The sequence below is a fragment of the Bos indicus x Bos taurus genome, chromosome 10 (assembly GCF_003369695.1).
Source record: "Bos indicus x Bos taurus breed Angus x Brahman F1 hybrid chromosome 10, Bos_hybrid_MaternalHap_v2.0, whole genome shotgun sequence".
Lineage (NCBI taxonomy): Eukaryota > Metazoa > Chordata > Mammalia > Artiodactyla > Bovidae > Bos > Bos indicus x Bos taurus.
The window spans coordinates 45,239,867-45,360,153 of NC_040085.1; the positions used below are offsets into that span (position 1 = coordinate 45,239,867).

The following is a 120,287-nucleotide window of genomic DNA, read 5'->3' on the forward strand; positions in this document are numbered from 1 at the left end:
ATTGGGTTTGGAAGTAACCTTCAGGGTTCAGGGGTGAGATCTGGCTGGCTAAGGATCAGTAGTGAAATCCAGTTTTAAAGAGTTTATAAAAGAAGATGAGTTCCTCAAAACCAAGAGAAAAGAGAAAATTTTGTTACTCTCCATATATTTATCAAACGATCCCAAACTGTTTCAGCATAATGCTAGAAGGTTTCAGTGATTGAGGAGTGACAGACAACTTACAGTGGTTCAGGAAAGAGATGGTTTTTAAAGAAGAAGAAAGAGCCAGTCTTAACAAGCTTGGACAAGACACTGAAGTCAGAAACTTCAAATAAGTACAGTTTCAAATAATTGCCCAAAATAATTGTAAAAGAAATGTAAAAACTTCAGAGTTGCATAGAAACATTTAGAAACCCTTCTGCCTGTATTGAATCCCTTGTCAGTTAACCCAGTTCCTCCATATTTAAGCCGGTTCCAACGATTAAACACTTACTGAATCCTTTAAACTATAAAAATGTCAAGTTACTTGTGCATTCTTTCAAACCTCATCTAATCCAGCTCGTTACGTAAAGATGAATCTTTTCCAGCACCTCTAACAGTGCTTAATTAGCTTTCCTCTCAGTGTCTCTAATTTAACATTTCAGTCACCGCCCCCTCCAAACTAGCTAATCCTCACAAATGTTTAGCCACTCTCTTCAAAGTCAGTAAGGCTGCCATACATACAGTTAGTTCTCTTTTCTACATCATGTAAACTGCATCAGTCAAATTGCGTCATGTAAACAGATCAGTAAAACTGCATCAGCTTATTTTTACCTGAAAAAAACTGTTTTCTGAAGTCCTTAAGTGCTTCCTGCAAAATAAGGTTCTCTCTTTCCTTTCTCTCTGTTATACTTGGTGCTTCTAACCAGGCTTAAGGGTAAGCTTCCAAACAGTTAATTTTCACCTATGTATTCTGTACCAATTACTTTTATGTCTCCCCCACCAAATGGCAAATGTTTTTCTTTTTTCTGTTCTAAACCTTCAAATTTTGCCTTATCTCCCTTGGAATAAATCCAGCCTTTGGAATTGCGCTACTTCTGATCACCTTGTTTCCTGCTTCTCTCCTTGCAAACTTTGTTTCCGTCACATCAGCCTCTTCCTGTTTCTTGAATACAGTCTCCCATCTCTGGCCTTTTGCCTTGATCTGGAATATACTTCCCTGCCACATCCACTTCGTGAAAATGTCACTTTCTCAGTGACGCCTTCCCTAGTATTTATAACTTTTATAACACTTTTATCCACTCTCAATATTCTCCCTTCCCCTTCCCATCTGACATTTATCATATATTTCTTCCAACTTGGATGTAAGCTCCAGGAGGGCAGCAGTTTTGTCTGCAGTTTTTGTTTAGTTTTCACTGCCATATCCTGAGCACCTCACACTTAGTAGCTATTCAATAAATAACTGTCAAGTAAATACCTATATGGAGAATTCAGAATTTTTCTAGAAGGTACTTAGGGGCTGCAGTTTGGTAGGATTAGGGGTTGGGGTGGGGGTCTGGGCTTTGTACAATTGAATTGGTATAACCAACACGGTTTTCTAATTAGAAGAAATTAAAAGACACTTGCTTGGAAGAAAAGCTATGACCAACCAAGACAGCATATTAAAAAGCCGAGACATTACTTTGCCAACAAAGGTCCATCTAGTCAAAGCTCTGGTTTTTCCAGTGTATGGATGTGAGAGTTGGACCATAAAGAAAGCTGAGTGCGAAGAATTGATGCTTTTTAACTGTGGTGTTGGAGAAGACTCTTGAGAGTCCCTTGGACTGCAAGGTGATCAAAACAGTCAATCCTAAAGGAAATCAGTCCTGAATATTCATTGGAAGGACTGATGTTGAAGCTGAAACTCCAATACTTTGGCCACCTGATGCGAAGAACTGACTCATTTGAAAAGACCCTGAGGCTGGGAAAGATTGAAGGCAGGAGGAGAAGGGGATGACAGAGGATGAGATGGTTGGATGGCATCACTGACTAGATAGACATGAGTTTGAGAAAGTTCTGGGAGTTGGTGATTGACGGGGAAGCCTGGCGTGCTGCAGTCCATGTGGTCGCAGAGTCAGACGTGACTGAGTGACTGAACTGACTGACTGAACACATTTTCTAAGATTGAATACTTGTAACTTTGAGAGTATCTGGTGAAAACTGAGGTAAGCACTTGAGGAGGGCCCAAAACTCTCCAAGCCTCTGCTCCCTTTGCGGTAGCAAGAAATGAGACTGTTTAGAGACAGGTTGCCCAGACCATCAGACTTAAGCCAAACAGAGTAGATGCCTGCCTTCGGCACGATGTGTGTGCGCAGTTATTTCTGTTGTGCCTGACTCTGTGTGACCCTATGAACTGTGCCCGGCCAGGCTCCTCTGTCTTTGGGATTCTTTGAGGCAAGAATATTGGAGTGGGTTGCCATGCCCTCCTCCAGGCAATCTTCCTGAACCAGGTTACTGAGCCTGTGGCATCTCCTGCACCTGCATAGCAGGCAGATTCTTTACTACTGAGCCACCTGGGAAGCCTCTTAGGCATGAATATTAACCATCAAATCATATTTGCTCCAGTTCCAAGCTCACCAAATCATAAATTTGCTTCCCACTTGGATTTGACCTCTGGGTTAGGAAGCAAGAATATGAAATCTGCTCAGTGGCTAATTTTTTATTGATTTATTAAGAGACTGCTTATATCAAAAGCTCAAACAATAACCAGTCATTTGGATAAAGACTGTTTTCTGTCTCTCAAATTTCTGTCAACATATATTAACTTCATTACTTTACTCATTATGGTCTACCAGGCAGGCATTTGGGAGATAGAGTGGACAGGAGACAGATCAGATACCATGAGAAGTAAGATACATAGTACATTTCTTAAGTATATGATAGTAATACTAAAAATTCTAAAATATCCTGTAAGATAAAAACCCTGAAGTATCCCAGTTTTCTTTTAATTATCATATACCTATGAGCTTTTAAAATGACTTTTACTCTATTTCCCAAATGATCTGCAATCCTTGGTTCCTCTTGTTCTTGGCTTTCTGGCCTCAGGAAAAACACCCTGACTGGATCTGCTTCACCTTGCGTACATTTCACTACCACAGAAGCACTCTTAACAAACCACACTTGGGCCAGACTGTACCATAGGAAAGGCCCTCGTTTCTGGACAACCTACAGGACTGTCCAGTCTAAAGACTTAGGGATATGTAGGAATTAGGAGTCCAAGTGGCAGTGTGCCATTTACTAGGTGGGTACAATAATGGGCAGCTTATCTGTACGTCCAAGATGCCATGATGAACTGTGCTTACCTTGCAGGGCTGTTGTAAGGATTTAAACGGTGAAAACACGTATGGAATACTGAACTAATTCTCACTGATTCTCTTGTAGCAAACTTGTGCTCTCTGATGATAAAAAAAGAAAAATTTCATTTGTAAATTTTGCTGGTTACGTAGAGAATTGAAATAGTATAGCTGTTGCTGATGAAATCTTCGGTCTAATTTGGTGAGATAAGGCAGTAAATAGTTCTCAAGCCTGGACCCTACTCCAAGACATTCAGGGCAGCACTTCAGCATATTTGTCTGCCAAAGCTTCCCCAAAGGATCCACGTGTGCACCCTGGTTGAGAATCATTATGTAGATACAGCTCAGAGTAGGAAGAACCAAATGTTCTTTGAAGAGCAGCTGCCAATTTTATTAGTAGAGTTTCCCTCATCACTGCTCCAACATGTCATTTTAGTTTCAGAAACACCATCTTGCCAGTGGGATGAGATGCTCTGAATAATGTAATTTTCCAGTTAACTGACAAATAATAATTTCGTATCATTGAACCACTTGGGATAGGGGAAGGTGAACTTCAGCATTAGGAACTTCTGTCTAGGGCTTTAAAACTGTGTTGGTTAAGGTGTGAAATATTAATTCTACATATTATTAGATAAGCAGTACTTTGTATTTAGTATATTAACTGGGAGAGTGCTGGGAGCCGGTGAGGCATTCCACTCGTGACAAAGGTCATGAGGAAGGAGCCTCGGCATACGCAAAGGCGGGATCGAGCCTCAGGAGTCCCCCTGGATATTCTCGAGCATCTTGCCCAAAAAACCAGAGTCTGCCTACTTTATTGCTTTGTGCTCTCACCTCTGACTTTACTGGGGGCTGTCCCCCACCACCATCTCGCTCTCTCTGTCAAAGAGTTAACTTACAGCTCCAATTAATAAAGTTCCTGGGCAATTAGGAGTGTTTAAATCCAAACCCCTCAGACGGCTCTCTAACTCGCCTGACAAGTTTACCCAGACTCCTACAGCTATGCATACGATTGTTTACAGTCTCCCAGCCTCGAGAGGCAAGGGAAGCTTAAGATATTCAAATAGCTTAGAGCCTCTCAGAGAGTTAGAAACTGTCAGAATAAAACTAGTAAAAGATTTCATTGATGAACCAATGCTTGTTGCCAAGTTTTCACATCCCCTGAATTGTATCCTTGAATGTGTATTAATTAATATAGTTGGTATGTAGAAAAAATAAGTAGTGGCCTTGGTGTTAGTAACTTTAGACTCTTAAGGTAATAAATTCTTTCCTTTGTTGTAAACCCATTACACATCTGCCCTATACGAATGCAATTTTATCTTCTAAAGATGGCACCAAACCTTAAAATAATTACTCTTAGACAAAATAAGTCTTTGTTGATAAGTCCTTGTCAAGAGTCATAAAATGTTAATAGGCCTTCTGGCCAGAAGATAATGTAAATCACCTAAACCATTTGTATACGATAAATTTGCAGGAAAGAAACCAAAACCGCTGACTTTGCATCCCCTATTATCCTCTATGTGTAACTAAGGGTATAAAAGCCCCTGTTGAAAATAAAGCTACGGGCCTTGCTCACCAACGCTTGGTCTCCCCATGTCATTCTTCCCTTTAACTTCTGGCTGAAGTCTCCATCTGGAGCGCGGAACCCACCATGCTTACTAATTATGCCTGGGCTTCTAAGATCCAACCGGGGAGGCCTCAGTGTCTCCTCTCCTTCGGGAGAACGGAAGGACGCCTGCGGCCTACGTAAGTGGTGCAAACTCTTGTTTTGAAGTTTTATTGGTCTCCCGCGTAAACCAAGCTACTCAGCCTCTTTTCTCCACTGAATTTTCCTACTGAGCTATCCTCATTCTATTACTCTTTATATCTTTGATAAGTATGTAAATAGTCGCCGACTCCGTCTCCCCTTCGAATACCCTGGATTAGCCAGGGCTGGACCTCGGCAGGAGAGTCACCTTTAAAAAAGATTATAGATTGATACCAAGATTAAGAGACTAGATCCAGAGTTAGAAGTCTTGGAGTCTGGATCTGATCCTACTAGCTGAAGCATATAATCTAACTTTTATGGACCCCACTTTTTTTATCTACAGATGTATGACCTTAATGATTCCTCTCTAACTTACAATAAAAATTCAAATATAGGCAACTCTGGTCATTCTGTCTAATCACAGGAGACTAAAAGGGTAACAAATCTTGTCAGGCATGTTACATAACCTTGATTGTCATCACAGAAGTTCATATTTATTGAGCACTTACCATGTATTAGGCATTGTACTAAGTAATTCAGTTCAGTCGCTCAGTCATGTCCGACTCTTTGCAACCCCATGAATTGCAGCACGCCAGGCCTCCCTGTGCGTCACCAACTCCCGGAGATCACTCAAACTCATGTCCATCGAGTCGGTGATGCCATCCAGCCATCTCATCCTCTAAGCCTTCCTCAGCGATCAATGCAAAGAAATAGAGGAAAACAACAGAATGGGAAAGACTAGAGATCTCTTCAAGAAAATTAGAGATACCAAGGGAACATTTCATGCAAAGATGGGCTCGATAAAGAACATAAATGGCATGGACTTAACAGAAGCAGAAGAAATATTAAAAACAGGTGGCAAGAATACACACAAGAACTGTACAAAAAAGAGCTTCACGACCCAGATAATCACGACAGTGTGATCACTGACCTAGAGCCAGACATCCTGGAATGTGAAGTCAAGTGGGCCTTAGAAAGCATCACTATGAACAAAGCTAGTGGAGGTGATGGAATTCCAGTTGAGCTATTTCAAATCCTGAAAGATGATGCTATGAAAGTGCTGCACTCAATATGCCAGCCTATTTGGAAAACTCAGCAGTGGCCACAGGACTGGAAAAGGTCAGTTTTCATTCCAATCCCCAAAAAAGGCAATGCCAAAGAATGCTCAAACTACCACACAATTGCACTCATCTCACACGCTAGTAAAGTAATGCTCAATATTCTCCAAGCCAGGCTTCAGCAATACGTGAATTGTGAACTTCCAGATGTTCAAGCTGGTTTTAGAAAAGGCAGAGGAACCAGAGATCAAATTGCCAACATCCGCTAGATCATGGAAAAAGCAAGAGAGTTCCAGAAAAATGTCTACTTTTGCTTTATTGACTATGCCAAAGCCAGTGACTGTGTGGATCACAATAAACTGTGGAAAATTCTGAAAGAGATGGGAATGCCAGACCACCTGACCTGCCTCTTGAGAAACCTATATGCAGGTCAGGAAGCAACAGTTAGAACTGGACATGGAACAACAGACTGGTTCCAAATAGGAAAAGGCTGTATATTGTCACCCTGCTTATTTTACTTATATGCAGAGTACATCATGAGAAATACTGGGCTGGATGAAGCACAAGCTGGAATCCAAGATTGCCGGGAGAAATATCAATCACCTCAGATATGCAGATGACACCACCCTTATGGCAGAAAGTGAAGAGGAACTAAAAAGCCTCTTGATGAAAGTGAAAGTGGAGAGTGAAAAAGTTGGCTTAAAGCTCAACATTCAGAAAACTAAGATCATGGCACCTGGTCCCATCACTTCATGGGAAATAGATGGGGAAACAGTGGAAACAGTGTCAACTTTATTTTTTTGGCTCCAAAATCACTGCAGATGGTGACTGCAGCCATGAAATTAAAAGACGCTTACTCCTTGGAAGAAAAGTTATGACCAACCTAGATAGCATATTCAAAAGCAGAGACATTACTTTGCCAACAGAGGTCCATCTAGTGAAGGCTATGGTTTTTCCTGTGGTCATGTATGGATGTGAGAGTTGGACTGTGAAGAAAGCTGAGCGCGGAGGAATTGATGCTTTTGATCTGTGGTGTTGGAGAAGACTCTTGAGAGTCTCTTGGACTGCAAGGAGGTGCAATCAGTCCGTCCTAAAGGAGTTCAGTCCTGGGTGTTCATTGGAAGGACTGATGCTAAAGCTGAAACTCCAATAGTTTGGCCACCTCATGCGAAGAGTTGACTCATTGGAAAAGACCCTGATGCTGGGAGTGATTGGGGGCAGGAAGAGAAGGGGATGAGATGGCTGGATGGCATCACCGACTCGATGGACATGAGTTTGAGTAGACTCCGGGAGTTGGTGATGGACAGGGAGGCCTGCCGTGCTGCAGTTCATGGGGTTGCAAAGTGTCAGACATGACTGAGCGACTGAACTGAACTGAATACTAACACCTTAGAATTAAGGAAATCCCTTGTTTTCCTCTTTTATATGCAAAAATAATGGATTTTTTATATGCTTTGAGTAAACTGTAATTGACTTATCTTTATTCCTAATAACTTTCCTTCGTGTGTTGGCTAATTTTCTCAAATATTATGTTTTGCTTCTGAATTTGTTGGTACCTCTCCATCTCATAGGGGTTTTTACAGTAATTATAATTAGGGTACAACCAGCAGGGAAGCATAAAATATTGGAAGATTCTTCCTAATAGTGTTAACTTAGGAGATGTCATCTTTCTTTTAACTTGGGTAAGTGCTGGTGTGCATAGAAGGGCAAAGGCAGCTTGGATTGTGTTGAAATAGCAAACAACTGAGCTTTAGCATGATACTACTCACTAGAAAGTGAAATCTGGAATAAAGGAAAATTTATCTAAAGAACTTACGGCCAGAAGCTCTAGAACAATTCTATAATTAAACTGATTGATCCCAAACTCACTTCAGTGGCAAAGGGAGTCCTGTAGAAAATTCCATTGCAAGGACTTCCCTGGTAGTCCAGTGGTTAAGAATCTGCCCTGCCAGTGGAGACACAGAGAATAGATTTATGGACACTGGGGCCAGCGGGGAGGTGGAGAGGGACGAGTAGGGAGGAGAGGGTGGCACAAATGGAGAAAGTAGCATAGCAACATATACACTAACACATGTCAAATAGATAGCCAGTGGGAATTTGCTGTGTGACTCAGGGAACTCAAACTGGGGCTCTCTGATAACCTAGGGGGGTGGGATGTGGTGGGAGGTGGGAGGGATGCTCAAGAATGAGGGGACATATATATACCTATGGCTGACTCATGTTGAATGTATGGCAGAAACCAATACAATATTGTAATTATCCTTCAATTAAAAATAAAGAAATAAACAAACAGAAAAGAATCTACCCTGCAGTAGAGGAGACACAGGTTCAATCCCTGGTCAGGGAACTAAGATCTCATGTGCTAGGAAGCAACTGAGCCCACACACTACAACTACTGAGCCTGGGTGCCACAACTAGAGAGTTCGTGCACCACAACAAAAAATCCAGCATGACGCAGTGAAGATCCCACAGGCCACAGCTAAGACCTGATGCAGCCCGATAAATAAATGAGTCAGTTATGTTCAGTCTCTCAGTCATGTCTGACTCTGCGGCCTCATGGACTGCAGCACGCCAGGCCTCCGTGTCCACCAGCTCCCAGAGCTTGCTCAAAATCCTGTCCATCGAGTCGGTGATGCCATCCAACCATCTCATCCTCTGCCAGTCCTTTCTCCTGCGTTCAATCTTTCCCAGCATCAGGGTCTTTTCCAATGAGTCAGTTCTTCACATCAGGTGACCAAAGTATTGCAGTTTCAGCTTCAGCATCAATCCTTCCAATAAATATTCAGGACTAATTTCCTTAAGGATGGACTGGTTGGATCTCCTTGCAGTCCAAGGGACTCTCAAGAGTCTTCTCCAATACCACAGTTCAGAAGCATCAATTCTTCGGCACTCAGCTTTCTTTATGATCCAACTCTCACATCCATACATGCTGCTGCTACTGCTAAGTCGCTTCAGTCATGTCTGACTCTGTGCGACCCCATAGACAGCGGCCCACCAGGCTCCCCCGTCCCTGGGATTCTCCAGGCAAGAACACTGGAGTGGGTTGCCATTTCCTTCTCCAACATCCATAGGTAACTACTGGAAAAACCATAGCTTTGACTAGACAGACCTTTGTTGGCAAAGTACTGTCTCTGCTTTTTAATATGCTGTATAGGTTGCTCAGAGCTTTTCTTCCAATGAGCAAACATCTTTAAATTTCATGGCTGCAGTCACAATCTGCAGTGATTTTAGAGCCCAAGAAAATCAAGTCTCTCACTGTTTCCATTGTTTCCCCATCTATTTGCCATGAAGTGATGGGACCGGATGCCGTGATCTTCGTTTTTTGAATGTCCAGTTTTAAGCCAGCTTTTTCAGTCTTCTCTTTCACCTTCATCAAGAGGCTCTTTAGTTCCTCTCTGCTTTCTGCCATAAGGGTGGCGTCATCTGCGTATCTGAGGTTATTGGTATTTCTCCTGGCAATCTTGATTCCAGTTTGTGCTTCATCCAGCCTGGCATTTCACATGATGTACTCTGCATAGAAGTTAAATAAGCAGGGTGACAATATACAGCCTTGATGTACTCCTTTCCCATGGGAGGGGGGTTCAGGATGGGAGGACACATGCATATTTATGGCCAATTCATATTGATGTATGCCAAAAGCCATCACAATATTGTAAGTAATTATCCTCCAATTAAACGAACTTTAAAAAAAAGTAAAATTTAACAAAGAAAAGTCCACTGCACATTGATTTTGGAAAGGTTTTCCTTAAAGTAATTTTCAGAAAATAGACATATATATATATATATATATATATATATACACACACACACACACACACTGTATAATCTTTAAGCTTTCCTGAAGTTTCATGTCACAATGGTTCAGTTTAGTATAGCTGAGCAAACATGTTTGTTTACTGTGTATTAACCAGTCAGGACAGCACAGTTTAGAAAATGGAACCCCACATAAGCTGACACCCTTGTTTCAGCTTCTGTGTCAAGTAGTACATTACTAGACAGTGATCCTCACAGGTAGGAGAATTAAGAGACAGTTTTCAGTTCTGTTCAACAACAAAAAAGAAATGACAATACCTACTACATAACAATGCACACCACACACATGATACATTATACAGTACCATGCTAAGCCACATTGAAGTGAGGCAAAGAAAAATCAAGACTACCAAAAAAATAAATAAATAAAAATCAAGACTACCAATCCTGTAGTTGAAATTTTTGATATTTTGTTCATCACTGATTTTTGGTGTTAATTGTCAATTTTCAAAGTATTACATTAAAATTTTATTTATCTTCATTACTGTTTGGGGCACCCCCTTAAATTTCACACTTAAGTGCTTTACCTCACATGGGCCCTATCTAGCTCTGATGCTATAATAGCCAGTGTTTATGTATCAGGCCCTAGGCTAAATGCTTTACCTATAGTATTTGATTTATTTGTTGCAACAATCCATGAATAAAACTGAGACTTAAAGACATTACTAAGTCTTGTCCAAGTCCCAAAGCTGTTTAGCACTAGAAAGAACAAATACACAGATAAAGAATACGGAGGCTCTGTTTGCATGTAAGTTTCAGATAATTCATCTGTAGCTCGTGGGCAGATAGGAGTCGTGGCTGAAAAGGTAGTTACTGTCTGATGTAGAGTATAACTAGAAAGACTCCTGCTGGGATTTGCAATATTAGGCATATTTCTAACAGTGGGAATTTCATCATGATAAGATATTTGACAGGGCTTGTAGATCAATATACTAATTGGCAATAATCTTGATTCGTGGGTGGGATTTTCAGAGGTTGGTATTTGATGTTTCTGTATTTGAAATATAATGACAATTTTTCATGTTATTGGCCCTAGTCAGATTTCATGTAAAAATAGTAATAGAGAAAACGAAATAGATACAGTATAAATTTTAAGTACTATTTGTGTGGAATTTGAAGTACTATATGGTGGAATTTGAACCTGGGCAATTCTGATGCCATGGCCTGTTTTTTAACCAGATGATGCTGGATGGCCTTCCGATGACCACATCAGTCTGGGAGGGAACAATGCATCACAAACTTCAGTACATAAAGCGTGTGGAAACGTGAATAGTGAATAAATGCTGTTTTTGTTCCCCTTTTCTTCCCCCAAGGATTGCACCTATCAGAGAATATGAAGAGTAACATATAAAAATTTTATTTGGGGGAGAGCAAATTAATTTTAACACTCTGATTTCTTACCCCTTCACCCAGGTCTACCCTGGAAAAGAGTGAAGATTTAGTGTCATTTTCCAAATGAACCTGATAAAAGCATCTTTAGTTTGATATACAAAGAACCAAAAGCATTTTGGGATTTGAGCACCTTCTTAAATAATGAAACTGAACCAAGAGCTTTATGAGTGCATGCTTGCTAGCAAAACGTACACAGAGTGATTTTTTAAGTCCTAATTGATAGACAGTACACATTCTGTACTTTAATATTATCTGATTGCTCTTAAGAGAGAAATATCAAGTATAATCCTCTTTGTTTCCTCTCTAGCATTCAGATACTATGTTTTTGTGTACATATAGTAGACTTCCCAAGGTAATATAAATGAGTTTTAGGATTTTTAGCAGAAGCTGTAGTTCCCCAACCCCACATAGTCATGTAGCAGGTTTTCATCACTACAGACTCAGGAAGCAACTTTTTCTTCCCCTTAGAATCATAAATTGTAAACTTGACACTTTTTTTCTTTATTAGGATTAATCCTGTGAACTTCCTGAACACTATTGGTATGTGTTTAGACTAATTATTTAACCTCTCTTTGACTCAGTTGCATCATCTGTAAAATGGGGTAATGTAGTGCTTACTTCATTGGGTTCTAATTGAGAGCAAAAGTACTAATTCATGTAAAAAATATTAGAACATTTAAGTTACTATTTTAATGTGGTTTATTATACTTAATGTGATATGTTTTATTGTTACTATTTTTTCCAAGGACCCAATCAGAAGAGTGGAACTCTAATTAATATTGGCTCAACTATTTTATCTTACATATGCAGACAAAAGTTGGTAATTAATCTGGTTGACTCACACCCCACACTGTTTACTGATGTTGCTTGTCTTGGAACAATTCTAAGTTATCCTTCTGGTGTCAGCCACATCCCAAACCATCTCTTTCCCTTGCATAAAATTATCAAGTCCTAGTCAAGTGGATGTACAGTTCCAACATCCTATATCATTTTTGGCTGCACCTAATACAAATGCCAAGGTCTCCTCTAAGAACAATGAGTGAGATTGTCACAGTACAGCTTCTGCCTTATTTATCTGAGTCCTTCCTGTCCCACCTATATGATTCAACCAAATTAAGCACATACCCAGGCCCTTGAAAACGGAAAGAGGGGGAAACAGTGTCAGACTTTATTTTTGGGGGCTCCAAAATCACTGCAGATGGTGACTGCAGCCATGAAATTAAAAGACGCTTACTCCTTGGAAGGAAAATTATGACCAACATAGACAGCATATTCAAAACCAGAGACATTACTTTGCCAACAAAGGTCTGTCTAGTCAAGGCTATGGTTTTTCCAGTGGTCATGTATGGATGTGAGAGTTGGACTGTGAAGAAAGCTGAGCGCCGAAGAATTGATGTTTTTGAACTGTGGTGTTGGAGAACACTCTTGAGAGTCCCTTGGACTGCAAGGAGATCCAACCAGTCCATTCTGAAGGAGATCAGCCCTGGGATTTCTTTGGAAGGACTGATGCTAAAGCTGAAACTCCAGTACTTTGGCCACCTCTTGTGAAGAGTTGACTCATTGGAAAAGACTCTGATGTGGGAGGGATTGGGGGCAGGAGGAGAAGGGGATGACAGAGGATGAGATGGCTGGATGGCATCACCGACTCGATGGATGTGAGTTTGAGTGAACTCCGGGAGTTGGTGATGGACAGGGAGGCCTTTCGTGTTGCGATTTATGGGGTCGCAAAGAGTCGGACACAAGTGAGCAACTGAACTGAACTGAACTGCAATGGAGAAGATGGCAGACAGCAGCTCAAAAAACCAGCTTCCCTCAGTCTGAATTCAGGCAAATTTTACATACAAGAGGGGAAGGGGCAGGGCCCACTATGGCACCATCCAATGACTGAGCAGGACCGCTAAGGGCACCATCCAGTTGCTGAGTGCCTCTGCAGGACAAGCAGAAAGGTGCAACTCCAGAAAGCGGCTGGTCTGAAGGACCCTGCTGCTGCAGAACGTCCTCCTCCACCCTCCGTGTAGAGAGGCATGCAAGCGGCAGAGACCACAGTGGCCATGCAGAGGCAGCGGACATGCTTGTTAACCAGGATCACTGTCTGAGGCTGCGGGCGCCGAGGGATCAGCTCACCACTGGCCCCAGCAGTCAGCTTGTGCCAGCGAGGAGGCCTGGAAGCTGGTGCCCTGGAGCAGAGCTCCCACCTGCCCGCTTGCCTAGTGGGTGGGTGGTGGGAGCAGGTTGGCCTAGTGGGCTAGGTGGAGCCTAGGGTCAGCAGCTCCTACCTCAACAGAGCACTGAGACTGGCACCAGGGAGGGAGCAGGGAAGGGCCATCACATCTGCGTTCAGGCTGAGGAAGCCACCACTTCAGTAACACTGGAAGCAAGATCGGTACCTGTGAAATTCTGAGAGATGCATATTTCCACTCTAAAATTCTACATCCAGATAAACTATCCATTGAGTCTGAGGGCAAAACAAAGACATTGTCATACATGCTTCTTCCCACAAATGTACCCCATCTGCACACTTCCTAAGGAATTTACTTAGAAATGTAAACCATGTGAGAAGTAAACCAAAAAGTCACACTATGTATAAAATAGATAAACAACAAGGAGTTACTATACAGCACAGAGAACTGTATTCAATATTTTATAATAACTTATATGGGAAAGGAATCTAAAATATATATATATATATACATATATACACATATATGTATCTGTAACTGAATCCCTTCATTGTACACCTAAAAATTAAATAAATCAAAATAATTTTAAAAGGAAGTGAACCAAAAAGAAATAGACATGGGTCCAAGAAGTGGAAAATCCACTCCAAAAGAAAATTCTTAGGATTATAAAAAAAGTCATCCCAGGACTGATATCCAGCAGGTCTTATGGAGAGCAATTAGTGCAGACTGAAGCAAGAAGTGGAACACCACAGGGAAGATATTCCCAAGAAAATGAAAGAGAGCTAGAGAGAATGTGTGAGAGAAAGACAAAACAGCTTACCTAGTATGTTTGTACCACAGTGAAAGGAGGTACAATTCTATCAAAAAGTTTATAGATGAACTGGTGAGAAGTGCAAAAAGAACTAAAGTGGAGTGAGTGAAGTCACTCAGTCGTGTCCGACACTTTGTGACCCCATGGACTGTAGCCTACCAGGCTCCTCTGTCCATGGGATTTTCCAGGCAAGAGTACTGGAGTGGGGTGCCATTGCCTTCTCCAGGGGATCTTCCTGACCCAGGGATCGAATCCAGGTCTCCCACATTGTAGACAGACGCTTTACCGTCTAAGCCACCAGGGTCCAATAAAAAGAACTAAAGCAATGGCCAAAGAAGGCAATTATTAATACGAAGAGAAAAAAAAAAAAGTTGTACAACCATACATAGCTCAGCTGTGAACAACAGACATAATCAATGTAAACATTGATTACCAGTTTAATCAAAAGCTGGTACATTGCCAAATTGGGAAGATTGGAGGAAAAGCATATGTGGCAGAAAGTCCATAGGCAACTGTGAAAGACCAAGAAACATAAGCAACTTTTAGAAATTCTTTTTATTGGAGTATAGTTGATTTACAATGTTGTGGTAGTTTCAGGTGTACAGCAAACTGAATCAGATGCATATACATATATCCCCTCTACTTTAAATTCTTCTCCTGTGTATATCATTATAGAGTATTGAGTAGAGTTCCCTGTGGTATACAGTAGGTCCTTATTATATATATTTATATATAGTAGTGTGTATACCAGAGAAGGCAATGGCACCCCACTCCAGTACTCTTGCCTGGAAAATCCCATGGATGGAGGAGCCTGGTGGGCTACAGTCCATGGGGTCGCTAAGAGTCTGACACAAGTCAGCGATTTCACTTTGACTTTTCACTTTCATGCATTGGAGAAGGAAATGGTAACCCACTCCAGTGTTCTTGCCTAGAAAATCCCAGGGACAGGGGAGCCTGGTGGGCTGCCCTCTCTGGGATCGCATAGAGTCAGACACGACTGAAGCGACTTAGCAGCAGTAGCAACAGCAGTGTGTATACACCAATGCCAATCTCCCAATTTATCCCTCTCTCCCTTCCCCTCCTGGTAACCAAAAGATTGTTTTCTACACCTGTGACTCTGTTCTGTTACGTAAGTAAGTTCATCTGTACCATTTTTAAAGATTCCATTTACGATATCATCCAGCCTGACAATCTCTAGGTCCATTTATGTTGCTGAAGCATCTTTGACTTTATAAACTAAGTACATATATTTCTTTGATGCAAAAAAGTTAAAGGAAAAAATCCAGAGTTATGAGGAGAAAATTATAGAGTATTTTAAAAATACATGTACCTATTATTTTGAAAATCCTCAGTTATTTATTTGTCTTATTACCGCCTTTCTTCCTAGGACATAATTTCTGTATTTCTATTTCAGACACTCTCAAAATGTGTGGTTAGCAAACCACAATTCTCCCCTTTGAGAATGGCATTATGAAACCTTTTTCAGAGGACATAAGACACTAATTTAAAAGCCAGTTTTGTTCAAAAGAACATAAACCCATTGACTGCATAGTAAATTGTTCCAAATTTGTTTTAATAACTTTCTGACAAATCAGTATATGGCTTTTCCTATCAGTTTTAGCCCATTAAAAATAGGATAGTCAAGGTAAGGCCTATTTTATTAACACAAAAACATTTTCCAGATACATAAGAGTATTCATTAAAGGGGTGTGTGTGTGTGTGTGTGTGTGTGTGTGTGAGAATAATGTTTTACAGCAAGGAAAAAGAAGAAAATTATTTTAGTTAGCTTTTTATAAGCTTTACAAATAACAAAAAGCCAGGGGACTTTTTTCTATTTCTCAGATAATGAAAATAATTGCGTTCTGAATATTACATGAATTATCATGTAATAGAAGGGCTTGAGAATTCAATGTGAAAGACTTAGGTTCAAATTTTGGCTTCATCTCTTACTCACTGGATGATTTTGGACACATCATTTAATTTTTTTGATTCTTAATTGCTTCATCTGTTGAGAACCTAGACTGTAATAGGCACTATTTTAAGCATGGGGGTACAGTAGTCATGTGTAGTCTATGCCCTCACGAAGTTCATATTTTAAATGGGGAAGATACTAAGCAAGCAAAGCAATTTTAGAGTAATGGGGCTCCTGGAGAAAATTAAAAGAGCCATAGGGGGACCTCCCTGGAAGTCCAGTGTCTAAAACTGCACTCCTAATGTAGGTCAGGGAACTAGATCCCACGTACCTCAACTAAAAAAAAAAAAAAAAAAGATTCCACATGCCACAACTAAAAATCCCACATACTGCGACTAAGACCTTGTGCACCCAAATATATAGTTATATATTTTTAAAGACCCATAGGATGGTGACCAATGTGGAGCAATGTCGGCCAACTTTAAAAGGAGAGCTAGCATGGACTTCTCTGAGAAGCTGGTATTTGACACCTGGATGATCCAAAGTTGGCTATGTGAAGATCTAGGGGAAGAGATTTCCAGGCAGAAGGAACAGCCAGTCAAGAAGGGGCTTGGTGTGCTTGGGGCTAAGAGAAAGCTGGTGTGGCTGAAATGCAGAATGGGGGCGGGGACAGGGAGGGTTGCTTACTGAAAGAATTCAGAGGGCATTGTGTGCAGGAGCTTGAAAGCCACAGCAAAGAGTTTGAGTTTTACCTGAGAAGAGAAAAAATGGATGGTTTTAAGTAGGGGAATAACCTGATCTGATTTGCTCTGATGGCTGTTCTGAAAATGAACTACAGGAGGGCATAAGAGAAAGCAGAGACTAGTTTTAAGCTATTGTGTGTATTGTAATGAGGTATGATGATGGGTGGATTACAATGGTTGCAGGGGAAATGGAGATAGGATTGTACTGATTTGGAATATAATGTAAAGATAGAGTTAAACTTATCATGAATTTGTTAGGGATGAAGGAAAGAACAATTCAGTTCAGTCACTCAGTCATGTCTCTTTGTGACCCCATGGACTGCCAGGCCTCCCTGTCCATCACAAACTCCCAGAGCTTGCTTAAACTCATGTCCATCGAGTCGGTAATACCATCCAACCATCTCATCCTCTGTCGGCCCCTTCTCCTGCATTCAATCTTTCCCAGCATCAGGGTCTTTTTCAATGAGTCAGTTCTTCATATCAGGTGACCAAAGTATTGGAGTTTCAGCTTCAGCATCAGTCCTCCCAATGAATATTCAGGACAGATTTCCTTTAGGATGGACTGGTTGGATCTCCTTGCAGTCCAAGGGTCTCTCAAGAGTCTTCTCCAGCACCACAGTTCAAAAGCATCAATTCTTCAGTGCTCAGCTTTCTTTATGTTCCAACTCTCACATCCATAGATGACTATTGGAAAAACCATAGCTTTTACTAGACGGACCTTTGTTGGCAAAGTAATGGCTCTGCTTTTTAATAGGTTGGTCATAGCTTTTCCTCCAAAAAGCAACCATCATTTAATCCTGAAGTAAAAAAAAAAAAAAAAAGTTTTTGTTCTTTTTTTTCCAAATCTGATCAGATGAGTAAATTTTGATGCCATTGCTCAGATCATGAACTCCTTATTGCCAAATTCAGACTGAAATTGAAGAAAGTAGGGAAAACCACTAGACCATTCAGGTATGACCTAAATCAAATCCCTTATGATTATACAGTGGGAGTGATAAATAGATTTAAGGGACTAGATCTGATAGACAGAGTGCCTGATGAAAAAAAAGTTAAAAAAAAAAAAAGATTCCTGACAGTTGAATAATTAAATAGAAGTCCATTAAATTATATGAAAAACTTCCAGCAAAACTCGCTAACTTTGAAGAGTTCTATGAAGATGTCTGGGGCTTCCCTGATGTCTCACTGGGTAAAGAATCCACCTGCAATGCAGGAGACACAGGAGACTCAGGTTTGATCTCTGGATTGGGCCGATCTCCTGGAGGAAGATATGGAAAACCACTCCAGTATTCTTGCCTGAAAATTCCCATGGACAGAGGAGCCTGGAGGGCTATAGTCCAAAAGGGTGGCAAAGAGTCAGACATGACTGAGTAATCACATGCACGCATGATTTCTGGTGTTTTGTTAGCTTTTTCTCATTCCTTGTTTTTAAGCATTTAAACTTGAGTTTACACGTATCTAGTTTTTTTTGCTTTCTGAGAGTTTAACTTTCTTTATAATCCATACTTGTCACAGATAATAAGTCTCTGTCCGCATGAGGTATTATTTTGTTGTGATTAAGAGATCTAGTCCTGGAGTCAGATTGGCTTGGATTAAGCCTCAGCTCTGCCACTTGGTAGAAAGAGGAGCCTGGCCGGCTACAGTGCCTTGGGTCACAAAGAGTTGGACACAACTGAGCAACTATGCACCACACAGCACTGCCACTTGGTAGCTGAGTGGCCTTGACATGCGTTAACTAAACTCTGAGCTTCAGGGGTATTTTCTATCGTTCATGATAATACCTAGTTCATTAGGCTATTCTGAGCTTAAATAAGAAGCTATATGAAAAGCGTCTGGCATGTAGTAGGCATTCCATAAATAACAGCTAATATCATCATTACCACCAAAGCAAATAAAAAACAAAATGAAAAAATATTCATGTAGTTGAGATATTTACAATTTTCAGTTAATAATTTGCCTAATGAATTCAATAAATGACAGAAATTTCTTATGAATTACCCAAGTAATCTTTACTTTCATACAGCTTTCAAAAGGTAAGTGTTAATTGTTTTGGGGACTAGACAGAGGTGGTTGCACCAGGCATGAGTGTATACTGTACACTTTAATACATGAATCACATACTTGCAAATGCTTGATTTTATTTTCATGAATTTTACCTCAATTTTTAAAAAAGTGTGCAATGAATACCTGCTATGTGCAAAGCACATACTCTGTGCCTCTATCTTATTTTATTTATGAAAATATAGCCACAATGTGGGCTTCCCTGGTGGTGCCTCAGATGTAAAGAATCTGCCTGCAATGAGGGAGACCCAGGTTTGATCCCTGGGTCGGGAAGATCTCCTGGAGAAGCTGCAAAGAATTTTCTTTTCCTTTCTTGGTCAAGAACATCAAATTAAAGCAGAGGTGGATGATACATAGATGGATGGATAGATAGATGGATAAGTAGAAGATAGATAGACAAGACACAGACAAATGATCAGGGTTTCGTGGTTTAGAGAGTCTATCCCCAAGGAAAGAGCTTAAAGACCTCAATATTTTTTCCCCAGGCAGGACCAAAGGCTCCAGATGTTAGCCACGAGGGATAGTCAAGCATCAAAGTCCAAGAAGGGCACATTTGCAAACAAGGATTTAGATTGATGTTTTGGATAAGAGCTAAAATTCAGGAGGGGATCCTGCAAGGAAAGGAGACTTGGGAGAAGTCTCAAGCAGCACCAGGGAGAGCTCCCAGCCAGTAGGCATTTCTGCCTACTTAAGAACAAGCTACCCATTTTCCTTCAGAAACTCAGGTCTTCCTCAGCTTGTTCTGCTTTCAGTACAGGGCTATCCTTAAATGGGAAGGAACTCCACAGAAGAGGGAATATGTAAGTATGACTGATTTACTTTGCTGTATAGCAGAAAGTGACACAGCAGTGTAAAACAGCTATACTCCTTTTTTTTTTAAATGGCAATTAAAAAAAAAGAAAAAACTGGGCCATCTAAAACTTAAGGACCTTTCTGACCTCCAATCATAGGGACCACATCTGCTTGCGCACAAGAAACTTCAGTCAAGCTTTCAAGGACCTGCCTCTCCACAGAGACCTAACTCTATTTAGACATTGCTACCCAAAGTGGGTCTGTGCACCAGGAGCACCAGTACCATTTCTGTGTTATAATGGAAATCCACATGCCTATGAAACTGAATCTGCATCTTAACAATATTCCCAGTTGACTCACATGTATCTCAAACACTGAGAAGCATTTGTCTGGCAACATGACTCCATCAGAATCAGATTCTTGAAGACCTTTGTTTTTTTCCCTGGATAAGAAACAGTGGTTCAAGAGGCAGGAACCCTGGTCATTGGAACCACTGGAAAAAAATCTAGAATTTTGTGTTCAAAAAGAATCCTAGTGATGTCTTGACATTTGGAATTTATAAGAAATATCTATTTGATTATATAATAACTCCTATAAACAACCAGGAAGACATGTGATTAAAAGGAAGAAACAAATGGGAAAATTCTCTCTAGGCTGATATTCAGCAGGCAAATATGCGACAGATATTCAGTACGAAACATGTTTATTTTTCCATTAAACTCAGCTGTACTAATTTAAGAGACTCTCCAAAAATATCAGTTGCTATTTAGCCTCCCTTGGTTAAGAGTTGTTTAATTTTTCTATAGACAATGGAGTTGATTCTCATCACCACAGAAGGGAGAACAGAGTGTCATAAAGTCAAAGAAGGATGTCCCCACTTACACATGGTCACAGTGCTATGACTAGGGGACACTGTGACTAAAGGCATGTTCTGGTCATATAAACTTAGAGGGATATGAAGGGGATTGCCAGAATCAGAATCAGAAGTTGTATAAAGTGATGCGTTTGCTGCTTGTGTTTGCTTTTTGCATTTCAGTTTCCCAGCAGGAGCATTTTTGTCCTGTTTCTTAGATGCCAGTCCCCAAGGAGTGATTCTCCATTTTTATCTTGCAATGGATTTTCTAGGTCATCATTTCAGGGAAATTCTCTGTGAATCAATCAAATATGCACCAGGCACTTGCTCTGAGTCCAGTTCCAGGCTGAGGAGTGTGAAGGGGTAAAGGGAAGGGAATTGGGCAATGAGACCCAAAGTGTATTTAAGTTCCACGATTCCTAGCCTTGACAGGTTTCTTGTCTTGCTGGCCTGAATTAAAATTAAAAAGATACACACACACACACACACACACACACACACACACAATGACACAAACAACAACAACAAAAAACAGAAACCATTGGGAAGAAATGAAAGAGAGTAAAACAATGCCTCTATCACCAGTCACATCCACAACTGGATGTTGTTTTCACTTTGGCTCCATCCCTTCATTCTTTCTGGAGTTATTTCTCCACTGATCTCCAGTAGCATATTGGGCACCTAACGTGGGGAGTTCTTTTTCAGTATGCTATCATTTTGCCTTTTCATACTGTTCATGGGGTTCTCAAGGCAAGAATACTGACGTGGTTTACCATTCCCTTCTCCAGTGGACCACATTCTGTCAGACCTCTCCACCATGACCTGCCCAACATGGCATGGCTAGTTTCATTGAATTAGACAAAGCTGTGATAGAAGCAAGGTCCGATGCTGTAAAGAGCAATATTGCATAGGAACCTGGAATGTTAGGTCCATGAATCAAGGCAAATTGGAAGTTGTCAAATAGGAGATGGCAAGAGTGAACGTCGACATTCTAGGAATCAGCAAACTAAAATGGACTGGAATGGGTGAATTTAACTCAGATGACCATTATATCTACTACTGTGGGCAGGAATCCCTTAGAAGAAATGGAGTAGCCATCATGGCAAACAAAAGAGTCCAAAATGCAGTACTTGGATGCAATCTCAAAAATGACAGAATGATCTCTGTTTGTTTCCAAGGCAAACCATTCAATATCACAGTAATCCAAGTCTATGCCCCAACCAGTAACGCTGAAGAAGCTGAAGTTGAATGGTTCTATGAAGACCTATAAGACCTTTTAGAACTAACGCCCAAAAAAGATGTCCTTTTCATTATAGGGGACTGGAATGCAAAAGTAGGAAGTCAAGAAACACCTGGAGTAACAGTCAAATTTGGCCTTGGAATATGGAATGAAGCAGGGCAAAGGCTAATAAGAGTTTTGGCAAGAGAATGCACGGGTCATAGCAAACACCCTCTTCCAGAAACACAAGAGAAGACTCTACACATGGACATCACCAGATGGTCAACACCAAAATCAGATTGATTATATTCTTTGCAGCCAAAAATGGAGAATCTCTATACAGTCAGCAAAAACAAGACCAGGGACTGACTCTGGCTCAGATCATGAATTCCTTATTTCCAAATTCAGACTTAAATTGAAGAAAGTAGGGAAAACCACTAGACCATTCAGGTATGACCTAAATCAAATCCCTTATGATTATACAGTGGAAGTGAGAAATAGATTTAAGGGACTAAATCTGATAGATAGAATGCCTGATGAACTATTGACAGAGGTTCATGACATTGTACAGGAGACAGGGATCAAGACAATCCCCATGGGAAAAAATGCAAAAAACCAAAATGGCTGGCTGAAGAGGCCTTACAAATAGCTGTGGAAAGAAGAGAAGCAAAAGCAAAGGAGAAAAGGAAAGATATAAGCATCTGAATGCAGAGTTCCAAAGAATAGCAAGAAGAGATAAGAAAGCCTTCCTCAGCGATCAATGCAAAGAAATAGAGAAAAACAACAGAATGGGAAAGACGAGAAATCTGTTCATGACTTCCCTGGTGGCTCAGATGGTAAAGCGTCTGCCTACAATGCGGGAGACCCGGGTTCAATCCCTGGGTCAGGAAGATCTCCTGGAGAAGGGAATGGCAACTCACTCCAGTATTCTTGCCTGGAAAATCCCATGGACGGAGGAAACTGGTAGGCTACAGTCCATGGGGTCGCAAAGAGTCGGACATGACTGAGCGGCTTCACTTTCAAGAGATCTCTTCAAGAAAATTAGAGATAGGAAGGGAACGTTTCATGCAAAGATGGGCTCGATAAAAGACAGAAATGTTATGGACCTAACAGAAGCAGAAGATATTAAGAACAGGTGGCAAGAATACACAGAAGAACTGTACAAAGATGTTCATGACCCAGATAATCATTATGGTGTGATCACTCACCTAGAGTCAGACATCCTGGAATGTGAAGTCAAGTGGGCCTTAGAAAGCATCACTACGAACAAAGCTAGTGGAGGTGATGGAATTCCAGTGGAGCTATTTCAAATCCTGAAAGATGATGTCGTGAAAGTGCTGCACTCAATAGTCCAGCAAATTTGGAAAACTCAGCAGTGGCCACAGGACTGGAAAAGGTCAGTTTTCATTCCAATCCCAAAGAAAGCCAATGCCAAAGAATGCTCAAAGTACCACACAATTGCACTCATCTCACACGCTAGTAAAGTAATGCTCAAATGCTCCAAGCCAGGCTTTAGCAATATGTGAACCGTGAACTTCCAGATGTTCAAGCTGGTTTTAGAAAAGGCAGAAGAACCAGAGATCAAATTGCCAACATCCACTGGATCATCAAAAAAGCAAGAGTTCCAGAAAAAACGTCTAGTTCTGCTTTATTGACTATGCCAAAGCCTTTGACTGTGTGGATCACAAGAAACTGTGGAAAATTCTGAAAGAGATGGGAATACCAGACCACCTGACCTGCCTCTTGAGAAACCTATATGCAGGTCAGGAAGCAACAGTTAGAACTGGACATGGAACAACAGACTGGTTCCAAATAGGAAAAGGAGTGCGTCAAGGCTGCACATTGTCACCCTGCTTATCTAACTTATATGCAGAGTACATCATGAGAAATGCTGGGCTGGAAGAAGGACAAACTGGAATCAAGATTGCCGGGAGAAATATCAATAACCTCAGATATGCAGATGACACCACCCTTATGGCAGACAGTGAAGAGGAACTCAAAAGCCTCTTGATGAAGGTGAAAGAGGAGAGTGAAAAAGTTGTCTTAAAGCTAACATTCAGAAAATGAAGATCATGGCATCTGGTCCCATCACTTCATGGGAAATAGATGGGGAAACAGTGGAAACAGTGTCAGACTTTATTTTGGGGGGCTCCAAAATCACTGCAGATGGTGACTGCAGCCATGAAATTAAAAGACGCTTACTCCTTGGAAGAAAAGTTATGACCAACCTAGATAGCATATTCAAAAGCAGAGACATTTCTTTGCCAACAAAGGTCCGTCTAGTCAAGGCTATGGTTTTTCCAGTGGTCATGTATGGATGTGAGATTTTGACTGTGAAGAAAGCTGAGCACCGAAGAATTGATGTTTTTGAACTGTGGTGTTGGAGAAGACTCTTGAGAGTCCCTTGGACTGCAAGGAGATCCAACCAGTCCATTCTAAAGGAGATCAGTCTTGGATGTTCTTTGGAAGGACTGATGTTAAAGCTGAAACTCCAGTACTTTGGCCACCTCTTGCAAAGAGTTGACTCATTGGAAAAGACTCTGATGTTGGAGGGATTGGGGGCAGGAGGAGAAGGGGACGACAAAGGATGAGATGGCTGGATGGCATCACGGACTGATGGACATGAGTTTGGGTGACCTCCAGGAGTTGGTGATGGATAGGGAGGCCTGGCGTGCTGCAATTCATGGGGTCACAGAGTCGGACACCACTGAGCGACTGAACTGAACTGAATACAGTGCTAAATTATATGGTTCACCCTTTGAGTGCTAGAGAAGGTCAGAAAAGATGGAGTTCTTTTCTTCTGAAAAGGGGAAAGGAAAGCTTAAAATGGGCTGCATGAATGCATGGCATTTTAGTGTATAGAAGTGGGATTAGAGCACTTAGTTTCTAGAGAGAAAAATGGAAAGTAAAAATGAGCTATTTAATATCTCTCCATGTGCCTTTTCACTTCCCTAAATGGGAAAAAAATTAATAGTATTCGTTTTGATTGATTCGTAGGTTTTTATGTGAATTAAATGAGATTATGCTTATAAATGTTTTACATTCAAATAGTTAATCAAACAGATGAAATGATTTCAGTAACTAAATTATCAGTAGTGATTTGAAACCAGAATATCAATTTCTCATGACTAACTAGAGAAAAAATAACCCAAAGACTTGTATCAGTCTTCTACATAAGGTTTTTTCCTGCAGTCAATCTAGAAATCGAATTACAAATCAAAAGGAGAGTGATGATCCTGATAATACTGACCACCATTTACTGTGTCCCGTTGTCCTGGGCTCTTTGTCCTCATGACCTTGCTGATTCTTCACAGCGGTTCTGTGAGGAGGAAGTGTCAGCACTACTCCGCACTGGCCAAGCTTCACAGCTTGTAAGTGATGGTCCAGTGGTTAAGGCTCTGCACTCCCAAGGCAGGGTTCCTGGGTTCAATTCCTGGTCATTGAACTAGATTCCACGTGCCAGAACTAAGAGTTCATATGCCACAACTAAAGCCCGGCACAGCCAAATAAGTAAATAAACTAATTTTGGAAGGAATCATTGCAAGAAATGGGCTTTCCTGGTAGCTCAGCTGGTGAATCTGCCTGCAATGCAGGAGACTCTAGATCAATTCCTGGGTCAGGAAGATCCCCTGGAGAAGGGATAGGCTACCCACTCAAGTATTCTTGGGCTTCCCTGGTGGCTCAGCTGGTAAAGAATCTGCCTGCAAGGCAGGAGACGTGGATTCGATCCCAGGGTTGGGAAGATCCCCTGGAGAAGGGAACGGTTACTGACTCCAGCATTCTGACCTGGAGAATTCCATGGACTGTTTATTCCATGGGGTCACAAAGAGCTGGACACAACTGAGTGACTTTCATCATATTTCATAGAGCAAGAAACATTATTTATTAAAGTTTTCCCTACCTTGCCTCTTATTAGCATAAACAACATTTGGAGGAAAAAATCGCTGAAAAAGTGAAGTGGTCCTAATACCAGTCTTGAGAAGCACTTTTACAACTTAAGAGCTATCAATCAGACTACATTCTAACAACCTGTTTCAGCTTTCTTAACTCACTCTTGGCAAGACTAGATTCCAGAGAGATCACAGAACTACTGTGCTTATCCCTGTGAAGTAGAGAATATTGTTTTCTAAGAGGGAACATTAAGCTACAGCTCATGAGTTTGATGGACTGTGAAAATCAGTTTGGGTAAGTTACCAAGCACCTTTTTCCTGCATCAGGTAGGTTTTCTGTTGCCACTGTTCACTGCCTCACTTCTGCAACTAGTCCATCAGCCCAGTCTTAGAACTACCTCCCAGCTCGTATTGTATCCTCAATGTACCATGAAGCTTATACTAGAATGTTCATTTGGTTCCCTAGAAGAGAAAGGCTCGATGCCTTCCTGGTAAAGCAGAATGAGTTTTTGGCTTTTTTTTTTCCCTATAGCTATGTTGATCCCAGAGTAAATCTAACACTTAGAACTTGAGGAGATGATATTTAGAAAACCAAGTAAATATGAAAGGGGAGATGAGGGAATTCACTAGTGGTCCATTAGTCGGGACTCCAAGCTTCCACTGCAGCAGGCACAGGTGTGGTCCCTGGGTCGGGGGACTAAGAGCCTGCATGCTGCACTGCTTGGCCAAAAAAAAAGTGGAGAGGGAGAAGACAAGTTGAGATGGCAATGGAGCCACTGACTCAGCATCCACAGACTCTGGGGGGTGGGAAACTACTGAATCAAGAAGCTGGAGATCTCAGCATTCATCCGTTTGGAAATGCAGAGAGCTCCACATATGTTTTTAACCTATAAAGTCTCCAGTTCTGATTTTCCTTTAAGTTATTTCCCAAGATTCTTCAGGGTAATGACAGAAGCTGCTCTAGCTGCTTCACTACACACTCCCCACCCCACCCCCCATCAACTCTTTCAGTGGTTCTGGGCACATCACTCGGGGAGACACACATGCAGAAGTCTAGGACAGTGGTTTACAGACTCTTCAACTGCTTACAAAGGATTTTGAAAAACTACAAATCCCCACATACATTTTAAAGTTGACATCTCAAAATTTTCACCATAAACTCAAATAGTTGCAAAAGATGTAATTTCTGGCACAATAACATTTTAGAACTGGTATGGACCTAATTAACATGCATTAATTCACTTAGTTTCCAGAAACAGGCTTATAAGTTAGATGTCGGTACTAATATTATTCCCATTTTAATGTGTGGAAGCTAAGGAACAGTTTTTCCAAGATAGCAAGTGGTAGAACCAAGATTCAAACATAGGCACGTACTTAAAAGAAGATCAGTTCCAGTTTTTTAAGGAATCTCCACACTGTTCTCCATAGTGGCTGTACTAGTTTGCATTCCCACCAACAGTGTAAGATGGTTCCCTTTTCTCCACACCCTCTCCAGCATTTATTGCTTGTAGACTTTTGGATCACAGCCATTCTGACTGGTGTGAAATGGTACCTCATAGTGGTTTTGATTTGCATTTCTCTGATAATGAGTGATGTTGAGCATCTTTTCATGTGTTTGTTAGCCATCTGTATGTCTTCTTTGGAGAAATGTCTATTTAGTTCTTTGGCCCATTTTTTGATTGGGTCATTTATTTTTCTGGAGTTGAGCTGTAGGAGTTGCTTGTATATTTTTGAGATTAGTTGTTTTGTCAGTTGCTTCATTTGCTATTATTTTCTCCCATTCTGAAGGCTGTCTTTTCACCTTGCTAATAGTTTCCTTTGATGTGCAGAAGCCTTTTAAGGTTAATTAGGTCCCATTTGTTTATTTTTGCTTTGATTTCCAATATTCTGGGAGGTGGGTCATAGAGGATCCTGCTGTGATAGTACAGCCACTATGGAGAACAGTGTGGAGATTCCTTAAAAAACTGGAAACAGAACTGCCTTATGATCCAGCAATCCCACCACTGGACATACACACTGAGGAAACCAGAAGGGAAAGAGACACGTGTACCCCAATGTTCATCGCAGCACTGTTTATAATAGCCAGGACATGGAAGCAACCTAGATGTCCATCAGCAGATGAATGGATAATTAAGCTATGGTACGTATACACAATGGAGTATTACTCAGCCATTAAAAAGAATACATTTGAATCAGTTCTAATGAGGTGGATGAAACTGGAGCCTATTATACAGAGTGAAGTAAGCCAGAAGGAAAAACACCAATTCAGTATACAAACGCATATATATGGAATTTAGAAAGACGGTAACAATAACCCTGTGTACGAGACAGCAAAAGAGACACTGATGTATAGAACAGTCTTATGGACTCTGTGGGAGAGGGAGAGGGTGGGAAGATTTGGGAGAATGGCATTGAAACATGTAAAATATCATGTATGAAATGAGATGCCAGTCCAGGTTCGATGCACGATACTGGATGCTTGGGGCTAGTGCACTGGGACGACCCAGAGGGATGGTATGGGGAGGGAGGAGGGAGGAGGGTTCAGGATGGGGAACACATGTATACCTGTGGCAGATTCATTTTGATTCTTGGCAAAACTAATACAATTATGTAAAGTTTAAAAAAAAAAAAAAAAAGATCAGTTCAAGTCATTTCATCCATGTAGGGGAGATAAGACTTAATATGTAATATATTTGATACCACAAAGCAAATAATTTCTAAACACTTCCTTCTCTGTATGACAAAATTATTCTCTGTAATAAGCATTTCCTTTATTCTTTAGTTTTAAAAGTGATTAAAAATGAATTTTTAATTTATATTACTACAGTTCAATATTTTTTGCAGTAACTAAAATTTGTACTTAAGAAACAAAAATATTACACTTTACAATTCTCACTCTGTGTAACTAACTTTAAAACTTTAAATGTAAAATCTCAAGGTGGACATGGACAAAGACAGAAATGAGGTAACTCAAGGTTATGTTTTCAGTGAATAGGTCTTATACATATTTTGTCAAATTTATATTTAGTATGTTTGATATATTATAAATGGAATTTTAAAATTTCAATATTCAGTCATTTGTTGCTAGTACATAGAAATAATATTTTTTTAATTTTAAAGTAAAATTTAGAAATAATACTATGCACACATTTTAAGTGTACAGTATAATGAGTTTTGACATATTATACACCCAAGTAACCACTACCATGGTCAAGATGCAGAATTTTTCATCACCAAAGGTCTTCCTTGTGCCCTTTTCTGGTCATCACAAGTCACATCTTCAGCCCTACACAGTCATTGATCTTCCTGTCACCTGGAGATTTTGCTTCCTAGAGTTTCATATAAACAATCACACAATAATGTCTAATTTTGTATCTGGCTCCTTTTGTTCAGTGTAATGTTTCTGCTATTCATCCATGTTGTTTTGTAGTTCCTTATTGTTGCTGTATAGTATTGCACTGTATGGATGTACTATAATTTTTTATGCATCCACCTATTGATGAAAATTTGAGTTGAGATTTTGGCTACTATGAATAAAACTGGTATGAATATTTGTGTACAATTCTCTGTGCACGTTTTCATTTCTCTGGAGTAAATATGTAGAAGTGGAATTGGTGGGAACATATATATTTGTTGTTGTTTGGTCACTAAGTTGTGTCCAATTCTTTTGCAACTCCACAGACTGCAGCCCATGAGGCTCCTCTGTGCATGAGATTTTCAAGGCAAGAAAGCTGGAATGGGATACCAATTCCTTCTCCAGGGATACAATATTTACACTTTTATTACATAAGGCATGCCTCATTTTATCATGCTTCATAGATACTGCTTTTTTACAGGTTAAAGGTTCGTGGCAACTGTGCATTGAGCAAGTCTGTTGGTGCTATTTTTCCAACAGCATTTGCTTACTTTATGTCTCCATCACATTTTGGTAATTCTTACAATATTTCAGACTTTTTCATTATTATATTTGTTATGGTTATCTGTGATGAATGATCTTTGATGTTGCTGTTGCTAAGTCGCTTCAGTTGTGTCTGACTCTGTGCGACCCCATAGATGGCAGCCCACCAGGCTCCTCCGTCCCTGGGATTCTCCAGGCAAGAACACTGGAGTGGGTTGCCATTTCCTTCTCCAATGCATGAAAGTGAAAAGTGAAATTGATGTTGCTACTACAACTCAATGAAGGCTCAGATGGTGGTTAGGACTTTGCAGCAGTTAAATATTTTTATTTCTTTGTTTAAAAGATCAGCAGGAACTTAATCATTAAGGAAAATTTGATATTTAACATGATACAAGGCTTTGAAAAAAATGGACTGTATTACTTTAGTACATAAGACAATAAAACGAAAATAACATCATTTATTGAGTTGGACAGAAAGTTCACTTTTTTCCATTAAGATGGCTCCAGTAGCACTCAGTTGTCTTTAACTTCATTTGAAACAATTTTGTTAGATTGTATTGTGACAGCTGTCATATCTGTGCATTGTTTAAAAAGCTTATCAAAATTGGTGATTTTTGTGTAGCCATTTTAATATAGAAGATGGAAGGAAAAAGTAACATTTTGGGCATATTATACTTTATTACTTCAAGAAAGGAAAAAACACAACTGAAATGCAAAAAAAGATTTGCGTGGTGTATGGCAAAGGTGCTGTGACTGATTGCATGTGTCAAAAGTGGTTTGCAAAGTTTCATGCTAGAGATTCCTCGCTGGACGATGCTCCACAGCTGGGTAGACAAGTTGAAGTTGATAGTGATCAAACTGAGACATTAATTGAGAACAATCAACATTATACCACACAAGAGATAGCCACCATACTCAAAATATCCCAATCAAGCATTAAAAGTCATTTGTACCAGCTTGGTTATGTGAATCGTTTTGATGTTTGGGTTCCATTTAAGTTAAGCAAAACAAAATAAACATTGACTGTATTCCCACATGTAATTCTCCACTGAAATGTTAACAAAAATGTCCCATTTTAAAAACAAACTGTGATAAGCAATGAAGAGTGGGTACTGTACAATAATTTGGAACAGAAGAGATCATGGGGCAAGTGAAATGAACCAACCACAGCAAAGGCCATTCTTCATCCAAAGAAGGTGATGTGTATATAGAAGGATTGGAATGGAGTCTTCTTTTATGAACTCCTTCTGGAAAACCAAATGATTAATTCCAACAAGTCTTGCTCTCAGTTAGACCAAGTGAAAGCATGAAAAGCGTCTGGAATTCATCAATAGAAAATGCACAGTCTTCCATCAGGGTAACAGGAGACTGCATGTTTCTTTGATGACGTGCAAAAACTTATAGCTTGGCTGGGAAGTTCTGATTCCTCCATCATCCTCACCAACACTGCACCTTTGGATTTCCATTTATTTTAGCCTTTACAAAATTCTCTTAATGTAAAAAAATTTCAATTCCCTGGAAGACTATAAAAGACACCTGCAATAGTTCTTTGCTCAATAAGACTACAAATGTTTATAAAAATGTGCAGATGGGGCAACTGGCTGACTAGGGCATTTGGTGCTAAGATAACTACCCGCAGTTTGGCCAATTTTGCTGACCCCTGTGTACCATCCTTCATCAAGGACATCTCAGACAAAACAGCAACACTGCCCTGAGCTCCTTCACTTATGATGGTGGCAATGCCGTAAACTCTATGAGCTCCCCTACTGCTGTTCACTCAGTTAATCCCAAATGGCTCCTCAGGGGGTCAAGGGATCTGGAGGGGTCGTGATATCTGGCAAGGAACTAAGAGCAAAGGAGGCCAATTCTCTTTGAGGCAGAACATACCCTTCGGCCCAGGTTTGGCTCCACCCTGCATCAAGGAGGCCTCAGTAGCAGTGCCAGGCTTGTGCCATGCTGCTTCCATAGGCTCAAGGCATAATTGGCAGATGGGTACAGACGGTCACAGGCTTGGGGTGTGTGAGAGCTGGTATTTCCAGGATATCCCAGTATGTGACCAGCAATTTCTGCTCTAATGATATATAGCATGGATCTGAGAAGGTTAGTCTGTTGGTAATTTATGGTCATCATAGGTGGTCCAGAGACTCCAGGGTGCATGTAGGGAGCTGTCAAAGCCCCTACAGTAAATGAGTCTCTAAAAGCACTGATGGAAGTGCCCTTGATTTTAGTTTGGACAGATTTTAGGGACTTTTGTTGAAGGGAGCCCCATTTAAGATGGCCTGATTTATAAATAGTGGCATCAGTGAGATTAAGTAAAATTTGTAATTAAGTAATACATTGTCTTTAGAGCTCTCTAAAGGGACTAAAAGATGTTGGACTTGTGTGTCCTTAATGAATCTATCAAGTGAAACTCCTGAAAGGAGGACCTCATCAATGTGTTTAATACTGATGCTCCTGGGGAAAGGTGAATGCAGTTAAGATGTTGTTTGAAAAGATTTTGTATGATGGCAAAGATGTTGAGAGACCTCATGGGTAGCCTAGTAAAGGTGTATTATGTTCCTTCAAAGGTGAAGGTGAATTGTGGTTGAGAAGCTGTGTAAAAAGGCACCAAATAGAACATGCTAGTCAAATCTTTAGTAGCTAAATTACCAGTCTCTGGATGGCTGCTATTGCTACTGCTGCTAAGTCGCTTCAGTCATGTCTGACTGTGCGACCCCATAGACGGCAGCCCATCAGGCTCCCCCGTCCCTGGGACTGTCCAGGCAAGAACACTGGAGTGGGTTGCCATTTCCTTCTCCAATGCATGAAAGTGAAAAGTGAAAGTGAAGTTACTCAGTCGTGTCCGACTCTTAGTGACCCCATGGACTGCAGCCTACCAGGCTTCGCCCATGGGATTTTCCACGCAAGAGTACTGGAGTGTGTTGCCATTGCCTTCTCACTCTGGATGGCATTAGTAATTTAAGTAATATTCAGTACTGGGTATGCAGGCCTTAATGGATGGGATCACAAGAATTAAGACTGCTGTAAGCCACTCTGAGACATCATGATTTTTTCTAGGTTTAAGAACAAGGAAAAACTGGGCTGTCAAATGGAGAATCAGTGGGAATAAAAACTCATTCATCACTTAGGTCTAATAAGACCAAATTAGACTTTTATTTAGCTTTTTTTACTCAGCATACTTAGAGATTCATTCACATTGTTGCATGTATCAATGGTTCATTCCTTTATGGTGATGAGCAGTGCTTCATTGTATGGATGAATGACATTGTTTATGCATTCAGCTGGTAATGGGCATCTGGGTTATTTTTAATTTTATGCTCTTTCAAATGAAGTTATTCTGAATATCGGTGTACAAATCTTTATGTGCACATATGCTTTCACTTCTCTTTGTTAAGAGTGAAATAGGTAGGTTGCATGGTAGGTATATTTTTAATGTTTTAAGAAACTGCCGAACTTTTTTCCAATGTGATACTGTTTTATATTCATACAAGCAGTCTAAGAGTTCTAATTGTTTCACATCTTTATGAACACTTGGTATTATCAGTCTATTTAATTTGACCCATTCTAGTGGGTGTGTAGTTGTATCTCATTATAATTTAACTTGAAATTTCTTATGACTAAAGATGTTGAGTCTCTTTATGTACTTATTTGCCATCTGTTTATTTTCTTTTGTGAAGTGTCTATTCAAACTTTTGCCAACGTAAAAAATTTTTTTGCCTTCTCTTGAGTTGTAGAAGTTTATGTATTAATCCAAGTCTTTGACAGTATATGCTTTGAAAATATTTTCTTTCAGTATTTCACTTGCTTTTTCTTAAGTAACCCTAGCAAACGTTTTAAATTTTGATGAAGTCTAATTTATTTACAATGATGTCTACAGACTAAGAGATTAAATATTAAGATGTCACTGCTTCAGAAATTATTCTATGGATTCAATACAATACAAATAAAAATTCTATAGAGCTTTTTTTTGTAGAAATTGGCAGATTGATTTTAAATGATTTTTAAAATTATATAAAAATGCAACTATATAGAATCTATAAAGGTCAGAACAACCTGAAAATGGCAGAGAAAAATTCAATTACACCTGCTACCTGATTTCAAGACTTTTTGTATAGCCAAATCAAGATGTTATGATATTTACATAAAGATAGAATAATAGATTAATGGGATCAAGAAAATAAAACTTCAAACATTCATGGTTAATGATTTTGACAAAGGTACCAATACAAGAAAATGGGGAAAGGATAATCTTTTCCACAAGAAAGGCTGAAATAATGGAATGGTTGTATGCAAAAAATAACTTGATTTTTACTTCACACCACATAGAAAAATTAACTTGAGGGAAGTCAGCCTCATGGCAGTGTGAGTTGTTCCCTTTTTCCTTCCCTTTTGAAGTGAAGTTGTTCAGTCGTGTGTGACTTCTACAATCCCATGGACTATAGCTTATCAGGCTCCTCTGTCCATGGAATTTTCCAGGCAAGAGTACTGCAGTGGGTTGCCATTTCCTTCTCCAGGGGATCTTCCTGACTCAAGGATTAAACCCAAGTCTCCCACACAGCAGGCAGACGCTTTACCCTCTAAACCACAAATTGGATATCCATGAAAAAAACCCACTGCATAGCAGGACATCTGAGAGATCCATCCATGTGTGTGCATGAAAGTGAGTGGACTGGAATAGAGGGGAGGCCGCAGAGTGAGGGAAGTAGTGGTGGAGCCAGCAGTGGCAGAGGTGGTTATGGCAGAGAAGGTAGAAGTTGGTTCACTGGGGATCAGAGGAGGAGGAGGTTGAAGGCAGTGAGTGGGTGAGTGGCTCTAGTGACTAGCTGCTCTCACCAAAGAGAGATCACAGCAAAAAAGAAAAAAAAGAGAAATCACAGTGACTAGAGGGAGTGGGTATGGGAGGGAACTGCACTGGTAATTTAATAGGGATTACACTGAATCTATAGATTGTCTTGAGTAGTATACTCATTTGACAATACTGATTCTTCCAATCCAAGAACTTGGTATATCTTTCCATCTCTTTGTGTTATCTTTGATTTCTTTCATCAGTGTCTTACAGTTTTCAGAGTACAGGTCTTTAGCCTCCTTAGGTAGGTTATTTTTACTATTTTTGATGCAATGGAAAATGGGATTGTTGCCTTAATTTCTGTTTCTGATCTTTTATTGTTAGTGAATAGAAATGGAAGGAATTTCTGTGTATTAATTTTGTATCCTGCAACTTTACTGAACTCATTGATGAGCTCTAGTACTTTTCTGGTAGTGTCTTTAAGATTTCCTAAAAACAGTTAGTTTTACTTCTTCTTTTTTCGGTTTGGATTCCTTTTATTTCTTTTTCTTCTCTGAATGTTGTGGCTAGGACTTCCAAAACTATGTTGGGTAAAAGTAGAGAGAGGACATCCTTGCCTTGTTTCGGATTTTAGAGGAAATGCTTTGAGCTTTTTACCATTGAATATGTTAGCTGTTGGTTTGTCATATATGTCCATTATTGTGTTAAGGTAGGTTACACTTTCCAGTGAGTTTTTATTATAAATGATAGTGAATTTTATCAAAAGCTTTATCTGTATCTATTGAGCTTGAGCTTTTTCTGGTGAAAAATCAGCTGATAACCTTATCAAGAGTCCCTTTGATGTTATTTGTTGCTTTTCTATTGTTGCTTTTAATATTTTTTAAAAATTTTTATCAATTTGATTGATATGTATCTCAGCATATAAATAAAATCTCAGAGCTAGAGTGATAATGTAACTATATACTAAGCAACTAAATTATAAATGGCATTAAAATTTACCCTGAAGTTGGAAATTCAGATTATCATTAGCAAATACAGATTATCATTAGCAGAAAAGTTTGACTGCACAGAGACCATAATAAATGAACTGGTTGCAGACTCATATCAAAATCCTATCAGTAAGTGACAAGTGACAATTAAATTATATCTGGTAGGCAGGCTTTATAGTGGCAACTGAGTTGATGTACTTCAACTGTACAGCTGCATCTGGTGACAGGCAGATGATGATCCTGACTTGAAATCAGATCCAACAATTATTTTAGTCCATGCATGGCCCTCCCATTATTCTGTTTGCCACTTCAGTCTGTGCCTCTTTCCTGCACTGCATACTTGTCTCAGCCACAGTATTGCTAAGTCCAAAAGCTGTGCGAGTGTGTTAGTCACTCAGTCGTCTCTGACTCTTTGCAACCCCATGGATTGTAGCCCACCAGGCTCCTCTGTCCATGGAATTCTCCAGGCAACGATACTGGAGTAGGTTGCCATGACCTTCCCAACCCAGGGAGCAAACCCAGGTCCTCCGTACTGCAGGCAGATTCTTTACCATTTGAGCTACCTGGGAAATCGAAGCCCACAAGCTAACCCTAGCGAAAATGAATGAAAAACTAATGTTGCTGAAGAACTTCTTTGAAAAGGTGGAAAGACCCAATGATGAGACAGCAGAAGACTCTAAGACTGCCAACAAAAAGAAAGCTACATTTAAAAGAAAATACTAAGAGTCCTACTTAAATTATGGGCTCACTGCAACAGGTGATTCACTTCTCCAAGTCTGCTTTGTATAATCTGTGGTGACCAGCTATTGAACAAAGCCATGAAACCTTTAAAACTGCTTCACCACATGGAGACCAAGCACTCTCCATCAAAAGATAAGCCCTTGGAGTTTTCCAAAAGAAAAAAACTGTGAACACAAAGAATGGAAGCAATTATTGAAGGCCACCACTTCATCAAATGTGTCTGCCAAAAGCATCCTTCTTAGTGGCTAACCGCATTGGTAAAGCTAAGAAGCCCTTTACTATTGAAGAGTTGATCCTGCCTGCTGCTAAGGACATTTGTTATGAATTTTTAGAAGAGGTTGCAGTTGAAACGGTGGCACATGTTCCTCTTTTGGCCAGCACAGTAACTAGACAAACTGATAAAACAGCAGAGGATATTGAGACACAATAGTTAGAAAGACTAATGAGTCACTGTGGTGTGCAATCCAGGTTGATGAGTGTCTCAATGTTGACAAGGAGGCAACAAGGCTGGTTTTTGTGTGATCTATTTTCAGAAGGATGTGCATGAGAATAGGTGTGTGCACTTCTGTTGCCAACCAACATCACAGTTGTAGAACTATTCTAGTCTTTGAATGATTACATATCAGGAAAATTGAATTGGTCATTTTGTATCGGTATATGCACAGATGGAGCGGCTGCCATGACTGGATGGCTTTCTGGTTTCACTACTTCAGAATGTGAATCTACACACTGTGTCATCCACAGAGAAATGCTAGCAAGCTGAAAAATGTCACCTGAACGTAACAGTGTTTTTCAGGATGTGATTAAAATTGTCAACCATATGAAAGTACATGCCTTTAACCCATGTCTGTTTGCACAGCTCTAAAAGGAGATGGACACATACATTTCTTATACACAGCAGTGAGATGGCTTTCTAAAGGTAGATCACTGGCCAGAGTTTTTGAGTTACAAGAGCCTCTCCAGAGATTTCTTCTAGAAAACCAGTTACCACTGACAGCACATTTCAGTGACATATAATAGGTCACAAAACCTGCTTACTTGTGTGACATATTCAACCTGCTCAACAAACTCAATCTGTCACTTTAGAGGAGAGCAACAACTTTTTTCAAGGTACATTCAAAGCCAAACTGGAACTGTGGAGGAGACAAATGAACATTGGGATTTTTGACATTTCAAACATCACCAGAGATTTAGAAAGAGACTGAGCCAGGGCCTTCTTTCTCCCAGCTGGTGCATGATCACCCATCTCAGCTTTCAAAAGAGTTTGAGCATTACTTTCCAACTACAAAAGACCCCCAAACTGGGAAAGACTGGATCTGTGACCCATTTTTTTATTAAGCCAGGTGAATCAACTTTGTGCTAGAAGAGGATCCACTGCTTGAGAATGCAAATGACCGTGGCCTTAAAATTACATTTGTGACAACTTCAGCTCTCCATACATTTTGGATTAAAGTCAAGGCGGAATATCCTGATATTGCCACAAAAGCACTGAAAATCCTTCCATTTCCGCACATCCCATCTTTATAAAGCAGGGTTTTCTGTAGTGACAGTGACCAAATGAGATTACAGAGTAGACTGGACATAAGCAATATAATTTAGGTGTCACTGTCTCCCATCACTCCCACAGGGAACTGTCTAGTTGCAGAAAAACAAGCTCAGGGCTCCCACTGATTCTGCATTATGGTGATTTGTATAATTATTTCATTGTATATCACAGTGTAATAATAGAAATAAAGTACACAATAAATGTAATGTGCTTTAATCATCTGGCAACCATCCTCCCCCACACTGGACCATGAAAAGCCTGTATTCCATGAAACTGGTCCCTGGTGCCAAAAAGATTTAGGACCTCTGTAATACATGACACCAATAAAATGAAAGGTAAAAATCACCTGCTCATCTCAATAGATGCAGAAAAAGCATTTGATAAAAGCATTTTATCATTTTATGATACTGCATACTGGATATAGAAGGAACATGCCTCAACATAATAAAGGCCTTATACAACAAACCCACAGCTAATATTATACAGAATGGAGAGAAAGTGAAAATGTTTCCCTAAGATCAGGAATAAGCCAAAGATGCCCAGTTTCATCACACCTTTTCAATACAGTTCTGGAAATCCTCACTAGAGCAACTAGTCAAGATAAAGAAATAAAAGGCATCCAAATCAGAAAGAAAGAAGTTAAAATGTCATATAGGATTATGATCCTATATATAGAAAATCTCAAGAATTCAAAATTCCCAACTAATTCAAAAATCTTGGAATTAGTCAATAATTTCAGTAAAGTGGCAGGATATATAAATCAATATACAGTGCAGCACTGGTATATAGTAATGAGCATGGCTGCCTTGCTATGCTAAATATCAACATACAAAATCAATGAAGTATTTGAGGAAGAAATGAACTTATCTCATTTAAAATGGCATCAAAACCAGTAAAGTACTTAGGAAGAAATTTAACCAAGTAAGTGAAATATCTGTATAATGAAAACTATAAAACTTCACAGAAAAAAAAAAACAAAACTTCACAGAAATTGAAGAAGACAAACAAATGAAATGATAACCCATGCTTACAGATTGGAAGAATTAATACTGTTAAAATGGCCATACTACCCAAAGCCATTCACAGATTCAATGCATTACCCACCAATATGCCAATGACATTCTTCACAGAAACAGGAAAACAATCCTAACACCCTGATTAACCAAAGCAATCCAGAGAAAAAAGAACAAGGTGGAGGTATTCCCCTTCCAGATTTCAAACTATACTACAAAACCATAGTAAGCAACACAGTATGGTACTGGCACAAAAAGAGACACATTGGAAAAGATTTAAAAAAAAAAAGTTTAAAAAAAAGAGTTGGTCCAAGTATGTTAAGAGGTAACAATCCTAGGTAAATGTGAATTAATGTTAATTCCCCATTTTCCCACTTATTTTAAGTTTATAAGAAGTAGCTTAATGAGATGAATATACATAGCAGAAATACTTTTGGGTCTAAATATCAAAGTTTATTGAAATAAAATATAATCTATAATAAAAAATACTAATAGTGTTACCACTGGTTACAGATTTAAGTGTATTAACAAAAATCTAGCATTTTAATCCAAAAATGACACTATCTTTGTGGTACAATAACAAACATGAAATTAAAAGTTGAATAATACTGAATAATTCCTTCAGAAATATTTTATACTTTCTCATCTTTGTTCAATATGCCCCTTATAGGAGTATCCTCCAAAAGTGAAACTTCTGAAACTTAAGACTTAGTTTTTAAATTCAAATAGTTTTAGCATAATTAGCATATAAAACAATAATTTTCTTAAAAATTCAGTTCAACCCTAAGCTGGGGAGATGCTTTTAGGTGTTTTCATTCAAAAACTGTATTTCAATGCTCTTTTCTATCAACCTCTAGGGCTGCTATTATTCTACAAATGGAATTCAAGCTGGTCATAAAGTAAAACTGATAAATTATTTCAGAAGCAGAAAGGGCATTAAGATAGTAAAGGAAAGAAGGAGAAAAAAATAGGCACTCATACACAGTCTATGTATTTAAACTTTTTGAGAACTCTATTTCAGTTGGCCAGTCTTGGCCTGGTACAGAGATCTATCATAGCAACCTCCGGACCCAAATAGCTGGACAATAAAGTGGAAGAAGAAGAAAACCTTTTTTCTTGTTGTATTTCAAGATCACTTTCTCTGTGGTCGTTACACCATTTCACTTGCTAGGCCCCCAAATACGTGCGACATTCCAATTATTCTGCACAATTCAAGGAAAAAAGACACACGCACTAACTTGAGGAAATGACTTTCAGGGTACCTCTGAAGTTTCACAAGTGATGATTATCCCTTTTGCTGATTGTTGGGTAGCAAGCACACATCAATCTCCGATCATATTATCCTATTTGTAATGTGCAGATCTGTGAAAATAATAGTTATCATTTTATTAAGAAAATAGCATTTTAACAAAAACCACTGGAAGCTTTTCAAATTCTCATCTTTAAAAATCTGCAAAGCTCTAGGATATCCTATATACCCTGGAAAAAAATGGCTATTTCATTCAACTACCATGTAAAAAACAACAAAAACAGACAAAATTGAGAAACATATAGGACAGATTAAATGCCAATCTTAGTCTTAAAACGCATTTCATTAGTTAGAACTGTTCTGCAGGGTATTTCAGTTATAATGCTCATTTGGACAGGTCTTTGATTTGAGAATTTAAATAGGTATTTCAGTTTCCTGAATTCTTATTTAAAGCTATAAGTACATTAGCGCTGAAGAAGCCAGGATCACCTTCAGAAAAATTTTGCTTTGTCTACCATCTAATCTAGGAGGTGCCTCTGCCTGTCAGGATATTGCAGTGAGGATAGATACAAAATCCTTAAAGTTAATTGTGACAAATTATTAAGTGGTTTGAAGGAATTCTTAGAATTAATATCAGACTAAGTAGAGACATTGTAACATAGTACTACAACTTTTTGATCTTTAAATCTACAGTGGTTTAAAGCTTAGGTTTTATGTTTCTGCCATGGTATTTTAACACCTTTTCTGGGACAGTCCTATGCTGTAAAAAAATTTTTATAAGTAGACAAGTCTAAATCTCACTCTTTCTCAGGTCAACAGTATAAAGCTAAGCTTGAGGGAACAGTTGAACACTTTTGCCCTGCATTATGAGTTGAATTTTTTTTTTGAGATCAGAAAAGGAAAGTTAGACATTAGAATCCATCATGTAAAATACATATATGCATATCACAATTTACTAAACTCTAATTTCTAACAGTAGAAACAATGGGATTAAGAAAGAGACATGCATGAGCTAAAATTTAGATAAATCTTCAAAATAAATTAACAGGGTCCTGCAATTTGTCCCTTTAGACTGCATTATCTCTGTATTACAGTATATTTTATTCAAGAAGCCTTTGATTATAATTTTAGTTTTAAAGTGTCACTCCAAAAGAGTAACCACAATTTTTCATGTTTTCTCAAGAGTGTCGGACATCTGTAAAAATGACACTCAATAACTAGAGGACCTAAGAACTGAACTCTGGTTCCAGTTAGTTCTTTTACTATTTTTGGTTACTTTCTAATAGAAATTTAACTGTATATTATCAAATAACATTTTATAGTTAAAAAAAAAAAATAATCCTAAAAAGGACAGCACATAAGAGATCTAAATGAATTTCATCCAGCAAAAAAGTTTACATATATGTATCAGTAATCTGATCCCACTGTACTTTATTCCATGAAGGAACAGAATCTAAATATTTAGATATATTAAAGATACTGGAAAAAATAGATTTTCAATCCTTTTATACTCCTAAGTACTCTTGGTTTTGATTCTGTAGCCCTACAGAACACAAAAGCAACTGTAAAATTCTACATTTGTGGAAGAGGGAATTCCCTGGCATCCAGTGGTTAAGATTCAGCACTTCCACTGCAGGGGGCACGGGTGTGATCCCTGGTTTGGGAATTAAGATCCCACATACTGTGCAGTGCAGCAAAACAAAACACACACTTGGGGAGGAGATGATACCATACTTAAACACAAGACGACTCTCCACACTTTAACAGTATTCAGAAAAAGACTGGCTGTAGAAATATTGCCATTGGGGAAAAAAAATCTACATATTCAAGAGCAAAAGATGTGTAATATTTATAATTATTTCAATAATACCCTGTGCTTATACTATGCCCTATATTCGAAGGTGCAAAGCACTAAAAATGAGCACTCTTTAGATACTTAAACTGAGGCACAGTAAATTTGCTGAAGGCAGGATAAAAGCCAGGTTTTCAGACAAAATGCTTCAGAATTTCACATTTCCCATTCCTTAAAATACAAATTATATGCTATCTTTAATGCCATCTTATTTTAATCAAATTTTAGTAAATTTATTATTAGGGTTTAAGTTGTATGTCCAAATATTTTGTGATAGGTAAAAGCCTTTCCATCATGTTTTACTATAACTTCATTTAATAGGAAAGTTAAATGAAATGCCATCAATTTGCTTTTTTAAAAAAAACAAATGATTTGTTTTAGGACAGCTCTAGAAATTCTTGCCTTGATTTTTGTCCAGTAGAATTTTATAAGTATCTGCTTGAAAGGCCAACATTAATATAGTTCTCTTCTTAAATATATATTTGACTTCTAGTCCTCTTTCCTCTTGAGATGTTTTGCTCAGTGAACTGAGCTGGTTATTCATTGAAAACAAAATGTTACGGTTTTGTGAAAGTATAAAATGGTTAATGTTGGATTCAATCAATCTGATAGTAAACTGCTTGTTAATTAAGCTAAGATCAAGAAGTATGGGGAAGAATTCAAAACATAATGTGGGATAAGTAGTCAAATACTAGAGACATAAGACAAAAAATATATTCCAAAGCCTAATTCTAATACTTAAATCTATGTCTCATTCAACTACTTACTGGACACCTTGAAACATGAAGTAAGTTACTTTACCTATGCACACTGAACTAGCATTTTACAGGAAGCAGCCAAATCCCAGTTTTAACTGTCTCAAATAGCTTGGTATGTGTATGCTTACAATGATGATTCTTAAATTTGAGGAACGTTCCCAGATTCCCTTGAGAATCTATTAGAAGTCATAGATCCTTGCTTCAGAAACACACACACACACACACACAAAACAATTTTTAAGTGTTGATAACACTGTAAATCACAGCACTGTTGATTCAATGGGATTGGTATGAGAACATTTTCGATTCAATGGGATTGGCATGAGAAAATTTTCCTACTGTTAATAAAGACTGATCACTAACATTAAGGAATAGTCTTTGAAAGTACGAGAAAGTTCAATGACCATATCCATTCATTCATCTGCCTCTTTTGCTAGCTCTAATGGTGACTGGTTGATGCAAATGTGCCTCTAATCTAGCCTATAAATCTTAAAAACAAAAATGTTTAAGTTCTAATTTCTGCTAGTCTTATACATGTAACAATTTTCAAGCATTACAAAATACTGTGAAGGAAAGACTAATACACCACTATCAAATTCCAATATACCCAAACCAACAATGAAACGTCTGAATATGTAATTTGTTGACTTGAGCAAAATAAAAACATAATTGCTCTAAATTCTTTTTTACTTTCAAGGATGCAAAACCAGATCTCTAAGAAATTTTTTTAACAGAACATTTAATTTTCCCCCACAGTATTCAAAGTAAACATTTTATCATTATTACTCTTGGTATACCAAACTGAATTCCAGGAATGTAAGAAAGCCCAACTGGGAAATATTACATAGAAAAAGGCTGAATTAACAAACACATTATATTTCTTACTTATTTCTTATAAGTATACATTGACATTTACTTATCTGATAGCAGTACTGCTGGTTTTGAGTAAATTTTTTTTCCTTCAATGGGAATGCAGAATGGCAGTGTTGTCTTTGGAATAAATTAAGAAGACAGTAACAACTAACAGAGGAATAACTTCTACACATATGTTTTTCAAGGGCAATGAATAGTTAAGAATATAATTATGGAAAAGTATGCCTCAAATACATTTTTAAAAATTTCTCAGGATTTATTGTTTTGTTTCCTAATAAAATATAATGCACCGACACTGTGTTTCCTCCTTTAACCAACAGAGTGATATGAAGAATAAACTTGGCCTAAAACTCAACTTGTTTGAGCTAACAGAGAACTGTGTAGCACATCTTATATCTGATTACTTGAGCAATATTTGCATATTTTGGGTAACGGTCAAGAGGCTCACCAAATATTTTGTATGAAAGTTTTATAAGCCAAATAGGTTCTCTGATGACTTATCATGCTAGCATGTGAAATTTGAAGGAATAACAAATGGTATAACATAAAGAAACATGCGATACAGGCAGACACAAAAGATACAGCTTGACCCTGAATATTTCTTAGAATAACTTCATCCATAAATAAGACTTTACTTTTTATATATAGATTTATCCTACAACTGGTCTTGGATCACAGAGAATGTGAAGGACATAGCTTAAGAAATCAAGACGACGGGTTTTTTTGTAGTCTTTCGTCCCCCAGACCACAAAAAGCATTCTCTAAGTGGATGCTCAGGTTAAATTAAGATGCTCTTGAACAGACAAATTTACTGAGGCTTAGAATGTAAATCATGTAACTACTTACAGCAGCAATAGTCTTTTCAAAAATGACTAAAACAAACTTTTAAATATAAAGCATATAAAAAGGACTATCAAGGATAGTTTTCCAAACTATAGAAATACAGGAAAATATGTGTTGCCTCATAATAAAGTTCAATAAATATTCTTTCTGAATCCTAGAAACACTATAAGATGTTATAGGTTATTTGGTTCTTATAAGTTAGAAAAATCTGATTGTTTCTACATAAATTCCTCCAAATTCTTATCTATCATCAAACAGATTTTTAATAATGCTTTTCTACTAGACTCAGAGATTATCTCTGTCTAACATCCCTTCAGAAATGTGCTTTTTTTTGATTTAATAAGTATACTTAATTTTCTACAAAATAAACATGATTTAAATTTTAAGGTTCAAGGTAATTATAGAAAAAGGTAGACACTGAACTATCTCTTTTTGTACATCCCTATATTTACAAGGGCTAGCATCCACTGTGGTTTCCTCTTTATACTCACTTGTCACACTGAATAAATAGTAACTGTGGTCCAAGTAACCTATATTAAAGATTTTAAAACTCCTCAAAATTTTACAACACTACAAAGTTATTAAGATCTGATTTTGATGAGTATTAGTGTTACATAATTTTGCTACTGGAAAAGAAATACAAATCTATATTTTTTTTCCTATCTAAATTAAATCCAAGTTCCATTATCAGTTTCTCAAGGTATATCTAAAATGTACATTCCTAAACAAAGGTAAAGCTGTTCAAGGGCTGAACTAGTCCAATATACAACTGAGGGTTATTTATTCTTATTATTTTTGTCTTTTTTTTTTCTTTTTAAATCTATATTAAACCCCTGGTTTCTCATGGATCAGATCATAATTTAACATTGTAAAAATTAATTTCAGAAACTATTGTGCTAATACTTAGATTTGAGGAAGGAATCAGACAAAATCAATTATCTCTATTCATTGTTAGAACAGAAGATGAAATAGCTTACTAACTGATATGAGTTATGAATGTCACTATGACACAAAATTTGCTGTTATTTACTTATTTGGCTACAAGTGCATTATTTTTCATGAATAACAACACAGCATTTCCAACTTGTAACATGAAACTCCAGCTCATAAAGAGTGTACTCTGTGATTTTTAAAAGTCTGATTGTAATTAAGTAACAACCTTTCCCCTGATAAACATGAACAAAATCCATTGGTAAATCAGGCACAGACGGTATTTATCGGTTTTTCTTCCTTTCCTCCTATGGTTGTTTTTGAAGACATACAGATGGCTCCAACAGAACCCACACTTGTTATAAAATGACACAACTATTTTTCTCCTTTTCCTTTTCTTTATCTTTTTCTCGTGGTTCCTTTCGTTTACGTTCACTGTTTCCAGATTGTCTGCCACTTGATGGAGAAGCTTGCACTGGCTGGCTTTGCTTTAAGGAAAATAAACAGGAAGAAATTATCACAATTTTTCTAAGATGCTTAAGCAGAGTTACCTAAAAAGAAAAACCATGAGAGTGAAAGGAATCATTAATGGAAAAATGACTGCTGCTGCTAAGTCGCTTCAGTCATGTCCAACTCTGTGCAACCCCATAGACGGCAGCCCACCAGGCTCCCCTGTCCCTGGGATTCTCCACACAAGAATACTGGAGTGGGTTGCCATTTCCTCCTCCAATGTATGAAAGTGAAAAGTGAAAGTGAGGTCGCTCAGTTGTGTCCGACTCTTAGCGACCCTATGGACTACAGCCCACCAGGCTCCTCCGTCCATGGGATTTTCCAGGCAAGAGTACTGGAGTGGGGTGCCATTGCCTTCTCCAGGAAAAAAGGCTACTGGTATATAAATTTTTAATGTTATATGGTACCTGCATAATTGCCTCTATCATTCAGAATAGATATAATTAATGTATCCATTATTGTAAGTAAATAAACAATAAATAACATGTAGCATTATACTGCCTGAAGACTCAAATTGAAGACAATTTATGTTAAAGCTTGGGAAAGTTAAAGAAAGTGACACCTTTTAGGCAAACTATAGTAGTTATCCAAGATTTTATTACACATACTATAACAAACAGATTTTAAAAGGAGGGAAAAAGAACCTGAGGACTCGGTGTGAAATGTGTATTCTGTGAAATGAGAGAACTTCAGTGAAAAGCTAACCATAAGATGGTAGGTTTCAACTTTTAAGCTTGGAGTTATCAATATTTGAGCTAGAAATAGAAATGTTATACCTATGTTAATAGAGACCTCTATATTTAAAGTTTCATCATAACTTAAAAGACATCATGCTTCCTAGTACACCTAAATCAAAGGAACAGTTATAACATGGTACTGTTAAACATAAAAGAAGGAGAATATTTTTCTCATTTAATGAGATTGAACTAATAGAAACACCCTAGTCACATTTCCAGTGCTTACAACATTTAACTGGGAAAAGGGAAAAGTGGAAAGGTGCTAATAACCTTTGTTGAATACTCAGCACATGTTAGACACTGGATTAAGTGCTAACATTATTTGCTGTTAACCACAAACCTAAGAGTTAAGTATTATCTTCTACTTTACAAATAGGGAAAACGAGGCTAAGAGAGGTAGAGGACTTTGTCCATGGTGTACCTAGTAAGGGGAGACAGAAGCAGAAAATGCAAATCCACATTTATCTGGCTCCAAAGTCCACATTCTTTCCAGCAGTACCTCATACTGCCTTCTAATTGATAGGAAAGATTTGTTCAAATTGGTTTATATTGTATGAAGCTATTAAGAATTTAATTTAGAAAATCTTGCCATCAAAACCTCAGAAAAAAATTAATTTAACTAAATTAGAAATATATTAAGATAATCACAAACTTAGGACTGTGTCATAAAACCCATGGATGCTAAAATGCTAACAGAGTCAATACCTAACTTAAAAGTTTTAATCTCAGCACACATTTCTTTATTGCTAAAATGATCCGTATATTTAAGAGTCAGAACACTAGTCTTTACCGGGGCCTGTGTAGAAGCAGAAGCAGAAGCAGAAGCAGAAGCAGAAGCAGCAGCTGCTGCAGCTTGTTCCTGTTCCTGGTAATACTGAGAAGCTCGTCGATCCTCTTCTTCTTGGAGTTTCTTTGCTAGTTCCAAATCACTGATTCCTTCAGGTATTTGTTCCCAATTGATCTCTTGGCTCTGCTGTTCTTGTTGTAAAGATAAAGCCATAAGATAGTCCTAAGAAATTAAATGACAACCATCTTTAGCTGTGAGATTTTACCCAAGAACTAATGTGTATAAATACAGAGATTATATCTACAAATCTATGAAAATGGATTTTTAAAAACATACTAGATGTTAAATATAAAAATAAAAGTTTACTATTTGTTTGAGAAATAGTGTAATTTCAGCAATACTGCCATTGTTACCAATATTTTAAAAATTCATTCAAAATTCTCTCTAGCAGCAGTATATAAGGCATTCAAGAAAGTTTATAAAAGAGAGAAGCACATGTCTATAGAAAATTGATACAAAATAAAAAAGCATAAATAGGAAAGTTAAGATTACCATATCATCATCACAGAGTCAACTACTGTTAACAATTAATACATAATTCATCTTGGTTTTCTCTATATTCACATACGGATTCAAACACATCTTCCAATTCCTGAAACTATCATAATCTGTTTTCTTTTCTATTTAATGTCATAAGAGTCTTCTGTTTTAAAAAAATCATAAACACAGATCCAAATTATTAAATAGTCTTCCAAAGACAATTTTTAAAGCCAACGTAGCTATCCATCAAACAATCATATTCAATTACTTAATCATGCTCTTCCTCCTCCTATACACATACTCAGATTATTTCCTATGAGATAAAGTGATGCATCTTTGGTCAAAAGTTATCAGATCAGATCAGTCGCTGAGTCGTGTCCGACTCTTTGCGACCCCATGAATCGCAGCACGCCAGGCCTCCCCGTCCATCACCAACTCCCAGAGTTCACTGAGACTCACGTCCATCGAGTCAGTGATGCCATCCAGCCATCTCATCCTCTGTCGTCCCCTTCTCCTCTTGCCTCCAATCCCTCCCAGCATCAGAGTCTTTTCCAATGAGTCAACTCTTTGCCTGAGGTGGCCAAAGTACTGGAGTTTCAGCTTTAGCATCATTCCTTGCAAAGAAATCCCAGGGCTGATCTCCTTCAGAATGGACTGGTTGGATCTCCTTGTAGTCCAAGGGACTCTCAAGAGTCTTCTCCAACACCACAGTTCAAAAGCATCAATTCTTTGGCGCTCAGCCTTCTTCACAGTCCAACTCTCACATCCATACATGACCACAGGAAAAACATAGCCTTGACTAAACAAACCTTTGTTGGCAAAGTAATGTCTCTGCTTTTGAATATGCTATCTAGGTTGGTCATAACTTTCCTTCCAAGGAGTAAGCGTCTTTTAATTTCAAAAGTTATCCACTTTTATTACAAATTAGTGCTGAATGAAACTTGACTATTCTGTGCACCTCCCCCAGCACACTCTCAAGGTAAGAGAATTATAAATAATCACAGAAGGTATGTAAAAGGTTGTTGCCTGTGAACACCTTATACTATCGATCATCTTAGAGGCATCAAGAAATTGTCCTTCAAATTTTTCTCCTCGATTCTTCAAACTCCACTCTTTGCCAAGTCTTTGATACTTTAAAAATTATTCACTTATTTGGCTGCACTGGGTCCTAGTTGTGGCAAGGGAGATCTTTAGTTGACGCACATGGGATCTTTGATCTGACATGCAGGATCATTTTTCAGTTGTGGCATGTGAACTCTTAGTAGCAGCATGTGTGATCTAGTCCCCTAAGCAGGGATTGAACCTGGGCCCCCTGCCTTGGGACCGTGAAATCTTAGCCACTGGACCATCAGCAAAGACTCCCTTCTTTGTTACTTTGCAAACAATATCATACGTATATTCTCAAGATCTTATGACTAGATTACTGTGGCAATCTACTGCTTTACTACAATCCCTCTGTGCCAATATTTTTTATATACAGTGGTTTAAAAATCTTGTATATTTCTCTTAAATGCCCCTGTATACCTTCTGGAGGAAAATGAGTATGGATTACTATGGCTGTCAAAGCAAAGTTGAGAGTCCTAGAAAGATTAGCATTTGTTTGAATCAAGTATTCTTTTGTCCATTCACAGCTTGCTATTCAAACTGCCGTTACAGAACTTATATATTAGTTGGTAAAACACCTGCCTCCCCAACTGACTGCCAAATCTCTGAGAACAGGACAGAATGATTTATCTTTGTGTCCCCAGGACCTAGTTACAGTGTTCAATACAACTGCTCAGTGAATACTGGCTAAATGAACACAGTCTCTATGTACTTAAATTGTTATCAGCAAAACATGTGCCAACTGTTTAACATAATCATATTTCCGCCTAAGTTAAAGAAAATGTCACATCACTCTTAGACTTCTAGTAATAAACACAATTGTGGCTCTAAGCCTACCCACCAACAAGCAAAAATTTCACCTATCTCAGTTCTAAATAAGAATTCTACCAGCAGTGCAGCTCCCGCTGTAAAAGTGTCTGTCCTCCTTACCTTGGATTCTAAGGCTTAGAACAGCCCCTACTCTTTACCCAGAGCATGCAATCTTGAAGACTCCCTCTGTTCTTTTTTCTGACTAACCAAAATAGATCTCAAATATGTACTCATCTCTTCATCTCTACCACTAAAGCTAAACAAATTGCTACTTTGCTTATACCAGTGTCCTTCCTATGCATTTGCCACGTAGCAGGTTTTTAAAAAGGTAAAGCAGTACTTCCTTCGGCAGCATATATACTAAAATTGGAATGACACAGAGAAGAATAACATGGCCCCTATGCAAGGATGACATATACATTTGTGAAGCATTCCATATTTTTTACAGAAGTAGAAATCTACTGTTGTACATATGAAACATATAATGTTATAAACTAATGTTACCTCACTTTAAAAAAGATAAAGTAAAAAAAAAATAATAATAAAAAAAGATAAAGTAGATCATTGTCACTTCCATGTTTAATATCTGGCATATCTTCCCTCCTACAATTAGAATAATATTCAAACTCTTTACCATGACCTTCACAGTTAAATATAATCAGACCTTCTGAACCAAAGTGTACAATTAATGTAGAATAATCATTTCCCTATTTAGGAAGTAATAGAATTTCACAAGTATTGATATATTAATTAACAAATCTTTAGTTCAAAATTCTGAATAACTAAATTCATATTTGAAAGGAATGAGCATTTATCAATAAAACTATATGAAGATAAAACATATTTACCTGATCTATCTGATCTTGTTGTCCTCTGTATACAGTTTCAGGATCTGAAGGAGGCCGAAGATGAAATTCTGAGTCACAGAAATTTCCATCACCATCAACATTGTGTAGGCTTTCCCAAACAACTTTTTCTTCAGTGAGAAATCCTTGGTCTGTTACCAACAAATATAGTAGACCCTTAATAAGAAATAAGAAAAAGGACTGTTGATTAAAACTAGTTTAAAAAATTTATAATTTAAAAGAAATTCTATAATCTGTTTAAAATATAATTATTCCTACTAATTTCCTGTTATGTCATCCTACTGTATGACATAATAAATAGTAGACCAAGTAGATAACTTTCTCCCTGAGTTATATCCACTTGACTTTGAATATAGTTTGTAATTGCTACACCATAGTATAATGAGAATTAGGAGCTCTTGGCGTCTCAACTAATTCATAACTTATAAACAGCCCCTTGGGGTTTTTTAATCTCCTTTCACAAAATACAAAAATACTAGACAATAAGTCCGTAAAAAATACATCCAATAACAAGACATAGTACAAAAAAATTATATAATATTGCGTATTTCTTAAAAAAAATTAAGCCTATATCACTAATCCAATCCATATCAATTTGCTGCTCTTAATTTATACACCAATGGTATTTTGTACTTTTCTTATTGTAGCACCGAATCATGCTATGCAATGATTATGTTTTCCTCCTTGTTCTCCAGACTATATAGTCTATCTCTTGGCCTACTGTAGGCTGTATCATAAAGCTGGAGTCTAATATTTATTGAATCAATGTATTCATAATGTATTTATAGTCATTATCATAGAATTTAGCATTGATCTCTAACTGTTCATATGCATCAGTTCTAATTCCAATCATATGTAAAGGGTCCCTAGTATAATGCTTGTAAGCAATTTTTTCTTCAGATTTGCCAAGGACAAGACTTTCAATTACTTAGAATTCCCACTGGTTAATATAGTGTTTATAATTGCACAAGAATCATACTTTTCAAGTTTTCACTTATACACAATCTTAATAATTAATAATAAGAAATTCTTTTAAAGACTTGTGGTACAAGTAGCAAAATTACTGAATAAATTCTGAAGCTTTAAAAAAAAACTAAGTAGTTACTCTTGAACATTTACTATGTGTCCAGCACTGTGAGACACAGCTCTTCCTAGAGTACAGTCTTTCCTATTGTCTAGTAGCAGTTACATTCAAGAATCAGCTGTAGACATTGATTAATTTATAAGGTCACTGAAATGTCTACAGCAACATGAAAAGTATTTATAAAGAAAAGCATTTTGGTATAAAGTTTAAAGATACTATTTTAAGCAAAAATTAAGTCCAGGATCATTTTTTTAAAAATCAGGTATGTTCCAATTTATCAAATACTGAGTGCCTGCTATATACTCAGCACTATGCTAAGTGATTGAGGATTCATATCATGGATAGTAATGATCCCACCTTACTCTGGTATTAGCTTCTCCTTTTCTGTGATTCCACAGAATTCTGGACTTAACACTATTACAGCACTTCATACACTGAATTATCATTGTCTGTTTACTTACTTATCTCTACTAATACATTTCAAGCTTGACCTAACATATTTTTAATACCCAGTTGGGGTCTACCTTGTTCTAGGAAAATTTAAGAGCAAAAACTTAATTTTCCACGGAACAAGTCTGACCTTTTGTTTAATACTTATCACAATGCATTTCAACATATTATACAATATATAAGTTTTACAATTTATTCTATGTAGGTCATATATTATTAGATTGGCTGTTTGTTGGGAAGGAACTATAATCTTATCAATAATTTTTCTCCAAATGACTCTTTAGGAAAGGTAAATTCTAGGAGGGTTTTTATGAAAGCTATTACTATCCATAGCACATGAATATTTAAAAGTTTTAATTAAAAGGGTAGTCATTTCTTGCATATCTAACCTATCTTCTTATGGACACCAGCCTCAATTTCTTCCTCTTTTAGATGTTGACATTTATCAAAAAAGTCTATAATTGGTCCACTGACAATAATGCTGGTTATTACTTAACAGTTCCTTGACATAACTGCAGTGTAAAATAGCAAAGCATGTATCCATGCTGTACTGAATACTTTAGGTTCATTTGTTCCTGACAGTCTACAATTAGATCACCACTAAGAATATTTCTTGGGAATTCCCTGGCCGTCCAGTGGTTAGGAAGCAATGTTTCACTATTGTGGCCTGAGTTAAATCCCTGGTTTGGGAACTAAGATCCTGCAAACCATGTGCTGTGGCTAAAAAGGAAAAAAAAATTTCTTGCTTTTGTATTCCAGCACTGCTGTTATATTGTCTAGCCAAAGTTTGCTTCCCTAACCTTAAATCTTTTTCCTAATCTCACTCACCAGTCTCTAAAATATTAAATTCATCAAAAAATACAAAATACATATATTATTAAATTCATAGATTAATATATAAAATGTACATTTTATTATGTGAAAATATATTATTTTTTTTAATGGGCAATTTTAACTATTAAAGACTCAACAAAAATCTATTCTATGTAAAATACTCTAATAATTTCATACAGAGTATATATTATTTGTATTAACAATATACATAAAGCCATCACATTTTGTAAATTGGCAAAACAGAAGAAAATCTAATAATACTGTAATACAAAAGTTAAGTAATTCCAGCCTTTAAAGTACAGAGGAAAGCACTGCTAGTCCTGGTTAACTAGGTTGGATTTGAATTACTTAAAGCCTGGTCTCTCAGATGTAAAGTGGGAATAATAATATCCACTCCTCACAGGGGAGTTGTGAAAATTAAATGAGATAATGATATGGGTACCAGAAAACATAAAAATCTTTTCTACAAATCACAGTAAAAATAAGCCCCATTAATGGAATAATACACTTACAGATACTTTTGACTGACTGCCAATTTATTATAGACTGGTAGTTTATTATTATTATAGGTCCCTAGTTATAGATACCATTTATCTATACAGTGTTGAGAAAATATTCTATCCAGATATTAAATTTATTTTTTGTTGAAAGTGTATCTAGAATTCCATGGAGTGAACTGTGTTTCTACTCTAGGTGTTCTAAAGAGTTTACAGAAGCAGGAAGATACAAAATAAAGTGATCATTAAATACAAATGCAAATGGCCCTAAATGCAAATGGCCCTAAAAATCTCAGGGTCCTTCAAAAGTGAAATGTTAGAAACCTTCCTTTTCCTATTCAGTAAATGATCTTGCCTTCCACGTTATAGAAAATAGAAGTAACTTTGAAACAGTAACTTTCTCTATTTCCTGCCATCAAATCTATAAACCTACCTATAGCCATTGTTGTTATTTGTTGTTCAGTCGCTCAGTCGTATCTGACTCTTTGCAAACCCATGAACTACAGCACCATAGACTTCCCTGTCCTTCACTATCTCCCAGAGTTCACTCAAACTCAAGTGCATTAAGTTGGTGATGCCATCCAGCCATCTCATCCTCTGTCGCCCCCTTCTCTTCCTGCCTTCAATTTTTCCCAGCTTCAGGGTCTTTTCCAATGCATCAGCTCTTCGCATTCAGGTGGCCAAATACTGGAGCTTCAACTTCAGCATCAGTGCTTCCAATGAATATTCAGGGTTGATTTCCTTTAGGATTGACTGATTTGATCTTGTAGTCTAAGGGACTCTCAAAAGTCTTCTCCAGCACCATAGGATCAATTCTTCAGTGTGCAGCCTTCTTTACAGTTCAACTCTCACATGTATATGTGACTACTTTGACTATATGGACCTTTGCAGGCAAAGCGATGTCACTGCTTTTCTTCCAAGGAGCAAGTCTTTTAATTTCATGGCTGCAGTCACCATCCACAGTGAATCTGGAGCCCAGGAAAATAAAATGTCACTGTTTCCATTGTTTCCCCATCTACTTGCCATGAAGTGATGGGACTGGATGCCATGATCTTAAGTTTTCTGAATGTTGAGTTTTAACCCAGCTTTTTCACTCTCATCTTTCACCCTCATCAAGAGGCTTTTTAGCTCTTCGCTTTCTGTCACTAGGGTGGTAACACCTGCATATCTGATGTTGTTGATATTTCTTCCAGCAATCTTGATTCCAGCTTATGAGTCAACCAGCCTGACATTTTGCATGATGTACTTTGTATATAAGTTAAATGAGCAGGGTGACAATATACAACCTTGACATACTTCTTTCCCAGTTTTGGACAGTTGTTCCATGTAAGGTTCTAACTGTTGCTTTCTGTCCTGCATACAGGTTCTCAGGAGACAGGTAAGGTGGTCTGGTATTCCCACCTCTTTAAGAATTTTTCATTTTTTTGTGTGATCCACACAGTCAAAGGCTTTAGTATAGTCAATGAAGCAGAAGTAGATGTATTTTTGGAATTCCTTTGCTTTCTCTATGATCCAATGAATGCTGGCGCTTTGATCCCTCAAAGAATGTCCAAACTACCATATAACTGCACTCATGTCATATGCTAGCAAGGCAATGCTCAAAATCCTTCAAGCTAGGCTTTAACAGTATATGAACCGAGAACTTCCAAATATACAAGCTGGATTTAGAAAAGGCAGAGGAACCTATAGTCATACTCATAGTCTATTCTTTCCCTTCTTTATGATGAAGAGGTCTCTTTTTAAATCAGAAGTCAATCCCTTTCACCTATGAAAATGTCTATCCTTTCTCATCTTCCTTATCTATTTATCTGTTGATGTACACTTACGCTGCTTCATGTCTTGGCTATTATAAATAGTGCTGCTTTGAACACAGGGGTACATGTACCTTTTTCAACTAGGGTTTTCGTCTTTTCTGGGTACACACCCAGAAGTGGAATTGTTGGATCATATGGTAATTCTATTCTTAGTTTTTTGAGGGATCTTCATACTGTTTTCCATAGTAGCTACACCAATTTACTTTCCCACCCACAGTTTACCCTTTTCTCCACACCCTCTCTAGCATTTATTATTTGTAAGCTTTTTGATGACGGCCATTCTGACCAGTGTGAGTAATATCTCATTGTGGTTTTCATTTGCACTTCCCTAATAATTAGCAGTTTTGAGCATCTTTTCATATGCCTGTTGGCCATGTCTTTGTGGAGAAATGTCTATTTAGGTCTTCTGCTAATTTTTGATTGGGCTATTTTTTTTTAATTGAGTTGTATGAGTTCTCTGTATATTTTGGAAATTAACCCCTTATATGACACAACATCTGCAAATGTTTTCTCACATTTAGTGGGTTGCCTTTTAGTTGTTGACTTCCTACACTGTGCAAAAGCTTTTAAATTTGATTAGGTTCCATTTGTTTATCTTTGCTTTTATTTCTTTTGTCTTGGGAGACTGATCTAAGAAAATACTGCTGTGATATATCAAAGAATGTTTTGCCTATGTGTTCTTCTAGGTAATGACCTCGTAGAATGAATTTGGTAATGTTCCCTCCTCTTCAGTCTTCTGGAATAGTTTGAGAAAGATTAAGTTCTTTGTATGTTTGGTGGAATTCTTCAGTAAAACTATCTAGTCTGGGCTTCTGGGGAGTTTTTTGGTGTTGTCATTGTTTAAAAAAAAATTTTTTTTTTTAACAGATTCTGTTTTACTTCTAGTGATCAGTCTGTTCAAAGTATGTTTCTTCTTACTCAGTTTTAGCAAGCAGTAGGTTTATAAAAACTTGTCCATTTTTTCAAGGTTGTCCCAATTTGGTGGCGACATGTCTAACATTTAAGTCTTTAAGTCATTTTGAGTTTATTTTTGTATATGGTGTGAGGGAATGTTCTAACTTCATTGATTTACATGCCATCTGTCCGACCTTCCCAACACTGCTTCCTAAAAAAACTGCCTTTTCTCCATTGTCTATTCTTGTTTCCTTTGTTGAAGATTAATTGGCCATAGGTGTGTGAGTTTATTCGTGGGTTCTTTATCTTGTCCATATCTGGATCCATATATCTGTTTTTGTGCCAGAGGTGTGTGAGTTTATTCGTGGGTTCTTTATCTTGTCCATATCTGGATCCATATATCTGTTTTTGTGCCAATTCGATGCTTCCCCCCGCCCCCCATGCTTTTTGATGACTGTAGCTTTGTGGTATTCTAAAGTCTGGGAGGATTATGCCTACAGTTCTTCTTTTTCTTCAGTGTTGCTTTGGCAATTCTGAGTCTTTTGTGGTCCTAAAGAAATTTTAGGAATGTTTGTTCTAATTCTGCAGAAAATGTCATGGGTTATTTGAAAGGGATTGCATTAAATCTGTAGATTGCTTTGGGTAGTATGTCCATTTCAATAATATGAATTCTTCCATCCAAGAGCACAGGATATCTTTCCATTTCTTTGAATTGGCTTCAATTTGCTTTACCAATGTTTTATAGTTCTCAGTATACAGGTCTTTCACTTTCTTGGTTAGGTTTATTTCTAGGTTTGTTTGTTTGGAGGGGTTTCTCCATAAAATTTTGAACAGGACTTTTAAAAAAATATTTCTGATACTTGTTGGTTTAAAGAAATTCAACACATTTCTGTATATTAATATGGTATCCTACTACCTTACTGAACTTATTTATTAGATCTAATAGTTTTTGTGTGGAGGCTTCAGGGTTTTCTGTATAAAGAATCATGTCATCTGCATAGGATGACAGTTTTACCTCTTTCCTTCCAATTTGGATACCATTTATTTACTTTTCTTATCTGTTTGCTGTGGCTAGAACTTCCAATACTATGTTGAATGGAAGTGATGAGAGCAGGCAGCCTTGCTTTGTTCCTGAATTCAGCAGGAAGGTTTTCAGCTTTTCACCATTGAGTACTATATTGGCTATGGGTTTGTCAAAAATGGCTTTTATCATGTTGAGATATGTTTCCTCTATACTCACTTTGTTGAGATTTTTTAAAAAATAATTTTATTTATTTATTTTTGGCTGTGCTAGATCTTTGTTGCTACGCAGGTTTTTCTCCAGCTGTGGCAAGCAGGGGCTACTGTTTGCTACAGTGCATGGGCTTCTCTTGTGGTGCACAGGCTCTAGCGCACACAGGCTCAGTAGCTGTGGTATGTGGGCTTGGCAGTTGTGGTTCCCAGGTTCTAGAGGACAGGCTCAACAGTTCTGTTGCTTGGGCTTAGCTGTTCCACAGCAAGTGGGATCTTCCCAGATCAGGGATCGAACCTATATTTCCTACATAGGCAGGCAGATTTTTTACCACTGAGCCACCAGGTAAGCTCCTAGTGATAGGTTTTATCAGAAATGTGTGTTGAATTTTATCAAATGCTTTCTCTGCACCTATTTAGATGATCAGGTGGCTGTCATCTCGATTGATTTGCATATCTTGAACCATCCTTGCAATTCTGGAATGAATACAACTTGATCATGGTATATGATCCTTTTTATGTATAGTTGGATACAGTTTGCTAATATTTCATTGAGAATTTCTGCAACTATATTCATCAAAAATACTGGCCTGTAATTTTCTTTTTTTGTGGTATCTTCGTCTGGTTTTGCTATCAGGGGTGGTTTCACAATATGACTTTGGTAGTGTTTCTTCCTCTTCAATATTTTGGAATACTTTGAGAGGGATAAGTTTTTCTTTGTATGTTTGGTATAATTCTCCAGTAAAGCCATCTGGTCCTGGACTTTTGTTTGCCAGTTTTTGGTTTGGGGGTTTGTTTGTTTATTTGATTATAGATTCTATTTCATTTCTAGTGATCATTCTTTTCAAATTACCTGTTTCATTTTGACTCAGTTTTGACAAACTTGTTTACAGAAACTTATCCATTTTTTTTCCTTGGAGAAGGCAATGGCACCCCACTCCAGTACTCTTGCCTGGGAAATCCCACGGACGGAGGAGCCTGGTAGGCTGCAGTCCATGGGGTCATGAAGAGTCAGACACAACTGAGCGACTTCACTTTCACTTTTCACTTTCCTGCATTGGAGAAGGAAATGGCAACCCACTCCAGTGTTCCTGCCTGGAGAACCCCAGGGATGGGGGAGCCTGGTGGCTGCCGTCTATGGGGTCACACAGAGTTGGACACGACTGAAGTGACTTAGCAGCAGCAGCAGCATCCATTTTTTTCTAGGTTTGCTGGCATATATTCACAGAATTTATGAGTTTTTAAAATTTCTACCATATTGGATGTTATTTTTCCTCCTTCATTTCTTATTTTATTTTGGTCCTCTCTCTTTTCTTCTTGGTGAGCCTGGCTAGAGGTGTCAATTTTGCTGTTTATACTTTCAAACAATCAGCTCTTGGTTTCACTGATTTTTTTTCTATTTTTTAAAATTTCTGTTTTATTTCCTCTTTGATCACTATTATTTTATTCCTTCTGCTGACTTCAGATTTTATTTGTTCTTCTTTTTCTTCTCTTAGGTGGAAGGTTCAGTAGTCTGATATTTTTCTTGTTTTTGAGGAAGCCTGTATTACTATAAAATTCCTTCTTAGAACTGCTTTTGCTGCATCCCATAGATTTTGTAAGTTGTTTTCATTGTCATTTGTCTCAAGGTGTTTTGTAATTTCCTTTTTGATTTCATTGTTACTCACTGGTTTTTTAGTAGCATATTGTTTAGCCTCCATGTAATTTTTTCCCCTCATTTTTCTTCCTTTGGCTGATTTTTAGTTTCATACCATTGTGGTCGGAAAAAATGCTTGAAATAATTTCTATCCATCTTAATCACTAAATCTGGTTGACTATATCTCCTAAATGTCTATGGAATCTGTCTACTCTCTATTTCTTTACAATCTTAGTTTAAGTTATTACAATCTCTTACTTGCCTTCCTACAATAGTCTCCTAACTAAATACATGTCCACTCTTGCCTTGAAGTCCAAAGCATCTCAACACATTATTGACCAGGGGATTTTTGCAGAAACTAATGCCTATGGCATTAATAGGTTTTCAGTCAATAATGTGTTAATGTTATATAAGGGGCAGGTGTATCACCACTTCTGATATACTGTTCAGCCATGAAATAAGGTTCACTGAGAAAACTTAGAAGTAGAGAAATAGCAGGATGCACACATTCCCTCAGCTACCATTATCTCACAGAAATGCATACTCAATCCAGAAACAGACCTAATGTACAATGAGTTCTAGGAGAGGGACACTTTCTCCAACCACATAGGAAAACTGCAAATACCTAGATGACATTTAAAGGACCTATAGGTTGGGGGTATGGCCTTGATTAAAAAAAAAAAAAAGGTAACATCTAAAGTTCAATTTTGGGAAGTTGTAAAACAATCACCAACAACACCAGAGACCTTGTTTTCTCAACTGAAGTATCTCACCCCTGCTAATAAGCAAAAGGAAAAAAGAGAGAGAGAAAAAACAAAAGGAATCATTAGGCCATTAGGAGACCAAGGTCTACTTCTCCTTTTCTTTTTGGATGGCATCACCAACTTGATGGACATGAGTTTGAGCAAGCTCTGGGAGTTGGTGATGGACAAGGAAGCCTAGTGAGCTGCAGTCCATGGCGTCGGCAAAGAGTCAGACATGACTGAGCAACTGAACTGAACTGTGGCTTATAGGATCTTAGTTCCCCAACCAGGGATTGAATCCAGGCCCTGGCAGTGAAAGTGCCAAGTCCCAACCACTGAACCACCAGGGAATTCCCTATTTTTCCTTTTAACTGAGAACTCTATAAGATCTGGTATCTATTTCTTGAGCCTTACATCATGCCTCCTATTTTCTATGCTTTAGTCTTTGGCATAGGCCTTCTTTGAATTCCTTACAAAGTTAGGTTATTTCCCTCCTCAGGGCATTGCACACATGCTCTACCTGCTTAGTTAACTGCAACCCCCCTTTTTCCTGACATTCTCAAATAGGTTATAAGTCTAATAAAAGTACTCACAGCATGTCGTATGCAGCCTTTACAGAGTAAATCTCAGTAGAAATGATAACTACTTGTGCAATTATTTAACGTGCTTCCCTTGCCAAATCAGGAGCTGCCTTGCTCAGGCTGCAGTCCTAGTACTTAGCTGAGCACTCAGTCATAATCATGCCCAATAGATATTTGATTAAATGAATTAACAAAATGTGGACTTGAGGAGATAAGGTAAAATAAAGCAAGATGACCTAGCAGTATTTATTATGTAGCAATAATTCTGATTTTGTAGTTCTTTGGCCTTAGATTTCTGAGGAATATGGATAAATCTGGGTCCATACCTATCACATATCTAGCTTAAATAAGACAATAATACAAATAAACCCTTGCTATAACAAACAGCAGAGTAAGAAAGCTAGGACTATACAAGCTATTCCTATATAAGCAAACAAATAATTATTTTATACTGCTTTTTACAGTTCACTGATTAATGTGTTGAAGGAAACATGAAGTCAGATTCTTGACTTCAATAAGCCTGCATGCCTCAACTACTGAGGCTGCATGCCACAACTACTGAGCCCATGCACTACAACTACTGAAGCCTGAGCACCTAGAGCTTATGGTCTGCAACAAGAGAAACCACTGCAATGAGAAGCCCATGACCACAAGGAAGAGTAGCCACCACTCGCTACAACTAAAGAAAGCCCATGGGCAGCAATGAAGACCCAGCACAACCAAAAATAAACTTTTAAAACTTAAAAAAAAAATCACCTGGAAAGCATTTTTAAAAATATTCAACCATCTATGGGGTCACACAGAGTTGGACATGACTGAAGCGACTTAGCAGCAGCTGCAGCACCAAGTCCCACCTCTACAGATTCTGATTTAATTGAGATCATGCTGGGATCTGGGCATTGGGACTTTTTTAAGAGTTCCCTTAAAACTGTATGCTAGGCAGTTCTAGTATACAATCTGGGTTGAGAACCACTGGTTTAAGGAGAAAAGAAGTAGCTTACTGAAGAGTTAGTATTTGAAATGCTTCTTAAACAATAGGTGAAAACTGGATAGGCAAAAACGGGTGAGAATGGGGGCTTCCTTGGTGGTTCAGTTGTAAAGAATCAACCTGTAAATGCAGGGCCATGGATTTGATCCGTGGTTTGGGAAGATCCTACATGCTGTGGAGCAACTTAAGCCCATGCACCACAACTACTGAGATGGCGCTCTGGAGCCTGTGCTCAGCAGCAAGAGAAGGCACTGCCATGAGAAGCCTGAGCACCACAACCAGAGAGTAGCCCCTGCTCGCTGTAACTAAAGAAGGCCCATGTGCAGCAACAAAGACTCAGGACAGCTAAAATAGAAATAAACAAAGTATTGAATCTTTAAAAAATCAATAAATCTTCTAAAGAAAAGAGGGGTGAGAATGTAAACAAAGGGATTAACGAGTAAGAAATGGCAATAAAAGTGCATAAATGGGAAAACATAAAGTGTATAAGGGGATGAAGGGTTATTAATGAGTAGACAGATCATTATGGCTGAAGCAAAGTGTTGGCACAACGGGACAGTAGAAAATATCTTGCATTTTTATCCTCTAGGAACTGTGTTCTACTGAACATTTTTGCTATATTATTGACATGATCAGAGCAATATTCTGCACAGAAGTCTAGAGATAAGTTGATAAACTCCTGAATTAAGTGGCAGCTCTAAAAATGGAACAGCTGAAGAGATAACAAGAGGGATGAATCAGTAAGTTTTTTTTGGCAAAGCCATAAATGGCACAATAAAAAGAATTTAAAGTCACACTGATAACTATAATAATAGAAAACACTATCATGCAAACAAATCTTGATTCTTTCCTCTAAAGTCCTTTAGATCTCAAATGTAAATATCCATCATCAACAGTCATCCTAGTTCTATCTCTAGGGTTTATCTTCTTTTTCCTTAGAAAGAAAATACATACATTTTAATGCAATAATCTGTGCAAAGGGAATTGAGACCTACATAAATACAAAAAACTGATTTCCACTCTAAAGAATTAATAATTACCTTGTAATTTGATGGTTAAAGAATATCATGCTAATTTTTTTTTTTTTATTTTGAAGCAGATCATAAGACACCTCTAAATCAAGCTCCTTTAGTTCAGAATAACAATAGCTATTTCTATATCATACCTTGTATTTGGTCATGGTGCTAAAATGATTATTCCGAAAGAAAACACAAAGTTCTCCTTCCTGAACCGTTGAAGTTAGTTCACATAATCCATGGTATGTCAGTTGAGTGGCTGTGTTATTTAGAAACTGCTCAGCTACAAAGCCTAGGAACCAATGCATAATATTAAATGGAAGAATAATTTCAAAATTTAAAAGTTTTTCTATTTACACTGTGTTCCAAGTATGAAGAAAGGCCAATGAAAATAAGACTTTTCTATTATAACATGATGGTGCCAAACTGGAGATTCTTCTTTCTTATTCTGCTATGGAAGATGTATCTGACATTTCCAGGCTAAAGAAATAATTATCTGAAATTCTTTTTATTAATAAATGCATTTACTTATACCACACCTACTTTTGCAAAGAATTTCAATAAAAGAAAGAGACACAATAAAATTAAAACCCAATATAACAAATGAGAAGGCAAGGGTTAGCAATTTAAAAAGTGGGTAGGAGCAAAAGTTGTGTGTTAACAACCACTTCCCCAAAGGACAGGTGTTTAGAAATTAAAAGCAGCTTCAAGAAACTGAGTTGCTTAAGATTTTGACAAAGATTTCAGATAATTTTCAATTCACAAACTGTTCAATTCTTGCCTTAAAACTAAAAGTAGGCATAAAACCTAACAGAAAACAGTGGGGTAACCAATGACATTTTTATCCTATTCTTCAACATATGCCACTCATTATATAGATATATTAAGATCAGAAATAGAAATAATCTCTTTTCTTTTCAAACATAATGAAATACAAAGAAGCTTTCTGGGGTTTAATTTAAAAGATATGTATGTACAGTTGATCCTCATTATTCACATGGGTTCATATCTGCAAATTTGTCTATCTAAAATTTATAACTCCAAAAATAAATACTTATTGCATCCCTAAGTATGTACAAAATATCAAAAAAATTGAGTTACCCAATATGCACATTCCCCACTGAAGACAAAATAAGCAACACTATGCCTTCTTGTTTCAGCTCTCATACTGTGAAGAAGTGTCATTTTCATGTTCTATTTAATGCCACACTTTTCACATTTTGTGAAATTTTTGTGCTTTTTGGGGTGATTTTTAATGTGTAAAATGGTTCCTAAGTATAATGTTGAAGTTAGTGTTCCTAAGCACACAAAGGTTGTGATGTGCCTTATGAAGACAATACATATTTTTTACAGCTTCGGTCAGGCAAGAGTTACAAGGCTGTTGGCTATGAGTTTAATGTTTATGAGTCAACAGAGGTGTCTCGAAACAGAAACACACACAAAAAAACAAGGTTATCTCTTGACAAGCTGATGAAAATGTGACCAGAAGCTCACAGCTACCTAATCTTCTGTTTTGTTTGAGAGTAGTGGTTTGGTATTGGCTAATTCAGTGTTCACAGCAACTTTACAGGACATAACTTTCAGTAATAATGAAAGTCAATTGTATAAATATTTTAAAAGCCTGTATTTCTCTCTTTCCTTCTTTTTCTTCCTTTCTTCTTTGCTCCCTTTCTTTAAAAAGGAATGGAGGGGAAGAGAATGCTCTAAAAAGTTTTATAAGTGAGCAGGGAAGTGCAGATACTGGGAGTAAAGATGAATCTGTGTTAAGAAACTGACACCTCAACAAAAAATTGAAAAAAAAGTTGGTAGAAACTTGGTAGGGCCAGAGGCAGCTGTATAATATAGGTTTATTCCACTCCCTTATCATCCCTTACTTTTATTTACTTTTTAGAATTTTGAGTTAAGTTTTATTTGGGGCAAAATGAGGACTGCAGCCCAAGAGACAGCACCTCAGATAGCTCTGAGTGACTGGTCCAAAGAGCTAGTGGAGGAAGGTAATAATATTTTGGTGAAGGGGGAGTTCAATGCAATCAAGCACTCATTTTACAAAAGGTTTTCTGCTAGTCACAAGGAGCTGATGTCACCATGAAGGGATTTAGTGCTTTTCTAGATATGAGGAGATGCAAAGATTGGGATCATGAAATCATTCCTGAAAATATCTTACTATCTAAAGACCTGTTACACCAGTTTCCTGGAGCACAGAGTGCCTCACTCTCCACAATGAATTCCCTTCAGGGAGTGTCAAAGGTCAGCAGCTGCAGCAGCACAGACAGATGGCAAATGCCCTTGTTGTTGTTCTTCACTTGCTGGCAAATGCTCTCAGCAAGTGCCAATTTGTAGTTGACAGGCAAGTGTCAATTTATAGTTGACAGGGCCCGTCCCTCATTTTCAGCGTCAAACCATAGCACTTCCAGCTACAAACCGGTTGTAAAAAGTAATCAATATACCATGCTATTCCAAGGAATTGGTAAGGTAGGAGGGGAAGTGCAAAAAGTTATACAGAAAGCCACAGCCAAAGGAAACTTATAGCACATCTGCAACTTCTTGGGTTTTATACATTTAGAAATAAGATTCCCCTTAATTATTATCATTACTTTGCTAAGTACTAAGTTACTGAGTGAAACGTATTAGTCATATACTAAAGCACTTACTATTATCTAACATTTATAATGAAAGTATATATCTCTGAGAAGTACCATTGCTGTTAGAATATCCATGTAATTAAACACTTCTTTCAGAAAGATGTTTCTAAATGTCCCTTCCATTACCACACTCACACAACATCCTCTCTATAAAACCGTTTCAAAAAGATACAAAAATTCAGTGGAGCTATAGCACAACATTACTTTCATATATGAAATTCCAAAATTTAACCCTAGAATAGTCTTTCTCAGCTATTTGTTTCTAGCAATCAGGACATGGATTTAGAGAGAAGCAATTTGCTTAAGGACATAAAACTAGTTATGGCAAGGTGAAGACTGGAACTTAACTGGTATTAAGTTAAAAAATTTACTGCATTATAAATGCAAATTTATTGCATTATAAATGTAAACTGAACTTTATTTCTCCCTGAACCACAGAGCATAGCTTAATTTAGATTTAGATAAATGTTTCCTAATTCTTCTACCAACTTATAAACAGTGACATATTCAAAAGCTTAATCTAGTTTTAACTTTTCATAGCTAAACAACTTATGGAGTTTCAAAGCATAATATCAGCGATTATTTATTAATTACAAATGGCAAAGGGCATCTTTTCAATAAAAAAATCTGGTAAATATCACCTTAATTAAATTTGAACATCACCAACAATGGGATAGTCAGACATGATGTGCCACTCGATTTGAGGCACTAGGAAAGACACAATGTCACCTATGTGGTAACCCCACTGAAAATATTTAACACAAGTCTACTTAGGAGGAAACAATCAAATGAATCAAAATTGAGGACTATTTTATAAAACAGTTAGGCTGGATTATAAAGAAAATTAAATACCACAAAAGACCAAAAAGAAAAATAGAGATCTGTTCTAAATTACAGGAGACTAAGTTGGTATGATAATTAAATGATACCTGATTGAAGCCTATATTGAAAAATCTTAAAAGTTATACGGGGCATTATTGGGATAACTGGGGAATTTTGAAAATAAATAGTAAGTTAGATACTGGTAGTGTATCAATGCTAAATTTCCTGAGATAATTGTATTGTGATTACAGAGGAACATTCTCTGTTCTTAGAAGACTGGGGAGCTAATGGATAGTTTTATAATATTTGCAATTAATTATTACATGATTTAGGAAAGAAATTGTGTGTGTGTGTGAATACAGAAAGAAAGTAAAACTTGAATATATTAGTAATTTGTGAATTTAGATGAAACATATATATGTATGTACATATGCACATATTCATTGTGCTCTTCCAACTTCATGGGTTGGAGTTTTTTCAAAACGAAAGAGAAAGAAAAACAAAAGGAAATCAATATTATTTAATCAAAAATAATATGAACTCAAACTATAACCTTCAGTGTTTATGGCACATAATAAGGGCTCAATAGGTACTTGGCTAAGTGAATATGCTAGAAAAATTTCCTTTAAGCTTTTTTTTTTTTTTTTTAATCTAGAAACAGTTGTTAAAGAAATTATTCCTGAGAGAGCACCTGGAATTAATGACAAACTCTGTGGAGTTTGGCAGCTAGTACTGAGTTAGTTTTTTCCTTGCTGATTTTTGCTGCCATGCTACAACCCATCATTATAACTTGAATCAAAAAAATATTAACATCCAAAAGAGGCAGCAAATAACAAATATTCTATGTACACGAAAAGTTCTGAACTTTTACTTATGAGATACTGCCATCAGAAGAAAACAAATATTTTCCAAAAGAAGTTGAAAGAATGTCTAATTCTATTTGACCAATCACTAAATAATATTTCTTTTTCATCAAAAAAGAATGATAGTAAAAGCATTTCTTGTATTCTGCATCTTATGGAAATGAAACTTTTGAATTAAAAAAAAATAAGCAGTTACCATCTAAGGCCAAAGTTCAATAATTTTTAATACAGGATTAGAAATAATAAAACATTTTGGGATAATTTATGATTCAGAAGGAAAGTTACAGTTGTAAGGCTAAATAGAAAAAGAAAGCAGACTTCTTCAGCTGAATAACATACCCAAGAAAATATGGTGAAGAAAATGGAAAAAAGCTAACTGCTACATTAAATAAGTAAAAAGGTCCATCGTGGTCTTTCATTTCATTACTGATGTTATAGTGCCTTTATACATGCAGCCATTGGGATTGAATACTTATTTCAATCAGACTACATATTTGTAATTTCTTATAAACAAAAAACTAGTTGAGCTTTTTAATTGTACTGAATTCCATATACAATTTTTCTTTGAAATGGAAATCTGATAAGCACAATTTCACCATTACAAAATTTATATATCAAGGAATTAATCAGGTTGGTATATATTACCTGGAAATTCTGTACTGCTAAAGAGGAAGATTCCTTTTTATTTTTACCAAGATGTTCTTCTCAAGTTATCAATATTATACAAATTAGCTACCTTTTTCAATATCCCAGAAATCAATGCTAGAGAAATAATAATATTGAATAGTTGTAAAACCACTTTAGTGGTGAAGGACTGTTTTTCAGTTGCTGTTCATTCTGCAAGTGTAATAAGTGGTACCCATGTTACAATGCAGCCTCACTTGGTGAAAATGCCATTAATAGTGTTTCCTATAGTTTCTTACCTCATAAATATATTCATCCAAATATCACTTATTGGCTATCATTGTATCTGTTAACACTTTCTAGATCCAATTGTTCTCTCAATTATTATTGAATAACATACTGAAAGTTACTGAGAAAGTAGGAATCCACAGAGATAATTTCTTTGTAGCCTGCTTTCTAAGAATATTTACAGAGCATGGATAAAGAATGGAATCTTCTAGTGAGTGGAATTTTGTTAACTAAGGGAAGACATTTTTTGTGACAACTTTTCTTGCTCCTCTCTCTCCTAAAATTTAAACTTTGCTGCCTTAGGCTGTAGTGAAAGAGGTGTCACACAAATCAATCATCAATATCCCTGAATATTTATGCCTAGATAATTTAGCAATAATTAGTTGGGTTCTTATTAACCAATATAGTTTGAGATTCACTTACATATCTTCTTTCATATGTTGTTAGGTACTCTTGTAGTCACTTGGCTTTAATTTTTTAACATGTAGTGATTATAATAGATTTTTATTATACTTCATGTGAAAGAACTGTGTCTGAGACAGAAAGATGAAGCTTATCACCTACTTTTCACTATTTCTCTTTCTTCTGTTAATCCTTCAACCCGAGAATAGGAGACTTAGTATTTGTGTATATTTATGAAAAACTGAAGTGGGTGTTGGGGAAATTATACCAAATGCTATGGTTCCTGACAGCATTTTGGTTTCAAATCTGCTCTTCCCTTCACTGACTGGAACACAGTTTTTAAAAAAGAAAAAATAAATCATTTCTATATTGATGAATTTAACAATACTTACTTTTAGTTAAGAATTAGGAAAACTGATGATCAAAAGTGTACTCTGATCCAGAACAGAACTTTAACATACTATATTGTACTGAAATATAAGGCAGAGCTCTACCAAAATGAACATGAGTACCATAACACACATCTCACTCAGTCAACTAAAGTGTTCAGGATGAATTATAAAGTTCCCTCAGTACTCCCAAATATTAACCCTTTTTTAAAAGAGCAATTATCAGTAACCCCTGGTAATTGGCCATATCAAAGATAGCCAAGTGATTCCAAAGACTTTTATTAGAATCCAGGCCTGATTTTACAAGGCAAGTAAAAAGCGTTCTAGAAAAAACCTTTCACTGGCACCTTTATGAATAATTACTTCTCTTTTTTAAATAATTACTTCTTTTAATTCCCACAGGTAGCATCACTTTTATTTTTAGAAGTTGTATTTAAGACATTTAAAAGATATTAAATTATAAGACAAGTTATTCTGCCAAGAATAAATCAGGTATTAGCAGCACTCACCCACCTTCACTAACCAGCTCACTATTTTCTGACTGCTTACAAGAGATGATCTTCTCCACTAGCTGGTTGTAGCTGCAGTTACCAACAGCTTTTACAATGTCATCAATCTAGAAAACAAATGACTGTCTCACTAATCATGATAAAGTTATTATAAAAACAGTTACAAAAAAACTTACATCACTCTTGAGAGTTTTATTCTAATACAATACTAAATTAAAAACTATTACTGATGAAAAAAAATCATCACTAAAATCAACACCCAACAGTTTTCAAATTTGTTTATAGCTCACTATAGCATAGTATGAAAAATACTGCTTAGCTATATTTCAATTATGCAAAAAATTATAAAATGGAATTATTATATACAACTTTATTTCTAAAGATTGTAAAGATGTATTTAAGTGATTAAAATTTTAAAAGTAATCTATTTCAGGAAGAGAATTAAGAAAATCTCATTTTTTTTAATTGAAAAAACAAATGTTTTGTATTTAAAGCAAGGCAAATCTAAAAGATGTTAATTTATGGGTTAATAAGGCTTTCCCATTTTATTACTTAGTTCCTAGCAAAGTATACTGGAGATACAAGTAAACATAACTAATGTTACTTCCTTAAAGGAAAGTTAATATACATTCTTAAGGGAAAATATTTGCCTCATGATTCTCATTTTGTCTGTGAAGGTACAGCAGAAAAATAAATTCAAAGTTTTAAAGTACAGAACAATAAAACTGGGCATTGCTACTCTCCTTCCATTATACTTTGCTCTGACTATTGAAGAAAAACAGATTTCTGCTGTCTAAACAACTTACTTTGATTTCACTCCCATTCCTAAAATATATTTGTAAGTTATTTACATGTACTTAATTAATATATTAACATAAATTTATACAATGAAATAAAAAATAACAGGGGCAATATTTTCTTTCCATATCCAAATGATCTTCTTGAATATCACCAAGAACTGGCAGATTTGCACAAGTAACAGTAAGAATAGTGGTTTTTAAACAGAGTGTTTTAAAAAGTTAAAAGATTACGAGACTCAAGTTGTTTTTCAAGTATCTAAGTTTTCATTCCACTGCTGTATCTAAGTTTTCATTCCTTTGCTGTATAGCAAAGTTTGAGAACAACTTCTTTAGGCTATAATTTATTTCCTCTATTTCTGCAAAATTTAAGGGTGGTAAAAGCCTCTTAATCATGCAAGTGTACTAATGGTTGGCTGAAGATAAGTTAATTGAATAAGTTAAAGCAGAGAACTGTGGAAAATGTTATATACATATCTTAAACATTTCACGTTAACTTAAAACACAACTGTATTCACTTGTCAACCTTCTGACGCAGAGCCAAAATAAGGCTGTTTCTTTGAAAGTGGCTCTTTTGGCTATGATTCTATATAAACAACACAAGAATATGCCTTCCAGTTTTAATTTATTTAAAATGAAAACCTAGGCCCTTAAGAAGCAGTTTGAGAGTATAATCTCTTTAGATTTTCATTATTTTTTGGAACATCTTTACTAATTACAGCAAATATCTTTAGTATTCAACTTCATTAAGTCTTTCCAAAGTACTGAATTTTCAATCCTAAGAAATCCACAAAAATACACCTAGAATAATACATGATCAATATATAAAAATCAGTTGTACTTCTATAGACTAGTGATGAACAATACAAAGATTTCAACTTTTCATAGGCAGAATCTCTACATTAATTAGTATTTTATCAATTAACTCATTTGGATGTCTTTTATGTACTACTATGTACCAGGTGCTATTAGAGAAACTGAAGACTAAGCAGTGAATAAAATAGATGGTTTAGCAAATATATAATATACTAAGTAATCGTATATAGTGATAAGAAGCTGTTCTTTGTTTTCATTGTACTATAGCATTCCATAGTATGAATATAACAGTTATTCATTCATCTTTTGATGGATATTCAAGTTGCTTTCAATTTGGGGTGATGACAAATAACACTGCTATGAACGTTCTTTGTACATTTATCCTGTTTCACAAATCTAGATTTTCTCTAGCAAATTTGCCTTGTCAAATTCCCGAGTCTTATCCTCAACTTTACTAGATAACTCCCAACTGCTTTCCAAAGGAGGTAGTCAGTTTATATTATCATTAGCATGCAATGAAAATTCTCTATATTGCATATCTTCTCCAACATTTAGTATTGTCAGACTTCTAAATGTTAGTCATTCTGATGTGTGTATTTTGATTTTAATTTGCATTTCCCTGATGACTAGTTCATATGTTCACTGGTCATTTGGGTATCCATTTTTTGAAGTGTTTCTTCAAGCCTGTTTTGAAGAATTTTAGCTTTGCTAGTCTTCTTTATTATATATTTTCTATTTTAATACTTTTGCTCTTAAGATAGATATATAGCTCATTAATTTTCAGTCTTTTACTATTCCTTAATATATGACTTTTAGGGCTTTAAAAACTGTTTTAGCTAAATCTCACAAATGTTGATAAAGATTTAGCTGCTGTGTAGTTTAAAATACACTTTGTTTCATTATGAGTTTTTGACTCAAACAGTCTCTACTGATTTTCTCTACTGATTTCTAGATTAATTACATTGTGGTCAGAGACTATTTTACATTTTGTTTATTTTAAATCCTTATAAATTTGTTGAAACTTGGCTTTATAACAGCATTAGGTCAAGTTTTATAAATTTCATTAGTACATAAAAAGAATGGATAGTCAGGTTCATAGAAAACAAGGAAAGGCTGAGAAAGCAGCATAGACAAGGGGAGACTATGAAGATACAATGATTAAAATGCAATATAATACCCTGGATTGGATTCTGGAACACAAAAAAAATTAGTGAAAAAATTAGTGAAATGTGAGAACTGTAATATAGTTAATAGTAATGTATCAACATTAAATCTCTACGTTTTGACACATGTATTATGGTCATGTAAGAGTAGGAGAAATTGGGTGAAGAATGTATGGGAATTCTGAATACTATCTTTTCAACTTTCCTGTAAACCTAGAATTAGTCAAAAATAAAAAGTTCATTAATTCTTTGAAAAGAATATATGTTTATTAGGTTATCTTTTCTGCTTCTATCAATTACAGTAAAAAGTATTGTAAAAGCTTCCAGTATGACAAATTTATTTCTTCTTATTAAATTCTGCTTTATGTACTTGGAGCTTATGTTATTAGTTGCATACAAATTCTGTTTTCCATTGTTAAAAACTGACCTTTACTCTCTGTGGCGATTCCCACTGAGTTCAAGGAATAGTCAATCAGAGTATTTATTTTCCAGGTGTCTCCAGACACATACACATTTGAAATGATTATATCTTCTTAGCAAATTAAACATTCTGTCAATAGTAATACTTTTTGACTCAAAAGTCTATTCTTTCTGATATTACTATCGGTACATCAGTTTTCTTTAGATTAGCAATGTATGGCATCTCTTTTATCTCTTTTTTATTTGCAATTATTCTGTGTAACTTCAGACTATTTTATATATGTCTCTTGTAACAGCAAATATATATATTTTAATCTGACCTCAGAATCATTGACTTTTAACTAGAGCATTTAGTCCTATTGATATTACAATTATTCATATATTTGAATATATTAAATCTACCGTTCTCTCTTTCCCATCAGCTCTACATTTCTTTACCTCTCCTTTCTTCTTTTTGGATTTAACTTCCCCCTTTTACTAATCCAGAAGTTACGTACTATGTTTTCTATTCTTTTCATGGTTACTCTAAAGGAGCATTATCCATCAGCACATGCTGTAATAATGGAAATATTCTAAATCTTTGTTGCCCAGTAAGAAATCCACTAGTCACAGGTGGCTACTGAGCAATTTAAAGTGTGTCTAGCGAAACTTAGGAAGTAAATATTTAATTAAATTTAACTAGCCATATTTGGCTACCATATTGGACAGAGAAGTTATAAGAACTATAATATCGACCCTTATCATATCAAACTTAGAACTTAATATTCTCTTCTTGATCAATTAATTCTAGGCCTTTAGAAAACTTTACCCTTCTCCCAGCTTATATTATTATTTTTGCATATGCTAATGTTTTTAAACTGTAAAAGATGATATTATTTAATATAATCAACAATGATTTTAATTTATCATGTTATTTTCTCTCCACTCACTCTTCCATCTGGGATAACTTTCTCTCTTTTCAAAATCCTTGTTCAGAATTTCCATAAATAATGGTCTACTGGCAGGAAACTATCTTAATTCAATTAATCTAAAAATGACTTTAGGGACTTCCCGGGTGGTTCAGTGGCTAAGAATGCAACTCAACACAAGGGAGCCCAGGTTAGATCCCTGGTCAGGGAACTAGATCCCATGTGCTGCAATTAAGAGTTCGCATGATGCAACTAAAGATCCCACATCTAAGACTTGGCACAGACAAATAAATAAATAATTTTTTTTTTTAAAAAGATGAAGCCAATCTTAAAAATGATTTTATTTCTCTCCATTCTTGAGAGATAATTTTTCTGGGAACAGGAAATAGGCTAGCATTTGCCTTCTTTCAGCACACTGAATGTATGATTTTCACTATCATCTGGCTTCCAATGTTGCATTTAAAGAATTAATTATCAGTAATGGAGAAATACCTTCTCAGTGGCTGAATTAGTGTCCATCTGGGGCAGTGACCGAGAGCGCCAAGCTGCGACTGCGCAGGAGCGACTGAGACAAGCTACCCCACGCCCAAGGTCAGGGGCAGCGGCTGAGAGGAGATACCCCTTGTCCAAGGTAAGGAGCGGCAGCTGCGCTTTGCTGGAGCAGCCGTGAAGAGATACCCCACATCCAAGGTAAGAAAAACCCAAGTAAGAGGTTAGGTGTTGCGAGAGGGCATTAGAGGGCAGACACTGAAACCATAATCACAGAAAACTAGCCAATCTGATCACACGGACCACAGCCTGTCTAACTCAATGAAACTAAGCCATGCCATGTGGGGCCACCCAAGACAGTCAGGTCATGGTGGAGAGGTCTGACATAATGTGGTCCACTGGAGAAGGGAATGGCAAACCACTTCAGTATTCTTGCCTTGAGAACCCCATGAACAGTATGAGAAGGCAGAAAGATAGGACACTGAAAGATAAACTCCCCAGGTTGGCAGGTGTCAATATGCTACTGGAGATCAATGGAGAAATAACTCCAGAAAGAAGGAAGGGATGGAGCCAAAGCAAAAACAATACCCAGCTGTGGCTGTGACTGGTGATAGAAGCAAGGTCCGATGCTGTAAAGAGCAATATTGCATAGGAACCTAGAATGTTAGCTCCATGAACCAAGGCAAATTGCAAGTGGTCAAACAGGAGACAGCAAGAGTGAACATCGACATTCTAGGAATCAGGGGACTAAAATGGACTGGAATGGGTGAATTTAACTCAGATGACCATTATATCTACTACCGTGGGCAGGAATCCCTTAGAAGAAATAGAGTAGCCATCATGGTCAACAAAAGAGTCTGAAATGCAGTACCTGGACACAATCTCAAAAACAACAGAACGATCTCTTTTCGTTTCCAAGGCAAACCATTAATATCACAGTGATCCAAGCCTATGCCCCAACCAGTAACGCTGAAGAAGCTGCACAGTTCTATGAAGACCTACAAGACCTTTTAGAACTAACACCCAGAAAAGATGTCCTTTTCATTACAAGGGACTGGAATGCAAAAGTAGGAAGTCAAGAAACACCTGGAGTAAAAGGCAAATTTGGCCTTGGAGTACGGAATGAAGCAGGGCAAACAAAGGCTAATAGAGTTTTGCCAAGAGAATGCACTGGTCATAGCAAACACCCTCTTCCAACAACACAAGAGAAGACTCTACACATAGACATCACCAGATGGTCAACACCAAAATCAGACTGATTATATTCTTTGCAGCCAAAGATGGAGAAGCTCTACACAGTCAACAAAAACAAGACCAGGAGCTGACTGTGGCTCAGATCATGAACTCCTTATTGCCAAATTCAGACTGAAATTGAAGAAAATGGAGAAAACCACTAGACCAGTCAGGTATGACCTAAATCAAATCCCTTATGATTATACAGTGGAAGTGAGAAATAGATTTAAGGGACTAGATCTGATAGACAGAGTGCCTGATGAACTATGGACGAAGGTTCATGACATTGTACAGGAGACAGGGATCAAGACCATCCCCATGGAAAAGAAATGCAAAAAAGCAAAATGGCTGTCTGAGGAGGCCTTGCAAATAGCTGTGAAAAGAAGAGAAGCGAAAAGCAAAGGAGAAAAGGAAAGATATTTCCATTCGAATGCAGAGTTCCAAAGAATAGCAAGGAGAGATAAGAAAGCCTTCCTCAGCGATCACTGCAAAGAAATAGAGGAAAACAACAGAATGGGAAAGACTAGAGATCTCTTCAAGAAAATTAAATATACCAAGGGAAAATTTCATGCAAAGATGGGATCGATAAAGGACAGAAATGGTATGGACCTAACAGAAGCAGAAGATATTAAGAACAGGTGGCAAGAATACACAGAAGAACTGTAGAAAAAAGAGCTTCATGACCCAGATAATCATGATGGTGTGATCACTCACCTAGAGCCAGACATCCTGGAATGTGAAGTCAAGTGGGCCTTAGGAAGCATCACCACGAACAAAGCTAGTGGAGGTGACGGAATTTCAGTTGAGCTATTTCAAATCCTGAAAGATGATGCTGTGAAAGTGATGCACTCAATATGCCAGCAAATTTGGAAAACTCAGCAGTGGCCACAGGACTGGAAAAGGTCAGTTTTCATTCCAATCCCAAAGAAAGGCAATGCCAAAGAATGCTCAAACTACTGCACAATTGCACTCATCTCACACGCTAGTAAAGTAGTGCTCAAAATTCTCCAAGCCAGGCTTCAGCAATACGTGAACCGTGAACTTCCAGATGTTCAAGCTGTTTTCAGAAAAGGCAGAGGCACCAGAGATGAAATTGCCAACATCCGCTGGATCATGGAAAAAGCCAGAGAGTTCCAGAAAAACATCTATTTCTGCTTTATTGACTATGCCAAAGCCTTTGACTGTGTGGATCACAAGAAACTGTGGAAAATTCTGAAAGAGATGGGAATACCAGACCACCTGACCTCCTGACAGGAAGCACCAGTTAGAACTGGACATGGAACAACAGACTGGTTCCAAATAGGAAAAGGAGTACATCAAGGCTGTATACTGTCACCCTGCTTATTTAACTTATATGCAGAGTACATCATGAGAAATGCTGGGCTGGAGGAAACACAAGCTGGAATCAAGATTTCCAGGAGAAATATCAATAACCTCAGATATGCAGATGACACCACCCTTATGGCAGAAAGTGAAGAGGAACTAAAAAGCCTCTTGATGCAAGTGAAAGTGGAGAGTGAAAAAGTTGGCTTAAAGCTCAACATTCAGAAAACTAAGATCATGGCATCTGGTCCCAACACTCCATGGGAAATAGACGGGGAAACAGTGAAAGACTTTGTTTTGGGGGGCTTCAAAATCACTGCAGATGGTGATTACAGCCATGAAATTAAAAGACGCTTACTCCTTGGAAGGAGGGTTATGACCAACCAAAAAATAGAGACATTACTTTGCCAACAAAGGTCCATCTAGTCAAGGCTATGGTTTTTCAGTGGTCATGTATGGATGTGAGAATTGGACTGTGAAGAAAGCTGAATGCCGAAGAATTGATGCTTTTGAACTGTGGTGTTGGAGAAGACTCTTGAGAGTCCCTTGGACTGCAAGGAGGTCCAACCAGTCCATCCTAAAGGAGATCAGTCCTGGATGTTCTTTGGAAGGCCTGATGCTAAAGCTGAAACTCCAGTACTTTGGCTACCTCATGCAAAGAGTTGACTCATTGGAGAAGACCCTGATGCTGGGAGGGATTGGGGGCAGGAGGAGAAGGGGACGACAGAGGACGAGTAGGCTGGATGGCATCACCAACTCGATGCAGTTGAGTTTGGGTAAACTCCGGGAGCTGGTGATGGACAGGGAAGCCTGGCGTGCTCAATTTATGCGGTCAAAAAGAGTCGGACACGGCTGAGCGACTAACTGAACCATCCAGAGAATCACATTTATTGCAAGATAATTATTTGCAGTACACATATTCAAAGAATAGAAAGAATCAGCCAGTGCGAAGAGATATTTCACAGAAGCCTATGGATTTTAAGCTTTTACCTTGTTCTTTTTTCTTTCTCAGCATTAGAATCCTTCAGTCATGAAACAAGTAAGTAAAAATAGATAAAAAGCACAGCTTTGTGCAGACCAGAAAAATCTGATGAACAATTTGTATCCTACATTAGAGTATACTTTTTTTTTTTTTAGAGTATACTTTTCTTTAAGCATATGAATTCAACTGTTTGCCAGACAAGATGCAGCTATACAGTCAGAGGGATGATTTGAATCCAGTTGATTAAGTTCCTTAGGCCCTAAGTTCATTTTTGTCAAGAATCTAGGCTACCTGGCACTGCCATTTGCCAGGACATGATTTACCTTGGAGGATTCAGATGCTGGACATGTTTAGACTTTTCAGTGATGTTCTCAAGAGTCAGAGTGCCAAAATAAATAAACAGATGTCTGCTTACAGCAAGCCTTTCACTGCTCAGAAATACCAGTTATCTTTACCAAAGGACAGGGATGAAGAAACACTACCAAATCTTTGCTATATGATCTCTCTGTCTCTGTAGGTAGTACAAGCATGAATGTTTCATCAGTTAATATTTACTGAGAATCTACTATGTGCCAGGCACTGTTCTTAACAATAAGAGCCTAGCCTTCACAAAACATACACTCTACTGGGAGATGACAGTCAATCAAGTAAATAAACAGTTCTAGATAATGACTTGGGAAAAGGAGGGTGACTAACTTCAACAAGGGAAGGCCTCTCTAACAAGATGATATTTGATCTAAGACCTGGATAATGAGACCAGAAATGGAAAGATCTGGGAGAACAATGTGTTAGGGCAGGAAAACAGTGTTCCACAGTGGGCAATCAGCTAGTACAAAAACCTGAGCTAGAAACGACTCTGTATATCTCAAAAATAGCAAGGCAGCTGGTGTTGTTGGAGGCCAGTAAAGAGGTGAGAGAATTATATAAGAGGCGAAGTTGGACATGAGGCAGAGTTTAGATTATGCAGTGTATCATAAAAATTCTAATAAAGATTTTATATCTTATATAAAGAATGAAATAATGCCATCTGCAGCAACATGGATGAACCCAGAGATTGCCATATTAAGTGAAGTAAGTCAGATAGAGAAAGATATATGATATCACTTATACATGGAATCTAAAAAAAAATGGTGCAAATTGACTTATCTACAAAACAGAAAGAGAGTCACAGATGTAGGAAACAAACTCATGATTACCAGGGCTGGAAGGGGAAGGAGGGATAAATTGGGAGACTGAGAGACTGACATATGTACACTACTTTATATAAATAAATTAGTAATAAGGGCCTGCTGTATAGTATAAAGAACTCTATTCAGTACTCTATAATGGCCTATATGGGAAAAGAATCTAACAAGGAGCAGATATACGTATAACTGACTACACATCCCTGTAAACCTGAAACTAACACAAGACTGTAAATCAACTATACTCTAATAAAAATTGAAAAAAAAAAAAGATTTTGTATCTTATTCTAGTTACAATGGAGGCTTCTGATGAAAGGAGTAGGGTGCAGGGATAAAGGGGAGGGTTTATTTCACAAAGATCATTCTGAGTGCCAAGACAATTCACTGTGGGGAAGAATAATCTTTTCAACAAATGAGACTGAGACAACTGAACATCCACATGCCAAAGAATGTTGGATTCCTTCTCCAAACCACATACACAAATCAACTCAAAATGTATCAAACTCCTAAATGTAAGCACTAAAAGTATATACTTTATACTTACATACTTTATATATTATAAATACAGAAAAAACTCTTAGAACCCAGTAACAAAAAGACAAATAGCCCAATTAAAAATGGCCAAGAGACTTGCAGATATTTCTCTAAAGATATACAAATGGCTAATAAGCACATGGAAAGATAATCAACAACATTAATCATTAGAGAAATGCAAACAAATCCACAAGTGAGAGACAATTTACACCTACTAGGATGGCTATAATCAAAAACATAGACAATAACAGGTGTTGCTGAGGATGTGCACTCAGGTCTGTAGCTGGCCTCTAACTCCATGAAATTATAGTCAGAAGTCTTGAGCAGATTTAGCAGTCTAGGGGACTGTGCTCTTAACCTCACAATGTGGCTAATTCCATGTAAAAACACAAAAATATAAATATCAGAAAATGTAAACCTAGATTCCTTTGCCAAATTAATAAATTTTTACTATATTTGTGTTCATATAATTTAAGATTTTGTACTTACCTGAGGGTCCACTAACCATCCATGATACAAAGGAATATCAAGAAGATCAAATACTATGCATTCTGGTGTATATTCAAACACTCGAACACCAGTGAATTTTACATTTACATCCAAGCCTGTCTGTAGTTTGTGCAACACTGCCATAGCATCACTCATATTCTGAAAATAGAAAGGGGAAGAGAAAAAAATGAGAAAAACAACGACAAAAAAAGATATTTAAATACAGGCACATTTACTATAAATTTTCCACTTTATCCAATTTATTCATCTTTTCCATTTTTATTATGAAGTACCTACTATGTTTAAGGGGCTTCCCTGGTGGCTCAGATGGTAAAGAGTCTGCCCACAGTGTGGGAGACCCAGGTTTGATTCCTGGTTTGACTATGCCAAAGCCTTTGACTGTGGATCGCAACAAACTGTGAAAATTTCTTAGAGAGATGAGAATACCAGACCACCTTACCTGCCTCCTGAGAAACCTGTATGCAGGTCAAGAAGAAACAGTTAGACATGGACATGGAATAACAGATTGATTCCAAATTGGCAAAGGAATACGTCAAGGATGTATATTGCCATCCTGTTTAACTCACGTGCAGAGTACATCATGTGAAATGCAGGGCTGGATGAAGCACAAGCTGGAATCAAGATTTCCAGGAGAAATATCAATAACCTCAAATATGCAGATGACACCACCCTCATGGCAGAAAGTGAAGAAGAACTAGCCTCTTGACGAAAGTGAAAGAGGAGAGGGAAAAAGTTGGCTTAAAACTCAACATTCAAAAAACTAAGATTATGAGTTCACGGCAAATAGATGGGAAACAATGGCAACAGTGAGAGACTTTATTTCCTTGGGCTTCAAAATCACTGCAGATGGTGACTGCAGCCATGAAATTAAAAGACGCTTGCTCCTTGGAAGAAAAGCTACGACCAACCCAGACAGCATATTAAAAAGCAGAGACATTGCTTTGCCGACAAAGGTCTGTGTAGCCAAAGCTATGGTTTTTCCAGTAGTCATGTATGGATGTGAGAGTTGGACTATAAAGAAAAGTTGAGAGCTGAAGAATTGATGCTTTTGCATTTGAACTGTGGTGTTGGAGAAGACTCTTGAGAGTCCCTTGGACTGCAAGGAGATCAAACCTGTCCATCCTAAAGGAAATCAGTCCTGAATATTCATTGGAAGGACTGATGCTGAAGCTGAAACTCCAATACTTTGGTCCCCTGATGTGAAGAGCTGACTCATTTGAAAAGCCCCTATTCTGGGAAAGATTGAAGGCAGGAGGAGAAGAGGACAACAGAGGAGGAGATGGTTGGATAGTATCACCAACTGGATGGACATGAGTTTGAGTAAGCTCCGGAAGTTGGTGATGGACAGGGAAGCCTGGCATGCTGCAGTCCGTGGGTTGCAAAGAGTTAGACAGGACTGAGCGATTGCACTGAACTATGTTACAGGCATTAAATATGAGTTCTAAAGATAAAACAGTGGATAAAACAAAGTTCTTAATCTCATGGAACTAACAGTCTACTACTGAGAGAAAAATACATAAATTATAATATAAAGTTAAGTATTAGTAAGAAGAATTGGATAGGATAAAGATTACAGAGTGAGAGGGGAGAGGGATCTATGTTTAGACCAGGAAGTTCAAAGACAAAAGTTTCTAGTCAAAGAGAAAGGCCTCTCCTATTTCCAGGTATATTCCTAAAAGAATCAAAAGCATCATCTTAAAGAGATAGGTGTACACCTATATTCACTGCAGCAGTATTCACAAAAGCCAAGAGGTGCATGTAGCTCAAATGTCCATTAGGCAGAAAAATGGATAAAGGAAACATGTTTTATTTATATATACACACACACACACACACACAATGGAATAAAGAAGCAAATTTTATTACATGTTACAACATGGATGAAACTTGAGGACATTAGGCTGAGTAAAATAAGCCACTGAAAAGAACAAATATTATGTGACTCCACTTAGATGAGATATCTAGAGTAGTCAAAATTATGGAAATAGAAAGTAAAATGGTAGTTGTCAGGGGCTGGAGGGAGATCTGGGGAATTGTTCAATTATTACAGAATTTTAGTTTTACAAGATGAAACTATTTTAGAGATCTGTTACACAAGAATATAAATACAGTTAACATTACACTTAATGGTTAAGAGAAAAAAAATGGTTAAGAGAGTAAATTTTATGTTTTTTTAACCACAATTTAAACAAAAGAAAGAAAAAGAAATCAGCTATCAAGCCATGAACAGACATGGAAAAAATTTAAATGTACATTACAAAGTGAAAGAAGCCAATATGAAATGTATTGTATGATTCCACATGACACAAAACAATGGGAAAAGGCAAAACGATGGAGACAGTAAAAAGATCAGTGGAAGAGGGAGGGATGTAGTGGCAAAGCACTGAGGATTTTTAGGGCAGAGAAACTATTCTGTATGATACTATAATGGTGATACACGTCATTATATATTTGTCAAAACCCAAAGAATGTATGGGAAGATCCCCTGGAGAACGGAACAGCTACCCACTCCAGTATTCTGGCCTGGAGAATTCCATGGACTATATAGTCCACTGGGGATGTAAAGAGTCGGACATGACTGAGACACTTTCAAAGAATGTATAAACACCAAGAGTGAACCCTAATGTAAACTATGGACTTTGGGTAATAATTCTGTATCAGTGTAAACGGTGGGAGGTGAAGTCTGTGAAAAAAAGGCTCAATCACAAAGGCTTATTGGTCAAATCAGAGTCATTCTGTCCACACCAGGTTTCTCATTAAACATGGTCATGTAAGTGTGTAATGAAGACTATTTTAAAACATGTTTTTCTTTTGAACTGTGGTGTTGGAGAAGACTCTTGATGGTCCCTTGGACTGCAAGGAGATCCAACCAGTCCATTCTGAAGGAGATCAGCCCTGGGATTTCTTTGGAAGGAAAGATGCTAAGGCTGAAACTCCAGTACTTTGGCCACTTCATGTGAAGAGTTGCTGCTACTGCTGCTAAGTCGCTTCAGTCATTTCCGACTCTGTGCGACCCCATAGACGGCAGCCCACAAGGCTCCCCCGTCCCTGGGATTCTCCAGGCAAGAACACTGGAGTGGGTTGCCATTTCCTTCTCCAATGCAGGAAAGTGAAAAGTGAAAGTGAAGTTGCTGAGTCTTGTACAACTCTTAGCGACCCCACGGGCTGCGGCCCACCAGGCTCCTCCATCCATGGGATTTTCCAGGCAAGAGTGCTGGAGTGGGGTGCCATCATTGGAAAAGACTCTGATGCTGGGAGGGATTGGGGGCAGGAGGAGAAGGGGACAACAGAGGATGAGATGGCTGGATGGCATCGCTGACTCAATGGACGTGAGTCTGGGTGAACTCCAGGAGCTGGTGATGGACAAGGAGGCCTGGTGTGCTGTGATTCATGGGGTCACAAAGAGTCGGACACGACTGAGCGGCTGAACTGAACTGAACTGAACTGAAACATTTTAATATATTAAATATGGACAGAAGTATAGAGGGTATATTTGATGGAACAAATAAAATTCAATATAGAAAATCTGATAAAATTTTATTAGATCTATACTGTTAATCAGATACTGTGCTACATACTAAAGATATAAAATAGGCTATAGACTATAGCCTACTGGAGGGCTTATAGTAGAATGGCTGAACGTGAAATAAACCCTTTTATATTACAATTAGGGACTCTCTGAAATCTGGAAAGGACAAATTTAGGTCATAAGAAAAGTTTTACCAGTTAACTTACAAAATTCTATCATAAGAGACAACACAGACTAAAAACAGAAATTAATCAAATGTTTTAAATTTATGAGTGAGGAATTTACAACAGGATAGCACTATCATAGAGTTTTTGGGTTTTTTCTAACAATTGTAATACCCTGAAACACTTATTTTCTCAGTCTTCCCTAAAGTTGAACCTTTGAAAACAATCACCTCACATTTTTTTCCTTTCTGTGTTTTAAAACTTTGCCTAAAGCCATAACAATGATGAATGTGGGAAAATATGAATGAATATGAGCCACTGTAGGACTGCAGTTTTACTACTACTGATTTTTTCTGCTATTTGTTAAATTCTTGGTTGCCAATCACCCAATTTTCTTCAAGGGGGAGTATAATTTCAAGTTTATACCTATATATATCTTCTACATTTAAAATAGATTATATAATATTAAAATCACTAAATTAATATAACTAATAATCTCCATAAAGAATAAAACTGATATAAATAAATCTATAAACAAAGAGTTTGAAAGAGTATTTTGCCATTTTGTTCCTAAATTCATATTATGATAATTAACATAAAATATAAATTAGGGAAGGGTGCTGATAAAAGGATCACTACTTCTTTAAAGCCAATAGTTCAACTGCTTCTTAGAATTTTTCTTAAACGTACTGTTAATGTGGTGAAATTTTAAATTTAAACATAAGATATATTTAAAAAATATATTTGCAGTCATATAAAAATCTGTCATAAACACACAGTATTTTGTTTATATTGCAACTTCTGGTAAGGATTTTAAATCAGGAAGACTGAAGTTCTGCACTGGTCTTTTAAAATTTAGGCTTGAACATTTCTGCTCACACAAAATTATACAAAAAGATTATTGTTACATCATACCTGTGGAGCATTAAATACCAGCTTAGACTCAATTTTATCATCTTGGCACTAACCCTGATGCTGGGAAAGATTGAGGGCGGGAAGAAAAGGGGACGACAGAGGATAAGATGGTTGGATGGCATCACTGACTCAATGGACATGGGTTTAGGTGGACTCCGGGAGGTGGCGATGGACAGGGAGGCCTGGTGTCCTGTGGTTCACGGAGTCGCAAAGAGTTGGACATGAATGAGCAACTGAACTGAACTGAACTGAACATACTATTCTCAAAATGAATGGTAATTCAATCACAATACCTTATAGTTTTAGAACTTATTTTAAACACGGTACTTTTTGTCTGACATGTTGATAAGAAATCCAAGTGGCTGTCAGTGTTTGTTTCAACTTTGAAACAAAACTTCCAGTCATTTTTCAAGAGTCTAGATCATCTCAATGGAAGCACATCCTGAGACTGCAAGACAAGACTTGAAACAAAGTGCTGGTATTATTTGCAAATACTTTGCACTCAAGATTTTCTCAAGTCTGTGCAACAGAAATGAACTAAATTTTGAGGTTGATATGAAACTGCAACTATGATCTGTAATTTCTAATTTCAAGTTTTTGTATTAATTACAATAGCCTTACCGATTTCAATAAGAACTGATACAAACTTGATAAATGATACAAGTTTAACCATATCACTTTACACTTATAAAATATTCACTGGCTTTATAAATTGAAGGTTAACATAAGATTTCATTTGAAAACAAGTTTCTACTGTGAAAAATGTTTGGAAATCCTTGCTTTAAGTAACGAATTCCAATAGAACTGAAATGACTTAGTATACCTATTTGGCTTTAACTACAGATTTCCTGGAGGAGAGCATGGCACCCCACCCCAGTATTCTTGCCTGGAGAATCCCATGGGCAGAGAAGCCTGGCAGGTTATAGTCCATGGGGTTGCACAGAGTAGGATACAACTGAGGCGACTTAACACACACACAGATTTCCTACCTTACACAGTGATTCAATGTAACATACTAGCTTTTCGATCTTATTAGAACTAGATTATCTAACATTCAAATTCAAGAAATTTTGCAATATTGAAATGAGTTTTCTTTTTGCTATCTGGACACTGGTGAAAGTATGTAATAAGGGTTACTTTGAAAGTGAACTTATATAAAGGTTCCAGTGATATGTTTCTTCCCTAGCTGATACGTCTTCCACTGTAAGAACCTGTGTTCTTCTTGCCTTCTACTGTCAAACAAAGGAATCATACTGAAGAAAATGAAGCTCTGCTTGCTTACTTCCAGCTCCAGTACTTTTGAGCCTAGTGGTCCCCTCATGTATTACAGAATAGTATCTCCAAAGAACATGCCAAACAACTTAAACACAGTCAAACAAAAGTTCCAATGATATGTTTCTTCCCTGGCTGATACTTCTTCCACTGCAAGAACCTGTGTTCTTCTTGCCTTCTTTTGTCAAACAAAGGAAGAATACTGAAGAAAATGAAGCTCTTCTTGCTTTCTTCCAGCTCCAATAATTTTGAGCCCAGTGGTCCCCACCTATATTACAGAATAGTATCTCAAAAGAATGTGCCAAACAATGCAAACACACTGAAACTATGAAATAGAAGATTTAGTCCTAATGGCATACTCTAGACATCATTTGCTGAATGATTTCCAAAATATAACTTAATTGTAAAATATAAACAAATGAGGGAAGATGCATCAATAACAAATTCACTTGAAAGTCAATTTTTTCAAGGAAAATACTAAGTCATGATTCTTCATAGGTGTGTAGAATGGTGTCCATATTTCTTTCTTCATGTTATATGGTTTAGTCACCAAGTCGTGTTCAACTTTTGTGACCCCATGGACTGTATATAGGTTCATATAAAAGAGAGATCAGCAAAGTATGGCCTGTGGGTCAAATATGGCTATGGGCTGAAAATGGTTTTTACATTTTTAAAAGTGCGTAAAAAAAAAAGAAAACAAAGAATATGCCTGAAAAGCCATTGATAGTGACCAATGAATATATGCATAAGGGCAAATTACCTATTTTAATATAACAAAAATTGGGTTGTTACCTGCTCATAGTTTAAACGCTGAATTTCTGAAATTTCTTTTGGCTTTGTATCAAGCATGTAATCTCCTGTAAAAAGAAATTGTAAAGTTGCCTTTTAAAAACATCACTTTTTTTCTAATTATAAAGGTAATGTATTTAAATTATAAACTGTAACAATAAGTAACATAAAAAAGAGCCCCCACCCAATTCTATTCAGAGAAAATTATCAGAGAAAATCAATGTTAACTGTTAGCTAAGATCTTATATTTTTCTCAGTGTACATCCTATGTTTTGAATTTATTTTTCTTCCTTCATGAGCATCTTTCCACATCACTACAATAAAACTCTAAAAGGCTTTACAAAGTTTCACGGATATCAGCAATATAATTGTTACCCCAATACCTTTCCAAGAATGGGTGTTATCAGTCTTCTGAATGTTGTTTTTCTTAGAAGTAAACAAAAACTTTTTTGCATTTAAGAAATTGATATATTAGTGATTACTAGTAGGGAGAGGGAAAGGAGAAAGGCAAGAAAGTGGTATGGAATTGAGATACAAAGTACTATGTATAAAATAGATAAGCAACAAGCATATATTGTATAGCACAGGGAATTATAGCCACTATTGTATAATTTTAAGTGGAGTATAATCTGTAAAGATACCAAATCACTAGGCTGTACATCTGAAACTGTTGTAAACCAACTATTCACCCCTCCAAATTGATATCTTTTTATATATGTATTTTTATTTGGTATCACCTTTTTAATATATAAATGACTTTTAGTATACGTGACACTTTTAAAATATATGTAGCATCATTTTAATATATGCAGTACCTTTTGATCTATGTTTTGCTTTTTAAAATATATATTAGTTATATATACTTTTCTTCAAATTGCCTGCCTATACGCCAAAATCACTGCAGATGGTGCAGCCATGAAATTAAAAGACGCTTACTCCTTGGAAGTTGACCAACCTAGATAGCATATTCAAAAGCAGAGACATTACTTTGCCAACAAAGGTCTGTCTAGTCAAGGCTATGGTTTTTCCAGTAGTCATGTATGGATGTGAGAGTTGGGCTGTGAAGAAAGCTGAGCGCCAAAAAGTTGATGCTTTTGAACTGTGGTGTTGGAGAAGACTCTTGAGAGTCCCTTGGACTGCAAGGAGATCCAACCAGTCCATGCTGAAGGAGATCAGCCCTGGGATTTCTTTGGAAGGAATGATGCTAAAGCTGAAACTCCAGTACTCTGGCCACCTCATGTGAAGAGTTGACTCATTGGAAAAGACTCTGATGCTGGGAAGGATTGGGGGCAGGAAGAGAAGGGGACGACAGAGGATGAGATGGCTGGATGGCATCACCAACTCGATGGACGTGAGTCCAGTGAACTCTGGGAGTTGGTGATGGACAGGGAGGCCTGGCGTGTTGCAATCCATGGGGCTGCAAAGAGTCGGACATGACTAAGCGACCGAACTGAACTGAACTGTTGAATTATAAAAGCTCTTTTTCAATTAGAGAAATGAGAACATTTCCTGTTAAATGTGTGGTACATTATTTTTTTCCCCATATTGGCTTCTGACTTTATGATGGTGCTTTTTTGCCTATTTTTCACTGCATAGAAATATTTAATTTTAATATAGTCACAGTCTTCTATTACAGCTTCTGAGCTTGACGTTATGTTTAGAAAGATTTTCACCTCTTCAGAGTATACGAACATTCACATATACTTTCTTCATGTAATTTTATGTTTGTTTTTTTTTATGTTTAAGTCTTTACGTTATCTGGAATTAATTTTTATATAAACAGTGATATAACCAGCTTCTCAGCCTCCCAAACCACTAACAAGTTGATAAATTGCTTTTATATAACTTTTATTTTCAAATTCAAAATAAACTTCCAAAGACTGTAGCCAGTACTCTTTCAATCTCTCCAATTTTGATAATCAAAGAATTCCTATAAACATCAATATATTATTATCTGTGGGTTTATTTAAAATTTTAAGACAGCAAAATCTAATAACAATTTTATTCCACCATAGGTAAAGGAACTCCAAAAATACTAAATTCATTCATTCACAGAAATATATAAGCAAGTATATTTAACAAATATTTTTGAAACCTTACTATAACTGGCACACTGTATATTTACATGTTGAAATTTTAATATAGCACTTAACTGAAAACTACATTGAGTAAATTTTATACATTATTTACGCAAATAATTGAGACCATATTTGCTATACTTTGATCCTATATTTCATGTAAGTTCTGTAATTATCCTGATAAAACACTGTAGTGTGTGTTTTTCTAACATTTTAGCAGGGTCAGGATGCAGAATATTATATAATTCAATACTAAATGACCCTAGGTATGCTATCATAGATTAAAGCTTATGTGTTAAGAGTATAATAATTATTGGGAAAGACTCAGATAAGCAACTTCTCTTTTCCTGAGGTCAGAAAAGATTTTGACAAGAAAAGAATGGCCTCACTAAGGGAGGCAGCCTCTTTGATGGACCCTACTGCCTGGTATTCATACCTCTGTATAATCCCCTCCCTTGACTGTGGACTGGACTCACTTCCAGTGAATAAAATACAACAGAATTAATAAAATGTCACTTACAAAATTAGAAAAGAAAATACTGTGTCTTTCATTATGGTGCTCTCTCACTTGCTCACTCTGAAAAATGCCACGTGTCATGTTCTGAGCTGCCTTATGGGAGAGGCCATGGCAAGCAACTGAAGGAGGCCTCTGGCCACAGTCAGTGAGAAACTGAGGACCTCAGTCCAACGACCTGTGAGGAACTGAATCCTGTCAACAACCAAGTAAGTAAGCTTAGAAGGAGATCCTCCTCAGCTGGGCCTGGAGATAAGACTGCAGCCCCAACTGACACACTGACTGCAACTGTGTAAGAGACCTTAAATGAGAGTCACTCAGCCACAGTCAGATTCCTGACCCTCAGGTCAAAATTCCCATTCCCCATGGTTCTTCATCTGGGTACAGGAAAGTCTTCAATGTTTTCTTTTATTATATTTCTACTAGTGCTTGCTTATTTATGCAAAATGTCTCTGGTTCCTCCAGAGAACTTCAGTCATCTCAAGAGAACAAAATCCAAATAGCTTAGAAAACTAAACAGTTAGTTCTGGCAGAAATGGCCTTGAATAAATTTTATTTTTGGCAAGGCAGAGTTTCCAGAAGCTCTCGTCTCACATCACTCTTGCTCACTTCTCCCCCACCTCCCATTAGGATCATATTACTTTCATGCTATTCCTAGTAGATGAGTACCCTCACCCAGCCTCACCCAGGACTTCCAAACCTCTTCACCTACCCCAGATCTAAACATTTCTTCATCAATTTTTCTTTTCCCTATAATTTAAAAAAATCTCTATGTCCTGCTTCTTTAGGACTTTTTAAAACATAGCAGTTGGATAAATTTAAAATACCGAGATGTACTAATTATTTTCTTTCCAAGAAAAATACCATGTTAACATTTTCTCAGTGGAATACATTTGTGCAGTTACACTGACTGTATTGTTGACAACTCCAAACAATGTGTCCATAGTACGTGATCAGTAAATATTTGCTGGGTAAGAAAAAAGAAAAAGGAAGATAGAAACAAGTAGTACAAATTTAAAATACACACCTGAGTGGTAGAAAGGGAGAAGAGATACACTTTTGAGAATACTAGCCTTTCAGCATTTAAAAAATAATACTAGAAGGTGCCCAGGTAGAGAGCACGTATTATTTAACCTTTCTGAGCTTTGGTTACCTCATCTATAAAATCCAGAGGTACTATAATTTATGATGCTTTTATTGCTACTTCAGTCTTATCTTTTCCTACGTCCATTCATATGCCTTCTGCTTCTGCTCACGGGTCTCTGCCATTACAACTGCATTCTTTAGCTACGGGAACCAACAGCAAAAGAGCTTATTTTGTCCCAGAAGACAGAACAGAAAAAGGCAAGTAGACTGATGGTAATAACAGCAGGAACAGGTTAGGTAAACAATATCAGTCTATCGTAGCACAGAGAGCAGAGCCAGGATGAAATAAGACGCTGTGGAGACGTATCACAGTTTAGGTTAGCACTGTCCAATAGAAATATAATGTAAGCCATATGCAACCTCAAATTTTTAGTAGCCATATTTTTAAAAAGTAAAAAGAAATAGGTAAAAAATTTTTAAAAATATTTATTTGGCTGTGCCGGGTTTTAGTTGTAGCACTTGAGATCTTTGATCTTTGTTGTGGCATATAGGATCTTTAGTTGTGGCATGTGGGATCTAATTCCCTGACCAGGAATCGAACCATGGCCCCCTACATTGGGAGTGCAGAGTCTTAGTCAGTGAGCCACCAGGAAGTCCCAGAATTAGGTAAAAGTAATTTTAATAATATATTTAGTGCAGTATATTAAAAATATTATCATTTAAACACATAATCATTATAAAAATTACTGATATGTTATATTCTTTTTTGAGCTAAATCTTTGAAATCCAGTATATATTTTACACTTACAGAAAATCTCAGTTCACTCTGGCAATATTTCAAGTGCTCAAAAGCCACCTGTGGCCAGTGGCTACTATGCCAGGTGGTGTAGGTTTAGGTGATTCTAGTCATGATATGAGAACAAAGAAAGTAGGACGGATAGTGGTTGGATATGGAAGAAATGGATAGGAAACTGGGCTCAAAAATACATGTTTTCTATATATATTAGGCATTCAAAAATCTATTGATATTTGACCACATCTGAGTTGCTATTACTATTTCCTAATCGGTCTCAACCAGACAATCCTAAAAACTACACTTAACATGTTGTTTACTCCTCTTGAACTAAAATACATGAAGCAGCCTACCATAGTAAACTTCTCTGCCTGGCTTCCAAAACTCCTCAGTTTAGCTGTAGCCTACTAATCCAATCTCCAATCCAACTTTCTGTAACATGCAGAGTTACCAACCACAGTCAAATTGTACTCAAATCACCCTTCTTCCAAATATGTCTTACAGGGGTTTCCCTGGTGGCTCAGTGGTAAAGAATTTGCCTGCCAATGTGGGAGACAGGGGTTCGAGCCCTGATTTGGGAAGTTGCCATGCCTCAAAACTACTAAGCCTGTGCTACTGAGCCCATGTGCCACAACTACTGAAGCCTGCATGCCCCAGAGCTTATGCCCCACAAGAGAAGCCACTGCAATGAGAAGCCCACTCACCACAGCTAGAGAATAGCTTCCACTCACCACAACTAGAGAAAACCCTGCACAGCAACAAAGACACACACAGCCCCACCCCAAAAAATAAATAAAATTAAGGGAAAAAAAATGCCTTACATTTTTTTACCTTGAGCTTGAGCTTAAAATAGTTTACACCTAGCCCTAAAACGATCTTCCTCCTTTTTCACAAGGGATCTAAGTATACCACCTTCTTTACAAGGATTCTAAGTATACCACAAAACCAAGATAAGTCACATGTTCTCTACTAAACCTTTTCCTACTTTTCACCTACTTCTCATACCCATCCATAGACAAACTTCTCAGAAGTTATCTGCATTTGAGTCTTCACTTACTTATCTCTTAGATGCTCCTCAACTCACTATTTCATTTCCATCCCGTCACTCTATTGACATTGTTTCTGTGAAGGTTACAATAACTTCCATGTTGCCAAATTATGTAGAGAATATTCTCCAGTATTCAATACTCTCTTATTCTCCCTCCTAGCACTCTTCTCTTCTTGGCTTCACTGAATCACCCTCTTCTGGCTTTTCTCCTTTCTTAGTGGCTACTTCTTCCCTTACCATTCTGTCCTCTAACCTATATATTTCAGTAGGGGTGATGCTGCCCCCACAAGAGGGCAAAAACTGATTCTGGGAGGGTAGGGGCAAAAATATCTTAGATATTATAAACGCTTGTGGCCTTCAAAGGGCCATAGAGCACGAAGAGACACACAGTATGTCTGTGGTATTAAAATTTCCTGGAGTGATTAGGACAAAGATGTCTTCAAAGGCTTATGGGGACAATACTGAAAAAAAAGGTTGAGAAACACTGTTCTACCCAATTTGGGCATGCTGGGAAACTTCAGGAGACAATCCTGCACCCACTTCTCTCTTTATTCTTTCTCTCTTAATGATCTCATGTTTCCACAGATTTAAATATAATCTTTAGACTTGTGTGTGCTCATTCACTCAGTTATGTCCAACACTTTGCGACCCCATGGACTGTAGCCTACTAGGCTCTGTCATGAAATCTTCCAGGCAATAATACTGGAGTGGGTTTCCATTTTCTTCTCCAGGGGATCTTCCCATCCATGACTTCTAAATTCCTATTTTGAATTTCAACGTCTTCTGGAACTCATGGTCTCTCAACAAAGCTGCTAAATGTTTTTTCTTAATGTTTCCTTCGCCTTCTGCCTAAATGAAATTTGGCTCTGCCTTGATGACACTGCAGTCCTTTTAAGTGATAGCTCCTTTCTTGCTTATACTTCTTTACCAGTGAGTCTGCTGGTAGCAGATATCTACTTGTTCCTTACGATCATTCTTTCCCCCCATCCTCCCTAAAACTGTTTTAAAACCTATGCCATGATATACTACTACCCATTATTCACCCACCTGGTTATAGTTCTCTACAAACTTTTAGGTCAATCTCTCTCATTCCTAGCTCACTATCTCTCTCTGATACAAATCCTGCTGTAATTTTTGATAATTTTAATGCTCATAGAGATGACCCACCTAATATTCTGGCCTTTCTGTTCCTTGACCTCTTTTCCAACAAAAATCATATATTCCACCTTATGTCAGAAACTCATTCCCTATGATCATACAATTTTGTTACTACCAGGTTCCAAAAATTCTTTGATTGTATTAGGGCCTACAATCCACTAAATCCTGTCACATTTTTCTTCAATGTATTTATATCCGCATCTCCTCTTCATGTAACTTAAATATTATGGCTCATTATTATATCACAGGTATATCTACACATAACTTCAATTCCCTAGACTCTCTTCAACATACTCACTTGGCAAAAACCCAGCTCTGGTTAAACCCTGCTTCTCCACTATTCAGGCCTATACTCATGCAGCAGAATGTGACTACAGAAATCATACCACCAATGCTGGCTGGTCTCACTAACCCCAGGGTAAAACTCAGGAATCATATTGCATCTCCTCATTCACTCTCCCACTTATCTAAGCAACTATTTTATACCTTCCTTCTCATCTTCAATAACTCCTCCTTCATTCTCACTCTCAGCTGATGACCTGATTTCCCATTTATTGAGAAAATAAAAGTACTTAAAAGACCTTCTACAAGCTACCATACCCACATCTACCCATCTACCTGTATCTTTAAAAAAATTTTTGTATTTATTTATTTTTGGCTGCGCTGAGTCTTTGCTGCTGCCTGTGGGCTTTCTTTAGTTGCAGTAAGCGAGGGCTACTCTCCAGTTGCAGTGTGTGGGCTTCTCATTGTGATGGCTTTTCTTGTTGTAGAGCTCAGGCCCTAGAGCATTCAGGCTTCAGTAGCTGTGGTGTAGGAAGGTCAATAGTTGTGGCACACATGCTCTGTGGCATGTGGGATCCTCCCAGGCCATGGAACAAACCCATGTCCCCTGCATTGGCGGCATATTCTTAACCACTAGACCACTAAGGAATTCCAACCTGCACCTATTTTTAACAGTCTATCTTCTCTTCTATTGCTAAGGATGAACTACCTGTATACCTAAGACTAATTCTTCATTTATCTAAAGTGTATTTTTCAATTCCTTTCCTCCAACTTTCTCTTGTTAAAACCAGCTTTATTGAAACATAACTCACATACCATAAAATTAACCCATTTAATGTGTACAGTTCAATGTTTTTGAACTATATTAACAGGATTGTGAAATTGTCATCATGATCTAATTTTGGAACATTTTGGCTCCCCCAAAAGAAGTTCTATACCCTTTAGCAGTCAATCTCTATTTCCCCCCTATATTCCCCAGTCCTAAGCAACCATGAAGCCTACTTTCTGTCTCTAAATTTGCCTATTTTGAACATTTCATATAAATGGAATCACATAATAAGTGGTCTTTCATGACTTGGCTTCTTTGACTTAGCACAACATCTTTAAGGTTTATATTACAGAATACATCAGTACATTTCCTTTTATGGCTGAATAATGTTTCATTATATGGATATACCATAGTTGGTTTATTCATCAGTTGATGGCTATCTGGATTGTTTCCAATTTTTTGGCATATATGAGTAATGCTGCTATGAATGTTCCTATACAAGTTTTTGTATGGACATATGTCTTTACTCCTCTTGGGGGAAGCTATAGGGTTATATGGTAATTCTATATTAGCTATTTAAGGAACTAACAAACTGTTTTCCACAGTGGCTGCATTATGTTCCATTCCTATTGGTTATGTCTTAGGACTTCTGATTTTCTCTTGTGCCTACTCCAGTCAGGTTTTCATCCTGTGGACTTACTGAAGTTACCAAGTACCTCTGTATGGCTTCAATCAGTGGTTAATTTTTAGTCTTAACCCTGCAAGGCCTATTAGCAACATTTGACTCAGATAGTCTCTCATTCTTTACTGAAACTCTTCATTTAGATTCTAGGAAATCAGTCTCCAGTTTTTCTTCTACATAGCTGAGTTTCTATCTATTCTTCCTCTTCTCCAGCTTCTAATCACTGGCATGTCCCAGATTCAGTCCACTGATGTCTTCTCTGTCTACGGATATATTATTTGTGACTCAGTGTAATGATCCTTTATATGATAGTTACTGTTCCCAAATGGGTATTTACAGGCTAGATATGCACTGTCCAACACGACAGCCAGTAGTGACATGTGGCTACATTAATTTAAATTAAAATTAAATATTCAATTTTCCTACAATTTAAAATGTAGCTGAATATTCGCTACATCAAGAGCCATATGTGGTTAGTGGCTAAGAAAATGGACAGCACAGATAAAGAACATTTCCATCAACACACAAAGGTTCACTGTACAGTGCTGATCTAGACCTGTCTTCTAGGCTCTAGATTTATATATCCCACTGCCTCCCTGATATCTCCACTGGAAAGTCAATCAGATCAGATCAGATCAGTTGCTCAGTCGTGTCCAACTCTTTGCGACCCCATGAATTGCAGCATGCCAGGCCTCCCTGTCCATCACCAACTCCCAGAGTTCACTGAGACTCACGTCCATCGAGTCAGTGATGCCATCCAGCCATCTCATCCTCTGTCGTCCCCTTCTCCTCCTGCCCCCAATCCCTCCCAGCATCACAGTCTTTTCCAATGAGTCAACTCTTCGCATGAGGTGGCCAAAGTACTGGAGTTTCAGCTTTAGCGTCATTCCTTCCAAAGAAATCCCAGGGCTGATCTCCTTCAGCATGGACTGGTTGGATCTCCTTGCAGTCCAAGGGACTCTCAAGAGTCTTCTCCAACACCACAGTTCAAAAGCATCAGTTCTTCGGCGCTCAGCCTTCTTCACAGTCCAACTCTCACATCCATACATGACTACTGGAAAAACCATAGCCTTGACTAGACGAACCTTTGTTGGCAAAGTAATGTCTCTGCTTTTGAATATGCTATCTAGGTTGGTCATAACTTTCCTTCCAAGGAGTAATAAACATCCCCAAACCAAAATCCTGATATTCTTCCGTAAACATACTCCTTCCATTTGTTCCCGTTTCAGTTGATGTTAATGCCATCCTTCCAGTTGTTCAAGCCAAAAATCACTGGGTAACTCCTGACTTCACTCTAACTCCACATTCAACTAATCAGCAAATTCTGTCTGCTCTATACTCAGAATCTGACCATATTTTATAATCTCACTTCTGTTACCCTGTTTGAAGCCAGAGAATTCTTGTTAAAGAATCTTAAAGTCAGATCATGTCAGTCCTCAGTTCAAAATACTTTAATGGCTTCTCAGATCACCCACAGCAAAAGTCAAAGTTGCTATAAAGGCCTAGGATACTCCATATGATATGATTCCATTGTCTCTAACCTCATCTCCTGACACTTTCCCTTTGCAGTCCTGGGCAGTCCTTCTGGCTGTTCCTCAAAAACACTAAGCATATTTCAGCCTTTTTCTATGAAATATAATTTAGAAATCACAAAGTTTAAGAATCACCAAGCTAGAGTAAAAAGAGGTATAAACAGAAACTTTATTTTCAGATATCTAGATAGTGAAGTAATCTACATTTAATGATGAGGTTCCCTAGCCAGTGAATAAGATTAAATTATATTAATTATATAAGTAAAAAGGTCTTCCAAAAGCTGTAATCTCAATTATTTCACTAAACTTACATCTCACAAAAAAATCAGTTAGCTAGTTGTCTGGAAGAGCACAGACAAACTAATCAGCTAATAAGATCTTTTTAATAGAAATTTAACTACTAAAAATAAGAATATGGATTAAGATTTCTCATTTGGTAACAGTGCAAATATATAACTTCTTATTTGTTAAGTTGTAAAAGACCTCAGTGTAATAAATAACTACCTGCTCTGTAAACAAGTTCTACTGAATGCAGCTGATCTGCAAACTGTGTATTACGCTCTGTTTTAAAATAAGAAGCTTGCATAAGAATGCAACTCAATATGCTCCTTCCTTCATCAAGAAAAACTCGCTATAAAAATATTTCAGATGGACTAAACAGTGTGCTTCCTAAAGTAAATGTTTTATACGCTAGTACAACCCTCTATTTCACTGCAGACTGGTCTAACATTTTATTGACTGGCATAGGTTCGTGAACCATATTTTGGGTAGCACTGCTCTAAATCACTTCCTGGATTTTAATTCAAGTCTATTCAATATTTTTAAACACTCTCTACATGCAGTGTTAAGAGTTTCTGTGCCATTTCCCATTCTGTAATTTATTGGAATTAATATATACCTTGTTGTTTTCTAGATGTCACTAGTCTCTTTATTTACATTAAAACATTTTAACGCTGGTTAGAAAGAAGTCTGTAACATCCAAGAACAGAAACACACTAATAAAATTATTTAGTTACGAGATTAAAAATAGCTTCAAAAAGGTGAAATTTGGTAATAATATTAGCTTTGAAAACTTTGTTTTATCTTGAAAGAGATATAAAAACCATTCACTTTTCAACACTAACCTAAATATTCCATCAGCTGTTCAGCAGTTATGATTTCCATCATCGGTGGAAGTTTCACCTGAAAAACAAAGTATTTTTTCTATAAAATCAAATGTTTTAGGTAATTAAAGTGTTTCTTCAGTCAGAAACACAAGTATGTATCTATATTATATGTATCTACTATATGTATACCATACTCACTTTAACTAATCTTTAATACAACAATAGCTTTGTTGTATTAAAGATTAGTTTAACACAATCCTATCACCATAAAATTCAAGATCTCACAGAGTCACTGAGAAATCTGTTTTCAAAAACAAGCGCTATGCCTTTCATCACCCATCCTGATTGTCATTAGGCACATGCAACAGTGTCCTGCGTGACAGAAAATGCGGTTAAAGGGCAGGAAGTGGCACCAAACATGTTTTCACAGATCACCCATGAAGCAATTTTTCTGAAGACAGGCTGGAACACAGCTCAATATCCCATCACTTCAGTCTACCTTGACCATTTTTTATTGTTGTCGTTGAATAGCTAAAATGAATACAGTATAAAGGACTGGTCATAAACCGAAGTATTCATACTATATGAGCCCATCTGTAAAATTTTAAAAAACAGGCAAAACAAACTACACTATTTAGAGCTGCACATGTACTAAAAAAAGAAAATGGATACTATAAAAATCAGGACTGTAGTTAACCCTAGGAATAAGGGAAGGGGTTATAGTTAGAATGAGACATACAAGAGGCTTCTGGGGTGCTGGCAATGCTTTATATTTTGACTTGCATGGTAGTTCCACTGTTTGGTTTATAATTAGTCTGTTAAACTGGACATCTCTGTTTTATGTATTTTCTGTGCTACATGTCACGATAAAAAGTTTAAAAGTACATATATATGTTATAGTCACATCTAAATTTCAAAAGTTAATTCAGCTGCAACAAAGTCTAAATTTTTCAAATGAATTATCAGCTGAGTTATACAGATATTACAGCCAATGATTGTAAATATTTTAGCTGATTTACTAAAAAGGATACTCCCTGGTATATTTATAGAAGAAAAATAAATACTATAGGATGCAAACTCAAAGTAATTAACATATCAATGATAGAATAGCAGCACAATTCAAAAATCTTCAAGAATTAATATTTTAGCAATTATTTTCTGTTCAACCAAGGAAATCATTTAAATCAGCAATTCCTCCAACAAGTGTTGAGGAAAGTGCTCTGAGTATTTATGCTATCAAATGTAGTAACAGTATGTGACACCTCTACCTCTTTGTTTGCTTTTAAGTCTTAAAAAAAATCCTTGTAAAACAGGATGGTTTTAGACCCTCTGAAAGCATACCTGACAGTTGAAACGGATGAGTTAGTCACCCGGGGGCTTTATCACTCAGTGAAAACCAACAGATGTCATGGAGGTTTTGATCATTCTAAATAATTTTTATTTTCTAGGACATTTAGAAAAATTGTAATAAACTTTTTTTTTTTTTTTGGCTGCACCATGTGGCATGTGGGATCTTAGTTCTCTGACCAGGGATTGAACCAATGCCCCCTATAGAGGAAGTACAGAGTCTTAACCACTGGACTGCCAAGGAAGTCCCAGAAACTGTAATAGACTTTTTTTGGAGCAGTTTTAGGTTTACAGAAAAGCTGAGCAGAAAGTACTGAGAGTTCCCATAAATATTATTTTTTAAGTTGAAATTCATTGGCAAGTTAAAGTCCCCTGCTTTTCTAAATAAAGTTTTATTGGGTGTCACTCTCATTTGTTTATGTACTGTCTCTGGCTGCTTTGCACTATAATAGCAAAGTTGAATCTTTGCAGCAGAGACCAGGTACAGCCCATAAAGCCTAAAAATATTTACTATTTGGTCCTTTACAGGAGGCCTTCCCAGGTGGCACTAGTGGTAGAGAACTGGCCTGCCAATACAGCAGATGTAAGAGACGTGGTTCCGATCCCTGAGTCAGGAAAATCCCCTGGAGGAGGGCATGGCAGCCCACTCCAGTATTCTTGCTGGAGAATCCCATGGACAGAGGAGCCTGGCAAGCTACAGTCCATAGGGTCGCACAGAAGTTGGACACAACTGAAGCAACTTAGCACGCACGTACCTTTACAGGAAAAGTATGCAGAATACTGCTTGAGATGATTTTAACTGCTTTTAGGTAATATTTCATCACGGTGTTTCAGTACCACTTTGAAGGTCTGATATTTAAACTAGTGGTTTACATACACTGTGAATATTTACATTCTGAATAATTGTCAGACCAATCTGAAAGTCCCATTTACACCTAACAATGCTTTTTGAAAAAAATAAGACCTATACATTCTTTTATTCCAGACAAATCCAGTACAGAAACAGATTCACTAGAGGGCTTCCCTGGTGGTCCAGTGGTGAAGAGTCTACCTGCCAATGCAAGGGACACGGCGGGTTCAATCCCTGGTCTGGAAAGATCCCATATGCTGTGGAGCACACAGGCCTGTGAGCCACAACTATTGAGCCTGTGCTCCAGAGCCTGCAAGCCACAACTACTGAAGCCCACACACTCCAGAGCCTGTGCTCTGCAGTAAGAGAAGCCACCATAATGAGAAGACTGTGTACCACAACTAGAGAATGCCCCTGCAGAGCAACAAAGACCCAGAATAGCCAAAAGTAAAATAAATATATATATTTTACTAGAAAATCCCATAAACAAACAGCTTATCCTCTTTTGGTCAATGTAGTGATCTTACTATAAAATTGTCAAAATAAAAAAGCAAAGTACTAACAAGTGTATGTATTTGGGAAATACATTCTATAATCCTAGATTTCTGCAAATAGATGATTTCAGGTTTTAGTCTTGCAATTTCCAAATAATAACAACCGCCTACCACATCTTGCTTCAAGTATTTGAAACAGGATATGACAATCTTTATATAGATTTTAGACGTGCGACAACAAATATGTAAATATTTTAACTGACTATTCCCAAGTATACTCAGTAGTATATTCAGTTCCTGAATCTTAGCCAGCTAAAAATCCTGGATGTTCACTAAAGCTAGAGATTAAAGAGTACAACAGTGAAGAAATACTTGCTTCCCACCAATACTTAGGAACCATCAACAGATTTTAATTTTTTTTAACCACAAAAGGATCTTCCTGCAAGCTCCTTCTCTTTTTGCTTCCCTCTACCACCATCACCACAAAAGCAAATGCCAAAGATTTTGTTAATGATCCTAAGACTTTCTTTCCATTGTCTCTTTAGAGTTTATTAAAGGAAAAAAAACACACACACAAAAACATGTTATGGGAAAGCTAGCCAAGAATACAGGGGGGGAAAAAAAAATCAATGAAACTAAGAGCTAGTTCTTTGAGAAGATAAAACAAAACTGATAAACCTTTAGCCAGACTCATCAAGAAAAAAAGAGAGGGGGCCCAAATCAATAAAAATAAAAATGAAAAAGAAGGTACAATTATCACCACAGAAATACAAAGGATCATAAGAGAGTACCACCAACAATTACGCTTCTCAGGTAGCACTAGCGGTAAAGAACCTGCCTGCCCATGCAGGAGACACAAGAGACACAAGTTCAATCCCTGGGTCAGGAAGATCCCCTGGAGGAGGAAATGGCAACCCACTACAGTATTCTTGCCTGGAAAATTCCATGGACAGAGGAGACTGGTGGGCTGTAGTCCATAGGGTCACAGTCAGCCAGCCACGACTGAAGTGACTAAGCACACACCAACAATTATACTCCAATAAAACAGACAACCTTAGAAGAAATGCACAAATTTCTGGAAATGTATAATGTCTCAAGACTGAACCAGGAAAAAAAATAAAATATGAACAGATTAATTACCTGTAATGAAACTGAATCAGTAATTTAAAAAACTCCCAACAAATAAAAGTCCAAGATCAGGCTCCCTAGTAGCTCAGTGGTCAAGAATCTGCCTGCAAATGCAGGAGACACAGGTTCTGTCCTTGATCCAGGAAGATCCCACATGTCACAGAGCAGTTATGCCCGTGTGCCTCAATTATTGAGCCTAAGCTGTAGAGCCTGGGAGCCACAACTACTGAGCCTACATGACATAACTATTGTGAGCCCAAGCGCTCACAGTTGTGAGCCTGTGCTTCACAAGAAAAGCCACTCCAATGAGAAGCCAGCACACTGCAACTAGAAAGTAGCCCTCGCTCTCCAAAACTGGAGAAAAGCCCACACAGCAGCGAAGACCCAACAAAACAAAACAAAAAAAACCTATTGATTAGGTAGGACATTGGTCAACCATGCATCGGTAGCAAACAATTGTGTGTGTGTTGTCTGTTGTTTTACAGCTTTGTTTCCAAGCCTATTGATGTTTAGTACAATAATAATTATTAAAAAAATAGGATGAATTCTAACAAACATTTAGAAAAGAGTTAATACCTATTCTTTTCAAACTATTTCAAATATCGCACACAAAAAAATGCTTCTGAACTCATTCTACGAGGCAAGTTATCACTTTGATACCAAAACCAAAGATATCACACAAAAATGAAAATTATAGGTCAATATCACTGATGAACATAGATGCAAAAATCCTTAGCAAAATATCAGCAAACCGAATTCAACAATACATAAAAAGGATTACACACCATGATCAAGTGGAATTTATCCCAGGGATGCAAGGATGGTTCAGTTCAATATCTGCAAATCAATCAATGTGATACATCACATTAACAAACTGATGAATAAAAATTGTATGTTCATCTCAACAGATGCACAAAAAACTTTTGACAAAATTCAGTATTAATTTATGATAAAAGTTCTCAACAAATTGGGTATAGAGAAAACACACCTCAACATAATAAAGACCACTTATGACAAGTCCACAGCTAACATCATCTCAGTGGTGAAAAGCACTTCACCATTTCTTCTCAGATCAGGAAGAAGACAAGGATGCTCCCTCACACATTTTTTTTTGGCTGTACCATGTGGCTCTGGGACCTTAGTTTCCCAGCCAGGGATTGAACCTGTGTCCCCTACAGTGGAAGTACAAAGTTCTAACCTCTGGACCTCCAGGGAATTTCCGTCACTTTTATTCAACATAGTATTGGAGGTCCTAATCATAGCAACCATGCCAGAAAAAGAAATAAAAGGAATCCAAATTGGAAAAGAGGAAGTAAAACTATCAATGTTTGCAGATGACATGCTATACACAGAAAATCCTAAAAACACCAAGAAACCACCAGAACTCATCAATGAGTTTGATAAAATTGCAGGATACAAAATTAATATACAGACTTCCAAAAACAGTAACACTTTCAATGAAGTTTTATATAAAACATCATCTGAAATATATTTTAAATGAAGAATTGACAGAACTTTATGACCAATGAAAAGTGGAGGATAATGGGAAAAGAAAAATTAACTCTAAAGTTGACTCTAAGGTTTAGGAAACTCCAAAAATTAAGATCCCTATACCTACTGAAAACAAAAAATTTGGTAAGTTTGTATAAGAAATGATATCTGCTTCATAACTGTGAAATTTAGTTTGACATTCAAACAGAAAGTTGAGATGGAACTCAGGAGACAAAGATTTTTAATTTGTCCATGAATTATTTGATTCCTATGCTGCAGTCTATTTTTCATTACTTATGGTAAAATGGATCACTAAATAATACATAAATAATACAATTTCTTGGAAATTCCCTGGTGATCCAGTGGTGAGGGCGCCACACTTCCAGGACAGGGAGGCACAGGTCAGATCCCTGGTTGGGAGACTAAGATCCTGCAAGCCATGCAGCGTGGCTAAAAAAAAAAATTTTTTTTCTCAGTTCAAGTTTCACTGATTTTGAATATGCAGTAAATCATATAGTATTGATGAGTTTTTAAGTTCAAATTGTAAAATAATTATACTGTAAGTACTGTTAACTGGAATCAAAGAGAAGAATGTAGGTTTTTTTCAAAATAAGAGCTAAAAAACTTAAGGATCCTTTCAACATGCTTTTAATTCTGGTTCCAGCAAATAAACATGTATTACAAGCTACTGTAAATCATGTTTTACATTCTAATTTCTTATAGGTAATATTCATTTATTATTAAAAATAATTACTGTACTTAAAATACTAAATATTTAACTTTCTACTTGCCATCAGTATTTCAAATCAGGAACTTTTAATAAGAGACAAGCTTCAACTTCTAGCAATTTGCAACACTTTTACCACAGATGTTTATCATAACTCAAACCCCACAACATCAAGGCCTATTTAAAAATGCTTAACATCAGAAATTATAGATGCATCCATATGTATTAGATTTTCAAGAATGTCCTATTTAATATGCAATTCAAAGGATTATAAAACAGTGAAGAATGTTGTTCCAGAGAATTTTCCCAGTAAAAGATTCATGAGTAAAAGAAGACATCTTTAGTTCAAATTTCACTGGACTTATACTTAAGCAGCTCAGCAAGCTTATCAATGCTGAAAAACCTACTAAAGAAAAAGTAACAGTGAAATTTTTATATTAATTGCTTGCAAGATAGATGAGAATAGGATAAGGTAAGAGACCAGTTAGAAGGTACAGAAGATGGAAAGTAGCTTGAATTAGGAGAGTAGCAGGACAGAGAAAACTTACTAATTTTTGAAAATATTAAAGAATACAGTCAATAAACTTTCATGGTTAAGGCAAGCTCACTCACCACAGAACTCAAGAAAGGCTCTGAAATTGGAAGTGACAGAGAATTCACAGGACATGGGATAAAACATATGGGGCTGAAAACAGAACAAATCTGTGCAAAGAGTAGATCCCTAGGATTTGTTCTAAGGAATCATGATTCATGATGTCTGTTTCTGCTTCTCTGACTTTAGCACTAGCTCTTCTTCCACCCTGGTTTGTTCCAGGCCTATTGTCCACCAGGTGTTATCTTTAACTTTCCAACCAAATATCTGAACTAAGAGCTCAGGTTCTGGAGTGGGTATCAACTTACCTTGGGTGAGTTATTTGAACTTTATGTACCTCAATTTTCTATGTATGTAAAATAGGAACAATAACTACACAAGGATCTTATGATGTGGTTGAGAAAATTAAAACAGAAAATGCATACAATACATATAAAATACTTAGCAGAGTATCTGGACATAAAAATAATTGCGTACTTAGGGTTATTATGATACTACCTGTGTGCAAATGCTACCTGGGACTCAACATCAACAAGGACGGAAGGAAAATGGGAAAGTTTTCCACTGAAGGACTACTCATAGCAAAGGGACAAGAAAAAATGAGGACATCGCTAACAGGACAACCACCACAGGGAGTATTCATAATATCATCTGCCCATTTCCACTTTATTTCACAAATCCAGAGATATTACACCAACCCTAATTTTTAGGACTGACTGGAAATGAAAACTTCAGAAGTGCTGCTTGCATCTTTTGTGTAAACAAACTCCACCACTGTGTGAAGTTTTTATCTCTCCTTAAAGGATCTATATTTAAGAACAAATAGGGTGGGCAGAGGCTAAAATGGAATCTTTGGCTCACCATCTGTTTTTCCATTTTTAAAAGTAATAACTTGGCCAAGAGGAGCTACCCCAAGTCCGAGGTCAGGGGCAGCAGCCAGGAGGAGCTACCCACGCCCAAGGTCAGGGGCAGCAGCCGGGAGGAGCTACCCAACATCCAAGGTAAGAGAAACCCAAGTAAGAGGCAGGCACTGAGAGAGGGCATCAGAGGGCAGAAAGACTGAAACCACAATCACAGACAACTAGCCAATCTGATCACATGGACCATAGCCTTGTCTAACACAATGAAACTAAGCCATACTGTGTGGGGCCACTCAGGACAGACGGGTCATGGTGGAGAGGTCTGACAGAATGTGGTCCACTGAAGAAGGGAATGGTAAACCACTTCAGTATTCTTGCCTTGAGAACCCCATGAACAGTATAAAAGGCAAAAAGATAGGACACTGAAAGATGAACTCCCCAGGTTGGTAGGTGCCCAATATGCCACTGGACATCAGTGGAGAAATAACTCCAGAAAGAAGGAAGGGATGGAGCCAAAGCAAAAACAACACCCAGCTGTGGATGGGACTGGTGATAGAAGCAAGGTTCAGTATTGCATAGGAACCTGGAACGTGAGGTCCATGAATCAAGGCAAACTGGAAGTGGTCAAATAGGAGATGACAAGAGTGAACATCAATATTCTAGGAATCAGCAAACTAAGATGGACTGGAATGGGTGAATTTAACTCAGATGACCATTATATCTACTACTGTGGGCAGGACGGAGAAGGCAACGGCACCCTACTCCAGTACTCTTGCCTGGAAAATCCCATGGACGGAGGAGCCTGGTGGGCTGCTATCCATGGGGTCGCTAAGAGTCGGACACGACTGAGCGACTTCACTTTCACTTTTCACTTTCCTGCACTGGAGAAGGAAATGGCAACCCACTCCAGTATTCTTGCCTGGAGAATCCCAGGGACAGAGGAGCCTGGTGGGCTGCCGTCTATGGGGTCGCACAGAGTTGGACACGACTGAAGTGACTTAGCAGCAGCAGCACCAGTGGGCAGGAATCCCTTAGAAGAAATGGAGTAGCCATGATAGTCAACAAGAGAGTCCGAAATGCAGTACTTGGATGCAATCTCAAAAAACGACAGAATAATCTCTGTTTGTTTTCAAGGCAAACCATTCAATATAATAGTAATCCAAGTCTATGCCCCAACCAGTAACACTGAAGAAGCTGAAGTTGAACAGTTCTATGAAGACCTACAAGACCTTTTAGAACTAACACCCAAAAAAGATGTCCTTTCATTACAGGGGACTGGAATGCAAAAGTAGGAAGTCAAGAAACACCTGGAGTAACAGGCAAATTTGGCCATGGAGTAAGAATGAAGCAGGGCAAAGGCTAATAGAGTTCTGCCAAGAGAACACACTGATCATAGCAAACACCCTCTTCCAATAACACAAGAGAAGACTCTACATACGGACACCACCAGATAGTCAACACCAAAATCAGATTGACTATATTCTTTGCAGCCAAAGATAGAGAAGCTCTATACAGTCAGCTAAAACAAGACCAGGAGCCGACTGTGGCTCAGATCATGAACTCCTTATTGCCAAATTCAGACTGAAATTGAAGAAAATGGAGAAAACCACTAGACCATTCAGGTATGACCTAAATCAAATCCCTTATGATTATACAGTGGAAGTGAGAAATAGATTTAAGGGACTAGATCTGATAGACAGAGTGCCTGATGAACTATGGACGGAAGTTTGTGACATTGTACATGAGACAGGAATCAAGACCATCCCCAAGAAAAAGAAATGCAAAAAAGCAAAATGGCTGTCTGAGGAGGCCTTTCAAATAGCTGTGAAAAGAAGGGAAGCGAAAAGCAAAGGGGAAAAGGAAAGACATACCTATTTGAATGCGGAGTTCCAAAGAATAGCAAGGAGAGACAAGAAGGCCTTCCTCAGCGATCAATGCAAAGAAACAGAGGAAGACAATAGAATGGGAAAGACTAGAGATCTCTTCAAGAAAATTAGAGATACCAAGGGAACATTTCATGCAAAGATGGCTCAATAAAGGACAGAAATAGTATGGACTTAACAGAAGCAGAAGATATTAAGAAGAGGTGGCAAGAATACACAGAACTGTACAAAAACATCTTCACGACCCAGATAATCATGATGGTGCGATCACTCACCTAGAGCCAGACATTCTGGAATGTGAACTCAAGTGGGCCTTAGGAAGCATGACTATGAGAAAAGCTAGTGGAGGTGATGGAATTCTAGATGAGCTATTTCAAATCCTGAAAGATGATGTTTTGAAAGTACTGCACTCAATAAGCCAGCAAATTTGGAAAACTCAGCAGTGGCCATAGGACTGGAAAAGGTCAGTTTTCATTCCAATCCCAAAGAATCCTCAAACTACCGCACAATTGCACTCATCTCACATGCTAGTAATGCTTAAAATTCTCCAAGCCAGGCTTCAGCCATATGTGAACCATGAACTTATAGATGTTCAAGCCAGTTTCAGAAAAGGCAGAGGAACCAGAGATCAAATTGCCAACATCCGCTGGATCATGGAAAAAGCAAGAGAGTTTCAGAAAAACATCTATTTCTGCTTTACTGACTATGCCAAAGTCTTTGACTCTGTGGATCACAATAAACTGTGGAAAATTCTGAAAGAGACTGGAATACCAGACTACCTGACCTGCCTCTTGAGAAATCTGTATGCAGGTCAGAAAGCAAGAGTAAGTACTGGACATGGAACAACAGACTGGTTCCAAATAGGAAAAGGAGTACGTCGAGGCTGTATATTGTCACTCTACTTATTTTACTTATATGCAGAGTACATTATGAGAAACTCTGGGCTGGATGAAGCACAAGCTGGCATCAAGATTGCCAGGAGAAATATCAATAACCTCAGATATGCAGATGACACCACTCTTATGGCAGAAAGTGAAGAACTAAAGAGCCTCTTGATGAAAGTGAAAGAGGAGAGGGGAAAAGTTGGCTTAAAGCTCAACATTCAGAAAACTAAGATTATGGCATCTGGTCCCATCACTTCATGGCAAATAGATGGGGAAAGAGTGGAAACAGTGGCTGACTTCATTTTTCTGGGCTCCAAAATCACTGCAGATGGTTATTGCAGCATGAAATTAAAAGATGCTTACCCCTTGGAAGAAAAGTTATGACCAACCTAGACAGCATATTAAAAAGCAGAGACATTACTTTGCCAACAAAGGTCCGTCTAGTCAAGGCTATGGTTTTTCTTTTTTTTTTTTTTTTTTACCAACCTAAATATAAAAACGTGGTAATTATAACAAGAATACTTTGACAGTTTTTACTGGGAGGGTATTTATATCTTTTTTTTTTTTTTTTAGGTAGTCTTTATTTTTTTTATTTTTTTTTATTTTTTAAAGGCTATGGTTTTTCCAGTAGTCATGTATGGATGTGAGAGTTGGACTATAAAGAAAGCTAAGTCCGAAGAATTGATGCTTTTGAACTGTGGTGTTGGAGAAGACTCTTGAGAGTCCCTTGGACTGCGAGGAACTCCAACCAGTCCTTCCTAAAGGAGATCAGTCCTGGGTGTTCATTTGAAGGACTGATGTTGAAGCTGAAACTCCAATAATTTGGCCACCTGATGCAAAGAGGTGACTCATTGGAAAAGACCCTGATGTTGGGAAAGATTGACAGCAGGAAGAGAAGGGGACGACAGAGGATGAGATGACTGGATGGCCTCATGGACTCAATGGACATGGGTTTGGGTGGACTCCGGGAATTGGTGATGGACAGGGAGGTCTGGCGTGCTGCAGTTCATGGGGTGGCAAAGAGTTGGACACGACTGAGCGACTCAACTGAACTGAACTGAACACTTGGAAATTCTCAAAAGAGCTTTGTACCTTCTTTAGGAAAAGTGGAATATGAGAATATTTGTGTGGCTACAATATTCCTATAAGTCAGGAAGTAATAAAGAGAAAATAAAACCTAGTCAAAAGCAAGAAAAGGGTCCAAGAAAAGAAAAGTCACCAGGAGAGAAGGAGAACTAGAGCAAAAGCTTTCTGGGAAGAAGCACAGCCTCTGCAGGTGATAATGAGACAGAGGATATGTCCATTTGAACTTCACTGAATTTTCTGCCAATGGCCTTCTGCTCATTTTGCTATTGCGTTGCTCATCTTTTTCTTTCTAATTTATTTATTTTTGAATATTTATTTATTTGGCAGATTGTGGGATCTAGTTCCCTGACCAGGGATGTAACCTGTACCCACTGCACTGAAAGCATGGAGTGTTAGTTACTGGGGCACCAAGGAAGTTCCTTTTCTAATTTATGGGTTCTTTGTAAACTGAGAAATTAGCCCTTAGACACATACAGTAGTCTCGCAGATAATTCCCTCAGTTTGTAGTGTGTGTTTTGAATTAGTTCCTGGTGAAGTTTTTTGGGCGAAGGGGTATATTTTTGTCTATTTTTTAACCTTAAGCTCTTTTCTTTTTTTACTGAATCAAATATATCAATTCTTCTTTTACAGTTTCTAGATTTAATGTCTAAACCTAGAAGCAACCCGCCTAATATAAACAAACTTAAGAATCCTGGTGTTCCTCCCTTGATGTGGAGTGGGAGATCACTTCAGCTCCTGCTAAGCAAAAAGAAAAGAATTTTCCACCCAAAAGGGCTAGGCAGGAGAGAATATGTGCACATCTTAAATACAAGATATTGAAGCACATCTTAAATCAGAATAGTGCATTTAGGCTTCCACTAACATGTTACATACCAATTAGGTATTACAATACTATATGTCCTCTACTACAAGTACAGTATAAGTTACATATACATATATGTCTATATGGACTTCCCTTGTGGCTCAGCTGGTAAAGAATCCACCTGTAATGCAGGAGACCTGGGTTTGATCCCTGGGTTGGGAAGATTCTCTGGAGACGGGAAAGGCTATTCACTCCAGTATTCTGGCATGGAGAATTCCATGGACAGTATAGTCCATGGGGTCGCAAAGAGTCAGACACGACTGAGTGATTTTCACTTCACTTATGTCTATATATATATATATATATATATATACACACACATACATATATATTTGAGTATGTGGGCCTTAAACCTATATTCTTTCTATAAGAAAACAAAAGTGTGACAAAGGAGGGACTCCCTCTGTTATTAAACATGTCTCATGATATAAAAATATTAATGCAGAAGCTTTTAAAACTGTTTTATAATGCAAAAGTTAAATCATATGCAAAAGTAGAAAAAAATAACAGCATAATGACAAATACCCATCACTCAGATTCAACATTTATAGTATAGGCCAGTATCATAAGAAAGTAAATTTTACATTTCTTCTGACTTGTTGATTTTTATAAACATAACTGATTCATTGGGTCATAGTCCTCAAGTAAACCTATAAATGGCATTGTTTTTGATAGATAAAATGAAAGACTAAAGAAAAATTATTTAAAAACAACCAAAACCAGTCTCTTTTAAAGAAGCAAATGAAAATATTTGTTCTAAGACATAAATTTGAGTCAATTTACCTGGTGTCAGTTAAGAGAATTAGAAAATTTGAGCTCAAATTAAATTAATGAACAGATTTCCTTCTTTCCTGATTTACTGGATTATCAAAGCTCAACTATTTTACAGATTATTAATGATCATCTATTTTCCATCAGTCCTAAACCAACACATCTAATTAAAACTCCAACATTTCCAAATCAGTACTTATCATGTTTGATAATTTTACCTGTCATCTCTCACTCAGAAACATGGTACTTCCTTCCTCTGAATCACTCAAATCCTCCTAATGTATTCATTTTATTGATTTCTTTCTTTCTTTTTTTTAAAGTTTCCCAACCAGGGACAGAACCTGTGCCCTCTGCAGTGGAAGTGAAGAGCCCTAACCACTGGACTGCTAGAGAATTCCCTAGCAGAAAAATTAAAAAATTGATTTTTCTCATTGCTTCATTCTCCCCCCAAAAAGATGATCAACTCTTTTACTTTCAACCCTTAACTCCACTGACTCACAATGAATCAACCCTTGAAAAACCCAATACTTGATAATCCTAAACAGCCATTCTTCCCCCTCTTGTTTCCAGAGATAAGAGAACTAATGGGGGGAGGAGCAAAACTGACATACTAGAAGTTTTCAGAGTACGCCAATTTAGCCAGGGCCACTTACAACTTTCTACTTATGCCTCAATTCCTAGGCATAATTTCCAATGAGATGAGAACTTCTTTAAAATACAACATAATATTCTCACAAAATCACACTTTGAAGCTTTGCAACCTCTCCTCTTAATTACTGGCAAGTTCAATAGTTACTACTGATGAGATCAACTGTTACTTTGCCAAAACTGAGAATGAGGCCTCAATTTTCACTTTCCTCTCCATTTTAATTAACATAACCTTGCCTTTGTATCTTCTTTCCATTACTTCAGGGCAAAAAAAAAAAAAAAAAAGATTGTTGTTCTTTTCCTCTGAAGAGAATTTTACCACCTCTGAGGATTCCACAATATCCTAACTTTGTAATGCCCTATTCTCAAACCTGTCCTTTTTGGCAACAATCTTTCCTACTTCACCAGTTCCTTAACGCTGTTGCATTTGACAATAAGTCACTTAAAAAAAAAAAAAAATTAAGAGTCTCTCTCCCAGACAACTGTTATGACATTGTCCCATTTCTAGTTCTCATCTACATCTCAAATTGGGCCTATACTGGTTTCTTTTATATTCTTTCATCTTTACTGCTTACATTCCCTTCTCCCCACCGCCTTTATTTATTTATATTTATTTATTTGTCTGTGCTAGGTCTTCACTGAGGCATGCAGGACCTTTAGTTGCAGCATGCAGTATGTTTAGTTGCGACATTCAAACTCTTAGTTGCAGCATGTGGGATCTAATTCTCTGACCGGTGATGGAACTCGGGCTCCTCTGCACTGAGAGTGCAGAGTCTTAGACACTGGACAACCAGGGAAGTCCCTCCCCGAATAGCTGAGAACTACTGTTCACCATTTACTATGGAGAATTAATTTATTCTCATAGATACCATACTTAAATCTATGCAATAATTCTCCAACTCAATTTTTCCCATAATTTTGACCTCTTTTCTGAGGCCCATTCTATTCTTCTGAAGGTATAATAAACATTTATATTTTTATGACTTACTGTTAGTAAGACAATTCCAATCTGACACAACCAAACGTTGCATCAACTTTCCCATCAAAAGCACATTCTCTATCTTTTGAATGATCCAAGCAATTCTCTATTACTCAAATTGGAAAAAGTATCACATCCTTAATTTCCTATATCCAGTTAGTAGTCAATTCATCATTTAGGCTGTGTGGCACTATCCTCTTAAAAGAAAAGGGGTAAAGAATTCCCCATCCAAAAGAGTTAATCTCATCAATTCCTGTTGCTACACTCATTACATTCTGACTTCTAGTTTAATCTCAAATGAAAAGATCTCTTTCATTATGTCATTCCTTTATCCAATAATTTATAATAGCTTCCTATTATCAACTATATATAAAGTCTAAACAAGCCTAGTGATGGGTCCTCTGAAATCTGACAATTACCTTCATACACTGAAAGAAAGTTAAGTCACTCAGTCATGCCCGACTCTTTGTGACCAAGGACTCTAGCCCACCAGGCTCCTCTGTCCATGGAATTCTCCAGGCAAGAATACTGGAGTGGGTTGCCATTTCCTTCTCCAGGGGATCTTCCCAACCCAGGGATGGAACCCAGATCTCCCGCATAGCAGGCAGACTCTTTACTGACTGAGCCACCAGGGAAAACTTTCATACTCTAATTACTATTTTTCTCTACAACTGCATTTCTCAAACTTTTTGGTCCCAAGACCCTCTTCAGTCCTAAAAAATCACTGAGGATCCTAAAAAGCTCTAGTTTAAATGGATTCTATCAACATTTACTATACTAAAAATAAAAATTGGGAAAAATTTTAAACACAAGAATGCAGACCACACATTCCATTAACCGTCAGGGCAAGGATGTCATCACACATCATACAGCTTGGAAAACTCTATTAACACTGAAAGAATGATAGTGTAAAAGGCAAAAAACAACTAAGTACTATTCTGAACAGTACTGACCTCAGAAACCCTGGCTCACTTTTAGGACACTGCTCTATCCAACCTTGCTTCTCTTAATACATCTCCTTATCACTGACGATTACTAAGTAATTTTTGTGTGCATCAATAACCTTAAGGTAGAAAGAAAAAAAAGGTAAGAACCAAAGACTTATAAAATAATCTTAACGCTCTTTAACATGCTTTCTCATTCAGAGTCTGACCTAACATCAATTTTATTTCCTGCTACTGCCATTTCCTTCTCCTCCTCCGCCGCAGTCCAACCAAGGTTAGAATCCCCAAATAGAACAAACCTTTTTCTGCTTCAGCATCTTTGAATATACTACTCCCTCGGCCTGAAAGGAATTTCGTTTACTCACCCATCAGACCCAGTACATAGGTTACCTCTTCTATGAAGCTCTCCCTTGACACATTCCACTCTCACTTACACTGTTCTCTGTAATTCCATAGCATAATTCCACACTGCACTGGGGTTATGGTTTATATGTCTGTCTCTGAATCAATACTAAGCTACATGAGGGCACTCTTGCATCTTACTCATCTCTGTATTCTATTATCTCACACAAAGTGGGAACCCAAACGTTACGGTCATTCACTTGAAGCTGTCTTTCAAAGACCAATCCAATGCTCATCTATCCTCAAATATGTGAGACCACAGCACTTGCTCTTTCCTTTGAGCTTCTGCAGGACTATGCAGAAACTAGGAAGTGAGAAAAGCCTAAAGGAAACAGTTACTCCTTCAGACAGATTGGAGACTTTGGCTTAGAGGATGAAATCTAACTTCTTAGTCTAGCATTCAAGGTCCTTCATCAAGTGGCTCTTCACCTTTTCAATCTTATTTTCTATTATCTTGCAATATGAACTTTCCACTCCTGTCATCCAAAACACATACACACATGTATTATTCATTCTGTTTTCATTCGTTTTTGTTTATATCCTTCCCTCTCTCAGGATTCCCATTTTTCTGTTATTTTAAATCCTACTTTTTCCTTAAAAGCTTCCTTCAAGATATAAAAATTTCATGAAGCTCTCTGGAACTACACCAGACTAAAGGAAAATTTCCCCTCTTGGGATGTCTAATGCATTTCAATCTGCTTCCTATAACCTAGTATTTACAGTATATTGTCTTGCATTGTTCTTTAGTAATTTCAAGGAGTCAATGCTGCAGTTCCAAATAGCTCAACAGCTCTTCAAGAGCAAGCAATCTCCACTAAAAACATTTGAGTGCCATTATGCACTTGATAGTGGTAAGATTTCTAATCTTATTTCTTTTGCATTATCCCTTGCTAGACAGCAAGATGAGGGAATTTCATAAACACTATTCCCTTTACTTGATTTTCTTTCTAACTGGTCACAATAATCCAGGTTATTTTTTTCTAGGGAACATTTTATCTATAGATACAGCTCTCAATTTGACAGTTAAAATATGTGCTCTAAAATGCATCTTCTCAGCACTCTAAAACTGCAAGCTTAAATAAGACACTTCATGTACAGGTAACTCACTCCTGAGTCCTCAGTACAGTTACTTTTGAAGGGTCCTTTCCTCTTTTGCTCCTTTATCTTGAATATATCTTTTCTTATTTGTTATTATAATTTTAGCTCTCTTAACACATTCTGTGTGGTTATGGGTAATAATGCTAGACTATTTAACAAGAGTCAAAGAAATGAGGCAAATAAAAACCATCCATAAAATAAAAACAATCTTTGAAAACCAAGAAGTTATGGTAATTAGGTCTCAGACCATTACTTTTCCATAAATGGAATTTGTCTAAGGGGCCACATCTTCCCTATTACCACGTCCTTAAGTATCCACACCCAAATGGAGCATAAACATAACCATCAAAACTTGCTCCCTGATATAATGGATTGATGATAACTTCTGAAGATGATTTTGTCCAGTTCTTCACGCTTTTGCATATAGGATAAAGTCAGTAAGAAGGAATAACAGAAAAATATAGTTAAAAAGTAATCAAAAGATTTAGGATGCTCTAAGACCTGGCTGTTTTCAAGTGCATCAGGCACAGCTGTTGAAAGCGACAAGAGAGATCTTAGGTTGCCGGCAGTTCTTTCTGACATACACATGGGAATATTCCTTAAACAAGACAATCTCAGAGTGAGTTTCGTGTAGGAAGAAACGGGGATTATTGATGAATGAGGAAAGAAAGGAAGATATCAGCTGACAATGCAGCAACTCTCTCACCCCTCTTTTACCCCTCCCCAAAAGCTGTAGGAAATAGAAGCTGCGGAATGTACCTTCCAGGCCAGAAGCAAAACATTGAGGATGGCCAGTAAAGGGCAGGGGCCATTCTCATTCTGGGTGATGATAGGTGTGTTCTCTTCCTTCCACTGGATCCACTTGATATGATAGACAGACTGTCCCGGGAAGCGTTCCTTGGAGGCCGCCAGCACCTGGGCTTCCTCCTCCTCCACCTCCTCCTCTCCACACAGGGGCACAGCCCCGGGCAACACCGCCGCGCCCTCCTCCTCCTCGGGGACCCTGTTCTCAGCTCCTTCCTCACTATTAAACTCGGAGCTACTGGGGAAAGAATGTAGGTTAGAGAACGACTCCAGGGAGTCCAGGCTCGGCGATTCCCCAGGAGGGCTCGGGTCGCTGCAACTGCTGCTGAGGCCGCCGCCGCTGCTGGGCTCCGAAGAGCCCGCGGCCGCCGACTCTTCCTGGCAGGTGCCGGCGGGATCCGGCCGGGCGCCCCCATCTCCCTCTGGACCCAGCCCATGGTCAGCTCCGGCCTCGGCTGTCTCCGGGGAGGCGGTCACCTTGTGCTGTCCTCTTACAGGCTCCTTCTGGGCAGCAGGACTCTCCAAATCGCTCTCCTTCAAGTCCAACCTCGGAAGCGAGCTGCAGGGTACCAGAACCTGAGGAGAGCCGGCGGGAGAAGCCGAGTCCGAGAGGCTCCTCCCGCCGGCCGCCGCCCCCTGCCCCTTCCCGCCGCTGCTCTCCGCCGCCCATACTCCAGGACCATCCCCAGCGGCGAGCCTGGTCTCTTGTTGCCCTTCCTGCGGAGAACCTGTCCCTGGCGCTGGCCCGGCGGCCACTCCGTGTTCTAGCGGTTGCAGGCTCTCGGGGCCGCTCTCCATACCCAGCCGCCCGCCCCTCGCTCTAAAGAGACCACGGCGGGATCTCCTCAGACAGCGCCTCAGACGCCATGACAGCGGCACTGGCAGCTACAGCGCCCTTGCGCGGCCTCGGCCAGGCACGTCACAGGGGAGGGCTCCGGGAGCGCGCGCGCGCGCCGCCGCGCTGTCCGTGGGCCCTGGGCGTGCCTGCGCGTGCCTGCGCGCCGCCGGGTGAAAGGGACACTCACAGAGACCGCCCACGGGGCTCCGCCTCGCCGGCGCGCCCGCGCGCTCTGGCCAGCGCGGGGCGTGGAGGGCGTGGCTAGGAGGGCGTGGCCAGGAGAAAAACATCCTCTCATTTTGTGGCCGGAAGTTGAACTCCGGGGCAGCTAGACCGCGCGCGGCTTCTTTAAAGGCCAGCGGGGAGGCGGTCAGCTCGGGTGTGACCATTTAGACCTGAGTCGTGTGTGGTTCAGCCTGGGGCTGACAGATGGGGAATTGGCAGCAGTTGTAGTATTTGGAAAAGAACTCGTCCCTGAAAAGCTCAGATTTGTTTCCCCAGCTTGTAATATGGAAAATTGAAGGAATTTCTTACGAAATGTAAATTTTAAAGGCTGGGATCCACTCAAGGTGCACTACACAGCACAATTTCCAGTCTTTCTCGGTTTTGGCTGAGAAACACCCTCCTCCTCATCAGCTACTGGGGAAAACGTTCGCTCTACATGAGGCGTCAGTGCGGTTGTGGATATTGGCCTGCGCGGCAAAAAAAAAAAAAGTGGGTGATTTGGGCCAATCATAATAAATTAACTTGTGCTTGCATTAGCCAAGTCTTTGCGGTTTTAACTTGGCCTCATTTTGCATGGAGTGGGAAGTGCCTGTGTCAGAAAAAGTCAATTTTCTATTGAGTCTACTCCTCTTAAGGACATTCAGTTTTCAGAGAGGGGAAAGTAGGCTGGTGCTACTCTGATCTGTGATCTGTTCCTGACAGGGGCTTTTTTCTTTTTTTGCCTTTCAACATTCTTTAGGTAATGGGGATCCGAAAATGTCAAGACATATCTTCCTTCCTAGTCAGATGTATCAGTTCCTGGTATCTAACAGAATGTGGTCTTTCTGTATCTCTTGATTAGAGAGGATAGACAAAGTTACTAAGCAGTGTTTCATTCACTCATTTAACATATTTCAGTACCCATTACATTGCTGAATTCTGTGGCACTAGGGATGCCTGGTAAATAAGAAGAAGGGCTCACATCTTCTTGCTGTTTACTATCTAATGTTTTTTCTTATTGCCACGTTTTTGATATTTGCTTGGGAAATACTATTTCCTGCAGAAATGATGTTCCTTCCACCTTTTTTATAGTGGCATAATATTATGATACTTATCCAACTCTTGCCAAAGAGGAAAATTAGAAGAGATAATAGAGAGCCCATTACTTCATGGGAAATAGATGGGGAAACAGTGGAAACAGTGTCAGACTTTATTTTGGGGGGCTCCAAAATCACTGCAGATGGTGATTGCAGCCATGAAATTAAAAGACGCTTACTCCTTGAAAGGAAAGTTATGACCAACCTAGACAGCATATTAAAAAGCAGAGACATTACTTTGCCAACAAAGGTCCGTCTAGTCAAGACTATGGTTTTTCCATTAGTCATATATGGATGTGAGAGTTGGATTGTGAAAAAAGCTGAGCACCGAATAATTGATGCTTTTAAACTGTGGTGTTGGAGAAGACTCCTGAGAGTCCCTTGGACTGCAAGGAGATCCAGCCAGTCCATTCTAAAGGAGATCAGTCCTGGGTGTTCTTTGGAAGGACTGATGCTAAAGCTGAAACTCCAGTACTTTGGCCACCTCATGCGAAGAGTTGACTCATTGGAAAAGACTCTGATGCTGGGAGGGATTGGGGGCAGGAGGAGAAGGGAACGACAGAAGGTGAGATGGCATCACCGACTCGATGGACGTGAGTTTGAGTGAACTCTGGGAGTTGGTAATGGACAGGGAGGCCTGGCGTGCTGCAATTCATGGGGTCGCAAAAAGTCGGACATGACTGAGCGACTGAACTGAACTGAACTGAATAGAAAGCTTCTTTAGAATATTGAATTTAGGAGTTTTTGTGTGTTTTTGGTCTCCATGTCAGTCCATAAGCAATAAATACTATCGTTCAAATTAGAATCTTTCCCTGAAAAAGAATTGCAAATGTTAACAGATTAAGATATATGTTGCTGGATTAAGCACTTTACAGTATTTAAGATCATTAAGTACAAGTGAGAATATTACAGATTTTGGGAAATTCAGAAGTTAGCATGCTGCCTTGATTATAAAAAGGATATTTATAAAAGTGTATTACATGAAAAAATTAAATGGATGAATCATTTTTACAGGCCAGAAACCACAGTAGAGCTAAAAATCTTGAAAGTGCATCTCAAATAATGACCATTCACCATTTTTCAAAAATGCTACTTAAACCTTCTTGCTCTTGTAGTTTTTATTAGTATATGTTTCAAATGTTCACATGCATAGTTTAATAGCTTATCTATAATAAAAACAGAATCAGTTTTTATTCATAGCAATTATATAAATCAAGATGACCAAATATATATATTTATTTAAGTTTGTGAAAATGTGCATAGTATTTTCTAAGAGAGGTGGCGAGTAGCATCTAGGGAGAATTGTCAGAAGATACTAAACTGGAAAATATCCCATTCTTTTTTGCTTATTTGCATCTCTAGTTAAAATAGATCATTTAAAAAACAAACTGGTTATTAATCCATAATTTTTAATTTTTTTTTCAGGGTTACAGATGTAATAGCCTTAAAAGTCAAATGTTGTTGTTATTTAGTTATTTTAGTCTTTAAGTCCTGTCCCACATTTTATGACCCCATGGGCTGTTTTATAGCCCACCAGGTTCCTCTGTCCATGGTATTTCCCAGCAAGAATACTGGTGGTGTCATTTCCTTCTCTAGAGGATCCTCCCAACTCAGGGGTGGAACCCACATGTCCTACATTGGTGGGCAGGTTCTTTATCATTGAGCCACCAGGGAAACCCAAAAGTCAGATAGTTTATGTAAAAAATCAGTTACTGCTCTATCCCTCCACACTGATGGAGTCCCGTTCAACTCCTAGATGTCTTTAGGTCCTTATCCCCATATTTCTGAGTAACATGATTACACTCTGATGTCTTCATTTAAAAGTTGTAGATATTGTTTATTGATTTAGTCCTATAAAGATGAGGATTTAGGTTTTTTTCTTCATACCATTTTTTCCTCCTTTTGCTCCAACCTCCCAATTTTTTTCAAAACTTTGATCAAAGTACTCAAAATGTAAAGCATTAGATTTATTCACCGCAAAATCAGGTATTTTACTGTGACTCTACTTTTTTTGCTAAAGTTTTGTTTTCCCTGGAATTAACAATTGCCTTATCATTTTGTTGCTTGGCTTTAAAACTCTTCAGTTCAGTTCAGTTCAGTTCAGTTCAGTCACTCAGTCGTGTCCAACTCTTTGCAACCCCATGAATCGCAGCACGCCAGGCCTCCCTGTCCATCACCAACTCCGGAGTTCACTCAGACTCACGTCCATCGAGTCAGTGATGCCATCCAGCCATCTCATCCTCTGTCATCCCCTTCTCCTCCTGCCCCCAATCCCTCCCAGCATCAGAGTCTTTTCCAGTGAGTCAACTCTTATCTCCAGTAGCATATTGGGAACCTAATGTCCTGGGGAGTTCCTCTTTCAGTATCCTATCATTTTGCCTTTTCATACTGTTCATGGGGTTCTCAAGGCAAGAATACTGAAATGGTTTGCCATTCCCTCCTCCAGTGGACCACATTCTGTCAGATCTCTCCACCATGACCCGCCCGTCTTGGGTTGCCCCACGGGCATGGCTTAGTTTCATTGAGTTAGACAAAGCTGTGGTCCTAGTGTGATTAGATTGACTAGTTTTCTGTGATTATGGTTTCAGTGTGTCTGCCCTCTGATGCCCTCTTGCAACACCTACTGTCTTACTTGGGCTTACCACTAACTCAGCCAGACTTACCAGTACTGTCAACCATATCATGTTATTTCTCAGACCCATTTTAATCTTGTGTACATCTCTCCTGAACACTCACTTCTGCTCTGATCTGGACTTGTTGTTTTATAGGCCTGCTGAGTAGCTGTCATCCTGGGATTTCTTTTTTCTGTTGTTTTAGGAATTGCTTCTTCCTCTCTTTTATGTTGAGTCCTTTCTTTCTTGGATCTCCTGTCTTCCTGTTTCCTTGATTTGGTGGAATATATTCTTAGTTTCCTGAGAAAGAGTGCATAAGAAGCATATTTTTGTAGGTCATATTTGTCTGAAAATAGCTAGACCTTTATTCTACCTTTATATCATATAGTTTGGCTGGAATATAAAACTCAGCATTGGAGATACTTTTTATTCATTTTAGTTGTTGAGAAACTGTCTTCTAGCTTCCAGGTGATTATAGAGTAGTCTGATACTATTAGATTCTGAAACCTCTGTATATAATCTATTTCTTCTCTCTGACGTTTATTTGATCTCTTTCTTCTTGGTGTTCCACCATTTCAGTATTTGATATACCTCTGGGTGGGTCTTGCTTTATTCATTGCACTGGGTATTTGGTGATCACATTCAATGTAGAGACACATCCTTTAGGTCTGGGAAATGTCTTTTTCCTTTTTTTTATAAATCTTATCTTTTCTCTAA

General features: G+C 37.7%; 1 protein-coding gene and 1 non-coding gene across 3 annotated transcripts; one reads left to right on the forward strand and one right to left on the reverse strand.

Annotated features, from left to right (window-relative positions):
- Positions 1–39,159: 39,159 nt before the first annotated feature.
- On the reverse strand, positions 39,160–115,753 carry MINDY2 (MINDY lysine 48 deubiquitinase 2). Of its 2 annotated transcripts, XM_027553888.1 has the most exons (9): positions 114,775–115,750; positions 96,988–97,045; positions 85,925–85,989; positions 79,232–79,390; positions 68,898–69,000; positions 62,504–62,646; positions 50,570–50,743; positions 47,271–47,489; positions 39,160–45,721 (listed from the first exon to the last, which is right to left on the reverse strand). In XM_027553888.1, exons 1-9 carry the CDS (start codon positions 115,615–115,617, stop codon positions 45,593–45,595), a joined length of 1,893 nt encoding a protein of 630 aa, XP_027409689.1. In that variant the 5' UTR covers positions 115,618–115,750; the 3' UTR covers positions 39,160–45,592. The 2 variants fall into 2 exon arrangements, with proteins under 2 accessions (XP_027409689.1, XP_027409690.1); XM_027553889.1 differs by lacking the exons at positions 62,504–62,646; positions 68,898–69,000 and having other exon boundaries at positions 114,775–115,753.
- Positions 50,058–50,164, forward strand: LOC113900586. The gene has a single exon (XR_003513214.1). It is a non-coding gene; the product is annotated as a U6 spliceosomal RNA (small nuclear RNA).
- Positions 115,754–120,287: the final 4,534 nt, after the last annotated feature.

What these genes read in the sequence shown, in the direction of transcription:
- MINDY2 (XM_027553888.1), bottom strand. Translation starts at nt 115,617, where the DNA reads ATGGAGAGCGGCCCCGAGAGCCTGCAACCGCTAGAACACGGAGTGGCC. An exon ending in TTTTGCTTCTGGCCTGGAAG is followed by an intron (nt 97,046 to 114,774) that starts GTACATTCCGCA and finishes TTTGTTTTTCAG; the next exon opens with GTGAAACTTCCACCGATGAT. An exon ending in AGCGTTTAAACTATGAGCAG is followed by an intron (nt 79,391 to 85,924) that starts GTAACAACCCAA and finishes TTCTATTTTCAG; the next exon opens with AATATGAGTGATGCTATGGC.